The sequence below is a fragment of the Stegostoma tigrinum genome, chromosome 1 (genome assembly GCF_030684315.1).
Source record: "Stegostoma tigrinum isolate sSteTig4 chromosome 1, sSteTig4.hap1, whole genome shotgun sequence".
Taxonomy (NCBI): domain Eukaryota; kingdom Metazoa; phylum Chordata; class Chondrichthyes; order Orectolobiformes; family Stegostomatidae; genus Stegostoma; species Stegostoma tigrinum.
Genome location: NC_081354.1, coordinates 155,138,812 through 155,282,990, shown reverse-complemented (window position 1 = coordinate 155,282,990; position 144,179 = coordinate 155,138,812).

The window sequence follows — 144,179 nt, the reverse complement described above, 5'->3', positions numbered from 1 at the left end:
GTTCTGAGGAAGGTTTACCTGACCTGAAATGTTAACTCTGATTTCTCTTCACGGATGCTGCCAGACCTGCTGAGCTTTTCCAGCAACTTCTGTTTGTGTTTCCAATCAAAATGGTGACCCAGTCCTAATGAAGGTCGATCCCGGAGCAGCTGTTTCAGTGATCACAGAAGCAGTCTTGGACAAAATTTGTCTGGACTCCAATCCTTGCATCTGCGGCTAGAACCTATACTGGGAGGCTTTGTGGTTAAGAGTACAACTTCAGTTTCAGTATCTTATGAGAAGCAGCCGGTTCATAACCACGTAATTAAATATCCTAAAACTTTTCAGAAGGGACTTGGGACTGTTAAAAGGCCCCCTTGTATGTTGACTAGGAAACAATTCCATGATATAGCAAGGCCCACCCGGTGCCATTTGCCTTGTGGGCAAAAGTAGACAGAGAAATCCAAAGGCTGGAAAGAGAAAGAATCATCAAATCAGAGATAATGGGAACTGCAGATGCTGGAGAATCTAGGATAACAAGGTATAGAGCTGGATGAACACAGCAGGCCAAGCAGCATCAGAGGAGCAGGAAAGCTGATGTTTCGGGCCTAGATCCTTCTGACAAAAACCCTGAAATGTCAGCTTTCCTGCTCCTCTGAAACTACTTGGCTTGCTATGTTCACCCCTCTCCATACCTTGTTCTCTCAGAATCATCAAACCAGTCCAGTTTGCAGAATGGGCAGCACTGGTTGTACTGATTGTGAAACCCAACAGATCGGTTTGCCTTTGTTGGGATTTTAAACAAACAGTAAACCGCTTTTCTCAGCTGGATACATACTCTATCCCTTGCATAAAGGTTTTGTACACAAAGCTGACAGGGGTCTGTCATTCACAAAGTTGGACATGACCCATACGTATGTGCAATTGCAGTTAGTTGAGGATTCCCAGAAGTATGTTACCATTCATAAGGTATTTGTACCAATATGTGTGACTTCCATTTGGGGTTCCATCAGCCTGGGCAATTTTTCAGTGGATGGTTAAGAACATTTTACAAAGTCTACCATAGATTGCCATTCATGCAGACGACATGCTAATAACAGGGAAAACCAATACGGCGAACTTAGGGAACTTGAACATAGTCCGTAGACATTTCTCCCAGGCAAGTGAATGCCTTAGAAAAGGGCAAATGTGTTTCCAGGCACCCGAAGTGACCTACTTGGGTGATAGAGTCAACAAGACTGGGTTACATCCTTGGAAGGTAAAGTGAGGGTGATCAAACATGCCCCGTCTCTCACATCTGTCCAGGAGCTTAGGTCTTTCCTTGAGCTGGTGAATTATTACAGAAAGTTCACATGTAACCTAGCCTCCATTCTGACACCTTTGCATCAACTCCTAAAAAAGAGTCAGCATTGGAAATTGTCACTTAGCCAAGCCAAATCTTTAGGGAAGTGAAGAAATATCATTACTTAATGTGTTGGCACGCTATGATTCCAAATGAGATCTGGTATTGACATTCAATGCCTTCCTGTATGGGATCAGAGTAATTATAGTTCGTAGGTAACCCGATGTGGAGGAAAGCCCTATAGCATATGCATCCAGGACTTTGGCTAATGCAGAGCGTTAATACATCCTGATAGAGAAGGAAGGTTTGACAGTCATATTTGGAGGAGGGAAGTTCTACCAGTTTCTTTACGGATGTAAATTTGTAACAATAATGGACCACAAACTGCCACTGGGTCTACTAAAAGACGATGAGGCAGCACTACCCCGAACTTCAGGTAGGATTCAGTGGTGGGCTCTAATACTAAGTGCATATAATTACAAGTTAGAACACTGTCCAGGAGGCCAAGTAGCAAATAAGGATGCATTGAGCTGCCTCCCACTGGCAGATACACCACTGCCACCGGAAGAGTCCATAATGGTATATAACTTTCTGGACATACTTCCAGTCAGAGCTGGCAATATCTGTCTTTGGACAAAGAAAGATCTGGCCCTGGCAAAACTGAGACAGCTGGTGGAAATCAAAGCCTGTCACAACCAGAACTGAATTTTTTTGAACCTGCAGAGGCCAGCTCACAATAGAGAACGGCATATTATTATGGGGAGCAAGAGTGATTGCCCCGAGTAAAAGTCGCCGCCAGATACTGGCTGCAATCCACCAGGGTCATCTTATGGTTTGCAAAATAAAGATGTTGGCAAGAAGTTATATCTGGTGACCAGGATTTGATGCAGACATAGCCATCTTGGTGGGGCAGTGCCCAGAGCACCAACAAGAATAAAAATTACTGCCAGTAGCAGTTGGACACTGATAATAGACCATTGTTTACCAGGAGAGAATTTGAGTACTTCCCAAAGTTCAATGGTATTCAACATATAAGGACAGCTCGAGACCATCCATCATTCAATGGTCTGACAGGAAGAGCAGTCTAAACTTTGAAGGCAGGCTTGAAGAAATCGCCCACAGCTTCACTAGATAGCAAAGTGCCCTGGTCCCCATTTGATGACAGGTCCAACTCTCACCCAACTACAGGGATAACTCCAGCTGAGTTGCCATTGTGGACAATACTCCACAGCAGGTTAAATCCAATCTCCGTGGACCCTGGGGCAGGGGAGGGTGAAACAGCATCAGGAACGTCAGTGCTGGACGCAAAACATCACTGAGTAAAAAAGACAGATTACTTCAAGGGACAAAATTTGGTGCAGGAACTTTGCAAACAGCCATGCATGAGTAAGAGGCATGATCGACATGAGGTCAGGTACTGTGATGTAGAAAGCTCAGGTGGGTGTGATGGTCCTGAGCAAGCACATGAACCATATCAAGGATACAAACTCACAAGTGGCATGTGGGCAAAATGTGCTCGGCTACTTGACAGCCTTCCGGACTTTTCCAGAATCCATGGCTTCTCCCTCTCTATCATACATTGAAAATACTTTGGAATCTGAGATGGAAATGGCACATGTCCCCACCTCAATAATATTGCTTCCTGAAGAGGGGCATGAATTTCTTCTGAGATGCTCTGGGTGTACGGGGCAAGCTGCTGAGTATCTCACACTGCCCATATCAGAGGCAGAGTTTGTGGAACCTGAGCCAGGGCAAAAACATCTCAAGAAAAGCTCCAACAAAAAGAGCCAGCTGATGTCCTTGGACTCAGAGAGAAAGGAACGTAATGATTGTAACAAGATCAACCAGGTGGACCTCATCAAATATGAGTTACCTGATTGGCCTGTTAATCTGGTCCAACCAGGGAGTGCTGGCTGACAGATTTAAACAGGAGTGTCAGAGGTTCTGAGAACCCGCTTTGAGGGAGTTGGATCAGTGTCATGAATACTCTGTGAAGTCATTTCAGTGATCAGACACAGAACTGGAGACAAGCTCAAATTCAAGCAAGCAGCAGCTGAAAGACAAAGTTAGGGGGACAGATAGGAGGTTCTGTGGGGACGAGAGAGACTCACGGTTGGTGTGTTGCCTCTCAGGTGCCAGGGTGCGTGATGTCTCTGATCGTGTTTTTGAGATCCTTAAGGGGGAGGGGGAGCAGCCCCAAGTTGTGGTCCACATTGGCACCAACGACATAGGTAGGAAGAGAGATGGGGATTTAAGGCAGAAATTCAGGGAGCTAGGATGGAAGCTGAGAGCTAGGACGAACAGAGTTGTTGTCTCTGGTTTGTTGCCCGTGCCATGTGCTAGTGAGGCGAGGAATAGGGAGAGAGAGGAGTTGAACACGTGGCTACAGGGATGGTGCAGGAGGGAGTGTTTTGGATTCTTGGATAATTGGGGCTCTTTCTGGGGTAGGTGGGACCTCTACAAGCAAGATGGTCTTCACCTGAACCAGAGGGGTACCGACATCCTGGGGGGGAAAATTGCTAAGGCTGTTTGGGTGAGTTAAAACTAATTCAGCAGGGGGATGGGCACCAAAATTGTAGTTCGACTATAGAAAAGGTTGAGAGTAGGGTGGTCCGAAATAAAGTTTCAGGGAAGCAAGATGGCACCGGCAAGCAAGAAGTTGGATTGAAGTGTGTCTACTTCAATGCCAGGAGCTTCCAGAATAAGGTGGGTGAACTTGCAGCATGGGTTAGTATCTGGGACTTCGATGTTGTGGCCATTTCGGAGGCATGGATAGAGCAGGGACAGGAATGGATGTTGCAGGTTCCCGGATTTAGATGTTTCAGTAAGAACAGAGAAGATGGTAAAAGGGGAGGAGGTGTGGCATTGTTGATCAAGGACAGTATTACAGTTGCAGAAAGGATGTTTGGGGGCTCGTCAACTGAAGTAGTATGGGCTGAGGTTAGAAACAGGAAAGGAGAGGTCACCCTGTTGGGAGTTTTCTATAGGCCTCCAAATAGTTCCAGAGATGTAGAGGAAAGGATAGCAAAAATGATTCTCAATAGGAGTGAGAGAGACAGGGTAGTTGTCATGGGGGACTTCAACTTTCCAAATATTGACTATAGTTCGAGTACTATAGATGGGTCAGTTTTTGTCCATTGTGTACAGGAGGGCTTCCTGACACAGTATGTAGACAGGCCAACAAGGGGCGAAGCCACATTAGATTTGGTACTGGGTAATGAGTCCGGCCAGGTGTTAGATTTGGAAGTAGGTGAGCACTTTGGTGATAGCGATCACAATTCTGTTATGTTTACTTTAGTGATGGAAAGGGATAGGTGTATACCACTGGGCAAGCGTTATAGCTGGGGGAAAGGCAACTACGATGAGATTAGGCAAGATTTAGGGAGCATAGAATGGGGAAGGAAACTGCAGGGGATGGGCACATTAGAAATGTGGAGCTTATTCAAGGAAAAGCTCCTGTGTGCCCTATATAAATATGTACCTGTCAGGCAGGGAGGAAGCTGTAGAGTGCGGGAGCCATGGTTTACGAAGGAGGTAGAATCTCTGGTCAAGAAGAAGAAGAAGGCTTATGTTAGGATGAGATGTGAAGGCTCAGTTAGGGCGCTTGAGGGCTATGAGGTAGCCAGGAAACACCTAAAGAGAGAGCTCAGAAGAGCCAGGAGGAGACATGAGAAGTTGTTGGCGGATAGGATCAGGGTAAACCCTAAGGCTTTCTATAGGTATTTAAGGAATAAAAGAATGATGAAAGTAAGATTAGGCCCAATCAAGGATAGTAGTGGTAAATTGTGTGTGGAGTCAGATAAGAAAGGGAAAGCGCTAAATGAATATTTTTCAACAGTATTCACTCTAGAAAACGGCAATGTTGTCGAGGAGAATACTGAGATACAGGCTACTAGACTAGGTGGGATTGAGGTTCACACGGAAGAGGTATGAGAAATCCTTCAGAAGGTGAAGATAGATAAGTCCCCTGGGCCGGATGGGATTTATCCTCGGATCCTGTGGGAAGCCAGGGAGGAGATTGCCGAGCCTTTGGCATTGATCTTTAACTCGTCATTGTCTACAGGAATAGTGCCAGATGACTGGAGGATAGCAAATGTGGTTCCCCTGTTCAAGAAGGGGAGTAGAGACAACCCTGGTGATTATAGACCAGTGAGCCTTAGCTCAGTTGTTGGTAAAGTGTTGGAAAAGGTTATAAGGAATAGGATTTATAATCATCTAGAAAAGAATAAATTGATTAGGGATAGTCAGCACGGTTTTGTGAAGGGAAGGTCGTGTCTCACAAACATTATTGAGTTCTTTGAGAAGGTGACCAAACAGGTAGATGAGAGTAAACCGGTTGATGTGGTGTATATGGTTCGATAAGGTTCCCCACAGTAGGCTATTGTACAAAATGCGGAGGAATGGAATTGTGGGAGATATAGCAGTTTGGATCGGAAATTGACTTGCTGAAAGAAGACAGAGGGTGGTAGTTGATGGGAAATGTTCATCCTGGAGAGCAGTTACTAGTGGTGTACCGCAAGGGTCGGTGTTGGGTCCACTGCTGTTTGTCATTTTTATAAATGACCTGGATGAGGGTGTAGAAGGATGGGTTAGTAAATTTGCAGACGACACTAAGGTCGGTGGAGTTGTGGATAGTGACGAAGGATGCTGTAGGTTGCAGAGAGACATAGGTAAGCTGCAGAGCTGGGCTGAAAGGTGGCAAATGGAGTTTAATGCAGACAAGTGTGAGGTGATGCACTTTGGTAGGAGTAACCGGAAGGCAAAGTACTGGGCTAATGGTAAGATTCTTAGCAGTGTAGATGAGCAGAGAGTTCTCGGTGTCCATGTAGACAGATCCTTGAAAGTTGCCACCCAGGTTGACAGGGCTGTCAAGAAGGCATACAGTGTTTTAGCTTTTATTAATAGAGGGATCGAGTTCCGGAACCAAGAGGTTATGGTGAAGCTATACAAAACTCTGGTGCGGCCGCACTTGGAGTATTGCGTACAGTTCTGGTCACCACATTATAAGAAGGATGTGGAAGCTTTGGAAAGAGTGCAGAGGAGATTTACTAGGATGTTGCCTGGTATGGAGGGAAGGTCTTACGAGGAAAGGCTGAGGGACTTGAAGCTGTTTTCATTAGAGAGAAGAACGTTGAGAGGTGACTTAATTGAAACATATAAAATAATCAGAGTGTTAGATAGGGTGGATAGGGAGAGCCTTTTTCCTAGGATGGTGACAGCGAGCACGAGGGGGCACAGCTTTAAATTGAGGGGTGAAAGATATAGGACAGATGTCAGAGGTAGTTTCTTTACTCAGAGAGTAGTAAGGGAATGGAACGCTTTGCCTGCAACGGTAGTAGATTTGCCAACTTTAGGTACATTTAAGTCGTCATTGGACAAGCATATAGACGTACATGGAATAGTGTCGGTTAGATGGGCTTCAGACTGGTATGACAGGTCGGCACAACATCGAGGGCCGAAGGGCCTGTACTGTGCTGTAATGTTCTCTGTTCTATGTATGTTCAATCCAGTGATTCCATCAAGAGAGCACCTCAAGAGCAACCCAATGAATACGGAATACAGTGTACAAAGTACTTCAAGGTCAACCCAGACTCAGCCTGCCATCTAATACGTAAATGTTGCCTTAGGTAAGGAATGAGCTCTGCTGAAACCCACCTGAAAACCTTTTGGATAGTGCTGGGCCACAGGTAGGCAGAATGGGAAAGGAATTTCTGTCATGGCTATGGAACCAAAGGCAGCTGCAACTGGGAGAAGTGCATCAGGGATGTCAAGCACCATTTTGAAATCTTCCTCCTATGGTGCAGAGTGGTCTGCAGGAGGTCTACTTACACCATTGTAGAGGAAGAAGTCCCCCTAAAATCCCACTTTCAAAATGTAATGTCACAGAGCAAATCATTCCCCTCTGGGAAGTCATAGGCCAGTATAGCTATATATTGGTGAGTAAACATCACTGTTAATGGCTGCTGCATGCACTTTAATTTGGACACGGGGACTATTCAATCTGCTCAACTGCAAATCTCTGAGGAAACAATACACAGTAAATGTCAACTTCAGGTATCATTCAGATAGAGTCAAGTAAATCTTTAGATCACTAATTTGTCCTTGACCTGTCATTTTCTCTACTGAGCAAGAGATCCTACATAGACCTCAATCCCATCCCCAAGGTAGAAGCAGTTATCAGACAGAGACCCCCAACAAACATGTTTTAACAACAATTCCCAAACCTGCTTTAAGGCCTGAAGAAACTCTATATCACTGCATGCTGCAAGTAGACAAATAATCCAGAATCACCCAAGATGATCCCACAGCCTCTTAAGACCAAGGTACAAGCTGAGATTTAAGCCATGCTTACAGAGGGGTTACTTCAAATGTTGCCTGCTTGGTGCACTACCAAAATGCTACTTCCCAATGCAAATCATTAGAGTTTTCATCAGTTTGCATCAACTTGACTGTTATGAATAAGGCAGTACAATGAGAGATACATCCAAGGTGTATGTATGCATAACAGTCTAGCTAAACTTAGAAACAGTATACTCTGCTTTAAACTGGACACAAACAATAGATTTTGGCAACTTCCCCTACAGGAGGACTCCAAGCTACAGACCAATTTTATAACATCGTCTGAAAATTAATAATTTTAACTGTCTGCACTTTGGCATCTGTTCCACACTTGAGATATTCCAGTGTAAGACAGCCAACATACTGAAAGGGTATGGAAGATGGAATATGCCATAGGAATAATACTCTCCATAAGGAACCTGCTGAAGGATAACATGATGGTGACAGTGCAAGGGGACTAGGGGTGCAGTTTAGAGAAAATTACAAGATTCTGGTTGACACCAATGACAGGTGTGAATCTTTAAAACCAAAGATAACATATTTAAGTGATGTGATTCAATCAACAAGTTCATAAACAACCCACAGAAATTGGAAAGCCAGACTTTTCCACTGTCAAAGAATATTATGGAATGCCAACGGTTTTGGGAATGGTGAAACAAGTGGGAAAGTTATAACTTCACTTTGCCAGATTTAATGAATAATGATAAAAGATCAGGTGTTATTTTGGGCTGAGATTGGGTGTTGTCTTGCCTTGATTAAAGGTTTTTGACAAAATCATAGATGTACTCTTTTCATCTGAGATCCTCACACATTATGATTGTGATCTTCTGGCTAAAAGGGCAACAGATGCATTATCTACAGGTTTAGATGGATCTAATTCCAGATTCAGTGTAATAGCCTCAAACAGCTGATTCACTGTGCTTCTTACTGCCACAGATATAGGCTGCAATTGAGAAAGAAACACTTGCAGTGTCTTAGATGTGTGAAAATTCTCTGGTTATATCTGAGGATCGACCGGTCAAGATTGAAACTGACCATAAGCCATTCATTACTTTGAGCACAAAGAAGCTTTCAAAGTTGCCTCTCGGAATCCAAGGATATGGACCAAGGCAACAGTTGCAGAGCAGTTCCAGAATATTTACAATGAAAACACCAGTCAGACGTTGATGCTACATCAAGGATAACTATTAACAGCCTGGAGAGGCTTGATGAAACATGGCTTCCAGAAGTTGAAGCCTTTGCAAACTTAGCAGATCATTACTGCCAGCTACGGTAAAAAGTTTCAGGGAATTTCATGAGGCTTAATTGAATGTATTCAGATGTTGTACCTCAAACGGACCACAATATGTCCTTAGTAAGCTTCATCCGTGTGGCACTATTGTTAACAATATCAAAAACAAAGATCATGGATGATCTTATCTTGGCCTCGATTCCACTTGCATTCCCACTCTCCATAATCCTTCAACCCTTTACAAATTAAAAATCTGTCTTTTTCCTCGGTACATTTATTCAGTGTCTCTGCATCTACAACATTCTGGGATAGTGAATTCACAGATTCATGACCCTTTGAGAAGTAACTTTGTTTAAAATCTCTGTTTATAATCTACCACCCTTAGCCTAAAATTGTGATGTCTTGTTCTAGGTTGCCCCACAAGGGGAAACATCATTTCTATGCCTACTGTGTTAATTCTCTTTAGCATTTTATATACTTTAATTAAATCTCCACTCATTCTTCTAAAGTTGAGTGAGTATCAGTTCATACTGTTCAATCTCTCCTCATAAAACAAACCATTCATCTCGCATTAATCTGGCAAACCTTCCCTGAATTACCTCCAAAGCTATTACATCCCTCAGCAAGTAAGGAACTCAGAACTATACACAATAGTCTTACCAATGTCTTGTACAATTGCAACAAAAGTTCCCTTTCTTGTATTCCATTCCTTTTACAATAACTGCCAAAATTCAATTTGATCTCTTTAATACAACTGCACTTTCATTTTAGTTACACTAAGCTAATATGCTGGACAAGTTGTTGGAAGGAATTCTGAGGGATAGGATTTACATGTATTTGGAAAGGCAAGGACTGACTAAGAACAGAAACAATGTTACTGGAAAAGCTCAGCAGGTCTGGCAGCATCTGTGAAGGAAAAAACAGTCAACATTTCAGGTCCAGTGACCCTTCCTCAGAACTTGTGGGGAAGGGTCACTGGACCCAAAACATTAGTTGATCTTTTCTCCACAGATGCTGCTTTACCAGCAACTTCTGCTTTTGTTCCTGATTTACAGCATCTGCAGCTCTTTTGGTTTTTATTAAGGACTAATTAGGGACAGTCAACATGGCTTGGTGCATGAAAAAAATCATGTCTCACTGACTTGACTGAGTTTTTTTCTGTAGAAGCAATGGAGAGAATTGAGGGCAAAGTGCTGGTTGTGATCTATGTGAACTTTAGGATGGCATTCAACAAAATGTTCCTCATAGTAGACTGGTTAGCAAAATTCGATCACGTGGAATACTAGCCATTTGGATACAGAACTGGCTCAAAGGTAGAAGACAGAGGGTTGTGGTGGAGGTTTGCTTTATAGATTGGAAGCCTGTGGCCATCGGTGTGCCTCAAGGATTGGTGCTAGGTCCACTGCTTTCTGTTGTGCATATGATTTGGATGTGAACACAGGAGCAATGGTTGGTAAGTTTGCAGATGACACCAAAATTGGAGGTGTGGAGGACAGCAAAGAAGGTACCTCAGTACAAAGTGATCTTGATCAGATGGGCCAATGGGCTGAGGAGTGACAGATGAACTATAATTTAGATAAATGTGAGGTGCTGCATTTTGGAAAGGTAAATCAGGGCAGGATTTATACTCTTAATGGTAAGGTGCTAGGGAGTGTTGCTGAACAGAGACCTTGGAGTGCATGTTCATACTTCCACGAAAGTGGAGTTGCAAATAGATAGGACTGTGAAGAAGGCATTTGGTATGCTTGCCTTTATTAGTCAGTAGATTGAGTGTAGGAGTAAGATTATGTTGCAGCTGTACAGGACATTGGTTAGGCTACTGTTGGAGTACTGCATGCAATTCTAGTCTCTTTGAAAAGGAAAGATGTTGTGAAATTTGAAAGAGTTTAGAAAAGATTTGAGGAAGTTGATGGGATTGAAGGGTTTGAAATATAGGGTGAAGCTGAATAGGCTGGGACTATTTTCCCCAGAACATCGGCTGCGGGGTGACCTTATAGAGGTTTGTAAAATCATGAAGGTCATGGATAGTGTAAATAGGCAAGGTTTTTTCCCTGGAGTGGGGGAGTCTAACACTAGAGGCCATAGTGTTAAGGTGAGAGGGGAAAGATTGATAAGGGACCAAAGAGGCAACTTTCACACAGGGTGGTGCATGTATGGAATGACCTGCCTGACAAAGGGGTAGAGGCTGGTACAATTACAACATTTAAAGTATCTGGATGGTTTTATGAATAGAAAGGATCTAAAGGGATATAGGCCAAATGCTGGCAAAGAGTACTATACTTCCTAGGATATTTGGTCAGCTTTGAGTTGGACTGAAGGGTCTGTTTCCATGCTGTATGCCTCAATGACTCCATGATTCTGTCCATGGACACCCAGATCCCTCTGCACAGAAGCACTTGAGGTTTTCCTTCATTAGGTAATAAATTGCCTTTTAATTCTTCCAACGAAAATGGATTACCTCACACTGATTCCCTACAATGTGGAAACAGGCCCTTCGATCCAACAAGTCCACACTGCCCCTTTGCAGCATCCCACCCAGACCAATCCCTCTGTAGCCCACACACCCCTGAACACTATGGGGCAATTTAGCATGGCCAATCCACCTAGCCTGCACATCTTTGGGCTGTGGGAGGAAACCAGAGCACCCGGAGGAAACCCACACAGACATGGGGAGAATGTGCAAACTCCACACAGTCACCCAAAGCTGGAATCAAACCCGAGTCCCTGGTGCTGTGAGGCTGCAGTGCTAACCCCTGAGACACTGTGCACCAACTCAGCCATATCCATTTGTAAATTTCTTCTTTACAACATGGTTTTCTACATGCTTTAGTGCCACCTGCAAATTTGGCTGTAATACTTTCTATCCCCACATCCAAGTCTTTCATGTAGGCTGTAAGTAGTTGAGGCCCAACGACTGAACACTGTGGCACCCCAGGTTAGCAAACAGAAAAAGACCGATTCATCATTTTTGTCTATGGTAGCACATGCTCTGTCTGGCCATGATTCAGTAAGTCCACCAGGGAAGCCTAGGTATTTCCACGAGTCAGGCCAGGATACAGCAATCAGCATGATGGCCTGGCATCTCAATCAGGATGTGATATCTAATTGTGACACTTCAACCACTAACAAACAAGAGCAGAAGGATTTCTTTTGCCCTTGTCCTTTCCATCTAAGTCATTGGAGAATCTTGGTCTCAATGGAGATCTATTTGAATTTAGTGAATTTTATTTTCATTCTGGTCAACTAATTCCTCATGGATCCTGAAGCTCAATTCAAGCACACTGAAAGTTGTTATAACCTCTTGAAAGTCAGATTTAAGATGCATGGAATCCTGAACATAGAAAATAGGTGCAGGAGTAGGCCATTTGGCCCTTCCAGCCTGAACCCAGTCATCCCTGACCATTATTTACCAATTTTCAATCCTTTGCAACCTCGTGTTAATATTTCACATGACAAGCCCTCTCTCTCAGGCAAATGGTGAAGCCAAGAGATGATTATGTACTGTTTGAAAAAAGCACCTGAGAATGATTGATTTTCATTCCTCCTTGCTTACCCATTGCTCTACATTGCTACAGAGCAGCTTTACTCCTTACCAACCTTTGATAGCCCACTGAATAGTTGTGAATTCAAATTTCCTCCCTCTTCTGTTCACGAAGATTAAGTGCTATGGTGCAGGAACATGAACTAATACAACAAAAAGAACAATATTATAGAGCTGACCAGAGCCACACCTTCAATCAGAGATGCAGGGCACCCAACCTGCACAAATTGGTTAAGACCCCAGGTATGGTTTAGGGTCCAGTAGTGAGAGGATACCATGGCAGCAAGGCTCCTGACATCATAAAGACTGAAGGAACTATGGATGCTGCAAATCAGAAACAAAAATAAAAATTGGTGGAAAAACTCAGCAGGCCTGGTAGCATCTGTGGAGAGAAATCAGAGTTAACACGTTGGGTCAAGTGACCTTCCTCGGGACTTGTTACAATCAAGATGGCAGCAGAGTAGGACTCTCCGACCAGAACTCCCCTGCTCTTTCTGTTTATTTCCCATTTTCTTTGTCCCCATTTTCACCTCCTAAGATAGTGGGCTGGGGGCCTGAGCGGAGTGGGGACGGGGCCCAAGCGGAGTGGGAAGTCAGCAGACTGGAGGCCTGAGCAAAGGGGATGGCCAGTGGATTGGAGGCTCAAGTGGTGCAAGGCTGGCCAGTGGGCTGGAGGCCTGAGTTGAGCAGGGACGGTTGTTGGACTAGAAATTGGAGTGGGTGGTCCGTAGCTCGTGTTCCTGGGCAGCCCACAGGGGAAGCCCCCTCAGCTGATCTTCTGAAAAACTGCAATGCTAATCTTAACTTTATTCTCATTTTTCTAACTTGTGCTATGAACAACTGTAAATGTTTTATTTCCTTTTTCCCTTTATTTCTGTATTTTGTCTGAGGTCGGTACCTAGGTATTTTTGTGCCTAAGATGATGTCAAATGGGGCAACATTGTAAACTTTTCATTGTATTCCTGCAGTTCTGTACTTGAGTGCACATGACAGTAAAGGATATTCTAAAATGCTGCCAGACCTGCTGAGCTTTTCCAGCAAATTCTATTTTTCTCTCGACTTCCAGAGAGGGTGTGCAATGAAAGTTTACCAAACTAATCCCTGTGGTTTGGGGATCCCTCTTATGAGGAGAGATTGAGGTAACTGGACCTGCATTCTCTCAAAATTAAAAGAATGGGAGGTTATCTCATTGAAACACAGTAAAATCTTACATATAATGTGGATGTGGAAAGGATATTTCTAATGGTTGATATGCCTACAATCAAAGGCCATATTCTCTGAATAGGAGGCAGGCCATTTAATCCTGACATGAAAGAAAATGCCTTCAGTCAGAAGGTGATGAATCTTTGAAATTCGAGAGGGTTATTCAAGCTCGATTCTTCTTTAACATGTTAAAGACATAAACCAATAGGTTTCTGGAGACTAATGTCACCAAAGACTATGGGAATAGCAATGTAAAATGCTATTAAGATCAGCCAGATCTAATTGAATGGCAGAATAGGTTCAACTGGCTGAATGCTCTATTCCTATGTTGCTATACTTTTACTCTAAAAATAGTTTGTGTAAAAAGTGATGCCAATGACATGAGATTGTATGATACTGAGAACCTGAGACGAGAGGGTTTCCCCTCTTGCCATTCCATCTATACAGTTACAACTAATAAACTCTGAAAGTATTAGTTAGATTGATATTATTACAAGTTCCTCATGGCTTCAGGCTAAAATTTCAGACATGTATTCTCCCCACCCACCCCAACATGCAGTGTCCAGGCCCATTGGGATATGGACTTACCCTTGCACTCATGAACCAACTTACCAATCTGGTGAGGTAAAAGAAAGGAGGTTTTAAAGAACAAAGAACAAAGAAACCTACAACACAGGAACAGGCCGTTCGGCCCTCCAAGCCTGCGCCGATCCAGCTCCTCTGTCTAACCTGTCATCATCTATTTTCTAATGGTCTTTGTCCATTTGCTCCCTGCCCATCCATGTACCTGTCCAAATATATCTTAAAAGACGCTAACGTGTCTGTGTCTACCACCTCCGCTGGCAACACGTTCCAGGCACCCACCACCCTCTGTGTAAAGAACTTTCCACGCATATCTCCCTTAAACTTTCCTCCTCTCACTTTGAACTCATGACCCCTAGTAATTGAGTCCCCCACTCTGGGGGAAAAAGCTTTTCGCTATCCACCCTGTCTATACCCCTCATGATTTTGTAGACCTCAATTAGGGCCCCCCCTCAAACTCCATCTTTCTAATGAAAATAATCCTAATCTACTCAACCTCTCTTCATAGCTAGCATCCTCCATTCCAGGCAACATCCTGGTTAACCTCCTCTGCACCCTTCAAAGCATCCACATCCTTTTGCTAATGTGGTGACCAGAACTGCACACAGTACTCCAAATGTGGCCGAACCAAAGTCCTATACAACTGCAACATGACCTGCCAACTCTTGTACTCAATACCCCGCCCAATGAAGGAAAGCATGCCATATACCTTTTTGACCACCCTATTGACCTGTGTTGTCACCTTCAGGGAACAATGGACCTGAACACCCAGATCTCTCTGTGCATCAATTTTCCCTAGGACTTTTCCATTTACTGTATAGTTCACCCTTGAGTTTGATCTTCCAAAATGCATCACCTCGCATTTGCCCGGATTGAACTCGATCTGCCATTTATCTGCCCAACTCTCCAGCCTATCTATATTCTGCTGTAATCTCTGACAGCCCCCTTCACTATCAGCTACTCCACCAACCTTAGTGTCATCAGCAAACTTGCTGATCAGACCACCTACACCTTCCTCCAGATCATTTACATATATCACAAACAACTGTGGTCCCAGCCCAGATCCCTGTGGAACACCACTGGTCACAGGTTTCCAATGTGAGAAACTCCCTTCTACTACTACCCTCTGTCTCCTGTTGCCTAGCCAGTTTTTTATCCATCCAGCTAGCATACCCTGGACCCCATGTGACTTCACTTTCTCCATCAGCCTGCCATGGGGAACCTTATCAAACGCCTTACTGAAGCCCATGTATATGACATCTACAGACTTTCCCTCATCAACAACTTTGTCACGTCCTCAAAGAATTCTATTAAGTTGGTAAGACATGACCTTCCCTGCACAAAACCATGTTGCCTATCACTAAGCCCATTTTCTTCCAAATGGGAATAGATCCTATCCCTCAGTATCTTCTCCATTTGCTTCCCCACCACTGACGTCAGGCTCACCGGTCGATAATTACCTGGATTATCCTTGCTGCCCTTCTTAAACAAGGGGACAACATTAGCAAGTCTCCAGTCCTCTGGGACCTCACCCGTGTCTAAGGACGCTGCAAAGATATCAGTTAAGGCCCCGGCTATTTCCTCTCTCTCTTCCCTCAATAACCTAGGATAGATCCCATCCGGACCTAGGGACTTGTCCACCTTAATGTCTTTTAGGATACCCAACACTTCCTCCATCTTTATGTCAACTTGACCTAGAGTAAGCAAACATCTATCCCTAACCTCAAAATCCGTCATGTCCCTCTCCTTGGTGAATACCGATGCATACTCGTTAAGAATGTCACCCATTTTCTCTGAATCAGCGCATATCTTTCCTTCTTTGTCCTTAAGTGGGCCAATCCTTTCTCTAAGACAACAGAATGTGAGGGTGGATGACCTTTATAGTTACCCTCTTGCTCTTTATATATGAATAAAAGGCTTTGGGATTTTCCTTAACCGTGTTTGCCAGCAATATCTCATGTCCTCTCTTAGCCCTCTTAATCCCTCGTTTCAGATTCGCTCTACATTCCCGGTATTCTTGCAAAGCTTCGTCTGTCTTCAGTTGCCTAGACCTCATGTATGCTTCCTTTTTTCTCTTGGCTAGTCTCACAATTTCACGTGTCATCCATGGTTCCCTAATCTTGCCTTTTCTATTCCTCATTTTCACAGGAACATGTCTCTCCTGCACGCTAATCAACCTCTCCTTAAAAGCCTCCCACATATCAAATGTGGATTTACCTTCAAACAGTTTCTCCCAATCTACATTCCTCAGATTCTGCCGAATCTTGGTATAATCAGCCTTCCCCCAGTTTAGTACTCTTCCTTTAGGACCACTCCTATCCTTGTCCATGAGTATTGTAAAACTTACGGAATTGTGGTCACTATTTCCAAAGTAGTCCCCTACTGTAATATCAACCACCTGGCCGGGTTCATTCCCCAGCACCAGGTCCAGAATGGCCCTTTCCCGATTTGGACTACATAAGTACTGCTCTAGAAAACCCTCCTGGACACACCTTACAAATTCTGCTCCGTCTTGACCCCTAAAACTGAGTAAATCCCAGTCAATGTTGGGAAAATTAAAATCTCCCGTCATCACCACACTGTTTCTCCTACAACTTTCCACTATCTGTTTACATATTTGTACCTCTTTCTCACGCTTTCTGTTGGGAGGCCTGTAGTACAGCCCCAGCATTGTTACTGCATCCTTCCTATTTCTGAGTTCTACCCGTATTGCCTCACTGCTTGAGTCCTCCATGGGGCCCTCCTTCAGTGCGGCTGTGATATTGTCTTTGACCAGTATTGCAACTCCTCCACCCCTTTTACCTCCCTCTCTATCCCGCCTGAAGCATCGATATCCTGGGACAACTAGTTGCCAATCATGCCCTTCCCTCAACCAAGTCTCAGTAATAGCAATAACATCATACCTCCAGGTACCGATCCAAGCCCTAAGCTCATCTGCCTTATCTACTACACTTCTCGCATGAAAACAAACGCACTTCAGACCACCTGTCCCTTTGTGTTCATCATCTGCTCCCCGACTACTATTCCTTTTAGTCACACTGACTCCATTATCTAGTTCCCTACAGGCTTTCGTTTCTACCACTTTTATGTCCAATTCTTTTTGACTGAGCATATAGGTTGGGATCACATCCAGCTAACCATTCCTACCTGGTATATTGCTGCTTTGTCAAGGATCGAGGCAGGTTTTATTACAGCAAACTCTCCTGCAACTGGCAAAATATTCACAGCACTCTCACACCCTCTAGTGTGTCATTAAGGAATAATATTAGCAGAACCTTATGAACCCAACTGGATCCTGTCTCTTCAAGAGTGCTTGGTGAAATGCAGCAAAAATGCAACAAAATCATTAATAGAAATTTGAATCATGATCGATTATAACAGAAATTTGTATCCACTCATCCTTTCATTGCTGTAATATTAATTCTTAAATATAATCCTTCTCTATTTGAAGCTCTGTTCAGGTTTATTAGTGCATAAATAAAAAACCGAGAGAACTGCAGATGCTGTAAATCAGGAACAAAAACAGAAGTTGCTGGAAAAGCTCAGCTGGTCAAAGAACAAAAAATTACAGCACAGGAACACACCCTTTGGCCCTCCAAGCCTGCTCTAATCCAGATCCTCTATCTTAACCTGTCGCCTATTTTCCAAGGATCTGTATCTCTCTGCTCCCTGCCCATTCATGTATCTGTCTAGATACATCTTAAATGATGCTATCGTGCCCGCCTCTACCACCTCCGCTGGCAACGCGTTCCGGGCACCCACCACCCTCTGCATAAAGAACTTTCCAAGCATATCTTCCATAAACTCTTCCCCTCTCATCTCGAAATCGTGACCCTAGTAATTGAGCCCCCCACTCTGGGGAGGAGAAAGCTTCTTGCTATCCACCCTGTCTATACCTCTCATGATTTTGTAAACCTCAATCAGGTTCCCCCCCTCAACGTTCATCCTTCTGATGTAAATAATCCTAATCTACTCAAGGTTTCTTCATAGCTAGTACCTTCCATACCAGGCAACATCCTGGTGAACTCACTCTGCACCCTCTCCAAAGCATTCCGTAATGTGGCGAACAAAACTGTACGCAGTATTCCAAATGTGGTCGAACCAAAGTCCTATACAGCTGCAACATGACCTGCCAACTCTTGTACTCCATACCCTGTCTAATGAATGAAAGCGTGCCGTATGCCTCTTGACCACTCTATCGACCTGTGTTGCCACCTTCTGGGTACAATGGACCTGAACACCCAGACCTCTCTGTATCAATTTCCCCAGGGCTTTTCCATTGAGCACATAGTTCGATCTTGAGTTGAATCTTCCAAAATGCATCATCTTGCATTTGCCTGAATTGAACGCCATCAGCATTTCTCCGCCCAACTCTCCAATCTATCTATATTCTGCTGCATTCTCCGACAGTCCCCTTCACTATCTGCTAGGCCTGGCAGCACCTGTGAAGAAAAAAATTAGAGTTAACGTTTCAGGACCAGTGACCCTTCCTCAGAACTTGTCAGATAGTGCCATCTGTCAAATCAGTGAATTTGAGTGTTTCACAATGTTGTGCCGACCATTGATCCTCATGTATGCACCCTCAAATTTCTGTGACCATATGCATGTCCAGCAGTCTCTTAAATGACCCCAATGGCCTTGCTTCCACAACTGCTGCTGGCAACGCATTCCATGCTCTCACAACTCTCTATGTGAAGAACCCGCCTCTGACATCCCCTCTATACTTTCTTCCAACCAGCTTAAAACTATGACCCCTCATTGTAGCCATTTCTGCCCTGGGAAATAGTCTCTGGCTATCAACTCTATCTATGCCTCTCATTATCTTGTATACCTTAATTAGGTCCCCTCTCCTCCTCCTTTTCTCCAATGAAAAGAGGCTGAGCTCAGTCAACCTCTCTTCATAAGATAAGCCCTCCAGTCCAGGCAGCATCCTGGTAAACCTCCTCTGAACCCTCTCCAAAGCATCCACATCTTTCCTATAATAGGGCGACCAGAACTGGACGCAGTATTCCAAGTGCGGTCTAACCAAAGTTTTATAGAGCTGCAACAAGATTTCACGACTCTTAAACTCAATCCCCCTGTTAATGAAAGCCAAAACATCATATGCTTTCTTAACAACCCTGTCCACTTGGGTGGCCATTTTAAGGGATCTATGTATCTGCACACCAAGATCCCTCTGTTCCTCCACACTGCCAAGAATCCTATCCTTAATCCTGTACTCAGCTTTCAAATTCGACCTTCCAAAATGCATCACCTCGCATTTATCCAGGTTGAACTCCATCTGCCACCTCTCAGCCCATCTCTGCATCCTGTCAATATCCCGCTGCAACCTACAACAGCCCTCTATACTGTCAACGACACCTCCGACCTTTGTGTCGTCTGCAAACTTGCTGACCCATCCTTCAATCCCCTCATCAAAGTCATTAATAAAAATTACAAACAGTAGACGCCCAAGGACAGAGCCCTGTGGAACACCACTCACCACTGACTTTCAGGCAGAATATTTTCCTTCTACTACCACTCGCTGTCTTCTGTTGGCCAGCCAATTCTGTATCCAAGCAGCTAAGTTTCCCTGTATCCCATTCCTCCTGACCTTCTGAATGAGCCTACCATGGGGAACCTTATCAAATGCCTTACTGAAGTCCATATACACCACATCCACAGCTCGACCCTCATCAACTTTTCTAGTCACATCCTCAAAGAACTCTAAGGTTTGTGAGGCATGACCTACCCCTCACAAAGCCGTGTTGACTGTATTTGATCAAGCCATGCTCTTCCAGATGGTCATAAATCCTATCCCTCAGAATCCTTTCCAACACCTTGCAGGCGACAGACGTGAGACTTACTGGTCTGTAATTGCCGGGGATTTCCCTATTTCCTTTCTTGAAGAGAGGAATTACATTTGCCTCTCTCCAGTCCTCAGGTACGACTCCAGTGGAGAGCGAGGATGCAAAGATCTTCGCAAGTGGCGAAGCAATTGCATTTCTCGCTTCCCAAAGCAGCCGAGGACAAATCTGGTCCAGGCCTGGCGACTTGTCAATCTTAATGTTTAACAAAATTTTCAGCACATCAGCTTCCTCTATCTCTATCCATTCCAGCATGCACACCTGCTCTTCAAAGGTTTCATTCACTACAAAGTTCATTTCTTTCGTAAAGACAGAAGCAAAAAACTCATTTAGGGCTCCCCCTACCTCCTCAGACTCCACACACAAGTTCCCTATGCTATCCCTGATCGGCCCTACTCTTTCTTTGACCATTCTCTTATTCCTCACATAAGTGTAAAATGCCTTTGTGTTTTCCCTGATTCGTGCTGCCAAGCCTTTCTCGTGCCCCCTCCCGGCTCTCCTCAGACCATTTTTGAGCTCCTTCCTTGCCTGCGTGTAATCGTCTCGAGCTGAACTTGACCCTAGCTTCCTCCACCTTATGTAAGCTACCTTCTTCCTTTTCACAAGAAGCTCCACCGCTCTCGTCATCCAAGGTTCCTTTATCTTACCCCTTCTTGCCTGTCTCAGAGGGACATATTTACTCATCGTTCGCAACAACTGTTCCTTAAACAGTCTCCACATGTCTATAGTTCCCTTACCATGGAACAATTGCTCCCAGTCCATGCTTCCTAACTCATGTCTAATCGCGTCATAGTTCCTCTTCCCCAATTAAATATCCTCCCATTTTGCCTAATCCTCTCCTTCTCCATAGCTATGTAGAATGTGAGCCAGTTATGGTCACTATCACCAAAATGCTCTCCCACCACAAGATCTGATACCTGCCCCGGCTCGTTTCCGAGCACCAAGTCTAGAATGGCCTCTCCCATCGTCGGCCTGTCAACGTACTGCATTAGGAAACCCTCCTGAACACACCTTACAAAAACAGCTCCATTCAAATCTTCTGCTCGAACAGGTTCCAATCAATATTAGGAAAGTTAAAGTCACCCATTACAACAACCCTACTGCGTCCACACTTTTCCAAAATCTGTCGACCTATGCTTTCTCCAATCTCCCTGCTGCTATTGGGGGCCTGTAGTAAACCCGTAACGAGGTGACTGCTCCCTTGCTGTTCCTAATTTCCACCCATACTGACTCAGTAGGCAGATCTTCCTCGACAATGGAAGCTTCTGTAGCTGTGATACCCTCTCTGATTAGTAGTGCTACACCCCCTCCTCTTTTTCCCCCCTCCTTATTTTTTTTAAATGTTCTAAACCCTGGAACATCCAGCAACCATTCCTGCCCCTGAGAAACCCATGTCTCTGTTATGGCCACAACATCATAGCACCAGGTACTGATCCATGCTCTAAGTTCATCACTTTTATTCCTGATACTCCTTGCATTAAAGCAAACACACTTTAACCGATCCCTTGGTTCCTTCCCACTAGCTGGTCTACCTCTTGCTACTGCCTCACCTGCATCAACTCTCACCTCTGGTATACAGCTCAGGTTCCCACCCCCCTGCCATTCTAGTTTAAACCCTCTCGAACTACTCGAGCAAACCTTCCACCCAGGACATTGGTCCCCTTCCAGTTCAGATGCAACCCGTTCTTCTTGTACAGGTCCCACCTTCCCCAGAAGGCATCTCAATTATCTACATATCTGAAGCCCTCCCTCCTACACCAGCTGCGTAGCCACGTGTTCAGCTGCGCCCGCTCCCTGTTCCTCGCCTCGCTATCTCGTGGCACTGGTAGTAAACCAGAGAACACTACTCTGTTCGTCCTGCTCCCCAGCTTCCATCCTAACTCCCTGAAATGACTTTTTATATCCTCAATCCTATTTCTGGCTATATCATTTGTGCCAATATGTAACACGATTTCTGGCTGTTCGCCCTCCCCTTTTAGAACCTTATACACCCGATCGGAGACGTCCCGGACCCTGGCACCAGGGAGGCAACATACCTTCCGGGAATCCCGATCCTGACCACAAAATCTCCAGTCAATTCCCCTAACTATCGAGTCCCCTACCACGAGTACTTTTCTATTCTGCCCCCTTCCCTTCTTTGCCACAGCGTCAGGCTCAGTGCCAGAGAACTGACTACTATGGCTTTCCTCTGGTAGGTCATCCCCCCCAGCAGTATCCAAAACGGTATACTTATTGCTGAGGGGAATGCCCACAGGGGATCTCTGCACTGTCTGTCTGTCCCCTTTCCTCCCCCTAACTGTAACCCATCTATCCTTGTCCTGAGCCTTAGGAGTGACCAACTCTCGGTAACTCCTCTCAATTACCCCCTCTGCCTCCCGAATGATCCGTAGTTCATCCAGCTCCAGCTCCATTTCCCTAACACGGTTTTCAAGGAGCTGTAGCTGGGTGCACTTCCCACAGATGTAGCCAGCGGAGATGTGTGCCAAGTCTCCCAACTGCCACATTCTGCAGGAGGAGCAAGCAACTGCCCTAGCATCCATACCCCACTTATCTGAACACCCACTCAGTACTAAAGTAGGAAGCTTAGTTCAAGTTGCTATAAAATTAATAACAAACTTATATTCAATGTAGAAAGTTTAGAATGAACCTTACCTTATTAACTAGGTTAGAGGAGGAGGGCGGGTGGGAGACACTATAGTTGTAGAGTCTCGGGTTTAGCCGCCTTGCTGATATATATACTCACTGCTTTCCTTCCCAGCTGCCCCTCTGGTCCTTGTCACTTCCTCCGCTGCTCCCGCTCCTGATGAACACTTCAGTAAACTTTTAAAACAAAGTCCAATACATTAAATAAATTAACTTCCTCAATCCTTTAGGCTTTAATTCTCAAAAAATGAGTAATAGAAGCACCTTCATTAGGGTGTGTACCAAAAACACCGAGCTCTACCTCAGCAGCACATTTCTCAAAGACCCTCGCTATCTGTAATCTGTCAGGCTGCTTGTCTGACAGCCAGTGCTCAGTGAGAAGAAAATGGTCAAATAACCATTTATATAAATGGAGGTCTGAAAGACTGATGCCACTGTTGTCTTTTCACTGATTTTAAAAACAAAAAATCTGTTCCCTTGCCACTGGCTTCATCTCACTTGCTGATTCCCTGGCGGTGGGTGAACCAACCTTGATGTCCTATTCAATGTTGAAACAAGCTTCTACCATACGTGCACACAATCAAAACTGAAAGAACTGGAACAAAGCCAGGAACAAAAACAAAGTTGCTGGAGAAGCTCAGCAGGCCTGGCAACATCTGTGAAGGAGAAAACAGTTAACGTTTTGGGTCTGGTGACCCTTCCTCACAACTGATGGTGGCTGGGAAAACATCAGTTTATATGCAGAAAATAGGGACATGGGTGGAGTAGGGAGTAAACAATAGGATAAAGCCCAAAGAGAGAGAAAGACAGTTGGACAGACAAAGGAGTTGCTAACGATCAGGCTGGGAGGGTGAATAGTTGTTAATGGGCCCTGTTCATGACTAACAACAGGGGGTGTGTAAAGGCAAGTTGTGTGGTAACAAGGCCTGGCGTGTGGGGTGGGGGTCTAGGACATGGGGGGGTTTAGGCCCTAAAATTATTGGACTCAATATTGAGTCCGGAGGGCTGTTGGGTCCCCAAGCGCAAAATGAGGTGGTGTTCGTCCAGCTTGCGCTGGGCTTCACTGGAACACTGTAGCAAGCCGGAGACAGGGATGTTGGCCAGGGAGCAGGGTGGTGCATTGAAATGGCAGGCAACAGGTAGTTCAGGGTCTTTTTTGCGAGCACAACGTAGAGGTTCTGCGTAGCGGTCACCAAGTATACGTTTCATTTCCCCAATGTAGAGGAGGCCAATTCAGAAATACTCATGGCCATCTGGAACCTACCTCTCCTCCCCATGCCCTCTGACTCTATCCCCTCGCCCAACCACACCCCCCACCTCCTGTCAGGTATTCACCATCCATCCTAAGCTTCCGCTCTCTAATGCTAAACACTCTGTACTCAGCAAAGGCCTCAGCCTTATTCCTCTGCATCTCCACCTTAACCAGCTTAGGGCACAACGTGACACCAAGCTCTTCTTCCACCATCTTTGCCTCTGTGCTCATCTCTTTAGACAAGAGTCTACTCCCCGTCTCACAGGCCCCTTTGCCCAATTCCAACGCTCTCCATCCAACTGGACCCCTCCCTCTGACCTTTTACCTACACTCGCTCTTTTCATTGAGAACTATCAACATGACATGAGTCGCCTCAATTTCACTGCCCTTCTCGACAAATCGAACCTATCTCACTTTGAACTGACTGCGCCCCGTGCACTCAGATCTAACCCTGACTTTGTCATCAAGCCTGCCGATAAGGGTGGTGCTGTTATTGTCTGGTGTACTGACCGCTACCTTGCAGAGGCTGAGCACCAGCTCTCAGATACCTCCTCTTACCTTCCCCTGGACCGTGACTCCACCATGGCACATCAGGTGATCATCTCCAGTCCGCTTCCAAGCTAATAGTGCCCCATTCCCGCACAGCTTGTTTCTACCTCCCGCCAAAAATCCACAAACAGGACTGTTCAGGCAGACCCATTGTTTTAGCCTGTTCATGCCCCACAGAACTCACCCCTTCCTACCATGAGTCAGTCTTCTCCCCCGGTCTAATCCCTACCCATGTACATCCATGATTCATCTGACGCCTTACGTCGTTCTCAAAATTTCCTGTTTATCAGCTCCAGCCACCTCCTCTTTACCATGAGATAACAAGGCATAGAGCTGGATGAACACAGCAGGCCAAGCAGCATCAGAGGAGCAGGAAGGCTGACGTTTCGGGCCCAGACCCTTCTTAGGAAATGGGGGAGGGGAAGGTGGTTCTGAAATACATAGGGAGAGAGGGGGAGGCGGATAGAAGATGGATAAAGGAGAAGATAGGTGGAGAGGTGACTGACAGGTCAAAGAGGTGGGGATGGAGCCAGTAAAGGTGAGTGTAGGTGGGGAGTTCAGGAAGAGATATGTCAGTCCAGGGAGGACGGACAGGTCAAGGGGGTGGGTCATCCTCCGACACTTCTGCCATCTGCAATCCGACCCCACCACCAAAGACATTTTTCCCTCCCAACCCTTATCTGCTTTCTGGAGAAACCACTCTCTCCAAGACTCCCTTGTCCGCTCCACACACCCCTCCAGCCCCACCACACCCGGCAATTTTCCCTGCAACTGCAGAAAGTGCTACACCTGCCCCTACACCACCCCCTCACCAGCATCCCAGGCCCCAAGAAGGCTTTCCACATCAAGCAGGTGTTCACCTGCACATCTGCCAATGTGGTATACTGCATCCACTGTATGCATTGTGGCCTCCTCTACATTGGGAAACCAAGTGGAGGCTTGGGGACCACTTTGAAGAACACTTACGCTTGGTTTGCACTAAACAACTGCACCTCCCAGTCACGAACCATTTCAACTCCCCCTCCCATTCCTCAGACGACATGTCCATCCTTGATCTCCTGCAGTGCCACAACAACGGCACACAAAGGTTGCAGGAACAGCAACTCATATTCTGCTTGGGAACCCTGCAGCCCAATGGTATCAATGTGGTCTTCACAAGCTTCAAAATCTCCCCACACCCCACTGCATCCCAAAACCAGCCCAGCTCGTCCCTGCCTCCCTAACCTGTCCTTCCTCTCACCTATCACCTCTTCCCATCACAAGCCCCACCCCCATCTCCTACATACTCATGGGATTGTACTCATTAGAGTTTAGAAGGTTGAGGGGAGATCTAATATTAATAATAGAAACTTACAAGATAATGTATGGTTTAGAAGGGGTGGATGCTAGGAAGTTGTTTCCATTAGGTGGGGAGACTAGGACCCGTGGGCACAGCCTTAAAATTAGAGGGGGTAAATTTAAAACTGAAATGAGACGACATTTCTTCAGAGAGTGGTGGGCTTGTGGAGTTCATTGCCGCAGAGTGCATTGGAGGCCGGGACGTTGGATGCCTTCAAGGCAGAGATCGACAAATTCTTGATCTCGGAAGGAATCAAGGACTACGGGGAGAGTGCAGGGAAGTGGAGTTGAAATGCCCATCAGCAATGATTTAAATGGCGGAGTGGACTTGATGGGCCAAAAGGCCTTACTTCCACTTCTATGTCTTATGGTCTTATGATACTAACCTCATCCCACCCCCTTGACCTGTCCGTCCTCCCTGGACTGATCTATCCCCTCCCTACCTCCCCACTTACACTCACATCTATAGGCTCCATCCCTGCCTCTTTGACTTGTCTGTCTCCTCTCCACCTATCTTCTCCTCTATCCATCTTCTATCCATGGCCCACTCTCTCCCTATTTTTTTCAGAACACCCTTCCCCTCCCCCATTTCTGAAGAAGGGTCTAGGCCCGAAACATCAACTTTCCTGCTCCTTTGATGCTGCTTGGCCTGCTGTGTTCATCCAGCTCCACACCTTGTTACCTCAGATTCTCCAGTATCTGCAGTTCCTACTATTTCCTCTTAACCATGGATGTGCAATCCCTTTACACATCTATTCACCACTAGGAGGGTCTTAGGGCTCTCCATGTCTTCCTGGAGCAAAGAACTGGACACAATACTCCAGATGTGGCCAAACCAGGCTTTTGTATAGCTGGAGCATAACTTCACAGCTCTTGAACTCAATCCCTCCATTAATGAAAGTGAACATACCATATGCCTGCTTAACAACTCCATCCACCTGGGTGGCAGCATTTAGGGAACTGTGGACATGAACCCCAAGATTCCTCTGCTCCCCCACACTGCCAGAATCTAACCCTGTATTCTGCTTTCAAGTTTGTCCTTCCAAAATGAATCACCTCACACTGTTCAGGGTTAAACTCCATACTTCTCGGTCCAGCTCTGCATCCTATCAATGTCCCTTTGTAACCTAGAACAGCCCTCTGTGCTATCCACACCTCACCCACTTTCATATCATCCACGAACTTACAAATCCACATTTTCACTCCAACATCCAAATCATTTACAAAAATCACAAATAGAAGAGGACCCAGAACAGATCCTTATGGTACACTGCTCGTAACTGAGCCCCCATGCTGAATATTTTCCATCCACCAACACCCTTTGTCTTCTAAGGATCAGCCAGTTCTGAATCCAATCTTCCACATTTTCCCCATCCCATGCCTCCTTACCTTCTGCATGAGCCGACAACGGGGGAACTCATCAAACGCCTTACTTAAATCCATGTATACCACATCCACTGCTCTACCTTCATCCACGTGTCTGGTCACCTCTTCAAATAATTCAATAAGGTTTGTGAGGCATGATCTTCCTGTCACAAATCTACTCTGACTATCACGAAAAAGACTGTGCCTTTCCAAGTGATCATAAGCCCTATATCTCAGAGCCCTTTCCAATAATTTACTCAACACTGACGTACGACTAGCTGGCCTGTAATTTCTGGGGTTATCCCTATTCCCTTTTTTGAACAAGGGAATGACTTTTGCCTCTTTCCAATTTCAGGCACTGTACCCATGAACAGTGAGGATGAAAAGGTCATTGCCAAAGGACCTGCGATCTTTTCCCTCGCTTCCCACAGAATCCTTGGATAAATCCCATCAGGCCTGGAGGTCTTATCTATCTCCAAGTTCCTCAAAATTCCTAGCACATCTCCCTTACTAACATCCACTTGCTCTAGCCTACCAGCCTGTTTTGTACTCCCCTATAACTAGGTCCCTCTCAGTTTTAAATACCAAAGAAAAGTATTCATTAAGGACCTCTCCTATCACTTTAGGCTCCATGCGCAATTTCCCTTTACAATCCTTGATCAGCCCTCCCTTTTCTTTGGTCATTCTCTTATTCCTCACGTACATGTAAAAAGGCTTGGAGTTTTTATTGATCCTATCTGCAAGGTTTTCTCACGCCCCCTTTTTGCTCTCCTAAACCCTTCCTTCAGCCCCTTCCTGAATAACTTGTGTCCCTCTGGAGCCTTTTCCGTTCCTTGTTTCCTAAACCTTACATAAGTATCTTTCTTCCTCCTAAACAGTCGTTCAACCTCTTGAGAACCAAGGCTCCCTCACTCAACTGTATCTTCCCTGCCTGCTAGGGACAAACATATTGAGCACACACAGTATGCATTCCTTCAACAATCTCCACATTTCTATAGTGCACTTCCCTGACAGCATCTGTTCCCATTTTACGTTACCCATTTCTTGCCTAACAGAATTGTAATTACTCTTCCCTGAATTATAGACCTTTCCCTGCTGTATGTACCTATTCTTTTCCATGACTATTATAAAAGTAACAGAGTTATGATCACCGCCAAAATGCTCTCCTACCAACAGGTCTAACATTTGGTCCAGTTCATTTCCAAGCAGCAAATCCAAAGTGGCCTCTCCTTGTGTTGGCCTATCTACATACTGTGTCAGGAATCCTTCCTGAATACACTGGACAAAATCTGCTCCATCAAAACTATTACAACTAACAAGTTTCCAATCAAGTTTGGAAAGTTGAAATCACCCATGACTACAACCCTGTGACTTCTGCAACTTTCCAGTATCTGCCTCCCAATCCGCTCCTCTACTTCTCTGCAACTATTAGGGGGCCTGTGAAAAAATGACTGCTCTTTTCTTGTTCCAGGCCTCAACCCAAACTGACTCTGTAGACATATTATTCACAAACTGAGATAACAAGGTGTAGAGCTGGATGAACACAGCAGGCCAAGCAGCATCATACGAGCAGGAGAGCTGACGTTTCGGGCCTAGACCCTTCTTCAGAAACTGCTTTTCAGAAGCTGATATACTAGCCCTGACTAGCAATGCCACTCCCCCCCCCCCCTTTTACCACCCTCCCTATTTCTTTTAAAGCAACTAAATCCAGAAGGTTTAAACAATATCATCAATCATCTTTGTCACTTCCTCAAAACTTCAATCAATTTTGTGAGATGTGACCTTCCCCACACAAAGCCACGCTACCTATCTCTAATAATTCCGTATTTTTCTACATGTGAGTAAATCCTATCCCTCAGAATCCTCTTGAATAATTTTGCTACTATTGATATAAGGATCACTCGCCCATAATTTCCTGGATTATCTCTGTTGCCTTTCTTGAACAAAAGAACAACATTGGTTATTCTCCTATCCTCTGGAGCCTCTCCTGTGGCAAAAGAGGATACAAAGGTTTTGTACAATGCTCCAGCAATTTCCTCACCTGCCTTTCTCAGCATTCTGGGATAGATCCAAACAGATTATACAGTCACAGAGACATACAGCACAGAAACCGGCCCTGTTCATTGGAATAGAAACAGTTCAACCAGTCCATGTCAAATATAACCCTAAACTAAACTAGCCCCATCTGCCTGCTTCTGGCCCATATCCCTCCAAACCTTCAACTATTCCTGTATTTATCCAAATGCGTTTTAAATGTTATATTGTGCCAGATCCACCACTTCCTCTGGAACTTCATTCCACATGCCAACCACCCTCTGTTTCAAAGATTTGACCATCATGACTTATTTAAATTTCTCTCCCCTCACCTTAGAAATATGCCCCTAGTCTTCAAATCCACCATCCTAGGGAAAAGACACCTACCAATAATATACCCCTCCTGATTTTATAAACTTCTATAAGGTCACCTGTCAACCTCAAGCGCTCCAGTGGAAAAAGATCCCAGGGAAATCTCTTCTGATCCCGCTCTGGCTTAATAATAACCACCTACAACTGGGGAACCAGAACTGGGCACAGTACTCCAGAAGAGACTTCACCGATGTCCTGTGTAGCCTCAACATAACTCCCCAACTCCTACATTCAAAGGACTGAGTAATGAAGGCAAGCAGGCTAATGCCTTCCTGGGGACTTATCTACGTTAAGGCTTTCCAAAACATCCAACAACTCTGTTTTTTTTATTGGCATCAACCTATCCCTACAAGGCTCACCATCCACCATGTCCTTCTTCTTTGTGAATACCGATGCAATGTTTGGTAAGGACTTCCTTCGGTTCTACGCATAATAAATACCCTTCTATGTCCTTGAGTGTACCTACCGTTTCCCTAGTTACCCTGTTGCTCCTTTTATATGTATAAAATGCCTTAATCCCATTTGTCAAAGAAATTGTATGGTCCCTTTAAGCCCTCCTAACTCCTTGTTTGAGTTCTTTCCTAGTATCTTTGTACCCTCAAGGGCTCTGTCTGTCTTCAGTTTCCTCGATCTTACATTAGTCACCTTTTTCCTTTTATCTAAGCTCTCAATTTCACTTGTCATCCAAAATCCCCAAATCTTGCCATTCGTATCCTTCATTTTCAAAGGAACAAGTATGTACTGAATAAAAACCAAAAGAACTGTGAATGCTGGAAATCAGGAGTGAAAACAAAGTTGCTGGAAATGCTCAGCAGGTCTGGCAGCATCTGTGAAGGAAAACACAGTGTTAACATTTCGGGTCTGGTGACCCTTCCTCAGATCGTGGTGTTGATGTACGTACTGAACTCTAATCAAGTGGCCTTTAAAAGATACCCATATGCCAGGTGTCGATTTACCTTAAAATAGCTGCCCCATACTACATTCCCCAACTCCTTTCTAATATTACACTAGTTAGCTTTCACCCAGTTTAACACTTCCACCCGAAGATTAGTCTAGTCCTTATCCGTAAGCAAGTGAAATCTCTCAGAAATGTGACAGCTATTCCAGAACTTCTCCCCCATTAAAACATTGATTACAGCAGAGAACGAGGTAGGACTGATCAATTAAATTGCATTTATTCCTTGGAGTCATAGACATATACAGAACATGAAACAGAGTCTACAGTCCAACTCATCTATGCTGACCAGATATCCTAAATAAATCCAGTCCCATTTGCCAGCTTTTGGCCCATATTCCTCTAGACACTTCCTATTCATATAACCATCTAGAACTGGAGGCCTCTGATCACTAGTGTGGAGCGGGATTGCTGCTGGGTCCACTACTTTTTGTCATTTGTTTTAACGATTTGGATGTAAATATAGGAGATTTTTTAGTACATTAGTATGATAAGACCAAAGTTGGCAGTGTAATTGACAGTAAAGGTTATTTCAGTGTACACTACATAAATGCTCTTGTGATTTTGGGTGGTGTTGGTATTTTGCACAGCTCTCAATCTTTTTTACCTAGACAGTAACGTTTGTTTAAATCATTGTCGCATTCTTTCAAACAGTTAATAGTAGCTATGTTAGACTGAGGGAGTCTTATTATGAAAGCTATAAAGCCTTGTTTTTGCCCACAATATTCTTGCTGCTGCAGTCTATTTGATGCCAGTGTGTGAGAATAAGTGTTTTGAGAATTATCACTAGCAATAAAAGATTTGAGCATGTTAACTGGTAGAAGTGAGGTGGACGTATGGGATCCAACACTATTTCTGGGTCAGGAACTCTGGCTTCAAGCTCCATTTCAGGACTCGATCACCACAGAATGTACATTCATATTGTGGACTGGTGGACTGATTATCACACTGTAAATCCTTCCAGTACACCTGATGGCAAGTAGTAAGATTGGGAAGACTTTCCTTGTCAGCCATCCTCCTGAAGGTAGTGGCAAACCACTGCAACACCTTCCTGAACCTAATCATAAAATCATTCAATGTGAATCCATGGATGCACTATTAGCTGGCATGACTTTTTTGTGTTCATTAAAAAATAAAACCAAAACAATGCTGGAAATACCCAGCAAGACTGACAATATCTGTCTTATACAGAAGAGTAAATATTTACAATTGCGAATTTCGAAATGTTTTAAATCAGCTCTACATCTTTAATAAAACACTTTACAATATCAATTTTGTTGTTTATTGAAGAAATCTAATTGATGGATCAATTCACTCTTAACGTACTGTTGGTTAAGCTACTAGAATTGAAAGGATTAAGGTTAGTAAGGAGGAGGTGTTGTCAATTCTAGAAGGTGTGAAGGTAGCTAAATCCTTTGGGCCGGATGGCATTTTTCCAAGGATTCTCTGAGAAGCTAGGGAGGAGGTGGTGGAGCCTTTGGCCTTGATTTTTGAGTCCTCATTGTCTTTAGTACCAGAGGACTGGAGAATTGCAAATATTGTGCCCTTGTTCAAGAAGGGCGGTAGGGATAACCTAGGTATTTATAGACCTGTGAGCCTTACGTCCGTTGTAGGAAAAATTTTGGAAAGGATTATAAGAGATAGGACTTATAATCATCTTGCAAACAACAATTATATTGGAGATAGTCAGCATGGATTCATCAAGGGTAGGTCGTGTCTCACAAACCTCATTGAGTTTTTTGAGAAGGTGACCAAACATGTAGATGAGGGTAGGGCAGTTGACGTGGTGTACATGGACTTCAGTAAAGCCTTTAAGGTTCCTAAGGTAGGCTATTGGAGAAAATACGGAGGCACGGGATTGAGGGAGATTTAGTAGTTTGCATTAGAAGCTGGCTTTCAGTAAGAAGGCAATGAGTGGTGTTTGATGGAAAATATTCAGCCTGGCGTCAGGTGTGGTGTGCCTCAAAGATCTGTTTTGAGACCATTGCTGTTTGTCATTGTTATAAATGACATGGACGCAGGCATAGGTGGATGGGTTAGTAAGTTTGCAGATGACACTAAAGTCGGTGGAGTGGTGGACAGTGTGGAAGAATGTTGCAGGTTGCGGGGAGACTTGGATAAACTGCAGAATTGGGCTGAAAGGTGGCACATGGAGTTCAATGAGGATAAATGTGAGGTGATTCACTTTGGGAAGAATAATAGGAAGGCAGAATACTGGGCCAATGGAAAGATTCTTGGTAGTGTAGATGTGCAGAGAGATCTTGGTGTCCATGTGCATAGATCCCTGAAAGTTGCCACCCAAGTTGATAGTGCTGTTAAGAAGGCATACAGTGTGTTAAGTTTTACTGGTAGAGGGATTGAGTTCCGGAGCCGTGATGTCATGCTGCAACTGTACAAAACACTAGTGCGGCCTCATTTGGAATATTGCGTGCAGTTCTGGTCGCCCCATTACAGGAAGGATGTGGAAGCAATGGAAAAGGTGCAGAGGAGATTTACCAGGATGTTGCCTGGTCTGGAGCGCAGGCCCTATGAAGAAAGGCTGAGGGACTTAGGTCTGTTCTTATTGGAGAGAAGGAGGCTAAGAGGGGATTTAATAGAGACATACAAGATGATCAGAGGATTAGATAGGGTGGACAGTGAGAGTCTTTTTTCTGAGGATGATGATTTCAGCTTGTACAAGGGGGCATAGCTACAAATTGAGGGGTGATAGATTTAAGACAGATGTCAGAGGCGGGTTCTTTATTCAGAGAGTGGTAAGGGCGTGGAACGCCCTGCCTGCCAATGTAGTTAACTCAGCCACATTAGGGGTATTTAAACAGTCCTTGGATAAGCATATGGATGATGATGGGATAGTGTCGGGGGAGGGGCTTAGATTAGTTCACACATCGGCGCAACATCGAGGGCCAAAGGGCCTGTTCCGCGCTGTATTGTTCTATGCTCTATTCAGTGGGCCATATTGTGACAAGATAAGAAAGTTAATGTTTGATGTAGATGGCCTTTAAACAGCAGGGTGAACATCAGGTTCACATTATCACAGATGGACTGGTATTAATAAACAAAGAATTAGGGTTGTCTGTTATTTATTTAATATTAAACATCCACAAACAGTAAATAAACTGAAAATAGACAGGAGATTTGTCTGTTTTTGATAGAAAAACACTAGGATCCCACATCAGAAGTGATTACATGGTACATGGGTACCATTTTAAAAAGTTGACCTGTAAAGTACAAATGTGAGTTTTGACTCGTTCATTCCTCCACTAAGTGTCTCGGGCTAGTTGCACTGTAGATCCTTAAGAGACCAGGTGGCAGTTTTCTTTGCAGCTGCCCTCGTTCACATTCAAACCTAATGAACTGACACATCTGATGCATGTAGTTAAACTGGTGTGGTACACTTGAACTGTCCCTCTGTGACTGTAAGTAGACAGGTGGTATCTGTAAAGTAAGCGTTTTCTCATGACGTGTGAATTACCAAAGTGTGTGAGCATTTGGTATGATCAGTGAATATGTCTTCAGGCTGACAGCAGGTTGTAACTGCTGGTGTAGCTGCTCTACTGCAAAGAGATTCTGACAGTTCGAAATGCGTCTTTCTAACTGGTCTAACAAGAGCAAAAGGTCATCAGATGAATGCCACAGGCTGCTATCAACATATGGTCAGTATAAACAAGATTTTGTTTAAATTAGCATTAAACGAAAGGTAAATCACTGGACCTAAGGATTTGTGACTGCCACAGAAAAACAATTGACTGCATTTCATTTATAGTTAAGTCTTTCTATAACATGACCTGACATTTCCCTGAATGTATACAGTCATTTCAAACTTTGAAACGACTACTGCTTTTTATCTGTTTATCAGGACCATACTCTCAAACCAATCAGAAATCCTCTGAAACTCCAGAGAGCATCAACCTGTATAATCATTTATTCTTGATGTGGAGGTGCCGTACTGTCAGAAAGTCAGAAGTCACACAACACCAGGTTACAGTTGTTATATAATTTTTTAAAAAAATTCTTTGTCCTTAATCTCCCTGCCAGAAAATTGTGTGCTCTGTTCCCTCAGTTCACCTGACGAAGGGGCTGCATTCCAAAAGCTTGTGATTTCAAATAGACCTGTTTGACTAGAACCTGGTGTTGTGTGACTTCTGACTACATTTATTCTGGCTTTAAAGTTTGGATTTTGCCAAAAAAAAAGACAATTGACGAGAAATTAGAGATATCCCATGTGAATGCACTCATGATTTCAGAACAAATGAAGCTAATTTATGCAATTAGACTGACCCTACTTTTTGAGCTTTTTGAAAAAATAGGTACCGATTTACAATGAGAATCACAGAATTATACAGCACAAAAAACAGTCAGCCCTGTGAGTTACCACCATTTCCCATTTTCCCTTGCCTTATATGTTTAACTTAATTTTTTGTATAAAGTGATGGGATGTAGGTGTCAAGGGCAGCTAGTATTTGTTGCCCAACCCTAATTATCACTGAACTAAATTGCCACTTCTGATGGCAGCTCGAGTCAGCAACATTGATGTAAATCAGACCAGCTAAAGATAGCAGATTTCATTTCCTAAAGGATTACAGCTTCATGATCACCATTAGGGAGACCAGCTTTTAAGCTCAGATGCCATTCAACTGTATATTAGTTTTACCAGGTGCCTTGGTGAAATTTGAATTCATTTTGCCACACTTGGCCAGGTTTTCCAATTGGTAGTCTTGTAACATTACCCCTATCACTCTTAAAGTATTTTTGCATCCAGTTTCATCAGCTTTTCAAATTATCGTATTGTGTACTTCAAATTGTACTAATTATTTGCATGCTATTCTCAACCTCTTACATGACTCCAAGATGTGAACTGTCTACAACAGACACCTCAAGGTGCTGAAGCAGTACCACCAAAGATACTTGCGCAGAGGGAAGACGCACCCTCACCAACATCCTTGACCAGGCCAACTTCCTCAGCATCGAGGCACTGACTATCCTTAATCTTATAGGATGGGCTTGGCATGTCGTCTGCATGACTGACACAAGACTCCACAAGCAGGTGCCCTACGCTCAGTTCCAAAACAGTAGGTGAGTCCAAGGCGGACAAGCAAAACAGTTCCGGGATACCCTCTCAAGACCTCACTGGCGAAGTGCAACACTCCCACAGAAACCTCTGGGAATCGCTTGCCCAAGACCGTCCGAAGTAGAGGAAGATAATCTGGGAAAAAAATGCAAGCCAGGCAAAACCAGAGAAAGGAGATTGCTGCCACACCAATGCCCCACACACTCCATCCCATGACCACTACCTGGCCCAAGTGTAACGGAACTTGCAGTAGCCATATCAGTCTGTACAGCCACCAAAGGTCTTACCCTGAGAGTGGAAGTGAGTCATTCTTGCCTGCGAGAGACAGCCAGTAGCGATGATTACTTGCATTGAACATTTTCTCCTCAGCTACCTAATTATCTTAACCTGCTTTGGAGCAGTTATTGTACATTGTTTGCATCACATTTAGAACAACATATGTTAATGCCCAACCAGCAGCAAACAAATTGGAATATGTCGCTCGGCCATTTCATACCAGCTCTGATTTTGCTATCCCTCAAGTGGACAATTCAATTCTGTTAGAGTTTTATTGGGTGGGCTGACTTTAAAAATAAAATCCTCATGATCTAATCAAACAATTGCACACTGACAGAATTCAGTTATGCAGTTCATAAAAAATAGAAAAGGGAAAAAAAGCAATTGTTTGGATAAATAATAATGACACAAATGAAGTCCATATTCAAGTGCAACAAAAATCTGGACAATATCGAGGCTTGGGCTGAAAGTGGCAAGTAATGTTTGTACCACATAAATGCCAGACCATGTCCAACTCCGATAAGAGAAAATCTAACCACAGCCCCTTCACATTCAACGATGCTATCATCACTGAATCCCTCACTATCAATATCCTGGGGCTTAACGTTGACAAGTAACTCAACTGGATTAGCCATGTAAATACTGTAGCTATAAGAGCAGTTGAGAAGCTAGGAATCCTGTTGCAAGTAACTCATCTCCTGACTCCCTTAAGCCAATCCATCAACTGCCAGGCACAATGAGGACTCTGATGGAATACTCCTCACTTGCTTGGATGAATGCAGCTGTAACAACACTAAAGAATTTTGTTATCATTCAGGACAAAGCAGCCTTCTTGATTGGCACCACATCCACATACATTGGCTCACGGCAAAAAAAAAACTCCCAGTACACCATCTACAAAATACACTGCAAAAATTTACCAAAATGCCTTAGACCTTCCATATCCATGACCACTGCCATCTGGAAGTGCAAGGGCTTCAGATATATGGCAACAGCACCACCTGCAAGTTCCCCTCCAAGCTACTCCTCATCCTGACTTTTTAAATTCATTTCTGGCATGTGGACATCACTGGCAGGACAGCACTTATTGTTCATCTCCAGGTGCCCTTCAACAGGTGGTGGTGAGCAGCCTTCTTGAACCTCTGGAGTCCATCTGACCCACAATTACATAGGAAATTCCAGGATATTAACCCAATGCCAGTGAAGGGAATGCCAAATGCTTCAGCCTTATCTTTTGCACTAATGCGTTGAGATCTTCCACCATTGAGGAATGGAATATTTGTGGTGCATCTTCCTCCAGTTAGTTGTTTAGTTGTCCGTCACCATTCACGGATGAATATGAGCTTAGATCTGATCCATTGGTTGTGAGATCACTTTATCTCTGTCTATCACTTGCTGCTTATGCTGTTTGGCACAGATGTAATCCCATTAGGTGGTTTCACCAGGTTGACACCTCATCTTCTTCAGGTATGCCTGGTACTGCTCTTGGCATGCCACCCTGCACCGTCCATTGAATTAGGGTCAAACCCTTGGCTTGATGATAATGGTTATGTGGGGGATATGCCGGGCCATGAGGTTACAGATTGTGCTCAAGTACAATCCTACTGCTGTTGCCCACAGCGCCTCATGAATGACCAATCTTGTGTTGCTCAATCTGTCCAATTTCGCAGTTTGACATATACAACTATTCCTTCAGTACTGCTGTGCCAAAATTCTGCAACTGTCTCCTTAATACCATTGTGGTTCTACTCACAACGTATGATCTGCAGTGGTTTAAGAAGGCAGCTCACCAACACCTCCTGATGAGAAACTAGGATAGACAATAAATGTTGGCCCAGCTAATGATACCCATGTCCCATGAGTGAATAAAAATCGATTAAAATAAAAATATTCAGATGCAAATCAGCTAATATTCTAATAAGATCACTGTTCTAAGTGAATTGTAAATGCCACAAGTTGCAGGCCAACTTTCAATCCTCCTGTGGTAAGTTCATAAAAACAAGTAGATTTTCAGACATTGAGCACATAAGGCTTTGGTAAAAGTCAGGTAAATCACTTGCACTTGATTTTACAGAAGCCAGAATATTAAAAGGTAGCCTCCTTCACAGTTGGAATTTTCTGGTTGGTGGAAGGAATTCAGGAGTATCTGGTCCCACCATTGGGTTGGGCAGGAAGAATGCCCAATAGTTTAATCCGTTTAAGCCTCAGGCACACACTGGAATGAAGGGAACACAGAGTGCGGGCAAATGGAATTTGTTAACATCTCACAATGAGTTCTCCTCATGTGATAGGTCAGGTATTTCACTTTAACTCAACTAACACTGCTATTAGCTGTAACTTACGATGGGACAGATATTGGAATTGTAGGCTTGGTCCTCACGGACATGTTACTGGTGGGGGTGATGGTGAGGGTTGGGGTTGTTGGGGACCGTGATACAGAGTAAAATCTAGTTTGTGGTAATGGGACTCAGAATGTACTGATGTATTTTAGCAGAATCTGCACAGGTTTATGAAAGGAAAACTGTGCTTAACAAACCTGTTGGAGTTTTTGAGGACATAACTAGTATGATGGTATTTTTGAGTGACAATCTATAACTAATGAGGTGCCCCAAGTATCACATTTTGAAGTTTATTTATTATAATTAGCTACTTAAAGCATTAATGATTAGGATGAAGACATTGGATATAAAATAACCAAATTTACTGATGACACAAAGTTAGTTTCTTTTAATATTCATTTGTGGGATTACGGCATTGCTGACTAAGCCAGCATTTTTTGGTCATTCGTACTGGCCCAAGAGAAGGTGGTGAACTGCTTTCTTGAACTAGTGCAATTCGTTGAGTGTGGATTAACCTACAGTGCTATTAGGAAGAGAGTTCTAAAATTTTGACCTAGTGATAGTGAAGAACCAGTGTTATATTTCCATGTCAGCATGGTGTGTCTCTTGGAGAGGAGCTTGCAGGTGGTGAGTGATCTCAGATTTGGAAAATGTTGGAGGAGCCTCAGTGAGTTACTGTGATGCATCTTGTAGAACATAAACTATTATGTGCCTCTGGTGGGGAGCATGAATATTGAAAGGTTGATGAGTATCAATCAAGAAGGCAGTTTTGTCCTGGATGCTGTTGAGCTTCTTGAGTGTTGTTGGAGCTGTATCATCCAGGCAGGTCTTGTAGATAGTGGCCAGGTTTTGGAAGTCAGGAAATAAGTTACTCACCATAGAATTCCTAGCCCCTGATCTGTTCTTGGGCCAAACTATTTATTTGGCTAATCCAATTCATTTTCTGGTCAATTGTTCCCTCAAGATGTTGGTAATTATTAATTCAGTGATGGAAATGCCATTGAAATCACAGGACAATTGATAATTTTTCTCTAGTATCTCATGTCACACGCATCAGATCTGTGGTGTGAATGTTGCTTGCCACATGTCAACCCAAGCATGGGTGTTGTCCAGATCTTGCTGCATATGAACACAAGCTGCTTTTAGTATCTGAGAAATCACGAATGGTGCTGAACATTGTGCATTCATCAGCAAGCATTCCCACTTCCAACCTTATGATGGAGGGAAGGTCATTGATGAAGCAGCTGAAGATGGTTAGGCCTAGAACACTACCCTGAGGAATTCCTGCAGAGATGTCCTAGAGTTGAGATGATTGATCTCCCACAACATGTTCCATGATCTTTTGTGTGAGCTATGACTGCAACAAACAGTTTAAAAACATAAGAACATAAGAAACAGGAGCAGCTCACTCTGTCCATCAAGCCTGCCTTACCATTTAATAAGATCATGGCAGATTTGTCTCAGACTTCAATTTCTCTTTTGTGCCAAGTCAGCATAGCTGTCATCTCCCTGTTACTTGAAAAATAATTGATCTACCTCCTCTTTAAATATTTTCAGTGATCTAACTCCCACAACCTTCTGAGATAGAGAATTCCAGACACTCACTACCCTCTGGGAGAAGAATATTGTTTGCATCTCACTTTTAAATGAATGTCCATTTATTCTGTAACTATGTCCTCCAGTTTAAGAGCTCCCCACTAATGGAAATATCTTATTGGTATAGACACATTCAAGAACTCTCAGAATCTTTCATGTTTCAACAAGGTACTCTTCATTCTTAACTTTAATAAAGGAAAGTCAAATCCATTTAGCTGTTCTTGATATGTCAATCTCTTCATCGCAAGAATCATCCCTATTGAATCTTTCTTGAACTGTACCATATCGTAGCATTTCCTTTATGAAATGTCAGTTGACTGGTGATAATGGTAGTGGTAATGCCACTTGACTAGTCATCCAGAACATGGCAAGTGGTAATACCTTGCAGCACAAAATCTGCAAGAGAAAGCTCGCTCAATGTTGAGCGTGTACCATTGTTGTAAAACCCCATCTAACTCACTAATATTGTTTAAGGAAGGACATTTGTTGTCCTTACCTGATCTGATCTATGTGTGACTCCAGACCCCAGCAATGTGGTTGACTTTTAACTGCCCTTTGGGTAGTTAGGGACAGATAATAAATGCTGGTCTAGCCAATGACTCCTACATCCTATGAACAATTTTTTTTAAAAAATGGGGACTAAAACTACACTCAATTGTAACAAGATTTCCCAGTCGTTCAATATATCCATTTCCTCTTGCAGCTTCCTTATGTTTTCATTGGGGCATGCCCTCCCACCTATGTTTGTATAGCAAGTAAATTTGGATACAATACACTCTCTACTTCTCTCTAAGTCATTACATACTTGATAAATAATTGAAGCCCTAGGAGTGATTCTTATGGCATTCCACTATTTACATGTTTCCAATCTAAAAAGTCCCATTCAGGATGAAGGTCACTGGACTCAAGGCATGTTCTCTCCACAGATGTCCCCAAACCTGTTGAGTTTCTCCAAGTTGTGTTTTTGTTCTAGATCTCTAGCATCAACTGTTCTTTGTATTAGTTTAGTGTTTAAAGCACTAACACTCTAGCTATAGTTGATGCTTTTGGCTCTGAGTTGGAATGGCCTGATGAACTTGGTGAAGACATTCATGAATATGAGAACATCCTGTTATTGTTAGGGTCAAGGACTATGAAATCCATTGCCAGGATCTTGAGAGGTCTCTTAGTGACTAGGGAGCCCATTTTGGAGTCACTTCCCTGCCTATGTGTGTCTCCAGACCCCAACAATGTGGTTGACTTTTAATTGCCCTTTGGACAGTTCAGGATGTAAGATATTTAGGCCAAAGTATACATCTCACAACTGAGAGTAGTCATCAAAATCAGCAGCTGAGCCAGTAACACTACTGTCTTTTCAGGCCACCATCTTTTCTGTCAAGCTTGAACATGAACTGCTGCCAACACTTGACAGTTGAGGCTTCACTTTCCTCTTCTTGTCATGATGCAGGTGATAGAGAACATTTCTTCACAGACTCTCTTCCAACATCTTAACAGTTTTTGTTCCTGTTTGGATTCCTTCATCAACAGGTGCTGGGTTCGTAAAAGTTGAGTTTTCCAGTGGTGATATAGTCTGCTGATGCCCACATCAATCGGCTGAAGTTGCCTGAGGCCTTCTTTCAAGAAAGATGGCAAATGTGAAACCACAATTGGCTCGATGTGTCTGGGCCTTGTTTGGATCTCAGTTGTAAGAGCATTGGTGGCTCTCAGCTGAACCTTTGTGTGAAAGTCATAAGGAATCAGGATTCCAATGCTGCCTTTGACCTGTGGCTTAGATATAAACATAGCATTAGTCACAGACCCTCCAGCCAGGCAGAGGATGGCTCTCTCCAGCAATCAGTCTTCAGAATAAAGGGCATCATATTTGTATTACTTTGCCTGACCTGTACTAGACCTGAAAGCAAAAATAAGTGAGTGCAGCTGCATAAGTACTAGCAACTCTTGTCTGCCCTGTCCTACTTTCCACTATAAAAAGGAATTGGAAATTTGGGTAGCCAGGGACGGTAAATGAGACAAGGTTCTGTTTGATGGTGCAAAAAGTGTCTTCACATGCTGCGGGCCACCTCTTTCGTGAAGATCCATGAAGATATAGCTTTAAATTGAGGGGTAATAGATTTAGGGCAGATGTCAGAGTTCGGTTCTTTACTCAGAGAGTAGTAAAGGCATGGAATGCACTGCCTGCAACAGCAGTAGACTCGTCAACTTTAAGGGCATTTAAATGGTCATTGGATAAACATGTGGATGATAATGGAATAGTGTAGGTTAGATGGGCTTCAGATTGGTTTCACACGTCGGCACAACATCAAGGGCCAAAGGGCCTGTACTGTGCTGTAATGTTCTATGTATTGGACCTTGTGCATCTTATACCAACCACTCCTTCTGTATTCTTGGATTTCCTCAGCAAATCAACTGTGCAGAGCCTTGCATAAACCTCCCATAGCAAGCCACTAAACCCTGGGACTTACACAGTTCCCTCCTTCAGCTAGGACAATGCTTTCACTGCTTACTTTTTCTCATCATCAAAATAATGCCTTCCTTGGTAATAAAATGTGCAGGTACCAGACTTCCATTCTGAAATATTGGCCCCTCTCTGGCTTAACTTTTAAGTGCACTTGTGACAAGTAGGCTAAAAGAGTGTCCAGTATTTTAATGTTCTCCTTGGATCTTGAGACAAAAACGAATATGCTGCCCAGATACCCAAGGAAGAATTGGAAATTAAAGTTGCTAAGTTTTATTTATCACTCACATGAAGGCAGTAGAGTATTACACAGTCCAAATGGTACCCTGTGTATTCATAAAGCTCCATCGTGCCTGTTCTGAATGCTGCCTTTTCAGGAATGGATAGATGGTTCAGCCAAATTGAGGCTGAAGAAATACTTGGTACCTTTGAGAACTTGTGATGCTTCCTCAATCCTGGATAGAAAGTAAGCATCCTTTTGACTGAGTGCATTGAGAACTCCCTTATTGACACAGATCCAATTTTCCATCTTTCTCCCTCATGAGATCTATGGGAAAATTGTATGGACTTGACAGCTTCTGGATGACACCTCATTCTGCAGGTAGCCTTGGACATGCTCCCAGTGATGGGATGGGATACAGCAGTAAGGAACCTTTACTGAATGGTTGTCTTTATTCACAATCCTGTGGCATACAAGGTCACAAGACCCAATGTGATCATCACCTAAACTGAAGGTTGCCTTAGGTTAGTGAGATTAAAACAGCTGCCCCCTGTGGCTCTCCTCCACCTTGCTATGCCCATCATTGAAGTGAGGTTAGAGATGTTTCCTCCAGTTGGGCCCCTGCCCATGGTAATAGCTGCTTTAAGAACACGTATAGGTGTTTTTTAGTCGGATGTAAATATCTTTGTCGCAGAAATTAGCAATTTGCATGGGTATTCTTTCATTTTATCCCACAATGATAAGGGGGGCTCCCAAACCTACACAAAGATGGAGTTCTGCTCCATGAGACACTCCAGTAAGGGCTGATGTTGACCAGGTGGAGACAGCTGGCATGAGCCTACAAGAGCAGTGATGGTGCAGACAGGTAGAGGAACTGCTCGATTATCTGCTTCGCAGAGAGTCTTAGGGTCCCATACAGGCTGATATATCGCAATCGCCTAAAGAATGGTCAGATATCTCTGAGCTCCATCTGCTGACCTTGTAATGTATTAATGTATTGCTAACAGTAGTCGCCACCATACATGGTTTCCAAGGGTGCCAGATATATCTTAACAATGTTACAGTCCAACTTTGTGGGTCACCTCAACTTTCTATTTTCCACTGGAGTATTGATCTGGTCACAAGCTACCAGAAACCACTGGCTATGAAAATTGCGATTATGGGCAGATAACAAGTCATGATTAGGGATGTCTGATCTTGTGAAGCAGAGTCCTGGAAAAGGAAAGAGACATCAATCAGTTCAAACTCCTCAGTACGATGCCCATGAAGTAAAGTCAGAGTTGACACCTCTATTCCTGTCTCAACTCGGCATGAAGCTTCTACTCTGGCAAATTTCAAACTAACTGTAGGGCAAGTCCCTATCACTCTACATAAGACCACCATGTGACTTCCAACTACATAAGACTGAACTTCTTCATGGAGGAACTTGACTTCCCTTCCCCACTCACACCCCAAAAACTAGTTCTCAGTGGGAGCTGAACTAGTCAGGTGAAAGGGGAAGGCCATTACGCTGGATGGAGTTTCTGTGCCTAATGGCTGTGGTGATCATAGTTGTTGAGGGCTGCCCTCAAAAGTCACAATTCCCACATTTCTTTAGAGAACCGTTTGGATGGAATGAAGTCTAAAGCTTACTGCGGAGATAGGACAGCAAGAAATGGATCCCTATTTGCTTTACATTAATCTATTCTGCCTGCCTATTCAGCACGAGTCTTACATCCCTGTCTATGCCAATAGTCACCTCCTCAATGATTGCTTCTTTCATCATCTTGGGGAGTCCAATATTCCCCCAGGACATGGATGATGTGATCCTGTGCATGAAAAAAAGATTTTTGATGTTTGTCAATATTAAGCCTTAACTCAATTCCCTCATTGCTTACATTTAGAGCTCCTTCAGCTGCCTGTCCTTTGTCAATCTGAAGGATGGATCCAGGATCAACTCCTCCACTACTTTTTGTCCATCTTGAAAATTGCGATTAACGGCAGATAACAAGTCATGATTAGGGATGTCTGATCTTGTGAAGCAGAGTCCTGGAAAAAGAAAGAGACATCAATCAGTTCAAACTCCTCAGTATGATGCCCATGAAGTGGCACCTCTCTATTTCATCTGTCATGTCTTGATGCGTGTGCTGTTGAATCCTGCTGATGGCAGCAGAAATTTCACATCAGATTTGAACTCATGGATGGTGAAACGATCAAGTGAAATTTTATTGTTTTAATTCCACTGGTATCAGTTCATCACAAACATGAAAGATAACTAAGGTTAAAGAAGGACGCTGCAATGTAAATAGAACTGAACCAATGGTTGAAGAAATTCTCTGCCGGATTCTTCTCTCCATGAGGTCTCTTTCGCTGAAGGCACCTTTTCCTCCATGAGGGTCTATTTGACTTCTCCAGGTGTTAAACGCTGTGCCCTCCCTCACTGTCACCACCTACTGCTGGAGGTTCTTTAATGCTGAAATTTGAGTTGTTAAAAGGCTTGGCTTCTCAATTTTCTATTGTGTTCCTGTGGTATGTTGACTGAAGAATAACAATATTCAAATACCTGCACCAGTTAATTCTCCAAATTTGGCTGGAAGATTGACAAACACGCAACATATGTTGAAAAATCAGGTGAATGCTACTTAGAATTGTACGCACTGTAAGTGCCTGAATTTTCCACATAAGTTATGAGGCCTCAGACTATGCCAAGCCACACAATTATCCCTCATTGCTGTTAAGCAATATGACAAAAAATATCTCATCCAGTGAATGTGTTTTCAAAGTGGTAAATTATCTTAAAGTTGGTCAAGACAATTTTATCTAATTTTACATTGATTTTAAACATGAGTTTATAGATTTAAGTTGTAGGAAACTCTCTTTTTATTGTCAAGTGTGAGACATGTTCTACAGAAACCAAATGAAAAAGCTGCAACATGCTGTTCTGTAGATAGACATAGCATCACATTAGTATATATATAGCCATCTGGTTATAGACACTCTGTCTCCTTTGGATCAATTATAACTATTTGACAAACAGATAAAAAGCAAATTACAGACATGATGGGTATAACTTTGATTTGTAAAGAAGTGTTGAATGAGTGATAGTGAATTGGCAACCATTTTACTGAAGAAGCATCTGGGGGATAATGGGTAAGTGAATTGATGGATGGGCAACAGCCTTTACATGAAGATAATGTGCAAGATAATGAGACCAAAGAAGGAAATAAATGTCTCTGTACAAAATGTTGATGCAGTCACACCTGAGTCCTTTATGTGCAAGTCTACTCACCCTACCACAGCAAGGGTATTCAGGCGCGAGTGCAATACAGACAAGGAAAGGTTAAGTAACCTTCTATATTTATGATGCTAAAGACTAAGGTCAAAGAAATCTTTACTCAAGTATTCTCAATTCTTAAAAAAATAGAAATTTTGAAACCTAATAGTGTATTTGGCATTTTGAATGTGATAATGTAGCCCAGAGACCCAGAATAATGTTCTGGAGACATGGGTTCAGATTCTACCACAGCAACTGATGCAATTCAAATTCAATTTGTAAATCTGGAATGTAAAGCTATTCTCAGAAATGGCAGGCATGAAATTATCAATAATTGTTATAAACATCCATCTGGTCTACTAGTGCATTGTTAGGAAGGAAATCTGCCAATTTTACCTGATCTGGCCTACTTGTAACTCCAGACCCACAATAACATTAGTGACCCTTTACTGCATTCTGAAATGGCCTGGTGTGTCACCCAGTTGAAGAACAATTAAGATGAACAACAAATGCATGGAGCCCACATCCCATGAAAGAATAGGATTGTCACAAAGCTATGAAGCTTAGAAAAGGGAAATGTATGCCTCAGACTTTGTACAGGTGGAGAATGTAGAAAGAACTGCCCAGAGAGGTACTGAAGACAGGTGGCAGAGAAACCATCCAAGTTTTTCAGGGTTTGAGCAATTAGAAGGTAAGTCTGGTCACATGCATTTTGTAAAGTCTATGAATGATATCCAATCCAATAATTTTTATATTCTTGTGTTCTTCCATGTGGACTGAGGAAGGGTAATTTGACACTGTTCAGGCATCAAATCTGGGGCCTTGTGATCTATGTGCTTTGATACTACAAGGAGCAACACATGTGACCAAAAGCATCTTTGAGGAAATAATATTATATGTATTGATGGTCTGTATTTGATGCATTTGGTAAGACTTGATGTCATGTACATCTCATATTCAACTTCATGATACATTCATTACTTAATGATTAGAATGAAATTATTTGCACATTGACCTGTTTATTGTTGTTGCTTAAGATGAAAAAGATGAACACTCACACACTAGCAACTTAGAATCATGTACTCCAGAGACTAAAGAACAGTTTGTTGCTATGGAGACTAAGCCGAAAAAAACTGTATTGTGCATACGTTAATGAGGCCCAAATGTGTTGCTAGGCAATTACAGCTAATGCACTTGTGAAAAAAAACAATGTTCTAGATTATTAGTTTTTTAATTATGATGGTTAATTAGCATTGTTCACATTAATTACTTAAGATTCATATCTACATTATAATTTTTTTAATAAGTCACAGACATTTGCTGTTAAACTTAAAAAAACTTTCAAACACTCTGCAGGCTCTTGTGCTCTATAGTTGCCAAGTTATTGTCATAGAGACGTATGAGATTCATTAGCACGACTCATGCTTAATGATAGTAATATGTCTTATTACCCTTATATCCTAACTGTGCGCTGTACTGTGCAAAACAGAACAGCAATAAAAAAAATGAATATTTAAATAGGTTAAAGGTAACTAAAAGAAAGTACAGTACAAATTAGAAAGCTTCAATGATATGAAACAAGCAACTCAGCAGCCTAGTTTTAAAGACTAGTCTGAGTCCCAGTACTGTATGTGCAATATGTCATAACAAAAACTATGACCAGGGCGTTGTTTTTTCCATTTCTGTACACAGTCCAATTATCAGAGTTTCCTGAAAAGTGAGCCATAACTACCATGGTCAGAAAGCCCAAAGGATCTCCTGGCACCAGGCAATCGATTGGCTGCTGGTGGACCTTCGGCCAGATTTGTGAACCTGTGTTTGCTCATTGAACAATATACTCTGCCCAGATCCCCATTTGAAACGAGGTAGATGGTACATAGGTTGGAGGGCATTCTGGGATTGGCGATGGCCGGGACTGGACACAAGGAGGTTCAGAAATCAGGGCAAGGGAGTGGTTCAGTCCCTTTGTTTTGTATAAATTAATGCACATCAAGGGATCCTTATTCCACGCTCCCTGCCCCCCATGCCCCCCCCCCCCCCGGCCCCCGCAAAATGAGAGTTGCATGAAGTACAAAATAGGTTGATTTCTCATTCTCCCTTGAACAGTAGTAATTGCAGTCAAGTTGGGATAAGACGTTCAGTGGTCATTGGATGACCGCTTGTGAGGCTCAATTGGTGACAGAGCAGGAAAGCAAAATGAGGCCTTTCCTCCTGTTACGATCTCAGTTGATGTTATTGCTGGACAGGTCAGATTTCTGCCTGAAATATGGCTTGATAGATCATGTTTACTTTAGTTTTATCGAGGGGTCGTTCACTGAAACAGAAACTCAATGATGGAGGTCAGGCTTGAGAATAAAACAAAAAAAGTTAACCAAACTATTTCTTCTCTATCATACAGTCAAAATTTCAAAACACTTCATTGAATACAACCGATTAATCCCAACAAGACTTCTGTATAATACTCACACCAAAGAGAATTGCCTTCTGCTTTCCGTCTAAGGGGCTTAACTTAACTATGGTTTCAAGTTCTTATCTTGAGAATCTCATAGCTTTTTCCGGAGCCTTCATATTAAGCTTATACTTTCTCAGCTTCGAATAATCCTTTAGGACCTAGGCCAAACACTTCAGGGCTGGAAACTTTAAACTAACCTCCTTACACTGAAGTAGTTTCTTAACAGTTCTAAACTACCTCCTTTTCTCAAGAGCAACAGTATTTTCAAGCCAATTTAACTAAGACTTCTGAAAACTACCTAATTCAAAGACAAAAGCTTTTCTTTAAGCTGAGGGTGTTTCCCCCAAACAAAAAAATCCAGAATTTTCTGTGTGAAAATGTAATGTATTGCACTTTTTATTTTGTTCAATCATAAACTCTCCAAATTTAGACAAAATCCCATTGCTCCCCAGAAAATTTTTCTCTATACTGTGTTATAAAAGAAATCATCATCGTTACAAAAATACATATATCTTAATTATAAAAATCCTTTAGAAACAGAGAAAACCCACATGCCACTAATTCAAAGTTCAAAAATCCAAAATACATGAGGGTTTAGATTTTTCAGGGTTTCTGTTAGTTTGCTAGTGTGGTCAGCAGTTAAATGAGGTCAGGGTCAAATAAGCAGCTCATGGGGTCTGGTAAACAGAAATTCTTGGAGCAGCTATGCAGGGAGGGAGAAGAGAAGCGAAGGAAAGAAAACCAAAAGAGCTGCAGATGTTGTAAAACAGAAACAAAAGCAGAAATTGCTGGAAAAGCTCAGCAGGTCTGGCAGCATCTGTGAAGAGAAATCAGAGTTAAGGTTTCAGGTTGAGTGACCTTTCTTCAGAACTGATAGTAGCTAAGAAAATGTTGGTTTATATGCAGAAAATAGAGTGGGGGGAGAGGGTAAGAAAGAACCAATAGATGGGGACAGAGCCCAAAGAAAGCAGAGAACAGTTGGGCCAAGGAGTGAAGAATGATTTGGCTAGAAGGGTGAATAGCTATTAATGGAGGCTGTTAGTGACTAACAATAGGTAGTGTGTAATGGCAGACTGTGATAACAAGGTCTGGTGTGTGGGGTAGGGAGGTAGGGTATGGCAGAGTTCAGGCCATGAAATTATTGAACTCGATATTGAGTCCAGAGGGCTGCAGGGTCCCCAAGTGGATAATGAGGTGTGGTACTTCCAGCTTGCTCTGATGTTTGCTGAAACACCGCAGCAAGCCTGGGACAGAGACGTTGACCAGGGAATAGGGTGGTGTCTTAAAGTGGCAGGCAACTGGAAGCTCAGCACTTTTTTTTGCCAGAAGAACATAGATGCTTTGCAAAGCAGTCACCAAGTCTATATTTTGTTTCCCTGAGGTAAAGAAGACCACATTGTGAGCACCAAATGCAGTAGACTAGATTCTGAGAAGTGCAGGTAAACTGCTGCTTCACCTGGAAGGTGTGTTTTAGTCCTTGGATACTGAGGAGGAAGAAGGTAAATGGGCAGGTGTTACACCTTTGGTTGTTGTAGGAGAAGGTACTGTGGGGCTGTGGAGGGGTGCTGGGAGTGAAGGAGGAGCGAACCAGGGTGTCCTGGAGGGAATGGTCCCTGCTAGACAATGCATTAGATCCAGAGCTGGAGCAAAGATCTGCCTCGGTGGCAAGTGGAAGGGAAGGAAGCAGCAATTGCAGCTGAATGATTGATGTAAGGTTTAATGCTAAATAAATCCACTGGCTGTTTGTAGCTCCCTTGGGAGCTGAGTAGGAGGGGGACAAGAGGGATTTGTTTTTGGACACAGCTGGTGGAGAAGAAAAGAAGCCGGGGATATATCTTTGCTCTTGGGAATAGTGGTTGGGTCAATTATAGTTAGTTAGTCCCTAGCTTGACCTAGTGTATCTAAAGACAATTGTAGTGCCCATCAATTTGACAAACCAGGGTCTAACTCTGGGAATTCCAGTACCCCACTGATACAACATTTTCATATATAAATGAGCTGCGTAATGGACTGATAAATAATTGGACAAGAAATGGACAATTCCATCTTTTTCTTTCTTTTCCTTTGGCTTGATTAGTTTTGCAACAAATCCTTCAAAGGCACAGCAAAAACAATCGAGTTTTTTAACAATACTGCTTATTCAAATTCTTATAAGCATAACTAACAGTGATGTCAGTTTGCTTTGGAAATGTTCTTCAAACTCCTTGTGCTGACAAATGTAAATATCTCATCATAAGTACCAGAGGCATCAGGCTTGGCTCAGTGGTAATATTCTCACCTCTGAGTTAAAAGGTCATGGCAGAAAGCCCAAGTAAAGAACTTGAGCGCATAATCTAGGCTGACACATCAGTACAATACCCAGGGAGTGTTGCACTGTTGGAAATATAATCCTTTAAATAAACCATGAAGCTGAAACACAGTCTGCTGTCTCAGGTGATGTAAAAAATCTCATCGCTCTATTTTGAAAAAGACAAGTCTTTGACAGTCTCCTGGCCAACAGTTAACCCTAACCATCCATTACCAACACATTGTCTGACCATGCTTGCCTTGTTATTTGTGAGAATTTGCTGTGCTCAAATTGGCTGCAGCGTTCCAGTACTGGTCATATTTTAGATGATTTAATTTGCTATGAAGCAGTTAATGACATCCAGCAATCAAGAACTAAACTATGCTAATACACATTTTTTGCCAAAGCAGCTCAAGGATAATCGAGAAAATAGCAAACACAGTGATTAGTTGTAAATGTTCCTTGGTTTAAATGGCTTTTTTTTAAATTCTGCTCTTTCATTTTTTTTAATGCAAATCTTAAGTTAATTGATGATTGGCAGTATGCTCTGTTACATTTTCTAATGACCGCTAACAATGCAATATGAGCAGATGTCTATGAGTCAACTACTTACTTCATAGAATCATAGAATCCTTACCATGTGGAAGCAGGCCATTTGGCCTATCAAGTCCACACTGACCCTCCAAAGAGCCTCCTAACCTACCCTATCCCTGTAGCCCAGCATTTCCTATGGCTAATCCACTAAACCAGCACACCCCTGGAAACTATGGGAAATTTGACATGGCCAATCCACGCAGCCTGCACATCTTTGGACTGTGGAAGGAAACAGGAGCACCCGGAGAAAACCCACGCAAACACAGGGAGAATGTGCAAACTCCACAGAGACAGTGCTCGAGGGTGGAATGAAATCGTCATCCGCTAACCACTGATCAACTGCCACCCACACATTTCGTTTTCCATTTACATTCTGTATTTAGGAGTAATTAGGAGATCTAGTAGAATGCTATCATTTTTGATGGGAATTGAATACAAAAGTAGCAAGGCCATACTTCACTTAGAGAGGCCCCAGTGAGAACACATTTGAAGTATTATGAATACTATTGATCATCTTATTTAAGGAAGGATGTAAATGCATTTGAAGTAGTTTAGAGAATGTTTACCAGATTACACACCTAGAATGAGTGGGTTGTCTTCTGAGGAGAGATCGGATAGTCTAAGTTTGTATCCACTGAAGTTTAGAACAGTAAGAGGTGACTCGATTGAAACATCGAGAGCCCTGTAGGTTCTTACCAGGTTTGATTTGCAGGGGATGCGTCCTCTTCAAGGGTCACCAATTTAAAACTGATATGAAGTGAAATATTTTCTCAAAGTGCGACATGTAAATTTGGAATTCTGTTCCTGGAAAGGCATTGGAGGCAGAGTTTTTGTACATATTGAAGCCAGAGGTAGATAGATGCTTATCAGCAAGTGGGTGAAAGGTAGGCAGGTAAGTGGCTTTGAGATGACAATAAGATCAGCCATGATTAAATTGAATAGTGTAGCAAATTCAAGGGGCTGAATGACCCACTCCTGCTTAGGACTATAGAATCCCTATGGTGTGGAAGCAGCCCAGTCAGCCCATTGAGTCCATATTGACCCTCTGAAGCACCTTTCACCTTTTCCCTGCAAGCTACATTTTCCATTGCAAATCCACTGAACCTGCACATCCTTGGACTGTGGGGCAAAACCAGAGCGCTCAGAGGAAACCCACACAGACATGGGAATAATGTGCAAACTCCACACAGGCAATCTCCTGAGGGTAGAATCAAACCCAGATTTCTGGTGCCGTGAGACAGCAGTTTGGAGCCACTTTGCCATCCCTTGAGCACGCTTCATGTGCATGTGTTTATATACATTTTTAGAAAGCAATGAAGAAGGGAAAATCAAATTAATTTTTCACAGAAGCAGAGCATGGCTACCAAGCTCCCATTTCCTTCAGTACTGAGGTGGTTATTGCCTTCATGGTTTTATCACTGGACTGTTAATTCGGAGACCAGATAATGTTCTGAGGATCTGGGTTCTAATCCCATCATACCAAATCGTGGAATTAAGAGTCTAATGATGACCACCTTCACCTGGTCTTGTCCTACTTGTGACTAGCAAACCCGCAGCAACGTGGCTGACTCTTAGCCGCCCTCTGGGCTGTCAGGGACGAGCAATTAATGTTGACCTATTCAGTGGCACCCACATCCTGTAAGTGAATAGAAACAAGTACATGGATTTTGACTTTCATCTGCAATAAGCTGTCAATAAATTTCATTTTAAACCATTTTAATTGCAGCTTAAGTAATGGGTTAAACTAGAAACTACTGTTGGCATAGTAGCCTTGCTCAGTGTGTGTTTTAAAATTTATTTTGCATTTCTTCTTTCATTTTATTAGTTTTCTCCTTCTCATATGTACTGATCACTTGATCTGCCAATAAAGAATGCAGAAAATAATCTACAATTGTGATTCATAAAACTAAGGAGTGCGTAAAGGCAGAAAGGATCTGTTCATGAATTCCACCTGTTCTTTTTCTTTGACAGCTTTGTGGAACTTCAGTGAAATTCCAGCAACCTCTGTTTATATTCCACATTTTGACAACACTTACAAATTTCCTGCTTTTGTGATATACATCACTGCACGCATATTTGCTCAGCTCTCCTCAGTTGCATCCATGAAAGAATTCAGAAACTGCTTGCTGTTAATCATTCATTCAGAAACAAACTGTAAACTCACCATAGGATTAATAGTAACAATAAGAATACTGTGATAAATAAATCAATTACACCACAGAGATAAAGAGCTACAGCTGGCAAAGCCATACTTCTGAATCTATTCCCTTTTGCTCCAAGTTAAACTCAAACTCCAACATAGAATGAAAATTTAGGCAAAGTAAGAATGTGCAGAAGAATAAAGATGGTTTAGATACTACCTCAACATCAATGAAAAACACTAAAAAGAATTATAAATCAAAATAACCTAGAATCTACATATAAAATTCTTAGGTGCCCATGATAGTATTAAATTAATTTTTGCAGTAAGTCCAATTAATTTTTGTAGCTAGAGAATGTAGATTTTGAGTTACTCAGCAATAGAATCTATAAAGCAAACAGGAACAAAACAGAAATTGATGGGAAAATTCAGCAAGCCTGGCAGTATTCTGTGGAGAGAAAGGTCAGCATAGCACCTCAGTGGCTCACGCTGCTGCCTCACAGCACCAGGCAACTGTGTTCAATTCCACCCTTGGTGACTAACTGCATGGAGTTTGGACATTCTCCTTGTGCCTTTGTGGGTTTCCTCCAGGTGCTCTGGTTTCCTCCCAGTCCAAGGATGTGCAGGTTAGGATTGGTTGTGCTAAATTGCCCTGAAGGCAAGGTAGGTCAGCTGTGGGAAATGCAGGGCTACAGTGATGGGGTGGGTCTAGGTGGGCAGCTCTACAGAGGGTTGGTGTAGATTTGGTGGGCTGAACGGCCTGCTTCTAACCTGTAGGGATTCTATAAAAAATAGCATAGTTAACATTTTGCTGTGTACCATCAATTCCCTAGCTCCAATCAGCTCTGATGAAGAGTCACTGGATGCGGAACATTAACTCTGCTTTTTCTCCACAGATGCTGCCAAATCTGCTGAGTTTTCCCAACAATTTTTGCTTGTGTTTGACCAAAAAGGACTAGTCAGCCCATCGATAGTCAGCCAGCCTTGCCATAACCACCCAATCAGTTCATTCAAAGCCAGCTTATCATTTGATCAGTAACCAATCTGTCCACATACTGGACAGATAATCCACAATAGTTGAAACATACAGGCATCTAATAGTATGATTGACATGGACACATAGAAATTATTGGCAGGAGTGAGCCATTTGGCTCTTCCAGTCTGCTCTGCCGCCTCTCCTTTTTACTTTTGCCACAGATAAAAATGAATAATGGTTGTGATTCATGCTTACATTCCTTAAGTATGAGCCATTGTTGACTTAATGCCAACTGTTTTAGTAACGTTTCAAAATTTATCATTGCTGAATGGCACCTCATATCCATGTATCTCCTTTTACTTAAATTCAAGACCCTAGTAATGAAGTCAAGACTTCTTCGCTTTCCATCTTAATGAACAATTCTTTCATTTTATTGTTGCTGTGCTCAAATGGACTACACAATACAAAGACTGTTAATTGATTCTTTCTTGTTGCACAATGGCTAGTCTAGGATAGCTGCTGTCCAGGTGGCTCCTTAATGTATTGGTTTAAAAATATCACGTATGCGTTCCAGAAAATCCTACACTGCAGTATTATTGCTAGTTTGTTGTTTTTCCAATTTACGTGTAGTTTTAAGCCATCCATGATTACAGTTGTACCCTTATTACATGCCTCTTTAATCTCCTGATTAATTCTACCACTTGCTGCTCCATTACTATTTGGAGGCCTATAAACAGACCCCAGCAATATTTTCTGCCCCTGGGTGTTTATTATCTCTATCCATACAGATACTTTTGCCAATCAATATTCTTTCTCACTACCGCATTGATTTCCTCCTTTACTATCAAAGCCCAGTTCCTTTCCCCATTTATCTACCGCTCCTAAATATTGAAAAGTCTGGATTGTCACCATGCAGCCATGTCTCCATAATTGCTACTATATCATATTCATCAATATCTATTTGCACTGCTAATTCATCAATCTTGTAGCAACTTCTCCGTGCACTAAGACACAATGCTTTTAGACTTTTCTTCTTAACCTTGTTAATCATCTTATCTTTATCTTGCACAATGATTCTATTTATATTTTGCCCTCATTTTTTTGCCTTATACTTTTGCTTCTTATTTTTCTGTCTTTCATATCTACCCCTGCTTTTCCCTTCTTTGGCTCCCTGCTTACGTTCCTATCCCACTGTCATTCAAATTTAAACCCTGCCCGACATCACTAACAAACAGCCTGCCTGCCCAGTTTGTACTAGCCCCATCTTCCCCAGACCACTCTCCATTTCCTAGCAATCTGAATCTCTCACCCCTACTATATAATTTATTCAGGAGGACATTTATCTAACATATTTTGTTATTTTTATTCTTGCAAGCACATGACCAGTCATCCTCAGATCACTACCTTTTGAGGTACTATTCTTTTTTTACGTCCTAACTTCCATTGTCAGTTTGTAGGACATCATCTCTTTTTTTAAACCTGTGCTGATATGTACCATGACACACTGGCTGTTCTACATTATCTTTCATTGTGGAACCTGGAGTGACCCTAATGAGGTCAGCCAGGTGGACCTCATGTAATATGAGTTACCTGATTAGAGGTGCTAACCTGGTCCAATCATAATCTCAGATTCATAGAGTGAGATCTGAATGGCTCTGGTGTGGAAACGGACCATTTAGCCCATCAAGCCTTCACCAACCCTCAGAAGAACATCCTACTCAGACCCATCCCCACTTTTTTCCAATGGCTATTCCACCTAGCCTGCACATCCATGAGCACTATGGGAAATTTAGCATGGCCAATCCACCTAACCTGTACATCTTTGGACTGTGGGAGGAAACTGGAGCACCCAGAGGAAACCCACACAGACACGGGAGAAAGTATAAACTCCACACAGACAGTCGCCTGAAGGTGGACGGAGCCCTGGCTGACAAATCAAAAAAACAGTGTAAGAGATTCTGACATTCAGAGTGTTGACTCTAATGGTTCTGTGCCAATGTTAAGGACTATCTACGAGTAAATAAAGAATGCCTTTAAGATAGGACATTGGCCTCTATGGAGTTATTTCAGTGACATTGAGAGTAAAAGACATTCATGAAGAAGCATGTTTGGAACTGCCATCTTTAAATTGAGTAAGTACTTCTTGCATCAGACCATTATTTTGGAAGGTTGACTCATTTCACCGTCCCATGGGATCCAGTATGAGGAAAGAATGCATTTTTTCCAGGCAAATGACATCGGGGCAGATGAAAATCAATGACTAATTCCCTGACAGTCTGAGGACCTGCAGCTTTTCCTGTTATTAGGAGGCTGACCTTTCCTTGAGACACAAGATACTGAAACCTTCCAAGAGTTGACAGATTTAGTGAACAAATATTATGAATACACTATAGATTTTACTCAACCAGAGGATTTTTGACTATGTTAAGACAACTGGCAAAGGCAAGTGACTTTGGTTTAACCCTCAATGCGATGTTAAGAAACCATTTTGTATGTGGGGTTAATGATGTAACCATGCAAAAGCGCCTACTCGTCGAAGCCCAACTGGACAAATATGCACTACAACTGGCTTTATCAGATTTAGGTTTATTGTCATGTATACTCAAATACAGAAGTACAGGAGTACAGTGAAACATTTACAACATTGCCTGACATGATGCCATCTTAGGTATAAAGTACCCATCACTGTCAAGGTAGCACTAGAGAATGTTGCAAGTGGACTGTACGAGTTATAGTGGATTCTGATGGAAGTGGATGGCCTCACCAGTCCATCTCAGCTCAGGAAACACCACATGAGTGCATTCAATTGTATAGGCTCACTCAGGACATATCCTGACTGGAGGGAATCTACAGCTGAACTCCATCAGGGCTATCTAGGGATTTCCAAAATGAAGATTTTAGCAAGAAGCTATGTCTGATGGCCAGGCATGGGTGCAGACGTAGCTGCATTGATGGGGCCATACCCAGAGTGCCCACAAGGACAATAATTACTGCCAGGAGCTCCTTCACATCCATGCAAATAACTGGGTAAACCTTGGTAGGACATTTCATGGGGTCAATATTCTCAGTCATTGTAGACATTCACTCAAAGTGGATGGACATACATAGAGTTCATTCATCAAACACAGGGACGACGACAGAGAAACTATACAAGGACTCCCGGAAGTGTTGGTCATGATTTACCAGCAGGGAATTTGGGTATTTACAAATGTTGAATGCCATATCATCCATCCATACCATCCATCAGCTAATGGTCTGGCAAAAGAGCAGTGCAAGGCAGGCTTGAAGAAACAGCCTTCAAACTCACTAGAATCCAAGCTGTCATGGTTCATATTTGATTGGAGGACCACCCCACAGGCAACTATAGGGATAACGCTGGCAGAGATTATCATGGGTAGAAGTATCCACACAAGGTTAAATCGGATTTTCCTGGACCTGTTGGGGCGTTAGGACGGGTGAAATGGCTTTAGGAACACCAATGCCAGACCCAAGACTCTGCCAAGCAAAACAGACAGTTTACAACAGGGATAGCAAGGTGTGGAGCTGGATGAACACAGGAGGCCAAGTGGCATCATAGGAGCAAGAAAGCTGATGTTTTGGGCCGAGAACCTTGTTCATAAATGGGAGAGGGGAAGAGGGTTCTGAAATAAATAGGGAGAGAGGGGGAGGCGGATCGAAGATGGATAGAGGAGAAGATAGGTGGAGAGGAGACAGACAAGTCGAAAAGCGGGGTTGGAGCCAGTAAAGGTGAGTGAGGGTGGGGAGGTAGGGAGGAGATAGGTCAGTCCAGGGAGGACGGACAGGTCAAAGAGTCGGGATGAGGTTAGTAGGTAGGAAATAGGGGTGCAGCTTGAGGTGGGAGGAGGGGATAGGCGAGACGAAGAACAGGTTAGGGAGGCGGATTCAAGTTGGGCTAGGTCTGGGATGCGGTAGGGGGAGGGGAGATTTTGAAGCTTCTGAAATCCACATTGATACCATTGGGCTGCAGGGTTCCCAAGCGGAATATGAGTTGCTGTTCCTGCAACCTTCGTGTGGCATCGTTGTGACATTGCAGGAGGCCCATGATGGACATGTCGTCTGAGGAATGGGAGGGAGAGTTGAAGTGGTTCACAACTGGGAGGTGCAGTTGTTTATTGTGAACCGAGCATAGGTGTTCTGCAAAACGGTTCCCAAGCCTCTGCTTGGTTTCCCCAACGTACAGGAGGCCACAACAGGTACAGCGGATGTAGTATACCACATTGGCAGATGTGCAGGTGAACATCTGCTTGATGTGGAAAGTCTTCTTGGGGCCTGGAACAGGGGTGAGGGAGGAGGTGTGGGGGCAGGTATAGCACTTCCTGTGGTTGCAGGGAAAAGTGCCGGGTGTGGTGGGGCTGGAGGGGAGTGTGAAGCAGACAAAAGAGTCACGGAGAGAGTGGTCCCTCCGGAAGTCAGACAAGGTTGGGGAGGGAAAAATGTCTTTGGTGGTGGGGCTGGATTACAGATGGCGCAAATGTCGGAGGATAATACATTGGATTTGGGGTGGTGCAGGAGGATGAGGGGGACTTTTTTTTGTTTGTTATTGTGGGGAGGGGGTGGGGAGTTCCTAGGCCAAAGGGGAGAAAATGGAGTCCAGGTAGGTGGAGGTAAGTTCAGTTGGGCAGGAGCAGACCGAGACAATGGGTTGACCAGGGCAGTCGGGTTTATGGATTTTGGGAAGGAGATAGAAATGGGCGACGTGGCATTGGGGAACGATGAGGTTAGAGGCTGTGGGTGGGAGGTTGCCTGAGGTGATAAGGTTGTGAATGGTTTGGGAGATGATGGTATGGTGCTCAAGGGTGAGGTCATGATCCAGGGGGTGGTAGGAGGAGGAGTGGGAGAGTTGGTGCCTGGCCTCAGTGATGTAGAGGTCAGTGCGCGTTACCACAACTGGGCCTCCCTTGACTGCGGGCTTTGTGGTGAGGTTGGGATTGGAGCGGAGGGAGTGGACGGCTGCATGTTCTGCAGGTGAGCGGTTGAAGTGGGTGAGAGGGGTGGAGATATTGGGTGGGGTTGGAGCAGAGGGATCAGCGGGCTGCACATTTGGTGTGGGGGTTGGACCATAAAACCCGCGGACAAGGGAGACGCTGTTGTAGTATGGTGCATTGGACTCCCTTGGTCCAGGAACTCCCCACCTACGTCCATGACACCACTCATGCCCACCACCTCCTCCAGAACTTCCAATTCCCCGATCACCAACTCCTCATTTTTACCATGGACGTCCAGTCCCAGTACACCTGCATTCCCCATGCAGATAGCCTAAAGGCCCTCCACTTCTTCCCGTCCCGCAGACCAGACCATTCCCCCCCACTGACACCCTCATCCGCTTAGCTGAACTCGTCCTCACCCTTAACAACTTCTCTTTCAATTCCTCCTATTTCCTACAGACAAAGTGGGTGGCCATGGGTACCTGCGGCCCAAGCTATGCCTGGCCCTTTGTAGGTTGCGTGGAACAATCCCTCTTCTGTACCTACACCAGCCCTAAACCCCACATCCACCTCCGTTACTTTGATGACTGTATCGGCGCCGCCTCATGCTCCCATGAGGAACTCGAACAGTCCATCCACTTCACCAACACCTTCCACCCCAACCTTAAGTTCACATGGACCATCTCTAATACCTCTCTCACCTTCCTGGACCTCTCTGAGTCCATCACAGGCAACCACCTAGAAACCGATATCCATTTCTAGCCCACCGACTCCCACAGCTACCTAGACTACACCTCCACCCAACCACTTTCTTGTTAAAATGCCATCCCCTATTCCCAATTCCTTCACCTCCGCCTCATTTGCTCCCAGGATGAGGCATTCCACTCCCATACATCTCAGATGTCTTCATTTTTCAAGGACTGCAACAGCCCCTGGCATTTTTCCCTGCAACCGCAGGAATTGCTAGACATGCCCCGACACCTCTTCCCTCACCCCCAAACCAATCCCCATGAAGACTTTCCACATCAAGCAGATGTTCACCTGCACATCTGCAAATGTGGTATCCTGCATCCGCTGTTCCCATTGTGGCCTCCTTTACATTGGGAAAATCAAGCGGAGGCTTGGGGACCACTTTGCAGAACACCTAGGCTCCGTTCACAATAAACAACTTCACCTCCCAGTCGTGAACCATTTCAACTCCCCCTCCCATTCCTCAGACGACATGTCTATCCTGGGCCTCCTGCAGTGCCACAACGATGTTACCCAAATGTTGCAGGAACAGCAACTCACATGCCGCTTGGGAACCCTGCAGCCCAATGGTATCAATGTGGATTTCAGAAGCTTCAAAATCTCCCCTCCCCCTACCCAAAACCAGACCAGCTTGTCCCAGCCTCCCTAACCTGTCCTTCCTCCTACCTATCCTCCCCTCACACCTCAAGCCCCACCACCATCTCCTACCTACTAACCTCATCCCACCCCCTTGACCTGTCCATCCTCCCTGGACTGACCTATCTCCTCCCTACCTCCCCACCTGCACTCACCTTTACTGGCTCCATCCCCGCCTCTTCGACTTGACTGCCTCCTCTCCACCTACCTTCTCCTTTATCCATCTTCTATTTGCCTCCCCCTCTCTCCCTATTTATTTCAGAAACCCCTTGCCCTCCCCCATTTCTGATGAAGAGCCTGGGCCCGGAACATCACCCTTCCTGCTCCTATGATGCTGCTTGGCATGCTGTGTTTATCCAGCCCTACACCTTGTTATCTTGGAGTCTTCAGCATCTGCAGTTCCTACTATCTCAGTTTACTACAGGGGATGAGATTACTTGTAAGAACGATGGAAATCGCCTGCACGGCTAAGAGGCATAATCGACATGGGGTCAGGACAAGTGACATATAAAGTTTGGGTCAATGTGATGATCCTGAACAAACATATGGACCATGTGAAAGCCATAAATCTGCAAATAGTATGGGAGCAATATATGCCCTCCTTCTTGGAATGGTTGGTAAAGCTGCCAGAACATGTGGCTCTACCCTCTCCTTCAAGCTTTGAGGAGACTTCTGATTCTTAGGTGGACATGACAGCTGTGTCGTCACATCAACACCTTTGCCAGTGAAAGAAGAGACTATACTTCTACCAAGGCTTTTCTGATGTCAGAGGTGAGCTCTTATGTGTTGCAGGCTGCCTGTATCAGACGCCAAGCCAAAGGAACCTGATCTAGTGCTAAAACGGCCCAGGAGTCTCTCCAAGAGAAAGGGCTGGCCTATATCCTTGGATTAAGAGGGGAGAGATGTATTGATTGCAACAGGGTCAGCCACCTGGACTTTATAGAGTATGATTTCCTTAATTGAGGCTGTTAATCTGATCCAATCAGGGAGCCCTGGCTAACAGATAAAAAGAGAGTCAAAGATTCTGACTTTCTGGGCACTGACTCTGATGAGGTTGTGCCAGGTCAGGGACTGCCCATGTGTAAATAAAGGGTAACTTGATGGGATATCAGTCCCAGTAAAGTTATTTCAGGATAATAAAATGTGAGGCTGGATGAACACAGCAGGCCAAGCAGCATCTCAGGAGCACAAAAGCTGATGTTTCGGGCCTAGACCCTTCATCAGGCTCTGATGAAGGGTCTAGGCCCGAAACGTCAGCTTTTGTGCTCCTGAGATGCTGCTTGGCCTGCTGTGTTCATCCAGCCTCACATTTTATTATCTTGGAATTCTCCAGCATCTGCAGTTCCCATTATCTCTGAAAGTTATTTCAGAACCAGTTTTCACTAACAGGAGGGAAGTCTGATGTCCATCCAATTTTTTCAAACACGATCATTAGAATAATCATTTGGAGACCTTAGAGAACAGGAGGAGAGCAGGAATGATAATGGCAAAAGGGAAGTGCTGGTGTTTGTTTCGGTTGGACAAAGTGAGGGGAACAGACAGATTTTGCAGCAAATCTCTTGGTTTATATGGAATTTTCAATGAGAGCTTGTGATTCTTTAGAAGAGCAAACTGTATCCCACACATTCCTGTCATTCCAAATCTCATCTGTTGGCAGTTTTTGTTCCTCTACCTGCTTCTAAGTATGCAATGGTGAAGAAATTCAGATGGACACAAAGCCATGGCAATTTCCACAGCTGCAGAATAAGAGTGTTAGAACATAGAACATAGAACATAGAACATAGAACAGTACAGCACAGAACAGGCCCTTCAGCCCACAATGTTGTGCCGACCATTGATCCTCATGTAAGCACCCTCAAATTTCTGTGACCATATACATGTCCAGCAGTCTCTTAAATGACCCCAATGACCTTGCTTCCACAACTGCTGCTGGCAACGCATTCCATGCTCTCACAACTCTCTGCGTAAAGAACCTGCCTCTGACATCCCCTCTATACTTTCCACCAACCAGCTTAAAACTATGACCCCTCGTGCTAGCCATTTCTGCCTTGGGAAATAGTCTCTGGCTATCAACAGTATGTTGTGTAATCAAGTATTTATGGCATACAGTCAGAGCAAAGGATCCAAAATATGCAGCATTAGCACATAATGTATAGGATGCAGAGCCATTCAATAAGTTGTAGAACAAAAATGTTTCAAAAGCAAACTGAATAGAGCTGGATGAATACAGCAGGCCAAGCAGCATCAGAGAAGCAGGAAAGCTGACGTTTAGGGTCTCGACCCAAAACGTCAGCTTTCCTGCTCCTCTGATGCTGCTTGGCCAGTTGTGTTCATCCAGCTCTATACTGTGTTATCTCAGATTCTCCAGCATCAGCAGTTCCTGCTATCTCAAAAGCACACAGTCAGCTAAGAATCCATTGAGTACCCTGGCAGCCAAGAAGGACCAAGGAATGAGAGAGTTCAGATCAAATTTTGGTGTTTTTATTTCATGGCTAGAGTTAAGCCACACCGTTAGACATTGCAGAAGTAGCTCTATGAAGTAAAGACAAAATATCCTGGAAATCACAACAAATCATCAATGAAGAGTCATGTAGACTTGAAACATCCACTTGCTTTCTCTCCATGGATGCTACCTGACCCACTGTGATTTCTGCACTTTTTGTTTTCAGTTCAGATTCTTGTATCTACAATAATTTGCCTCTACTTTCTATGTTACTGGTGCTATGCTTCGTCTGAGAATTCATTCCAGATGCTGAAAGTAGAAATAAGCTGTTTTCCTAGGAATGACATCTTTATTCTTGGTCAACAACAAAACACAAATACAAAACAGATGAAGAAGTTAATTCTATGAGATATTCAATACATCTTTTTCAAATAAAATGCCATTCTGTGACACTTACATATGCAACTGATAAAAAGCAACACACTTGAAATTCCATGACAGCTTTGCAGACCATGAGCAAAATTAATAATTGCCATGCCAATGGTAAGCTTGACTACTCCTCATGACACATCTTTTATTCCAAACCTTGTTACCAAGCAATATATGACCTGTCAGAGGAACCGTTCCCAATATCACTGGAAAGTTGTTGTTGAGTCCTGTCCATTTAGATCCGGTAATTTATTTGACATTCCATTTTTCTGAAACACGAGTTGATGCAAGAGGATTCCACTCCATTGCAAAACATTCAGCATGTAACTTGCGAACAATTCAGGTTACAAATCTGGATCAAACCAGGCCAATGCTCTTACTCCCAAAATATCAAGCAGTCGCTTACCAAAATTACACGTGCTTTGTAAAGGCTGATTTTCTGCAGTAAAGTTGATGAATTTACATGTTTCTTTCACTTCCTTCACCTCCTCCCCTACACCACCCCATTGAGAGAGGGTTAGATGAGGCTTAGATGTAAAGCCCTATTGTAAACTGTCCATTCCCACTCACTTGTTCAGGGTCATGTGAAATGGGGTCGCTAGTTATAAATGAGAAGCATGGCTTCTTTTGCCTCTGGCCTGGAAGCATGAAAGACAATTGTTGTCAGTATGTGCACCACTCCTACAGGATTGATATTGAGACATTCCTGATTTATAATCTACACTAGCATGAACAGTATTTATAAACTTTGTTTTATTCATTCACAGGGTGAGGGTATCGCTAGCCAGGTAGCATTTATTGCCCAGAGGAGTCAATCATATTTGGCTCTGGAATCACATGTAGGCCAGACTGGGTAAGGAGGGCAGATTCCTTCTCTAAAAGACATTAATGAACCAGATGGGTTTTTCCTCTGACAATCTGCAATGGATTCACGGTCATCATTAAATTTTCAATTCCAGATATTTATTGAACTCAACTTCCACCATCTGTCATGGTGGGATTCAAACACGGGTAATACAACAGGCCCCCCTCAGTGGTTGAGAACGCCCTCTACAGTGTCTCCCACATTGCCCGCAACTCATCCCTCACACCACCTCCCAGCAATAAAAACCAAAACAGAATCCCCCTCGTCCTCACATACCAGCCCACCAACCTCCGGATCCAATGCATCATCCTCTGACATTTCCGCCATCTGCAATCCGACCCCACCACCAAAGACATTATTCCCTCCCCACCCTTTTCTGCCTTCCAGAGGGACCACTCGCTTCATGACTCCCTTGTCCACTCCACACACCCCTTCAGCCCCGCCACACCCAGCACTTTTCCCTGCAACTGAAGGAAGTTCTACATGCCTCTACGCCTCCTCCCTCACTCCCATCCCAGGCCCCAAGAAAACTTCCCACATCAAGCAGATGTTCACCTGCACATCTGAAAATATACTGCATCAGCTGTTCCCGTTGTGGCCTCCTCTACATTGGGGAAACCAAGCGGAGGCTAGGAGACCTCTTTGCAGAACACCTATGCTCGGTTCGCTAAATAACTGCACCTCCCAGTCTCGAACCACTTCAACTCCCCCTCCCATTCCGCAGATGACATGTCCACCCTGGGCCTCCTGCAGTGTCACAATGATGCTATCTGAGGGTTGCAGGAACAACAACTCATATTCTGCTTGGGAACCTTGTAGCCCAATGGTATCAATGTGGACTTCACAAGCTTCAAATCCTCCCCTCCTCCTAACACATCCCAAAACCAGCCCAGCTTGTCCCCACCTCCCTAACCTGTCCTTCCTCCTACCTATCCCGTCCTCCCAGCTCAAGCCCCACCACCATCTCCTACCTACTAACCTCATCTAGCCCCCTTGACCTATCCATCCTCCCTGAACTGACCTATCTCCTTCCTACCTCCCCACATACACTCACCGTTACTGGCTCCAACCCTGCCTCTTTGACTTGTCTGCCTCCTCCACACCTATCTTCTCCTCAATCCATCTTCTTTCCGCCTCCCCCCCGCTCCCTATTTATTTTCAGAACACCCTTCCCCTCCCCCATTTCTGAAGTAGGGTCTATGCCCAAAACGTCAGCTTTCCTGCTCCTCTGATGCTGCTTAGCCTGCTGTGTTCATCCAGTCCACCCCTTGTAATCCCCAGAATATTATCTGCGTCTCTGGAGTAATAGTCCAGCTATAATACCACTAGGCCATTGCCTCCCACAGACAGGTAACAACATAAAAACTTCAAAACGACAGCAGCAATCTAATAACAAAGCATTGTATATTCTATCTAAAATGTTATCAACATGTCGGGTCACCATGAAACTCCGGGAGCTCTCATGAAATGATTCTTTGAAAGGGCCTTCAGAACTGATGTACAAGTGGGTAACAGACTTAAATTAGAAATCATGTTCCTGCCTGTCCAGTCTGACATATTACCAACAACTTGCTCTCTTTTATTTTCCCCTTGCTTTGCAAATGCAGAGTAAATTTCTAGCATTAAAATGTCTCTAAACACATTAATCATTGAGAAAAGAATAATGGGATATGTCCAGTTTGCTGAAAGTAAGGATCATGTTTAAGAGTGGAGGACAAACAAAGTTTTAAGAAAATGTGGAACAGCTACATCAAGTAATGATGCCAAGGAATTATTTAGGGAATAAAACTAATTAATTTGTTGTACTTCTTGGAATTTAAAAAGAACAAGCAAAGCATCAGCGACAGACAAACAGAAAACCTGTTTTGAAGCGGGAATTAAGCGGATGAGGACATAGAGCTGGGAGAAACATCCCTGACAGTCTCTCAAATTAAAACATTGCATATGATGGAAATCCGAAATTAATATAAATGAACATATAATTCCAGAAACATTACATTCAGAAAACAGTGTTTGTGGAGAGAGAAAGCGAGCTAATATTTCAGAGCTAAATCCTAAAACTCGAAGTGTCAACTCCCCTAGATGCTCGCAGACTTGTTTCGCATTTCCAATCTTTTCTGTTATCATTACCCTGTGACTTCCATAGCATTGACAGTATCTGATTCAAGTGACATTAACATCCAAACCTCATCTGGTTTCCCCTGATTTGTTTGTTACAAATGCAAAATTCGCAGGATTGTATTGTTTCCAGACTGTTGCTTCAATAAAAGATTACAAGGGATGAAATGAGAAAAAGGTCATGTGAGCTGTCTTTAATCCTGTCTGCCAACATATATGCAAGGCTTGGTTGGTGAAGGTGAAATGAGAGCCCATGTTGCTTCACCATGTTGAAAGTTGGTCATACCTATGAATAATGGCTTGGGCATCTGTGATAACTGTGATGTAGTCTTTAAATCTCTCGGCAAGGTCTTAGAAATGTCAGGTTTTACAGTTGGCTGTATGTTACACAACTGTAGCTATTTAGTATTAATGTAGAAAGAAGTTGGGGATTTGGAAGACAGTTAATCAGTATTTCTACTTGTATGCAAGGCTCATGCTGTTGTGATGGCCTTTTGGAGGGGAACAGGTTATGGAGATCAACGATAGTATAGGCTTACAAGTTCTTCTTAATATATCATTAAACGTCATAATCAGGTCAGTCTGCAGCCACATGAGGTAGACAGCAGAGAGATATAGGTAGCCAGCCACCCATGCAAAACATAGCTAGAAGTTTGGCTTAGATTGAAGATACCACATTCCTGACGACTTTCACTATAACCTGGAGGAGTATCTTCCCTTTATAAGGAATATTTAAAATTTTACCCCCTTGAGTCTCTTCAGGCCTTAATTTCTTTTCTCAGTAGTTTCACCTGCAAGTGAAGATATATCAGCACCACTGCTCTGTCCACTTGTTAAAATCAGAATTGGATTCTGAAGATCCCACTGCACTCTCATCCACTTATTTGAAAGAATGCAGATGTCATGAAAATCTGCTGATGACATAAAGATATATTGGAAAGTGAGTTGTGAAGAGGACATAAGGACATAGATAGATTAACTGAGTGGGCAAATATCTGGCAAATGGACCAGAATGTGGAAAAATGGGAAATTGCCCATTTTGATGGAAAGAATAAAAAACAAGCATACTACCTTACTGGTGAGAGGTTTCAGATCTCTGAGATGCAGAGAGATCTGATTGCGCATGAATCACAGAAGTTTAATATGAAGTTACAGCAAGCAATCAGGAAAGATAATTGAATGCTATGTTAATTCTGAAGTAAATTGAATGAATGCAAGAGCAGGAAGGTGTGCTTCAGTCATAAACGGCATTGTTGAGACTGCATCTGGAGTGCTGAGTACAGGATAAGTCAGCATTTTTATGGAAGGATGTCAATACAATGGGAATAGTTCAGAGAAGGTTTTCCAGCTTGATACCTGGAATGAGCAAGCTGCCTTCTGAGGAAATGCTAGACAGGCTAAGTGTCCTCTGGTGTTTAGATAAATCAGAGGTGACTTAATTGAAACATATAAGATCCTGAAGGGACTTGATTGGTGGATGTTGAAAGCATACTCCTCTTGTGCAAGAACTAGAGGCTGTAGTTTTAAAATGAGGGGAACCAATTTAAGACAGAGATTGGAAATATTGTTTTCTCTCAGGAGATTGTGAATCTTTGGAATTCCCTTCCTTAAAAGACATTAAATGCAGAAACTTTAAACATTTTTGAGGCAGAGATAAATGGATTCTTGTCTGTCCAATGACCCTGATGTACTTGTGGAAGGTATGATTTGTCTGGTTAGCACACAGACAATATTTTTCATTCTATCTCAGTGCATGTGACAATAATAAATCAAACATCAAAATCAAGATTAACAACGGGGTGAAAGGTTATGGGGGATGTGCAGGAATGTGGAGTTGCGGTTAAAATCAGCTGAACCAGATGTAGGGGTCACAATCTATGAATCAGGGGTAAGCCATTCAGGACTGAGGAAGAATTTTTTCACTCAGAGTTGTGAACCTGTAAAATTCTTTCCCACAGGAAGCTGTTGGAGCCAGTTCACTACATGTACTAAAGAGGGAGTTGCACTTGGCCCTTACACTAAAGGGATCAATTGGTAAAGGGAGGAAGTGGGAATGGGATACTGAGATTGCATGATCTGCCATGATCATATTGAATGGTGGTACAGACTCGAAGGGCCAAATGGCCCACTCTTGCACTAATTTTCCATGTTTCAATGAAACATGGCCTTATTTACTGGCAGGACAGGCTTGACAGGCTGAGTTGCCAACTTTTGTTCATTGTTTGTATGTTTGTATGAAAGGTTGTTGTGCTGAAGAGATTTATGGAATTAGCAACTAGCAAAGCTATGGAGAGGTGAGAAAAACATGAGGTGTTTCTTAACCTGGAACCAAGACAAATCAGCGAGCACAAGAGTCATGGGCAAATGGTATTTTGTGTTAGGATCCAGGAAGCAGGATTTAACTGACTTCAGATTTATGAAGCATCTAGCACGTCCAAAGATTTACGAGAAGCAGAGGAGATTGGAGATATATAGTTTGCAATGAGTTTAATGATTGGATATTTGAGAAGCATAACAAAGTCAGCTAGGGCCAAGATGGAAAACTGGGTAGTCAGCAGCATGACTAGAATAAGGTTGAGTGGATAACAGGCATGTCTCAGGGACAACATGAACTCAAAGAAGGCATGAAGGAGTGAAACTAGGGAAAGATACAAGGCGAGGCTGAGGAGATTAAGCGTAGAACTTCACTTTAGTTTTTACTTTCTATTTGTAGCCTGGCAGACAGCCAGATTGACAGGCTGTTTGCTACTTGAGAAAAAATACATGGAAGGACTTAATCACCAGGGATCGGGGATCTGTTTCCCATCAATCTGGAGTTGAAGTGTGGGGGATGCTCATGGAATGCTGAAGGTTAGAACTTGGGCAGGCTAATCATAAAGAAAACCATGGCAGTGGGATAGAAAGACAGAGATTGATGTGGTGGCATGAAGCCTTTGATCCCATACTCAGCATATTCCAACAACTTTTTTAGCCAGGATAGTTAGTCAGCACAGACTGAAGTGTGGTCAATAGGGGTTCATCCACTTCACCAACACCTTCCACCCCAATCTCAAGTTCACCTGGGCCATCTCCAGCACATCCCTCACCTTCCTGTGCCTCTCAGTCTCCATCTCAGGCAACCAGCTTGTAACTGATGTCCATGTCAAGCCCACTGACTCCCACAGCTACTTAGAATACACCTCCTCCCACCCATCCTCCTGCAAAAATTCCATCCCCTATTCCCAATTCCTCCGCATCCCCATCTGCTCCCACGATGAGGCATTCCACTCCCGCACATCCTCAATGTCCAAGTTCTTCAAGGACCACAACTTTCCCCCCGCAGTGGTCGAGAATGTCCTTGACCGCGTCTCCCGCATTTCCCGCAACACATCCCTCACACCCCGCCCCCGCCACAACCGCCCAAAGAGGATCCCCCTCGTTCTCACACACCACCCTACCAACTTCCGGATACAACACATCATCCTCCGACACTTCCGCCATCTACAATCCAACCCACCACCCAAGACATTTTTCTATCCCCACCCTTTTCTGCCTTCCGGAGAGACCACTCTCTCCATGGCTCCCTTGTTCGCTCCACACTCCCCTCCAACCCCGCCACACCCGGCACCTTCCCCTGCAACCACAGGAAGTGCTACACTTGCCTCCACACCTCCTCCCTCACCCCCATCCCAGGCCCCAAGATGACTTTCCATATTAAGCAGATGTTCACCTGCACATCTGCCAATGTGGTATACTGTATCCATTGTACCCAGTGTGGCTTCCTCTACATTGGGGAAACCAAGTGGAGGCTTGGGGATCGCTTTGCAGAACACCTCCGCTCGGTGCGCAATAAACAACTGCACCTCCCAGTCGCGAACCATTTTAACTCCCCCTCCCATCCTTTAGATGACATGTCCATCATGGGCCTCCTGCAGTGCCACAATGATGCCACCCGAAGGTTGCAGGAACAGCAACTCATATTCCGCTTTGGAACCCTGCAGCCCTATGGTATCAATGTGGACTTCACCAGCTTCAAAATCTCCCCTTCCCCCACTGCATCCCAAAACCAGCCCAGCTCATCTCCTCCACCCACTGCATCCCAAAACCAGCCCAGCCTGTCTCTGCCTCCCTAACTTGTTCTTCCTCTCACCCATCCCTTCCTCCCACCTGAAGCTGCACCTCCATTTCCTACCTACTCACCTCATCCCACCTCCTTGACCTGTCTGTCTTCCCTGGACTGACCTATCCCCTCTCTACCTCCCCACCTATACTCTCCTCTCCACCTATCTTCTTTTCTCTCCATCTTCGGTCCACCTCCCCCTCTCTCCCTATTTATTCCAGAACCCTCTCCCCATCCCCCTCTCTGATGAAGGGTCTAGGCCCGAAACGTCAGCTTTTGTACTCCTGAGATGCTGCTTGGCCTGCTGCGTTCATCCAGCTCCACACTTTGTCGTCTTGTATTTTCAGGAAATACTTTTGCTGTAGTAGCTGATGATGACAATTTACCATTCAAAAAGCTCAAGGCTTAGAGAATTCCAAAAATTTTGAGCACAAAAAAATGTCACCCCATTTTTGTATGGCAAAGATCCTCAGACAGACCCTTCCAAACTCGCGGCCACCTCCATCTAGAAGGACAAGGGCAGCAGACATATGGGAACACCACCACCTCCAAGATCCCCTCCAAGCCACTCACTATCCTGACTTGGAAATATATAGCCCTTCCCTTCACTGCTGCAGTGTCAAAATCCTGGAATACTCTTCTAATGACATTGTTGGTCAACCCACAGCAATGGAATGCAGCAGTTTAAGAAGGCAGCTCACCATCACTTTCTCAAGGGCAACTAGGCACAGACAATTAATGCTGGCCAGCCAGTGACATCCACATCCCACAAATAATGAATAAATTTTTCAAGAAGCAGACAAACAAGTTAATATTCTAAGAACTAGATAACAAGATGAGACACATTCTAAAACATCCTCATTCTAAATGATGAGGAAGCCAACCACATCAGTACAAGAAACAGCATTATAGCATTGGTAATCTTCTTCAGCCAGAAGTGCTGAGTGGATTATTCACCTTGAGCCCCTCATGAGGGCTCTTGTATCACAGATACCAGTCTTCAGTCATTTTGATTCATGTTATCAATTTTTAATTGTTCCATTACGCTAAAGTTAATCCAAAATGTGGTTCAAGTGCCAGTATTTTTGTGATGGAAATTGTGCCTATTAATGGTATGGAATTTATAATTAGGCAACTTAATTGGAGATCAATTGCACACCATCTCCAGTGATAAGCCAAACAAAGCTATCGAATTGAAATCATAAAAGGGAAATCAAGCAATGTGCACAAGTCAACAACTATCTGTATTCTGGTTCTAAAACTTACTGTTTCAACTAAACATATGTGTCTGAAAACTTAAAAGTGCATACCACTGATCTTAAGGGAAGTGCTTGGAGTGACAACAAAGTGGTAAAGGCAAATGGAGATCAATTATGTATTAAACATGCAAAAAGAAAATTCTGCTTTAAAACCAAATGGCTCCACTATCACCAAAACTGGTACCACAGCGCTACAAGGAAGGGGGTGCGTCCTTCAACATAAATTAAGCTATCAAAATGAAGTGATCACTCTCAGAAGAAACAAATTAGAAAAAAAGTTTGTGCTGAATGAGAAAATAAAAAATGGAAAGATTTTAAAGAATTCGGTGACTGACTGTAAAAGTATTCTTAGGATTTGTTTTAATCTGATTATTCAGTAACCTTGGTAAAGTTCTTAAAGCAGTAAATGAAGATTGTAACTGACAAAAGAACAATCTGCTTGCACAGAAGAAGATAGCACTTAGTCTACACCTCCTAATGAAGAAGAACTTCATTTTAAATCATGGGGAAATAATTAATCATATTAAATATATTAAATATTTTTGAATTTAACCAGGAGGAGGACAATTCAGCTGTATGACTAGGTGAGTCATTCTTTACAGACTTGGACATCAAAGCACCTACAGCCATGATAATGAATAGAATTTAGGAGATAAAATTGGAACAGCGTAATTCAATTCCAAGCAGAGCATAATGTGTATGTGGAATCTGGATGTAAGTTTGCTTGCTGAGCTGGAAGGTTAGTTTTCAGAAGTTTCGTCACCATTCTAGGTAACATCATCAGTGAGCCTCCGACAAAGTGCTGGTGTTATGTCCCGCTTTCTATTTATCTGTTTAGGTTTCCTTGGGTTGGTGATGTCATTTCCTGCATTGGTGATGTCATTTCCTGTTCTTTTTCTCAGGGGATGGTAGATTGGCTCCAAATCAATGTGTTTGTTGATGGAGTTCTGGTTGGAACCCCATTCTTCTAGGAATTCTCGTGCGTGTCTCTGTTTGGCTTATGCTAGGTCTGTTTGCATTAGAACATTATTCCAATGAGCCACCACACACTGCAGCACATGGATCTACGAAGAGCAGAAGAAAATCACCTACACAGCGTATTCAAAAAGAATGGGTACCCTATGAACACAGTCCACCGACTCCTCAGCAACAAACCCAAACAAACAGACAAAACGGGCCCAGAAACCATAACCACTCTCCCCTACATCAAAGACATTTCCGAAATGACTGCCAGACAATTCGGACCTCTTGGCATCAGGGTAGCCCACAAACCCACCAACATACAAAAACAGCAGTTAATGAACTTAAAAGACCCTATACAGACAACAAGCAAAACGAACGTCATCTACAAAATACCTTGCAAGAACTGTGACAAACACTACATTGGACAAACAGGCAGAAAGCTAGCCACCAGGATACATGAACATCAACTAGCCACAAAACGACATGACCCACTATCACTCGTATCCTTACATACAGATGAGGAAGGACACCACTTTGATTGGGACAACACATCCATCCAAGGACAAGCCAAACAGAGACACGCACGAGAATTCCTAGAAGCATGGCATTCCAACCAGGACTCCATCAACAAACACATTGATTTGGAGCCAATCTACCATCCTCTGAGAAAAAGAACAGGAAATGACATCAACACAGGAAATGACATCACCAACCCAAGGAAACCTAAACAGATAAATAGAAAGCGGGACGTAACACCAGCGCTTTATCAGAGGCTCACTGATGATGTTACCTAGAATGGTGACGAAACGTCTGAAAACTAACCTTCCAGCTCAGTGAGCAAACTCACATCCAGAACCTCAACCTGAGCTACAAATCTTCTCAAAACTCGTGTGTATATGGAATGAATGGCCCGGGAAAGTAGTGGAGCCCGTTACAATTAAAATATTCCAAAGTCAAATTGGTGCATGAATAGTAAGAGTTTATAGGGGTATGGGATGAAATACTGGCAAATGGGACTGGATTTATTTCATATATTTGCTTGGCATGGACAAATTTGAATGAAGGGCCTGTTTCCATGCTGTACAACTCTATGACTCCATAAGCACTGAGTGTTGTTAGAGCTGCACCAATCCAGGCAAGTAGGGAGTATTCCATCACACTACTCACTTGTGCTTTGTAAGTGGTAGACAGGGTTTGAGAAGTCAAGCAGTGAGTTACTCACTGCAGGATTCCTGGCCTATGACCTGTTTTTATCCTGTATTTACACGGTTCGGCGAGTTCGGTTTCTGGCCAATGGCAACACCCAGGAAATTGGTGTTGAGGGATTTGGTCTCGGTAACACCAATGAATGTCAATGAAAGTTGATTATCTACTGTCTTGCAGGAGAAGTCTATTGCCTGGCACCCATGTGGTATGAATGTAACTTTCCACTTTTCAATCCAAGCCTGAATGTTGTCCAGATCTTGCAACATTTGACCATGGACTACCTCAATATCTGAGGAGTTGCAAATGTTTCTTAACCTTTTGAAATAATCATCAAAAATTCCCTCTTCTAACTTCATGATGGAGGGAATGTCATCGATGAAGCAGTTGAAACTAGTTTAGCCTAGATCTCTACTTTGATGAACTCCTGCAGATGTGTCCCAGACCTGAGATGACTGACTCTTACAACCATGACCATCTTCCAATGTGCCAGGTATGACTCCAAACAACGGACAGTCTGTCCCTTGATTCCCAGTGATTTCAGTTTTGCTAGGGCTTCTTGATGCCACACCTCGTCAAGTATGGCCATGATGTCAAGGGCTGTCACTCTCACCTCACCTCTGAAATTCAGCTCTTTTGTCCATGTTTGAACCAAGGCTGTAATGAGGTCAGGAGCTGATTGGTCCTGGTGGAACTCAAGCTGGACGTCACTGAGCAGGTGCTGCTTGATAGCGCTGTTGATGACATTTTCCATCACTTTACCGATGATCAGGAGTAAAGCAATTAGAACATAATTGGCTAGGTTGGATTTGTCCTGCTTTTTTTGTACGGGCAATTTTGGACAATTTTCCACATTGTCAGGTAGACATCAGTGTTGTAGCTGTACTGGAACTGTTTGGCTAGGGCTGCCAAATGTTATGGAGCCAAAGGCTTTGTTATTGTTTCTGGAATGTTGTCAGGGCCCACAGTCCTGTGCTTTCAGCAATTTCCTGAAATCACACGGAGTCAATCAAATTAGTCGAGTGTGGTGTTAAAGGAGAGCAAGTGAGTTGCTGAATCCAAAGGGAATATTCAATCTTAGTGATACTGCTCTTGACAATGTTAAAAAAATCCAGCCAAGTATATAATTTCCAAACCGGAGCCATGGAAAAGCTGTAAAACCTGCTCAGATAGAGAGAAAATTTGCTGCAATGACTGTTGGAAAGTGAAGCAGCCATTAGTAAAATGACTCTCGTTTAGAAGAGAGTGGAAATTCCAAAAACTCATATGAACTAAACTTAGAGTTTAACTTAAAGTCACATGGAATCAGGTGTGATGGGATAAGCCTTGAAATGCTGCCAAGACACACTGTTCAACATTGAAATATTAGTAGGCGGAATATCACTTATACTGTATGTAGTAATTTATTTGTCAAAGTACTTCTAATGTTATATTTGGATAACTTTGTCATTTTTAGTGAGACATATTCTGAATGCAAGTTCTTCCAAGATGGTTATGTTTTAAAGGTCTCTAATGTAGGGTAAAAGAGAGAAATGAAGAGAATCTTGTGATCTAATATGAGTTCATTTGGACAACAATCCTGTGTAGTTTGGTCACCATGGAAATGAGGCTGGGGAATGGATAGGTGGTGATGTCAGATTGCACACTGAGTGCTGTTGAAAAGTAATGGTTTTCCACCTGAAGAGAAAGGCCAAAGTAGATGTTGTTGTTGCAGACTTTCTGTCTCTGTGACTTTGAACAGGAACAGAGAAGAAGGGAGAGTCCAGGAGAGAGACATAGAGAGCAATATATAATGAAGTGCAGGAAAACTGATAAAACCCTTGCATCTCCTCAATCTGTTTCCTTGTGACAAGGCCTGGTCCTTGATGAGTAGCATAGTGCCCCTGGATGAGGGGGCCCTCCTGAAATCCAACAAGCCAGCCTGCATATGTTTGCTTGTTGTATTCCTCGTGCAATGAGCCAACTCTATTGAATGTTAACTCAGTGGCAACAAAATGAGACATTTAATCAATTATTTATTTTTCACTTCAGGGTCTAAGTTAGCCATGGAGTGGGAAGTGTATGCAGCATTTTGCCTGTGACAGACTTATTTTGGATAATAGCTAATAAAAGTATTCGGGCTCTCTAACCTTCCCCTTTATATACTCTCACACTCCCATCTATTTTCCATGGATCTCCATACCTTCCGTGACAATCTATGCTTCTCTACCCACCCTCAGAGCCCTTTATATCCCTATGTCAACATATTACCAACTCATGCCAACTCGTGGCCTGCCACATACCACCCTTTGCTTTTACACCCTTTATGTTGACTCACACTGCATCTGAGATGGGCAGACCTCAGCTGAGATGAACTAAAATTTAAAAATCTCATTGATAAAAGCCCATTTGATACATTTATATTTTTCATACAGTTTAGCCATATAAAAACAATTTGTATTCATAGCCCTAAATCTGATGACAGGTAATTCTCTCAGACCAGTCAAATATAATATGAACTGGAGCAATCTCTGTTGTGATAATTACAGGTTGTGTAAACAGTCAAGCAATAATAATGCTAACGATAACCTTCAGGCTTATGTCAACAAAACTATTGAAATTACAAGCAACATTTTTATTTCAAATAAGGTGACAGTGCAAGCTACTATTTAAGGGGCAAGGTATTTAAACAACCTGACATCTTGGCAGGTTACAAACTTTATTCACGTTTTATGCACATTCAGGTTACTCTTGAAAATAGAAGATCAGACGCTACAACTAACACACATCATCCCAGCAAACCTAATGACCTCCACATTGCAGTCAAATAGAGCTGCTATTTCTCCCTGTATGAATCACATACTACTTAGTTTCTCTCACTCCAGTAATGTGTCAGAAATGCCCCCAGGATTTCTGGATTTGGGTTCCTAGTGCCATTTTGTCTAAAAGAGAAAATCTTCATGATTTCACAAAAATCTGGACATAGGATTATGTTGACTAGGGAAAAGGACACGAGCAAGTACAGACAAAGATCAATTAACAGTAGTGGGTTAATAATAGATAAATTAGAATCAAATATTTGATGAGCAAGATGATGGAAACGCAAGCTTCTTTTAAAGAGGACATAGATTAGGTATAATCAAAATATGTTCCCATGAAGGGAAAGCCAGGATAAAACAAAATCAGTGTATCATGGGTGACAGGACAGATTAAAATGAAGAAATAAAAATGTGGTTATGACATTTGTCAGATGGATAATGTACTGTGATCCATGCTGCATATAGAATATTCAGAGGAGATGTTTCATAAAAACAAAATTAAGAAATACAAAGAGAGGGTATGAATAGAGGTTGGCAGCTAACGTTAAAAGGAATCAAAGCATCTTCCACAGCCAAATAAATAGTGAAAGGATGATAGAAGGATGAGTAGAACTGATCAAAATCCAAAAAGTCTTTTGCATGAAGGCAGGGGCACAGCTGAATTAGTAAACACTCAATGTGTTATGAATACTTTGGATCAAATGGCCTCCTTCTATGCTGTAATCATTCAGTGATTCTGTGAGTTCATCTAAACCAGTAATAATTTGAAGAAACTTTAATGAATCACAACTTTGGATTCTTTGCTTCAATGAAAATTGCCCTAAGATCTTGAATCCCTTCTCAAAGCTCTAGTTTCCCATTTCTGTCATTATGTCAGTGAGTCTATGCTGCACCTTCACATTATTTCGTATAAAATGGACAGGCCAAAATTCATCACAGTTGTGTAACTTAAGTCATTGAAGGTTGTGCATAAATTCTTTATTATGACCATGCTTTAGTTCTCCCTATGTATAATATCTAAGACACTGTTATCATATATTTTGTTGCCATCTACTTTCATGCAGACTTTCAAGGATTTCTTCATTTCAACCTCTAGAGAGCTCTGTGCATCCACACTCTTTAAACATCTTTCCTACAAATGTATACTTCCATTCTTCCTTTTTATCTCTGAATGTACAAGATGATAGTTAAAGCTGGTTTAATGCCTTAGTGTCTAAACTGCAATTTGATAGTTAAACAATCAGAAAATAAGCAAATCTTTATTTTCATAACCTTATCACAGTGTGTCATGTATCACTGTTCAACCAAATTAAATGAAGAGCCCACTCTTATGCAAACTCATTTCTTCTCACTATACTCTGCCATTCATGTCAGGCTCTGTGGTCATACAAAGTGTTCTAAATGTCAACACAACAGCATGGATCATTAAAAAGAGACTAAGCTGCATCCTGGGGAGGCTTTGGATTTAACAAGTCACAGCAGGTTTGGGGCATTGCATTGCTAGTACTGTAATTAACTTCAGGAACTCTCACAACTAAATCCATCAACCGGTAATAACAATTTGGCCCATATGAAGTGCAAATGCAAGATTTAATTAGCATGTTGAACGGTTGTCTGTGAGCCCAATTCCCAACCTTTAACCTTTCTCTGTCAAAGGCAAGCCACATTGTCTTAGTTTCAAACATTATACTTCATTCCATTGCTGTATGTCATTAATTTGCATTGTACATTAAGGAATTGCATACAATTTTAACAACAGGTCCGCAGAAATTCTTTAAACTATCCTTGATTATTTATCCTGGATTAAATATAAAGTGCAGTTATGGTTTGCAATTATTTTCTATTCAGTTTTGAAAACATTTGACGCCTGGAAATGACAATGCACAGCCCCATGCAGAAAACTTCCAAAGTATTCTTTTATTTTTTCTTTTACTAGCTACTTTAATAAATGCTTTCGTAAAGATAGTGGATAATTCCAACTTTGAACTTCACTCTGAAACTGATTCTGGATTCTGGTATATTAGGCAAGAGGTGTTTCCATTCTCTCCACCTGATGATAATGGTGGAACACTATATCTGCTTTGTTATGCAGGATGAATTGTTAGAACTGAACCAGCAATAGCAGGCAGCTAAAATGTTAATTCAAGTAGGCAATAAATCTGAAAGTCCTTCTACCCACTCAAACTGGAAGGATACATTTTAAAAAATGAAGACAACTCAGGGAAATACAAAGGATTTGTTAACGTGTGGAAATTTCTTGTAGGTACAGGAAGTTTCCAACAGCAAAAGTGTTGACCATTTTATGCTTTAACCTCAAATTCAATCTGTAATTCCAGTACAAAACGAAAGGAGTGCTGCACTGTCAGTATGTTATGAAACGCTAAAAGTAAAATGTTCTATCTTACTTCAAAGGAGAGAAAGGGAGCTTTCCCCAGTGTTCAGGCCAATATTGTTGTGATTTATCAATAGACAGATTGTCTAGTTATTATCTCATTGCTTACAATAGCAAAGAACTGCAGGTGATAGAAATCCGAAACAAAAACAGAAATTTCTGAAACAACTCTGCAAGTCTGGCAGCATCTGTGGAGAAAGAAACAGACTTGACATTTCAGGTCTAGAGATCCTTCTTCAGTTTCACGTATGCTGCCAGACCTGTTGAATTATCATGTTGCTTTTTGTGAGATTTTGCTGAACGCAAATTAACTGCCAAGTGAAATAACCCCACTGAGGCTGGTAGCCCATCACCAAGCCACCCTTTATTTACACATGGAAAGTCTTTGACACTGACCCAGCTTCCTCAGAGCCAACTCTCAGAGAGAACAGAACCTTTGACACTTCTATGTATATCAGTCAGCCCCATATTGGACCAGATTAATAACCCCAATCAGGGAACTCATATTCTATGAGGTCTACCAAGATGACCTCGTTAGAATCACTACATTGTGTTTTCCACATTTCAACAGTGACTCCATTCCAAACAAAAATGCTTCCTCAGCTGTTACAAACTTTGCGGCCTCTGGTGGTCATAAATTCTATCAACATCCTGATCATAACTCATGTGCACATATAAGCATTTGATAAAGTCCACATAAGAGATTATTGTGCAAGATTGAAGCACATGGGATCGGGATTAGTGTTTTGAGCTGGATAGAAAACTGGTTGGCAGAGAGGAAACGAAGAGGAGAATTAATGGATCCTTTTCAAATTGGCAGGCAGTAACTAGTGGGTGCCACAGGGACCCCAGCTATTCACAATATATATTAATGATTTAGACGAGGAAACAAAGTGTAGCATCTCAATGTTTGTAGTTAATATCAAGTTGGGTGGGAAGGTGACCACTGACAACGATGCAGAGATCCTTCAGCATGATGCGGACAGATTGGGTGAGTGGGCAAATCAATGGCAGATGTTAATTTGGATAAATGTGAGGTTATTTACTTTAGAAACCAAAACAAGAAGGCAGATTACTACCTGAATGGTTGTAAATTGGGAGAGGGGAGTGTGCAGTGGGACCTGGGTGTCCTTGTGCACCTGTTGATGAAGGTAAGCATGCAGGTGCAGCAGGAGGTAAAGAAGGCAAATGGTAGATTGGCCTTCATTGCGAGAGGTTTCGAGTACAGGAGCAGGTTGTACAGGGCCTTGGTGAGGCCACATCTTGAATATTGTGTGCAGTTTAGGTCTCCTTTTCTGAGGCCAATTCTGAGGACGGCAGGGCTGAATTATGAGGAGAGATTGACTCAGTAAGGTTTGATTTTGCTAGAGGTCAGACCAAAGAGTGGGGTATGTCATACACACTCATAAAATTCTAACAGGACTATGCAGGGTAAATACAGGGAGGATGTTCCCAATGGTGGGTGTGTCCAGAACGAGGGGTCACAGCCTGAGTATTCTGAACAGAGATGAGGAGTCACTTCTTCACTCAAACAGTGGCAAGCCTGTGAAATTCATTCCCACAGGAAGTAGTCAATGCCAAAACACTGAATGTATTCAAGAGGCAACTAGATATAACACTTGGGGCAAATGGGATCAAAGGTTATGAGGAGAAGGCAGGATTAGGCTATTGAGTTGGACGATCAGCCATGATAGTAATGAATAGTGGGGCAGACTTGAAGGGCAGAATGGCCACCTCCTGCTCCTATCTTCTATGTTTCTATGTAATCTTTTTAATGAGATTGCTGTTTGCCTTGACAAAAGTGTGGGTGGCCTGTTTCAAGGTCCGCTCAGAAATATGTCATGTAAAGTTTAGGATTTATCCTCATCCCCACCTTTATCGGTTTGTGCCAAAAGATGGTGCTGTAAATAGACAAAACATTCCCCCATTGTCAGACAACCAAATAATCCATTTTCTGGCTTTCGTTAATCTCGCTTTGGATATGTTCCTTTTATTTCTGCGACAAAGTACCACACTTCAGTTCAGCCTGTTCTTCAAGAGAAGACTAATGGAACACAGCAATTGAAACACGTCTTTATATTTCACTGCAACACAGCACAGAATGCACTGCCAAAGTTGTAACGCTCTTTCTCCAGTTTTTCTTCCCTTTCAACCTCAAGGCCCCTGTAATGTATTGGCACCAGCCACCCTTTGGCGTTCTTCAAAAATATTATGAAGCCAAATGCAATGAGTGCTGGAAAACTGCATTAAGAACAATGAATGTTGGAAAAACTCAGCAAGTCTGTCAGCAACCATGGAAAGGGAAACAGTTGATGTTTCAGGTCTGTGATCTTCCATCAAAACTGAACAAAGTCAAAATGCACAAGGCTTCATGCAGGTGAAATAGGGGAGGTAGGAAGAACTAAAGGGGGATGGGCTTTGTAAGGGTGGAAGGCATGACAGGTTAGATTGCCATGAGCTTCATGGCACAAAGGTAAATGGAGTGGTAATATGAATACAAGAACTAGGAGCAGGAGTAGGCAGTTCAATTCCTCAAGCTTGCTCCTCCATTCAAAACATTCAGGGCTGATCTCATCTCAGCCTCAAGCCAATTTTCCTGCCTAGCCCCACTCCATAGCTCTTCAACCCATTGCTAATTAAAATTCTATCTATTTCTTCTGAGTTTTGCTACCTTTTCTGCTTCTGTTTCTATTTATCTTATCATGTGCTGTTTTCAGAACAACTCGCCACTGATTGGATATTGGCTAAAAGACCAGCAGCCTTTCACCCATGCTATGTGTGAAAGGCTGCTTGGACAATGGTGGCATTCCAAAACTGCTCTGCTCTATAATGGGCAATCATTCTGAAGTTGTCAGAGAAGCGGAAATTGGTGCCATGATTCTCTAGCAGGGACCTGACTGGTGAGTTGTCCCATGAATGGTGCATGGTAAGATGTGGCTAGAATCAAATAATGGAGACGTATGGGCGGCGTTGGAAGTTAATGAGGCAAGTTGCAAAAGAAACAGTGAGAAATTTCACCATGCCTTGCAGCAAAAACCCTCCAAATAACTTGATACAACTCAGACTTAGCAAAGACTCATATTTCTGTATTTTTACAGTGAATATTCCACTTCAAGATTGGTATACAAAAGATGACATGATAATTGGAATAATAACACACACTCATTCTACATTCACTCTCTTCATCCTAACCCAGCTTCAAAACCTGCTTCGGGAATGGAATCTGGTCTAGTTTGCTGGGCTGTACCACCTTTCAGAATTTTAACCCTTCACTGCCCACTTCCCTAATACATGAGCCAGCGATCAGTAGTTATCGGCTGTCTGGACTTGTATCCTAGAACTCAGTCACATGAGATTTACATCAACCCAACTGGTCTGACTGAGGTTTGAAATGTGTTTTTGCTTCTTTCACATTTCATCAGGTAACTCCATTCTTACCTCACTGGTATGCTCGATGGTTTCCAACCGTGTTCTCTGTAGTGGGTTTGTCTCTTTCCTTTCCCCTCATTTTGGGAATGCGTCTTCCCTAACCTCTTCAAGTTTTCCTGGAATTTTACAGGCCATTAGTTGGATGTTCAGTTTCTGCTATACTCCCCTGAAATTCTTACACTCTCTTTATTAAGGAACGGTATCAAGGGGTATGTGCGTAAGGCAGGTATATGGAATTATGTCACAGATCGAGAATGATCTCATTGAATGGCGGAGCAGGCTCGAAGGACTGAATGACCTAATCCTGTTCCTATGTTCACCTTTACCTGCTTCTGTCGTGTCTGCGAGCTCTTCTAGTCCCCCTGTAAATTTGCCATTACCAGATTTTTTGCACTTTCTTTGGCCATTTCGCTTATGTCCTGACTTCAGCACTTTTAACTCCTTTCTGGCCTTGCTGGCTTGACCTCTGCCTGTTTATATCAAGTGACCTTTCCTGAGCAGCCCAAAACATTATGAGTTCACCTGCCCCAGTGGTCAACATTACTTTTAGACACAAACTCCTGACAGCTATTCCAGTCACAAGATATGCTTGATGCCTTTCAATGCTCCATACATTGGTCTTGCAGCCTGAATTTCTGCAGGACACCAGAATCAACAACTTTCCTGGTTTATACTTTATTTTCCCACAGTGGAAATCACCTTTGTTCATTTTCCCTTGTGATTGAGAGCAGCTCTATTTTCTCTATGTGGCTTCCCTTCTCTCTCCAGCTTTTGTGTTTACGTTGTACTTATTTTGTCGTGGCCTGTGAAAGTCTCCAGACCTCAGTCTAGCTAAATTTATGGGGCTGTGTGTTACCTCATAGTTGTCAGCCAGAATGGTTCCCTGTCTGAGCCCTGCTACATTTGATCCTTTACATGTAAGTGGGTTTGAAAGAGTATTGACTTTTTGAATTCCATGAGCAGAATTACCTCATGAAGGATTTCATAGGTGGCCTCAATTTGAAGTCCACTTACCTGATTGTCAAAAGGCCAGCTGCTTAGACATTCAAATTTCAGGAATGTCTGGTCGGGCTTTTTCCTAAGGGTAATGCTCTGGCACTAACTGGTATACACTGAAAACAATCCTTTTGTTGCCTCTGCACTGTGCTCAGTCGAGAGGGAATAAACCTTAAGACCATCCCCTGTCAGCCTATTTTGCAACAGCAGTGTCACTTGTGTTGTTGTGCCAACCACTCAAGAAACTCTACCTTGGAGATTAAAATGGTGAACTTGAATACTTCAGCCCTTAAGTCTGAGCTAGCTGTAGTTCCCTCGCCATCGCAGTCTTCATTAGTATATTCCCTTCTCAGCCTGAGTTCTTGCAGTTTACACTCCCATTCCTTTCCCCTTGCCTGGAATCTTGTCTCTGCTTTATTTTCCCTGCCTGCCCTTATCTCTCTTATGTCTAGAATTCTCTAATCTTTCTACTCTCATCAAATTCCAGTTCTAGTATCAGCAGTTTCAATTTTAATTCCATCTCTGGATGTATTGCCACAAATTTTGAAAGCTCTGTTTCTCCAGCTTATGGGTGGAATCCACATTTAAGTGTTGAGCTGAGCCTTCCGAGGACAATGCATTCTGTTTGTTGTAAGCCACTTTGCCCTGTCCTCTTAAAGCATCGACATCAAGCGTCTTATCAGTTTAATAGTACAGACTCCAGAAAACACTTTTGCAGCTTCATTTTCTTTACAAAGCAGCTTTTGAAGGGACAATGGGACAGATTTTCCACTGGCCAGACAGTCTTTATATGGGTATAGATCAGCTCTGCAGAATCTCCTTTGTAGCATTCGACAAAGGAATTACCCAAGAACTTAAATTTCCAGTGGGATATTTCTCTACATCTAGAGCCCTAGGGAATTCTCCACAAAATAGATTTTGGGAGGTTCTGCTGAAGCTATATAAAATATTCATGAAAAGTTAGACTATTAAATACATAGCCTAACTCCTGAGTTACTACTGAACTGACCTCACAGTTAACTCTCTCACAACTTCCAGACCATTTACACCCCAGAATCTTGAAATCTCCTGAAACACCAAATAACCTACCTCACCCCGCCCCCGTTTCAGAGACCCAGCACCCCTGGGACCCATCACCTTGCCCCAAGTTTGACACTTTCTCCTCTCCTGGGAGACAACACTTACTGCTCAGACCCCAGGACCTGACACCACCCCTTGGGACACAACACCTCCCATCTCAGAATTCAATTGACCCCCAGCCTGGGAGCCAGACCTGACCCACTCTTCACCTCAATCCCTGCTGCTGGACCTGACCACCCGTTCTCCTCTGTCTGCCAGATTGGTCACAATCATCTCTGCATCTTTGGGAGAGGTGATGGCTTAGTAGCATTATCATTGGACTATTAATCTGGGGACCTGGGTTCAAATCCCTCCACAGCAGATGGTGGTATTTGAATTCAATATATGTCTGGAATTAAGAATCTAATGATGACCATTGTTGATTGTCAGGAAAAACCATCTAGTTCATTAACATCCTTCAGGGAAGGAAACTACCTTCCTCACCTGGTCTGGTCTACATGTGACATTAGATCCACAGCAATGTGGGTGACTCTGAACTGCCCCTGGGCAATTAGGGATGGACAATAAATGCTGCCTGGTCAGCATCCTGTGAATGAATACAGAGAAGAAAACCCAATTTTACCAGCCCAGCTTAACCTACCCTAAACATTTGCCTGGACCCTTTCCATATTGCACCCTAGTACCTAACCCTTGACACAGCTGGCACCGCACCCAGTTGGCACACTTCTCCCTTCCTAGTTGGAACTCTGCCTAGTGTGCACCCTATTCAAGTTGCACCCTGGCGGCACATTCACGTGGGTCCCTACTCTATCACTCACCTGCCATTCTACCACCTTGCACCCTACCCCCCTCCAGCTGGCACCCTACTTACCTGTCATCCTACGCCATTACCAATACACCCATACCTCCCAGCACCCTACAAATACTGCAGCTGACTGCTGTAGAAAGGGCATGTGATTTAATTTCCTCTGATAGTTCTGCTTTATGAAAGAACTGTCAGGGAGGAGGAACAGTTCTGCATTTCTGAGGAAGCTTTGAGTAGAATCTCCTCTCAAAAATGAGGAGCTCCTTCCTTTCATTAAGAAGAAGGACCTGCTTGCGATTGCCGCTCGGTGGCAAATCTGGCCCAATTTGCTTCATCCAATACTATTCTTTCTCTGATCTTCTTAAATTAACCTGTCGAGCCCTAATTGTGTTACAACTAGATGAGGAGATGTGAATTGGCTCCCCTCCTTTTACATGTTTCAGTTGGTAACAACAAAGATTTGAAATTCTTTATAGCACACATTTAAACGGCATTTCAATTAAAAACCAGCCAAAATTTAGGTGCCGTTCATAAGGTCTTCTCTAATGGAAGAAAGAAAAATTCTATTACTTACTAAATCTGAGAAAACAAATAAAATGACATAAAAAATAACATACTGAAGCTTACAAAAGGAGAGGGTGCCTAATACCAAAAAAAGATCATTTAAAAACATTCCTGAGAGTCCCAGAGATGTTAGCTTTTAATCTGAGATCACACTTGTTTAAACGATAGTTTGAGTCCTCAGCAGTTGCAACATTTATAAATATCCTTGAGTTTTTGGTGAATTAATGTTTCTTCACTTTGCTTAGAGAGCGAGAGCAAGACAGAGAGAGAGAGAGAGAAAGTGGAAACTTTCCTCTTCTGTTGGTATGAACTAATTCTTACCTCTCAATGCTCTGCCCCAAAATCTGTTACCTGAGTTACAGGCCCTTTGTGTAATTCCATGTCTAGCTTCACTGCTTTTTCTGCAAACTAGATAGTCTGCAGGGAACTTTCATAACAACATGTGAAACTTCTTAAAATGTGTAAACCCATTAGACCATGAGACATGGAAGCAGAAGTTGGCCTTTTAGCCCATTGGGTCTACTTCTTCATTCAATGAGATCATGGCTGATTTGATGATCCCCAGCTCCACTTTTCTGTCTTTCTCCCCATAACCCTTGATTCCCTGACTGATTAAATATCTGTCTATCTCGGCCTTGAATATACTTAATGCTCCAGCCTCAACAGCCCTCCATGGTAAAGAACTCCTCAAAATCATAACCTCATGAGAGAAGAAATTTCTCTTAATCTCTGTCTTAAAAGTGCAACCCCTAAACTGAGATCATGCTCTCTGGTTTTTGACTCTCCCACAAAGATAAGACACCTTTCTGCATCTAATCTATCAAGTCCCACAAATCTTGTACGTTTCAATAAGGTTGCCTCTCACTGTCCTATATTCCAATGAGTACAAATCAAGCAGCAGATATAGATCTTAATGACATATTTCAATCATTTTTGTCACGTTATTCAGACAAAGTTCTGTTTATTTAGGTTTCGTGATCTTGGCTCAACCTGGTCAGATGAACACTGTAGTCTGCTAAGACAGTATTTTTGTTGTTTTTAAAACCACGTTGAATACGGAAGGTCCCAGCAATTAAAAATCAGTTGATGAATTCAAAAATTGATAGTTTTTAAAATCAGTATCATAACTAGAAAATAAAACTGTACAAAATACTCAACATGATCCCAACACAATTGCAGCAAAAAACCTCTTCCAGATTTTGAAATTTATATATATTATAGTCTATATTCTACTCTCTTTTCTATTCTGCAGCTGAGCACCTTTGCAAAATTAAAGGGTTTTGTTTCCAAATACATACTATCTTTAACTTCCATTGTAGCCACAGATGGGTGCATCTCTCCCTTAGAATCTTCCTTTCAAACTGAAATGCATGTTTTACTAATATTTAGAAAGATCTCCTTAAAGGTCTGCTACTAAATCTCTACTGATTATTCCAAATACTAACCCAAGCTCTATGTTCATCTGCTTTACCTGTTACACTACTTGCATTGAAGCAGATGCACTGCAGTCCACCTGACCTGCTTTGATCAGCAACCACACCCTACCTGCTCTTCCTCTGAGTCTTACTGGCCCTATTGTCTAAGATAACAAAGTGTGGAGCTAGATGAACACAGCAGGCCAAGCAGCATCTTAGGGGCACAAAGGCTGACGTTTCGGGCCTAGGCCCTTTATCAGAGAGCTCTCTGATGAAGGGTCTAGGCCAGAAACGTCAGCTTTTGTGCTCCTAAGATGCTGCTTGGCCTGCTGTGTTCATCCAGCTCCACACTTTGTTATCTCCGATTCTCCAGCATCTGCAGTTCCCATCACATCTGGCCCTATTGTCTAGTTCCCTTTCAGTCCATTCACCTTTGTTTTGGTTCCCAAGCCCCTGCTGAGCTGGTTTAAATCCTCCAGAGTGACACCAGCAAACCTCTCAGCCAAAACATTTGTGCCCCTCCAGTTTAGATGCAACGCATCTTTCTTGTACAGGTCCCACCTGTCCCGGAAGAGATCCCAATGGTCCAGATATCTGAAACCCTCAGTCCTACACCATCTGTTTAGCCATGTGTTGAGTTGTACTATCCTTCTCTTTCTAGCCTCACTGGCACATTCTGAGATTACAACCTTGGAGATCTTGCTCTATAACTTTCTACCTAACTCCCCAAACTGCTGCTGCAGGACCTCATCACTCATCCTACCTGATTTACCCCATAACCAAACCATCCAGAGCACTTATCTAGATATGTCCTAAATCCCTCACAATTACCCATATTTAAGTTAGAAATATGGGTCTTAGATTGATTCTTCTTTCCCTCAAACTCAATGTGATACTTTAACATATTATGATCTCTGCTACCGAGGGGCAATGTGGCTGTGGGATCATTCATGAATCTTTTATCAATGCACAATACCAGATTCACTGTTGCCTAGTCTCTGGTTGGCTGTAAAAGCTGTTACTCCGAGAATCTGCCCTAAAAATACTGTGCAAATTTATCGTTCAGGCTACCTTTGTCAAAACAATTCAACCAATTTGTATGCAGATTAAAATCTCCCATGATTATCATGGTGCCTTTCTTACAAGCTCCATTACATTTTCCTGTCTAGCCCATTGTGCAGTGTGGTTACTGTTAGGAAGCCTATATACCACTCCCACAATAAATTTTTTACCTACTATTTGTCATTACTACCAATCTGACCCAACAAGTTGATCTCCAGAATTAACATTATCCCTTTCTAGTGTACCAATGTCATGCTTAAGTGACATGGCCAATCTTCCACCTTCTCCTAGCTTACTAGCCTTCTTTAGTTAATACCTAGAGGAGTATAAGGGCAGTAGAGATACACTTAAGAGGGAAATCAGGAGGGCAAAAGGGGACATGAGACAGCTTTGGCAAATTAAGGAGAATCCAGAAAAATTCTATAAGTACATTAAAGGCAAAAGAGTACCCAGGGAGAGAAGAAAGTCCCTTAAAGATCAATGTGGCTGTCTATGTCTGAAACTACAAAAGATATTTGAGATACTAGTCAAATATTTTGCATCAGGATTTACTGAGGAGGAGACCATGGAAACTGGGGAACTTGGGAAAATAAATAATGATATCTTAAAAAGTGTTCATATTGCAGAATAGGAGGTGCTACAGGTCTTAAAATGCATAAAAGTAGATAAATCCCCAGGACCTGAGCAGATGTTTGTGGAAAGCTAGGGAAGAGATTGCTGGGTCCCTGTGGAGATATTTGTTTCAATGACAGCTCTGGGTAAACTGCCAGAAGACTGAATGTTGGCTAATGCGGTGCCATTGTTTAAGAAAGGCGGCAAGGAAAAGTCAGGAAACTATAGAGCAGTGAGCCTTATGTCAGTGGTGCATAGTTGTTGGATGGGATTCTGAGAGATAGGATTTACATGCATTAGAAAAGGCAAGGCTCAATTAGGGATAGTAAACATGGCTTTGTGTGTGGGAAATTGTGTCTCACCAATGCGATTGAATATTTGAAGATTTGCCAAAAATGATTAATGAAGGCAGAGTGGTAGTTGTCTGTATGGACTTCAGTGAAACATTCGACAAGATTCCACATGGTTAACTGGTTAGTAAGTTTAGATCACGTGGGATCTGGGGAGTTAGCCAGCTGGATAAAAAATTGGCTTGAAGGTAGGAAACTGTGGTTGGTAGTAGAGGGTTGACCTTCAGACTGGAGTTCTGTCACCAGTGATGTGCCACAAGTTTGATACTGGGTCTATTGCTGTTTGTAATTTAAATAAATGATTTGGATGTGAATTCAGGAGGTATTGTTAGTAAGTTTGCTGATGGCACCAAAATAAATGGAATGGTGGACAATGAAGAAGATTATCTCAGAGTACCGTGCGACATTATGTAGATGGGCCAATGGACTGATAAGTGGCAGATGGAGTTTAATTTAGATAAATGTCAGGTGTTGCATTTTGATAAGGCAAATCAGGGCAGGAACTATGCAGTTAAGACCATAAGACATAGGAGTGGAAGTAAGGCCATTCGGCCCATCAAGCCCACTCTGCCATTTAAATCCTGGCTGATGAGCATTTCAACTCCACTTCCATGTACGCTCCCCGTAGCCCTTGGTTCCTTGTGAGATCAAGAATTTGTCAATCCCTCCCTTGAAGGCATCTAACGTCCCGGCCTCCACTGCACTCTGTGGCAATGAATTCCACAAACCCACCACTCTCTGGCTGAAGAAATGTTGTCTCATTTCAGTTTTAAATTTACCTCCTCTAATTTTAAGGCTGTGCCCACGGGTCCTAGTCTCCCTGCCTAACGGAAACAACTTCCTAGCGTCCACCCCTTCTAAACCATACATTATCTTGTAAGTTTCTATTAGATCTCCCCTCAACCTTCTAAACTGTAATGAGTACAATCCCAGGATCCTTAGCCGTTCATCATACGTTAAACCTACCATTCCGGGGATCATCCATGTGAATCTCCGCTGGACATGCTCCAGGGCTAGTATGTCCTTTCTGAGGTGTGGGGCCCAAAATTGGACACAGTATTCTAAATGGGGCCTAACTAGAGCCTTATAAAGCCTCAGAAGCACATTGCTGCTTTTATATTCCATTTATATTAATAGTGGTGTCCTGGGGAGTGTTGACAAACAAAGAGACCTGGGGTGCAAGTGTATATTTCCTTGGAAGTGAAGTCAGAGGTAGACAGGACGGTGAAGCAACATTTGGCACACTTGCCTTTATTGGTCAGAATTTTGAGTATTGGAGTTAGTGCATCACGTTGTGGCTGTACCGGTCATTGGTGAGAGTACACTTTTAGAGTAACGAGTACAACTCTTGTCATCAATTTATAGGAAGGATGTTGTTAAGCTTGAGAGGGTGCAGAAAAGATTTACAAGGATGTTCCCGGGGCTGGGTAGCTTGAGTTATAGGGAGAGGCAGAAGAGACAATGTTTTTTCCCTGGGGCTCCGGAGGCTAAAGGGTGACCTTACAGATGTTTATAAAATCATGAGGGACATGAGTGGGGGAAAATAGAAAAGGTCTTTTTGATTGGATTGGATTTTGATTTTATTGTCAAGTATACCAAATGACAGTGAATATCTTTGTTTGTGAGTGGTACAGGCTGATCACAGCAAGCAAAGGATGTACAAATCAATAAGACTTAGAGGCATACAGGTAACATTTCAGGTTACATTATTTGAGGCTAGAGCCCATTTAACACTCTGATAACAGCCGGAAGGAACCTGTTCCTGAACCTGCTGGTGCGTGCGCTCAGGCTTCTGTATCTTCTGTCTAACAGCAAAGGTTGCAGGAGATCATTACTGGGGTGTGATGGGTCTTTGATGATGTTGGTCACATTTCCACAGCAGCGAGTCGTGTAAATAGAGACTATGGATGGAAAGTTGGCTTCCATGATGGTCTGGGCTGTGCACACCACCTTCTATAGTTTCTTACAGCCCTGGGCAGAGCAGTTGCTGTTATGAACCCAGACAGTTTGCTTTCACTGGTGCACCTTAGGAGTTGGTGAAGGACCTGAAGGACATGCCAAATTTCCCAAACTGCCTGAGGAAGAAGAGGCATTGTTGCACCTTCTTGACTGTGGCATTTATGTGGGAACAGATCTTCAGTTATCATCACTCAAAGGAGCTTGATGCTGTTCACCCCCTTAACCTTAGTTCTGTTGATGTAGATGGTGGTGGTGGGGGTGTGCGTGTTCTCTTTTCTTTCTGAAGTTGATGATCAATTCTTTTGTTTTGATGACATTGACAGGCAGATTGTTTTCATTGCGCCATGTCACCAGGCTCTCTGCCTCCCTTCTATATTTTGACTTATCATTGTTAGATATCTGTTCCATTGCCGTGGTGTCATCGGTGAACTTGTAAACGGCATTCGTTCAGAATTTGTAACACAGTCATAAATATACAGGGAGCACAGTAGGGGGCCTAAGGTGGTGATTCAAAACTACAGGGTTTAAGGTGAGAGGAGAGATATTAGAAAAGGACCTGAAGGTAACTTTTTCACGCAGAGGGTAGCACATGTATGAAATAAGCTGCCAGAGGAAGTGGTGGAGGCTTGTGGAATTGCAACATTTAAAAGACATCTGGATGGGTATATGAAGCAGAAGAGTTTGGAGGTATATGGATGGACCAAATGCTGGCAACTGGGACTAGGTCAGATTGGGATATCTAGTTAGTATGGGCTTGTTTTACTGAAGGGTCTGTTTCCTTGCTGTATGACTCTCTAACTCTATGACTCCAAGCGTTAAGTACCTTTGAATTTTCAAGCCTCAATTCTTGAGCTATATCTCAGTAATGGCTATTATATCTAACATTTCTAGTTGTACTGTCAATTCACACATTTTGTTATAAATGATATGTGCATTCAGATACAGAGCCTTTACTTTTGACCTTTTACTAACTTCATAACCTTTAACCCTAATGGGCTAAATAAAAACAAAAAGAATTACGAATGCTGTAAATCAGGAACAACAACAAAGTTGCTGGAAAAGCTCAGCAGGTCTGGCAGCATCTGTGAAGGAGAAAATCAAGTTAACATTTCGGGTCCGGTGATCCTTCCTCAGAACTGAGTTCTGAGTTCCTCAGTTCTGCAGAAGGGTCACCGGACGCGAAACGTTAGCTCTGTTTTCTCCTTCACAGAAGCTGCCAGACTTGCTGAGCTTTTCCAGCAACTTTGTTTTTGTTCTTGCTTTAACTCCTAATGGGCTGGTAGTTTAGTGCATTCTGTTGTTTCTTATCAGTCCCTGGTCATCATTTTAAGACCATAAGACCATAAGACATAAGAGTGGAAGTAAGGCCATTCGGCCTATTGAGCCCACTCCGCCATTTAATCATGGCTGATGGGCATTTCAACTCCACTTACCCACACTCTCCCCATAGCCCTTAATTCCTTGCCAGATCAAGAAATTATCAATCTCTGCCTTGAAGACATTTAACATCCTGGCCTCCACTGCACTCAGTGGCAATGAATTCCACAAGTCCACCACTCTCTGGCTGAAGAAATGGCTCCTCATTTCTGTTTTAAATTGTCCCCTACTAATTGTAAGGCTGTGCCCACGGGTCCTAGACTCCCCGCCTAACGGAAACACTTTCCCAGCGTCCACCCTTTCTAAGCCATACATTATCTTGTAAGTTTCTATTAGATCTCCCCTCAACCTTCTAAACTCTAATGAATACAATCCCAGGATCCTCAGCTGTTCATCATATGTTAGGCCTACGATTCCAGGGATCATCCGTGCGAATCTTCACTGGACACGCTCCAGTGCCAGTATGTCCTTCCTGAGGTGAGGGGCCCAAAATTGGACACAGTATTCTAAATGGAGCCTAACTAGAGCATTATGAAGTTTCAAAAGCACATCGCTGCTTTTGTATTCCAACCCTCTTGATATAAGTGACAACATTACATTCGCTTTCTTAATCATGGACTCAACCTGCAAGTTAACCTTTAGAGAATTCTGGCACTCCCAGATCCCTTTGTACTTCGGCTTTATGAATTTTCTCACAGTTTAGAAAATAGTCCATGCCTGTATTCTTTTTTCCAAAGTGCAAGGCCTTAAGACCATAAGGCATAAGACATAGGAGTGGAAGTAAGGCCATTCGGCCCATCAAGTCCACTCCACCTTTTAAATCATAGCTGATGGGCATTTCAACACCACTTCCCTGCACTCTCCCCGTAGCCCTTGATTCCTTTTGAGATCAAGAATTTGTCGATCTCTGCCTTGAAGGCATCCAATGTCCCGGCCTCCAGTGCACTCTGCGGCAATGAATTCCACAAGCCCATCACTCTCTGGCTGAAGAAGTGTCGTCTCATTTCAGTTTTAAATTTACCCCCTCTAATTTTAAGGCTGTGCCCACAGGTCCTAGTCTCCCCACCTAACGGAAACGACTTCCTAGCGTCCACCCTTTCTAAACCATACATTATCTTGTAAGTTTCTATTAGATCTCCCCTCAGCCTTCTAAACTCTAATGAGTACAATCCCAGGATCCTTGGCTGTTCATCATACAATAAACCTACCATTCCATACCTTGCATTTGCTAACGTTGAATTTCATCAGCCATTTCCTGGATCACTCTCCAAAACTGTCTAAATCTTTCTGCAGCCTCCCCACCTCCTCAGTACTACCTGTCTGTCCACCTAACTTCACCAGAATTTTCCTTATTACAACCTTACAATCTTGGTGTAATCTCTGTTCAATTTCCAACATTTTCTCAAATTTCAGTCTTACGTCTGTGGTCAGCAAGGTTTTGGAAAGAATTCTGAGGGATAGGATTTATGACTATTTGGAAAAGCATAGCGTGATTAAAGGGAGTCAGAATGGCTTTGTGAGGGGCAGGTCATTCCTCACAAATCTTATTGAGTTCTTTGAGGTGGTCACGAGACAGGTTCACGAGGGCCAAGCAGTGGATGTGGTGTACATGGACTTCAGCAAGGCATTTGATAAGGTTCCCCACGGCAGGCTCATTCATAAAGTCAGGAGGTATGGGATACAGGGTGATTTGGCTGTCTGGATTCAGAATTGGTTGGCTGACAGGAGGCAGAGAGTGGTTGTAGATGGTAAGTATTCTGCCTGGAGGTCAGTGCTGAGTGGTGTCCCGTAGGACTCTGTTCTTGGGCCTCTGCTCTTTGTAATTTTTATAAATGACTTGGATGAGGGGGTTGAGGGGTGGGTTAGTATGTTTGCTGATGGCACAAAGGTTGGAGGTGCCATTGATCGTATCGCAGGCTTCAGCGAAACATTGACAGAATGCAGAACTGGGCTGAGAAATGGCAGATGGAGTTCAACCTGGATAAATGCGAAGTGATGCATTTTGGTTGAACTTAAATGCTGAATATGGGATTAAAGGCTGAATTCTCGGCAGTGTGGAGGAACAGCGGGATCTTGGTGTTCAAGGGCATAGGTCCCTCAAAGTTGCCACTCAAGTGGATGAGGTTGTTAAGAAAGCTTATGGTGTTTTGGCTTTCATTAACAGGGGGATCAAGTTTAAGAGCCGCGAGGTTATGCTGCAGCTCTACAAAACCCTGGTGAGACCACACTTGGAATATTGTGTCCAGTTCTGGTCGCCCTATTATAGGAAAGATGTGGAGGCTTTGGAGAGGGTGCAAAGGAGGTTTACCAGGATGCTCTGCCCGGACTGGAGGGCTTGTCTTATGAGGAGAGGTTGACTGAGCTCGGACTTTTTTCTCTGGAGAGAAGGAGGAAGAGAGGTGACCTGATCGAGGTTTACAAGGTAATGAGAGGCATGGATAGAGTCGATAGCCAGAGACTTTTCCCCAGGGCAGGATTGACTGCCACGAGGGGTCATAGTTTTAAGGTGTTAGGAGGAAGGTATAAAGGAGACGTCAGGGAGAGGTTCTTCACCCAGAGAGCTGTGAGCACATGGAATACTTTGCCAGTGGTAGTCGTGGAAGCAGAGTCATTACTGACGTGTAAGCAACTGCTGGACATGCACATGGACAGCAGTGAATTGAGGGGAATGTAGGTTCGGTTATTTTATTTTTGGATTAGGATTATTCCACGGCACAACATCGTTCTATGTTCTATGTAATTTCCCACCCCCAGGATTTAGTTTCAAACCTCAGTGTTACCCTAGTTAAATGACTAACCAGAACAGTAGTCCTGGCATAACTCAGATGTAAAAAGTGACAATAGTACAGCACCTCAGTTTCCCTAGTATTGATGTCAGTCCCTCATGAATTGAATTTGAATTCTCACACACCAACTTTTGAGCCATACATTTAACTCCCTAATCTTATTTACCCTACTCCAACTAGCATGTAGCTCAGCATAACAAAGTGTGAAGCTGGATGAACACAGCAGGCCAAGCAACATCTCAGGAGCACAAAAGCTGACGCTTCGGGGCTAGACCCTATGGATTCTCCAACATCTGCAGTTCCCATTATCACATGTAGCTCAGCATGCTATTTCAAGATCTGAGGCTTTGCATTTTAATTTAACAACTGGCTGTTCATGCTCCCTAAACAGTCTGTCTTACCTAGTTCTACCGATGTCATTGGTACCGACATGGGACATGACCACTGGATCCTTCAGCACTTTCCAACATAGAGCAATGTTCGGAAGCCCCATACCTGGCAGGCAATGCAGACTTCTCACTCTTGGCTATAGAGTTTGATTTACCATCCTGCAGATATCATGTTCATCCATTTAATCGGTAGGAGCCTCAAATCTGTTGGACATTTGTAAGGGCTGAGGCTCTTCACTTCTTTGCTATGAAATCTGATACCTGCTTCAAACAAAAACATAACTTCCTGGGCCTGATTACTGACCAAACCAGAAGATCCTATACTAGAATGTGTCTCATCAAAGGAAGTTGTCCACAGTGGGCCAATAATCTCCGTGTCCCTGTTTCCCCCTTTCCCAATGTCAGTTTCAATCCAGCAGCAAGTCAAATAGATGTTTCAGTGAACAGTAATAGTGATGTGAACAAGCAAATAATTAAGTAATGGGACAGAGGCTGGGGGGTGAACTTTACAGAAGTTTATAAAATCATGAGGGATATTGATTGAGTGAATAGTAAAGGTCTTTTCCCTACAATAGGGAAGTCCAAAACTCGAAGGCCTAGGTTTAAGGTGAGAGGGGAAATATTTAAAAGGAATTTAATGGTCATGCATATAGATGGTGCATGTGCGGAATGAACTGCCAGAAGAAATAGTGGAGGCTGGTACAATTACAACAGTTAACAGGCATCTGGATGGGTATATGAATAGGAAGGGTTTGGAGGGATTTGTTACAAATGCTGGAAAATGGGACTAAATTAATTTAAATATCTGGTCGGCGTGGACGAGTTGGGTCGAAGGATGTGTTTCCGAAATGTACATCGCTATGACGCTATCACACTCAATTTTTCTCACGTAGCAAACTCGGAAACTAGCACCTGGAAACAGCAGAAAATGGTCAGTTGAATGTAGAGGTGGAAGGTGAGGACTATGACAACCTGGGAGGGAGGGGAAATGTAAGAGCAAGATTATGAAAATGGGTCAGACAGCGTTGAATGTCCTGTCAATCGGGGTGTTAACGGGGAGGGTCATTGGTTGAAAAGAATGGAAAAACTGTTGTAGTGAAAGGTTATATCATCAGAACAGATTATATGGAGTCAGACAACCTACAAGAGGAGAATGAAGCCCTACCGTTTGATGGAACATAATTCATTACATTTCTACTCTCTTTCAGTTCTGCAGAACAGTGTCAGAAATCTCATAACACCAGGTTATAGTCCAACAGGTTAGAACCCAAGATCCCGATTGAGGCCATCCGCCTGGGTATCAGACTTCGCTATCAGCCTCTGCTTGGTGACTCTGCGTTGTTGTGTACCCCGGAGTCTATCTTCGGGGATGTTTACCCGAAGATCTGAGGCCAAATGTCCTTGGCCGCTTAAGAGTTCCCTGAATGGGAGGGATCACCTGGGCTCTTGGGTTCTTGTTGCACTTCAGGTGATACACCACACTATACCGTCTCACGCACTGACTCACACAAACACACACACACTTACACAGATCCTCTCTCATACACACACTGCCTCTCTTTCTTTCTCACTCTCTCCCTCCCCCTCTCTCTCTCACACACACACACACACATGCGCGCGCACACACACACACACACACACACACACACACACACATCCTCATCAATGGTGTGACCCTTTGATCTTTTACTTACAAATTCTATATCTGTTACTACCTCTCTCACTAATACCTGATGAAGGACCGAGGCTCCAAGAATTTGTGTTTTTGAATAAACCTGTTGGACTATAACCTGGTGTTGTGTCATTTCTGACCATGTCCACCCCAGTCTAACACTGGCACATCCATATCACTACAGAACAGTATGTTGATTCAGAACATTAGCTCTTGTTTCTTTCTCCACAGATGATGCCAGACCTACAATTTCTAGTGCTTTTTGTTTCTCGATTCCTTAAGGATCTTATTAAGGGCTTTGGCAGGAGGCCAGTTGGAGTTATCTTGTCGGTCCTCTTCCAATGGGGTTGGGGGATGAGTGGAAGGGGGAGCAGGCTAAGGAAATTTGGTTTGTCCATAAAGACTTGACAATTTTTACAGATGCACCATAGAAAGCATTCCACGGCTTGTTATGGCAACTGTTCTGCCCAGGACCACAAGAAATTACAGGAAGTTGTGAAGACCACCCAATCCATCACACAAGCTAACCTTCAAACAACTGATTCCATCTTTACTTCCTCCTGCTTTGGAAAGGCAGCCAACATAATCAAAGATCCCTCTGACCTTGACTATAATCTCTTCCAACCTCTTTTATTGGGTAGAGGATACAAAAGCTTAAACGTACATGCCAATGAATACAAAAAGCGCTCTTTCTCCACTGTCATTAGACTTCTGAATGCACCTCTCAAATTTCAAATTTAATGTTGACCTCACTCTTTGTGCACTTTCTCTACAGCCGTAACATTGTATTCCTCACTCTGTTCTATTACCCTTATGCAATTAGTTTGATAAAATCTGCCGACATTGCACACAAGACAAAACTTTTCACTGTACATAGGTATGTACAATAATAATAAATCAAACCAAATCAAATAATCTCAGTGACATTCCATGTGCTGTACTGAAAGAGTGTTGTCCTCTTAGAGGTGCAAGTTTTTGGATGAGAGAATAAATCAAGGTACTTATCAAAGGTTATGGATATTCAGTTTTGAAGAAAAGCCAGGGAGTTGTCTCCATGTCCCGGCAATTTATTTTTCATCAAAATCACTAAAAAGTACATGATCATGTCATGGTTTTTTTGCTGAGGCCTTGCAATTTGCACATTGACAGCGACCAACCTTGTCTATACTTCATTTGCTGTAAAGTGCTTTAAGCTTTGTACAAGGCTCTTCATAAATGAAATTCTTTCTTTCTTTACAAAACTTTTCTTGAGGCTCCATCTTTAGCGTGGAGCTGCTGTAGCACAATACAAGATTCAGATGAAAAGTTGGGTCCCTGCTCTCATATATTCAATTGATGCGGCGCTTGACCTTGTGACAGTTTTCTGATGCCAAAAGAATGAACTCATGCTCCCAGCATGTGGGGCCCTTTTCAGGTATCTAAAATATGTATCACACTGAAGTTTCCCTCTTCCAGCAAGGCTTGTAGCATGCAATAGGTTATGTAGATCACAGGGCTGGCCTGATTACATGGGCTTCTTACAGGGGCTTGCGTATCAGACGCAGATTAATGGTGAAGAACAGAAAGGACTTGATGCTAGATTTCAGAAGCAAAAACAGAAATTGCTGGAGAAGCTCAGCAGATCTCAGAAGGGTCTCATGACGCTTCCTCAGGAGTTCTGAGGAAAGGCCACTGGACCCAAAACTTTAGCTCTGATTTCTCTACACAGATGCTGCCAGACCTGCTGGGTTTTTCCAGCAATTTCTGTATTTGAAATTAAGAGGTATGTTTGGAAGCCCCAAGGTGCTTTTAATATTTTGACTCAAAAGCCATCATCAACTAAGAATAATTTGGTATATGAATTCAGTGCACATTGTGGCTATGTTTGTAGATTGCATGTCCCAATAACTGGTGGAGCCGATCAAAATGCATACCCCTTCCGATATTTGAAAAAAGGCATGTGTTGGCTACTTAATAAGTTCATGGCTTTGCAATTCGGAAGGTAGTATCAAATATTAGATGTGATTCTATGTTTCAACAGTACTTACTGAATTATTCCATGTGTGTTAAGAATTACTCTAACAAACGAGTTAAAGTCAATGTCAGTGTAGCAATATAGCTCACTGACACTTGCAAGAAGCTACATTTCTTCAGACACACTGCCAAGTCTTCTGCGGGCAAAAGCTACTTATCCAAGCATAGAGATAGTAAGAACTGCTGGTGCTAGAGTCTGAGATAACACAGCGTCGAGTTGGAGGAACACAGCAAGCCAGGCAGAATCAGAGGAGCAGGAAAGCTGACATTTTGGGTCAGGGCCCTTCTGCAGAAATCTGATGCTGCCTGGTCTGCTGTGTTCCTCCCGCTCCATGCTGTGTTATCCAGGCATTGTATCTGTTCAATTAAACAATAACTTTGGGATGCTAGTGCATTTCCCACGGCACATCTCAAACAGAGTTGACTTGTCACTTTTGAATTTAAAAAACAACTTTGTGGTTACTGTTCCTTGGTCAATTATCCATGCCAATGTCTTAACCAATCAGTTTTCAGTGGTTAATCTATCAGCACCTTGGTTTTCATGTGATATGATTGTCTTCCCTTAAAAATGTAAAAGTCTTAGGCCTGTCCTGATGAGTAAAAGGTAAAATTCTTTGACAACTTGTCTCCTTTTTGCCATAGATTTTAAATTCTAAGTTCTCAATTGACCAAGAAAAATGATGGTAAGCATTATAAGGTGGACAAATGATATGTACTGTTAAATTATCTAGAAAAAAAACTAACACCTCGAGAACTACCTAATTTTAAAAGAATTCTAAAATTACTTCTCCAGGAACAAGAAATGCTGTAGGAACTCAATATTCCTTTGTTGTATTTGTCGATAAATATCCTAAGCAATTCAGACCCAGAAAGGATTTAAGATAATAAAATGTGAGGCTGGATGAACACAGCAGGCCAAGCAGCATCTCAGGAGCACAAAAGCTGACGTTTCGGGCCTAGACCCTTATCCCAGAAAGGATTTAGTTCAGCTTCTGATTCCACTTGAGTTGACAGGTCACCCTTGGAGGTATGACAACTTCATCCTTGTGACTGGTGGTTGTGTACACTCTATGTGCATGTGTACCTCAGACATGTGTATATGTACACAATCTATGTTTCTGTGTGTAATTTGCCTGTTTGTGTTTGTGTGTCAATGAACTATGTGTGGATGTATGTGTGTATATGCATAGGAAGTGCGTGTGAATTTGAAGGCCAGCTGCATACAGCATCTTCCTCATCTGTAATGTTGTCTTTGCTCTTGTGCTTGGATTATGTACTAGTACCTTTAAAACCATGCTCCACCATGAGTTAATGGTTTCAGAAGAGAGGGAATGTGGAGGGAAAGAGAAAGGGAAACAAAATTGCTTAAAAGTTACAAAACATTTTTATTTCCGCTCAAGGGGTTGAGTGATGAAAACTCACTTGTGACTCAATAATGAAACAATGTTTTCTTTCATCAGAGGTGAGGTTTATTTATACTAACTCTTTGTCTACCCCCATGCACTAAACCATGTCAAAAGTGAACACACTTAATTGGCTTGTACTGTTTTAACATTAATTTTCATTAGGGACTTGGTAGTCCTGCATCCAATCATAATGCCTTTCCCTTCCAGGAAATAGGCTTTGAATCTGGGCCAGACAGATGGCTTTTTGATGACTTTCAGGGGCTGAGGCAAAATGAATACCCTTTGTTTAACATCGTAGTGCCTCAGATTTGGCACATACTGGCATTGATTTGGCACTGTCATTCTGAGAGGCCTCAACAGGCTTTCAAAACTGAATGACTGTGAGTGGGGGGGCAGTGCGTTAACAGATTCAGATGCACTCAGGTCATTTGAGAGGCACAATTACAGTGCTGTATGTAGAAGAAGTTACCACCAATATGATAATATTCTTCTCAAAACTCTCTAAATACTTTGTGTTTGTGCGCCACTTCTCTATCCTCCAGTTACTTAGATCTTTTCCAATGTGAAACCTGGGTATTTTTTCAGCAGTTTGACTTACTTAGGTACAAATACATTAACATAGAACATAGAACAATACAGCGCAGAACAGGCCCGTCAGCCCTCGATGTTGCGCTGACCTGTGAACTAATCTAAGCCCTTCCCCCACACTATCCCATTATCATCCATATGCTTATCCAAGGATTGTTTAAATGCCCCGAATGTGGCTGAGTTAACTACATTGGCAGGCAGGGCGTTCCACACCCTTACCACTCTCTGAGTAAAGATCCTGCCTCTGACATCTGTCTTAAATCTATCACCCCTCAATTTGTAGCTACACCCCTTTGTACAAGCTGAAGTCATTATCCTCGGAAAAAGACTCTCACTGTCCACCCTATCTAATCCTCTGATCATCTTGTATGTCTTTATTAAATCCCGTCTTAACCTCCTTCTCTCCAATGAGAACAGACCCAAGTCCCTCAGCCTATAGCAGAATTAACAGAATAGTCTAATTTAACAGGTCGGATTGATCAAGAGAAAACATCTCAAGCTTCCCCATGGCTTGTGTAACAAGTACATATCTCACATATCACTGAGCTAAACAGGCAACAAGGATCTCAGATTTGAATCTTACTCCAATTGAGTGAACTGGCATCAGTGGAGTGATGTTAGAAGACACATAATAGTTCTCACTCTGGGCACATGGTGAGGAAAAGTTAGCTAGGTTGAAGCTCCTGAGCTGAAATGCCGCAAAACACCAATGTAGACATTGGGACAGATTAAGATCAAATATCAAATATTGGGCAGCATAATGGCTCAGTGGTTAGCACTGCTGCCTCACAGCGCCAGGAACCTAGGTTTGATTCCACCCTCGGGTGACTGTCTGTGCGGAGTTTGCACATTCTCCCTGTGTCTGTGTGGGTTTCCTCTGGGTGCTCTGGTTTGCTCCCACAGTCCAAAGATGTGCAGATTCGGTGGTTTAGCCATGCTAAGTTGCCTATAGTGTTCAGCAATATGTGGTTTAGTTGGTTCATAGGGGGAATGGGTCTAGGTGGGATACTCTGAGGGCCAGTGTGGACTTGTTGGGCCAAAGGGCCTATTTCCGCACTGTAAGGATTCTATAATTCTATCTCACCGGTACTCGTTGTTGTAGGAACAGCAAAATCAGCAAGGTACATATGAAATGTATGGAGATGTTTCACATAAGTGTTGATGCCTTCATGTAAGCTGGGGGAAAGATGCTGGAAGAAGGAAATAATAAGCCATAAAAATAAAGCTCATTTATTTCCATTATCACCTAATCCAAGGTCAAATTGCTTTAATTCTTTCTCAAACAGTTTATATTTGTGTGTATTATTCCTAATGATAAATAAACTGACTTGTATTGCCAGTGTCTGTGATGTTTTTATGTGGAGATGAAACTGATGGTATATTGTATGTGGGTTGAAAGCTAACTAAAAAGCAGTGGGTTGGTTGAGTTTGCTATGACCAGATCCTGGGCCAGCATCTTCAGTTTGTGCTGGTCCCAGGTGGGGTACACCAAACTGTTAAGCTCCAGGGTAAAGAGAAATGAACGTGCTCCCCTTATTTATTCACCCAATACCTTGTTTGGTTGCAATCAAGTTTAAAAAGGGTCCTTCCTCCTGTGCTTACTTTTCTCTCAGACAAAATGAACTCTGTCCCTGAAGTTTCTTTTTAGATATTACATTGCTTTGGTCTCAAACATAACTCTTCCAGCCAGCCACTGAACTTATGCAGATTCATAGAGATGTACAGCACAGACACAAATCCTTCAGTCCAACTTGTCAATGTCAACTGGTTATCCTCAACTGATCTAGTCCCAGTTGCCAGCATTTGGCCCATATCTCTCTCAACACTTCCTATTCATGTACCCATCTAAACACCTTTTAAATTAAATTGTACCAGCATCCACCATCTCCTCTGACACTTCTTTTGTTTCTGTAGTCAACCTGTATTAAAAACACCAACAGTATTTTGGAGTTCCAAGCCATTATTAATTTTGGAACCAACACTGCTTTCCTTTATTTTCCTTATTTTTGGTTTGGAACAATAAACTGAAGCTAAGAGTTGACCTTTGGATTTTGAGCAGCTACTTGTTTGTTTCAAAAAAAAGGGAAAGAAAAAAAGCTGACATTTGTGCATGAGAATTGGCCTGGAAGGTTTACTGCAGGTTGGTTATTGTTCTAAGAGCACTGCAGACATTTCAGCACCTTAGATGCATTATACTCAAGGACTAGCATATGCTTGAATGTTACGAGGAGTAACCACAGGGATGCCAGTGCATACAAGTCAAACAAAGAAAAGGTTGACAAAGGGTAACTATATGTTGAACTAGTATTTGTTCGGCAATCGGCAATGTGGCTGCGAAAGCTGCTGGATGAAGCTTTGGTTGGTATTTAGTTACTCCTCAGAATTAGTGAAAGCTCTGAGAAAAGAATACCAGTTTATAATGAATAAGCGAATGTTCCCCAGAGACTGCTGAAAGGTACCTGCATGAATCAGAGACTTCAGAATTCAAGGAGAACATACAGTTTACTTTCCTGTGAGTAATCCTACTAATCTAGGATTTCAAAAGGCCTGGTATCCATCATGAAATTGATTAACTGGTAAATTACAATTCTTTATTTTAATTTACCCCTTTACTCTATCTGTTTGCCTGTCTATGTGTGTGAGTTGGCGTTATGATGAAAGAAGGTTGGGTTCAAGTTGTAAATTTTAATTAGATTATCTTTGCTCTCCTAAAGTTATAGTGTTAATAATAAATTGTTAATTTTTGTTTATGCTGTAAACTTGGTGTCTGATATCTGACTTTGCAAAGTCTGGTTAGGAACAATTGGGCAACTCTGAAGGTCATTGAATGCTTCAATTTTACTGTGTTGCAAATCCAGAGATAGAGAGGTTGATTCCATTAAGCTTGATGTTCCCACGTCGTAACACCACAGCAAGCTCCCTTCACAAAATAATTATGCAATTAATTTCAAATAGATTACTAGAAAATAACATTGAGTTATATGTATTTCATCAGTGAGTGCAAGCTAATGATTAAAAAATGATCAGAGAACAACACCCAAGAATGAGTTATTGCTGGGTAATTTGTTTGCAGGATTAGAGTACATCATTATGGTTGATCTGCGATGAAGACATTCAGAAAGAGCTAAACAGATTGGAATTTCTTTAGTTGAAACAAATTAGAGATCAGATTTGCTTATTTACATTAACTGTCCTCTTATCATTCACTGCTTTTACCAATTTTTGTAGCATGTTAAATCATACTGTGCTGTAAGAATAAATTCATAAAATTATGATTAAAGCCTTTATCCATACCCTGCAAAAATAAAGAGTTTTGGAATAATACTAGCTATTTCTTGAGATGGATCTCAACAAGAGCTGTGACTATTATTATTAATTGTTTTAACTTTAGTTGTAAGTTGATACTTTCAGGCTTTCTTCTCCTGAGTAAATTAGAGGCCCTGTACCAGCAAGTACTAATCAGGGGATTCACTGGGAGAACTTCCATCCAGTCAATACATGGGGTGATTTATTGAACCCCGAACTGTGCAGACAGAGGCCATTTGGCTCATTGATCTACACTGACACAGCAAAGAGAATCCCATCCAGTCACAGGCTCCTACTGAGCCATGTAACTCCACATTTACTATAGCTAAGCCACCTAGCCTGCACATCCCTGGGCAATACTGACAATTTGGCATGACCAATTCACCTAACCTGCACATATTTGGACCGTGGGAGGAAAACGGAGCACCCGGAAGAAATCCACGCAGACATGAAGAGAACACACAAACTACAAGGCCAGAATTCAACCCAGATCCCCAGCACAATGAGGCAGTAGTGTTAACCACTGTCTGAAATCATGTCTGAAATCACTAGTAGTAAAAAGGAATGACAACACCCTGTCACTATTTGGATTCAATAGCATGTTAAAGGAAAGAACATCTTTACACTGGCTGTGGAACAAACTCACAACAGAACTCCCATGCCTTGCTGGGGGTAAAGAATTCAGACTTTCCTTGGGAACTTATATTCATTAAACATGATGTGGCTAGGTAGAGTGTAATAAAGTTGTCCTCAACACAGTTTGGAAACTAAAGTGTAGAGTTTAACTCTCAGTCAGTCAATGCGGCGTTTTATAAATTCCTACTTTAGAAATGTAACCAATCTGACTCCAAACCAAAACATAAACTGATTCCAAACAAGGTCTCACACCTAACATGCATTGTCTGACCTAAAATATCACCTCTTCTTTATACTGAAAAAACCTTTAATTCTCTCAGGACAGTGACTTGAAAGATATTCAGGAATTTACATATACATATTAATCAAGTAAAACCTTCTCAATGAATAAAGATTTAACATCATCTTTGTTTTGTTTCATACATCCTCATCAATGATGTGACCATTTGATCTTTTACCTATAAATTCTGTGTCTGATTCTGTGTCTCTCACTAACACCTGAAGGAGGACCAAGGCTACAAAAGCTTGTGTTTACAAATAAACCCATTGAAAAATAACCTGGCATTGGGTGATTTCTGACTTTGTCCACCCTAGTCCAACACCGCCACAACTTACTATCTACAAAATGCGCTGCAGAAATTCACCAAGACTCCTTGGATAATACCTTCTAAGCCCACACCCACTTTGACCTAGAAGGTCTAGGGCAGCAGATACATGAGAACACCCACCACCTTCATAATCCCCTATGCGCCACTCGCCATCCGGACTTAGAAATACATTGTTGTTCCTTCAGTGTCACTGGGTCAGAATCCTGAAACTGCCCACAATCTGTGAATGAAAAACCAGTTGTAACATGAGACTTGAACACACTAAAGCCCAAAGATCATGAAGCAGGGATTCTTCATTGCACTGGCATTAGGTCATGATGAAAAAGAAGGAAAATTAATGATGGTGGCTGAGAGGAGGCCTGATAGATGTCAACAAAATTATGAGAGGTATAGATAGGGTGGATAGTCAGAGGCTTTTCCCAGAGCTAAAGGTTCAATGTCAGAGGGTATAAGTTTAAGGGGAGACGTGCAAGGGACGTCGTTTGTTCAGATAGTGATAGCAGCTTGGAATGCGCTACCAGAAGAGATGGTGGAAGCAGGCACATTGAAAACATTTAAGAGGCACCTAGATGGGTACATGAATAGGGAGGGTTAAGAGGGATACTGATCAAAAAATAGCTGATTTGTTTTTAGATTACTTCGGGTATGATGGTCAGCACAGGCTTGGAGGACAATACTTTTTCATTTGTCTATTTGATAAACAAGCAACTATTCATAGCACATACATGAAACAAAACCTGTGCGAAACATTTAGTGTGGAATCTTCTATCTATCTGCTCTCACATCCCATCAACCATCCTTCCACCAAAGGCCCATTTCTGGTGGAGGCCTGGGCTCCAGTCATGGTGGAACAGGCTGTAAGGTACCTGACTGAGATGGAACTACTCAGCTCTCTTGCTCAATACCTTCCAATGCCATTGCCAAATGTTGCAAGAGGTCACATTACTTACGGATCAGAGAAAAATGCATTAAGTAAGATTTTATAATGACGTTAGAAAATTAAGAGTAAAATGAATGAATGATTGACTCTTCTAAAATGGATTTTACAGGACTGAATTAAGTATCTGAATGTAAATATGGCTCATCATGTTTTCACATAATTTGAGTTTGTTTTGAATTGTTGTTGTTGAGTAACAGAAGATGAGAACAGAACCTCATGTCAAAAGGAGTGAAGATGAGAACTTATACAGCACCCTCTGGGACCTCAGGGTGCCTTTACAACAAATCAACAATTTCTCAGGTGTAATCCAGTCAGAAAAACTACAGCCATTTTTAAATGAAGAAAAATCTCACAAGCAGCAATGAAATATGTGACAAGATAATCTGTTTGGGTGGTGTTGAATGCAAGTTTGCAGATCAATGCCCCTGTATTTCTTTGAATAATGACAGGAAATCTGAACGTCAATCTAAGAAGGCATATGAGGACTCAGCTCTCTATCACATCCAAAATTTGGCATTTCCAACATTGAAACACTTACTCTGGACTACATTAAAATATCAAGTAGATTATGTGCCACAATTCCCTCAAGTAGGACTTGAATACACAACCTCACTGATTCAGAAGGAAGAAGGTTACCACTGAGCAAAAGCTGATGCGTAGATAAATCAGATTCTTAGTCATAAATAACCTTTAATTACTCTTGCTGCTGAAGTAATAGTATGAAAGTATTTCCATGGTTATACTGTATTCTATATTATGTTGAATAATTTATTGCTCATGACCTGGGCTGGTGAAGTCATATCTGAGATGAATTTCAATTGGTTTCACAACATTTGTTTCTCTCCTGAAAGCAGTTAATCATGCTTCATTACAGTTATATGGACTCTAGCCATCATCTGGAATCTAATTTATGATCAGATGTGAACTTTAACAGTAAATGACAGCAAGCTATTTGATTATACACTGCAAAACCCAGAATGTTTCTGCTGCCATATAACTAACTTGTCTGTAAGCAAACTTTAATATTCACTTGGCTTGAATACCATGGTTTAACAATGTGGTGTGCTTTTGCCTTTAACAGGCAACAGGTATCTGACTTGGAGTGTCTGAAAGTGTGGTGAGATTGGACTTACAGCAAACTCTCAAAAGGGAATTGAGCACAGGCACCTCATGGACTGAAGTTGTTCAAGAAGGCAGCTGACCACATGTTTCTCGTGGGCAACTTGTAAAAAGGGCAACAAATGCTGGTCCTGCCTGCACTCAAATCCCATGAATTTTTTTTAGTCTATTTCAACAAAAAAACATTACAGGGCAGTAGGGAATTAGGGGCTTGGCTACCTCTTCCAATGAACTCCAGCAGGTTTGTTCAACTCAGTGGCTATACTGTAAGTTTCTATGACTCCATTCAGCAATGAAATCCAAATTAATGACACTGACACCAAGCTCTTCCCTTTCCACACCGACTGGTATGAATTTTCCAGCATTAGGACTCTAAATAGGAACAAGAGACCTGGCTGACTTTTAGTATATTTTTCCCCCTCCTCAGCTCAGGGTTGCTGGGGCCACTAATAGCTAACTGAGATGAAATCAGGCAAACTCTTCTGAACTTAATAGTTGGAATGGTCCAGCGGTACTTTGGCAGCAGACTTACTGACTGACCACCAAGCTTGCCCTCTGAAAGATTTGAAGCTGACAGTGATTTCATTGTAGGCAAATAAGCTGTTAACAGCATAAACAGCTTGATCACTTCTGTTTTATTTTTTGATTTCTTTTGGGTACTCAGTGGAAATGAGCCAAAGCAGAGCGTGAAAAGCTCCTCTTGGAACCGGCTCTGTGACAGAATCTGACAATTTATCATCTGTGCTGTGACAGTACCCCGTAAATTTAATCCTAATTCACCATCTGTGCATTTATATGCAGTGGGTATGTCACTATGGTTCTCACATCAACTTATCTTTTCTGTGACTTTTTAAATATATGTACATGCACACATATAAAAGTAGCACAATGACATCCTATCTATACTCTCTACTACATTTAAGTGAGAGTCAACATTTTGCAGTGACATCCGCAGAACGTGTAAACACTTGAGCACATCAGTTCGATACTGTTGAAAGTCCCACTCCTGTCAGCTGACTGCATCAGTATTTATCACTTAATAAGCTGTCCTGCAATTTAGTGCATAAGAAAAGAAACATACACAGATATATGACTTCTGTGACTCAATGGATAATGGTACTGCATCTGGAAAGGCATGTTTGGTGCAATAATTGGCTTCAGCACTCTGAGACTGTAAATGTGATAATTCCACACGTAATGGCTATCAAGTGACTCCTTTCAGAATGTGTGCACATATTTATGGCCTTAAAATGAAGGCAAAATCAGTTTAGCTACAATGTTTTTTTAAAAGTAAATTAAGCTGCAGGCAGCATCTCACGTCAATAATAGGGGTGAGAAACTGGAGAGACATTGCATTTCCAGGTTAATACAAGGGCCATGAAAGAAAGCTTTTAAGAATTTTCACTCTGGCAGTTTCCCCTTCCATTCGTTGTTTTCCTGAAACTTGTAGAACATCCAGCACCTGAAAAACTCACAGCACAGTGCCAAAATTAGATGTAATTCCATGTTTGGACAACATTTGCTTAATAATCCAGAGTGTGTGAAAAATTACACAGATAGCCAATCTGGAATTGTATGGAGCACTTGTGTGGGAGTGGGACTTTCAACAGGATTGAACTGATGTGCTCAAGTGTTTACACATTCTGCGGATGTCACTGCAAAATGTTGACTCTCACTTAAATGTAGTAGAGAGTACAGAGAGGATGTCATTGCGCAACTTGTGATATTAATTCACAGAGCCCAGTCTTTTGCAGACAGAATGAACGTGAACACACACCACACTTGTTTCAACCAATCAAACTGGGTGACTGCCACTCTCTGGTTCATTTCTATGGCCAGTGCTTTGACTGATCAGAGTCTCCCTGCCTGGTTTAAAATTCAAACAAGTCAGTGTTTGCTGACAATGAGAATGTGGGCCAACTATGCATTCTCACTTGAAAACGTGGGTGCACACAATTCCAGACCTGTATGCCATTGTGCCATGCATAGAATCTGCTCTGCTCATGTGCACAGAATAGGTATAGCATTGAAGAGGGAATTGGACCAGGGTTTCAGACTGCTCATGCTTAACCAACCCATGATTGCAAGCCTCAGAGAAGTATATCCATCTTTCAATGTGATTCTGCAGTTGCAAATAATTTATTAATTAATTCGGTCTGGGCTAACAGTTACACCTGAATCCACTTTAAGATCAGCAAGTAATGATGCATTTATGCATTTAAAAGGCCACATATGTAAGTACTCAGGATTCTGGTATAATTAGACAAATGGAATTTGTAGCTAGAGACAGTTCTGAAAAGTGTCCCTGGATCCAAACAATTAACACTGCTTGCTGAGTTTTTCCATCATTTTCTGATTTTGTTTCTGACTTCAGCATCCACAGTTCTTTTCTTTTCAAAATGGAATTTATACATACATTACACCTTTTTTTTTTCAAAAACAGCGGTCATGGAGACAGCCAAACTCTGCTGCATCCCTATGGCAACTCACTGTCTGAATGCCTGGTCTGAAAAATAATCTTGACTATGAACTGTTCTTGAAGTATCTCCCTGCCAATTATGGCTCAAACAATCAGCACCCTTTTCTCATTTTGTATAAAACAGTGTCTCTATTCTCTAGACTTGCATACTAGTTCTGATGAATACAAGATGGAAGCTTCAACTTTTAGTTTCCTTTTAGTAACGTTTAAGGTCACAAAAATTAAAGACTTTGAGAAAGTTGTTCAGAAACCAATAAAAGATCGTAAGAATTTCTCTAAATATTTGAAGAAGAGTTAATAAATTGAGTTTTTAGTATGAACAATGGAAAATAAAGAAATCACAGATGAACTGAACAGAAATTTTGTACCAGTATTCATTATCAAGGTTACAAGTAACATCTTCAATGCAGCAATACATCAGGAAATGAAAGGAAAGGAGATACTCTGGAAAATTATAATCCCCAGATTTGGGGAACTGAGTAAATTATTGGAGTTGAGAGCTGACAAGTGCTTTGTCCTGATAGATTTCATCCCAGGGACTTAAAAGTGGCTAGTGAGATAATTGATGTATTTGTTTTAATTTGCCAAAACTCCGATGGTTCAGGGACAACCTCATTAAATTAGAAGATTGTCAAAGTCATTCAACTACTCAAAACAAGAGAGAGACAGAAGGGAAACTACAATTAGTTTAATATATTTCATAAGGAAATTATTAGAAACTATTGTGAGGAAAGTTACATCACAGGATAAGTTCAAGGTGATCAGGCAAAGTTAACATGGTTTTGTGAAAGGTAAAGCATGTTTGACCAATCCATTGGAGTACTTTGAGGAGGTAATATGTGCTATGGATAAAGGGGAACCAGTGAATATCTTTTACTTAGATTTCCTTTTGACAAGGTGCCACAGGAAATTTTATTGGAGAATATAAAATCTCATTATGTAGGGGATAGCATAATGACAAGGAAAGAAGATTGGTGGGATAACAGGAAGCAATGAAGGACGGCCTTAAAGGAACAGGATACAATGCTCAACTCATTGATCACCAGTTCTGATGTGCCACAGTGAAAAATAGTAATGACCTCCTCGGAAAACAAACATGGGACATGTCCAATAGGGTGCCCTTTGTTGTCCAGTACTTCCCAGGAACGGAGAAACTACACCATGTTCTTTGCAACCTTCAAGACGTTATCGATGACAATGAGCACCTCACCAAGATCTTCCCCACACCTCCACTTCTCGCCTTCGAACAACCGCCAAACCTTAAACAGACTTTTGTTCACAGCAAACTACCCAGCCTTTAGGACAACATCAATGACAACATCATACAACTGTGCTATGGCAACCTCTGCATGACATGTCAGATCATTGACACAGACACTATCGTCACACATGGAAACACCACCCATCTTGTGCACAGCAGATACTCATGTGACTCGGCCAGCATTGCATATCTCATATGCTGCAGGCAAGTATGCCCGAGGCATGGCACATTGGCCAAACCATGCAGATGTTATGACAGCGAATGAATGGACACTGTGCAACAATCACCAGACAGGGATGTTCCCTCCCAGTGTGGGAATACTTCAGTTTGGATCTTCAGGTAAACACACTTCAAGGTGGATTTTGGGATACGTGACAATGCAGAATCTCCGAGCAGAGGCTGATAGCTAGGTTCGGTACCCATGAGGACGGCCTCAACTGGGATCTTGGGTTCATGTTGCACTACAGGTGACCCCCCCCCACATGCACAGTCTTTCTCCCCAACCTCACTCACACGCACTCTCACACAAACCCTCTCTGATACACACACTGTCTCTGTCTCTCTCTCTCTCACACAGACACACACACACACACACACATTCTCACATAGAAACAAACATATACATTCTCATTCTGACATACATACATTCCCTCTTACCCCCCCCTCTCTCAGACACATGTGCACACACACACACACACACACACACACACACACACACACACACACGCGCGTGCACACACACACTTCCTCTCTCTCACACACACACATACACTCATTCTCACGTAGAAACAAACATACACACTCTCATTCTCACATACATACATATTCTCTCTCTCTCTCTCTCTCACACACACGCACACACCAACACACACACGTGTGAATCTATGGAGGGAATTTGTATTTGGAGATACATTCTATTTTGTTCAAAAACACATGATTTATCGACAGTCAGTCAATATGGCATTTTATAAATTTCTACTTTAGAAATAAAACCAGTCTGACTACAAACCAAAACACAAACAGCTTCTAAACAAGGCCTCACACCTAACATGCATTGTCTGGCTTAAAATGTCACCTCTTCTTTGCACTGATAAAACCTTTAGCTCTCTCAGGATAGTTACTTCAAAGGGGTTCGGGGATTTACATATACATATTAATCAATTAAATCCTTCTAACTGATTAAGGATTTAACAGCAGCTTAGATTTGTTTAGTCCATCCTCATCAGTGATGTGATCCTTTGATGCTTTAATTATAACATCTGTGTCTGATACTGTCTCTCTTACTTACACCTGGAGAAGGGTTGAGGTTCCAAAAACTTGTGTTTTCAAATAGACCTCACTGCGAAGCCTCTTCCAGGGATGCCTAACCTGAAGAAGTTACCCTCCTCCCTCCGGACTATAACCTGGTGTCGTGTGATTTCTGACCCTGTCCACCCCAGTCCAACACCAGCACCTCCACGTCATAGATGAAGCATAAATGGGTGCTTCTCAAGTTAGAAAGATGAACGAGTAGTGTGCTACAGGGATTGTTGTTGGGACATCAATACTTATAGTTTAATATATCACTTTTGTAAAGAAATGGAAGGAATTTGCTGATTACACAAGGACATAAAGGAGACTAAGTTGTGAAGAGGGCAAAAAGAGGCTGCAAATCGGTATTGCTAGGTTAAGTGAGTTAGCAAAGATGTAGTAAATGGAGTATAATTTGGAAAATGTGAAAATGTCCATTTTAGTAGGAAGATTAAAAAATAAGAATCTTACCTAAATAGTGAGAGGTTGCAGAATCAACACGGTGTGGAACTGGAGGAACACGGCAGGTCAGGCAACATCAGAGGAGCAGGAGAGTCAACGTTTTGGATCAGGACTCCTCATCAGGACTGGGGAGGGGGAAGGCAGCTGGGAAATAAACAGATGGAGGAGAGGTAGGGCTGGGGGTGGTTAGTTGAGATGGCAATAGGTGGGTGCAGGTGGGATGTAGTGAGGATTGGTCAGTGGGGAGGGTGGGACGGATAGGTCTGGAAAAAGATGGATCGGTTGTGTCATGTCAAAAAGGGGGAATGAAAGGGAGGGTTGGACATGCATGAGGCCAGGGGTGGGGATATTTTAAAACTGGTGAATTCTATGTTTAGGCCATTGGGCAGTGGGCTCCCGAGTCAGCATATGAGGTGTTGTTCCTCCAGTTTGCATGTGGCATCCTTGTGGCACTGGAGGAGGACCAGGATGGACATGTCACCCAGGGAGTGGGAGGGGGAGTTAAAATAGTTGGCAACTAGAATGTGTTGTTGATTATAGTGTACAGAGTGAAGATGTTCCATGAATTGGCCATTGAGTCTGCGTTTGGTCTCATCAATATAGAGGAGGCCACATTGGGAGTGATAAATACAGTAGACCTAGTTGGAGGATGTACAGGTGAACCCCTGTCAGATATAGAAATTTTGTCTTGGGCCTCAGATGGAGGTGAGGGGTGAGGTATGGGAGCAGGTGTAGCACCTCCTGCGGTTGCAGGGAAAGGTGCCGGTGCTGGTGGGGATAGTGGGGAGTGTGGAGTGGACGAGGGAGTCACGAAGTGAGCGGTCCCTACAAAGGGCAGACACAGGTGGGGAGGGAAATATCTCCTTGGTAGTAGAGTCAGCATCAGCTTAGCCTGGATTTCTCCATCTCCATCTCCAGTAACTGTCACAGCACCAGCATTTCCCATGCTTTTTCCTCCACTACATTGCTGACTGTGTTAGCGCTGCCTCGTACTCCAATGCGTTGTTTGAACAGTTCATCATCTTTACCAATACCTTTCACCCCAACTGCAGGTTTACCTGGACCATCTCTGATACCTTCCCCTCCTTTCCTGGACCTCTCCGCCTCCATCTCCGATAACCGCCTCAACAACGACACCTATTTCAAGCCCACCAACCCCTCGGACTACATCTCCTCTCACCCACCTTCCTGCAAGAATTCGATCCCTTACTTTCAATTTCTCCACCACTGCCACATCTACTCCCAAGAGGGGACATTCTACTCTCGGACATCCCAGATGTCCTCCTACTTCAAAGACTACAATTTCCCCCCCTTAATTGATCCAAAATGCCCTCAACTGGATCTCTTGCATTTCCTGCTCTTCTGCCCTCAAATACCTTCCCAACTAAAATGAGTACCGAATCCCCCTTGCCCTCACATAGCACCCCACCAACCTTCGCATCCAGCGCATCATTTTCCGCCACTTCCGCCACCTACAATCCGCCCCCACCACCAAACAGATATTTCCCTCCCCACCCCATATGCCCTTTGCAGGGACTACTCACTCTCTCGTCCAGTCTACACTAACCCCACCACACCCAGCACCTTTCCCTGCAACCACAGGAGGTGCTACATCTGCCCCTACACCTCCCCTCTCATTTCCATCCAAAGCCCAAGGCAAACTTTCCAAATCCAACAGGGGTTCACCTGAACACCGTGCAACTTGGTCTACTGTCTCTGTTGTGCTGGATGTGGCCTCTCCTACATGGTGAGACCAAGCGCAGACTCAGTGACCAATGAGCTCTGTACCCTATAATCAACAACACTTTCTGGTTGCCAACCATTTTAGCTCCCCTCCCACTCCCTGGGTGACATGTCCATCCTGGGCCTCCTCCAGTGCCACAACGAAATCACCCACAAACTGGCGGAACAGCATCTCATATTCCAACTCGGGAGCCAACAGCTTGATGGACTGAACATAGAACTCACCAGTTTTAAAATAGCCCCATCCCTGACCTCATCCTTTGTCCAACCCTCCCTCTCATCCCCACCTCCTTGACCTGACACAAAATGTCCATCTTCTTTCTCACCTATCCATCCCAGCCGTCCCACTGGCCAATTCCCAATACCCCCTACCTGCATCCACATATCACCTCCCCAGTCCTGTTGAAGGGCCTCAACATGAAATGTCAACTTTCCTCTTCCTCTGTTGCTGCCTGACCTGCTGTGCTCCTCCAGCTCCACACTGTGTTGACTCTGACTCCAGCATCTGCCATTCCTGCTACTTCCGAGAGGTTGCAGCACTCAGATAAATGTAGAGATCTAGGTGTTTTCATTTATGAATTACAACAGGCACAGCATATAATTAGGAAAGCTAACAGAATGTCATCATTTACCGTGAGTGACATTGAATATAAAACTAGGGAGATTATATTTCACTTATACAGGCATGGATGGAGAATTGGCTAACAGGTGGGAAGTTGCCAGTGGGGATTAAGAGTTCTTTATCAAGTTGGCAACCTGTAACCAGTGAGGTTCCACAGGGATCAATCCGAGAACATAATTGTTTACAATATATATTTATGGCTCGGAGGAAGAAAGCAACCGTACCAAAGCCAAATTTGCAGATGGCACAAAAATAGGTGGAAGGGCAAATTGTGAGAGGAATACAAACAGTTCACAGAGAGATATTAATTGGCTAAGTAAGTAGGCAAAAAAGTTGGCCTAGTATAATGCAGGAAAATGTGGTGTTGTTCATTTTGGAAGGGAGCCCAAAAGAACAGAATATTATTTAAATGGAGAAATACCTCAGACAGGTCTTAGGGGTATTTGTGCATGAAACACAGAAAGCTAGCACACAAGTACAGCAGTTAAGTAGGAAGGCTAATGGGATGTCGGTCTTTATTTCAAAGGAATTGGAGTATAAGAGTAGGGAAGTCTTGCTGCAAATTGTTGGAGAAGTCACATTTGGAATTCGGTGAGAAGTATTCATCTCCTTATTTAAAGAAGTATATTTTTTCACTGGTGGGCAATTCAGAGACGGGTCAGCAGGAGGATTCCTGGTATGGAGGGATTGTCTTAGGAGTAAACACTAAAGTTGGGAATCTCCTCTCTAGAGTTTAAAAGAATTTGAGGTGATGTCATTGAAACATATTGGATTCTTAAGAAACATGACCAGATGTTTCCTCTCATGGGAGAACTTAGGACTAGAGGGTCTCAGAACAAAGGGACTCCAGTTAAAGATTGAAATGCAAGGAATTTCTTCTGTCAGAGGCTTGAGAGTCTTTGGAACTCCTTGCAACAGAGTCCTTGCGTATATTTAAGGTGGAGATAGATAGATTTTTGATCAGTAAGGGAATCAATAGTTACAGGGAAAAGGCAGGGAAGTGGACAAGAGGAATGTAGGATCAGCCGTAATCCTATTGAATGGTGAAACAGTCTTGAGGGGCCAATTGACATACCCCTGCTCCGACTTCTGATGGCTATAGGTATACAGCAATTGTGAGTTCTATGTTTGGAATATTACGTACACTATTGGTCACTTTATTTACTGAGGGATATAAGTGTATTGGAGACAGTTCAGAGAAGGTTTACTGGACTGATATTGAAATGGGCAGTTTAGATTATGAAGAGAGTTTGGACAAGTGGAGTTTTATTCTGTAGAGTTTAGAAGAGTAAACAGTGACTTGATTGAAGCATATCAAATCCTGGAAGATCTTGACAGGGTAGATATGGAGAAAATATTTTCTCTTATGGAAGAATCTAAAACTAGGGGTCATTTTTAAAACTCGGGGTCGTGTATTTAAAGTTGAGAAAATGTAGTGAAAGCAGCATTCTTGAATATTTTAAAGAAAGATATATATTATTCTGTTAGACAACTGGTGTATGGTTATCAGGGATAGGCAGCAATTTGGGTTTGAGGTTCCAATCAGATCAGCTTTGATCTTACTGAATAGCGGAGCAAACCTGAGGGATTGTCAGCTTATTCTTCCTCTTGATTCATAAGTTTGTACATTTGAAATCAGGATTGATCTCCCAGTTTGATGGTCATGGTAGAGTCAGGAATGTGGTAAGCCGTGAGGCCACAGATTGAGGTTGAGTATGATCCTGCTACTGTTTATGACTCACAGTGCCTCATGGATGCCCAGCCCAGAGCTGCCACACCTGTTCGAAGTCTGTCCCATTTAGCAGGTTGATAGTGCCACACAACACAATGGAGGTTAATCTCAATGCGAAGAACAGACTTTGTGCAATGACTGTGCAGTGGCTAGACCAATCACTACTATTATTCATGGACATATCCGCAGCAGGTAGAATAGTGACGAAAGGTCTAGTACATTTTTCTGTGACTACCTGCCACAGAGACAGCCTAGCAGTTCTTTACGAACTGATCTGTTTGGCTTGTATTGGTGTCACCATCCACTTTTGGTGGTAGAGGTTGCAGTTCCCCACCTTGAGTACGTGTGATGTTGTCACCCTCAGTGCTTCTTGCAAGTGGTGCTGTGCCTGGAATCGCACCGATTCTTCAACCAAGGTTCGAAGGGTGGTTTGTGATTTTATCGCTTATATTTGATCTGTGCCATGAGATTTCATAGAATCAATGTTGACGATTCCCAGTCCTTCCTGAAGGCATACCACTGTGCCAATACCTCTGAAAAGAATAGCAAATTTTCTTCCAGCAATGACATGGTCACCATCGTGTTAATATTTTAAAGTCCCGATATTTTCTATTGAATGCAATTTTCACAATCAGTCATGATGGGATTCAAACTAATGCCCCCAGTACATTTGGCTGGAATTCTGGGTTAGTCGTCTCGTGACATTACCTCTAACCATCATCTCAACCTTCAGTGTAAACATTGTTCTCCCACTACATTGCTGTTTCTCCTAAATTATCCTGATGAGTACAGGACAAAAAGTTTCAACAAAATACATCTTTTTCCAGCAATACTCAAATTCTGTACTACCAGACCACTAACATAGAAACATTTCAATTCCAAGGATTACATCAAGTCAGAACCAACAGATTTTACCTTGTAACCCAACAATACACTTCCTCACCCAATGTGCTGCCACTTTCCATAAGCCACTACCTTTACACAACATTGACATCTATTCGTAGAGACATAATGGTCAATTTATTTTGCCTTGCACAAACAGATCATTAAGAACCTCAATGTAGAATCAGCAGTCTTCAATCCCAGCAGTCCTGATGACGTAGCCAATAACACTCTTTGGGGGCATGCTGCTGGGCATCCAAAGTGCCTTCAAAGTGTTTCAGGCCTTTTCTCATTTGTTCTTTTGGAACATTTTGGACAACGTTCTGTGTAGATCCTGATACATCCAAAGAGGGCCAACAAAGGCAAGCTTGATAAAGTTTTATGCAGCACAGATAATAAACATTTTGTGGTTCTCTGCCTGGGTCACCTCCTTCCAACCTGCCTTGGCATGGCCCTTGATGCCTGTAGCTTGTCAGCTTGATAAAGAAGGTCAAGAACTGAGAATCTTGATTAACTCCACCACAGTATCGGCTGGCCTAAATCGGTTAGTATTACAAAATTAGATCTGTAATGTACTGCAACATAATTCAGTACAAGTGCTGACCATCTTGGCACATGTCTTTCTTTGCCTCTCGATGTATGTGGGAGATGGAATCAAAGTACAAAAATGCAGACAACAAATAGCACTGGAACTGAAATGCCAAATGCACTGTTTGCCTAAAGGTTGACTATTTTACAACTTCTTGTTGAATGAAAGCCAAAACAGAGCAGTCACTCTGGTATTAATGGAAAACAATGACACAGAGCAGAATTCACTGTCTGAATCCAGAATGCTTGAGATGTGGAGGAGCTCTAACGCTGCCGAATGTATGCCATTAACAATCACTCAAAGGAAAGACTTTTGTGCAAAGTTTTTGGAAATCAGGAGTATGTCAACATTCACACTGATGCACCTGCAGTTTTCCCCACAATGAATGGAGATGCATTCAAGAGCAAATCCAATGACATCAACTTTGTGTTCCTGTTGGAGTGGCAGGTGCCTGACTGTCTTTCAAATGATCCCTCAACAGCCAGTGTTCATTCTAACAAGAAGCTTTTATTTGTGGCCTTTAATTACACAATTAAAGTTCGACACAGGATTTGCTTCACGAGATCGCTTTCTATACTTACGTCTTCAGTTAAATGACCTTATATCATCATTACAGTGCTTTAACTGAATTAACAGGAGCGCGCTGGCTCCTTTGTAGTCTCATGCCTCCACTGGTCAGAACATGTTTTACATTTAACTGGGAACTAATGTAGGTCAGCATCCACGGGACTGTTGGATAATAATTCGGGCCATTACAGCAAAGGTTTGGATGTTGCAAAGCATACAGAGTGCAGAATGTGAGAGACGAGTCTGAAGAGTGTAGAATAATCAAGTTTGAAGATAACAAAAGCATGATTTAGGGATGAAAGGGAATGAGGAAATTAATATAAGCAGTTAAAAAGTATTGGAGAAATTAAACTAAAGAAAATCTGACAAATCCCTAAGACCCAGTTATTGTTACAGAGATAATGGATATGCTCACTATAATTTTCCAAATTTACCTTGAAACGGGAATGGACCCATCAGATTAAAGGATGGAAAATATTACACTGCTTTTCAAGAAAGGACGGAGAGATAAATAGGATCCAAAGAACATTCAGCCTGAGATAACACGGTGCAGAGCTGGATGAACACTGCAGGCCAAACAGCATCAGAGGAGCAGGAAAGCTAACGTTTTAGGTCGAGATCCTCCTTCAGAAATGGAGGAGGGGAAGGGGATTCTGAAGTAAATAGGGAGAGAGGGGGAGGCAGACAAAAGATGGATAGAGGAGAAGATAGGTGGAGAGGAGATAGACAGGTCAAAGAGACGGGGTGGCCTCCAACCCCACCTGTTTGGCCTGCCTATCTCCTCTTACCCTATCTTCTCCTTTATCCATCTTCTATCCACCTCCCCATCTCTCCCTATTTATTTCAGAATCCCCTTCCCCTCCCCCATTTCTGAAGAAAGGCCTCGACCTGAAACAGCAGCTTTCCTGTTCCTCTGATGCTGCTGGCCTGCTGTGTTCATCCAGCTCTACATGGTGTTATCTCTGATTCTCCAGCATTGACAGTTCCTACTATCTCTGCAACGATTCAGCTGGGCAGCAGTTGTTGGAAAAATTTTGGAATCTATTGCTGAGGAAGTCTAAACAATGAACTTAAGAAAAACATAGTTTGATTAGCATGAAGCCAGCATGGTTTTAGTAAGGGAGAGTCTGGTTTGACAATTTTGTGAGAGTTTTAGAGGCCATAACTAGCAAGGTAGATTGAGGGGAACCAGTAAATGCAGCATATTTGCAGCTCCAAAAGACACATGGAAAGATACTACTCAAAAAGTTTGTGGAAAGTACAAGTTCCAGGAGTTAAGACTAATGAACAGGGAGTAGTGAAGACAGAGAGAGAAGGTATGCAAAAGTATGTAGATAGGTTAAGTGAGTGAGTAGCAAGCTGGCAGATGGAGTATAATGCACAGAAGTGTTAAGTTATTCCCTTTGGTCATAAGATGAGAACAGCAAAATATTTGGAGCAGGTAAGAAACTTCTATTTGTTAATATTTGAAGAGATGTGGGTGTTTCTCATTTGTTTATGGAATGTGGACCCTGCTGGTTTGGCCAGCATTTATTGCCCAGCCCTAATTGCCTGTGCTCATTCAAGGAATGCAAAAACGTTTTCAGATAGTTGCGGAAAACAATTAAGAACTCCGTTACATTGACGACTGCACTGGCACCGCCTCGTGCTCCCACGAGGAGCTCTAATAGTTCATCCACTTTATCAACACCTTCCACCCCAACCTCAAGTTCACCAGGGCCATTTCTAATACTCTCTCTCCTTTCTGGACCTCTCTGTCTCCATCTCCAGCAACCAACTAGAAACCAATATACATTTCAAGCCCACCAACTCCCACAACTATCTAGAATACACCTCCTCCCACTCACCTTCCAGCAAAAATGTCATCCCCTATTCCCAATTCCTTCGCCTCCACCACATCTGCTCCCAGGATGAGGCATTCCACTCCCGTACATCCCAGATGCCCTTGTTTTTCAAGGACTGCAACTTCCCCCACTCAATAGTCGAGAACACCCTCCACCGTGTCTCCTGCATTTCCCACAACTCATCGCTCATACCTCCTCCCCGCAATACATAAAAATAAAACAGAAACCCCCTCATCCTCACATACCACCCCACCAACCTCCGGATCCAATGCATCATCCTCCGACATTTCCACCATCTGCAACCCAACCCCACCACCAAAGGCATTTTTACCTCCCCACCCTTATCTGCTTCTCAGAGGAACTACTGTCTCCGTGACTCTCTTGTCCGCTCCACATTCCCTTCCAGCCCCACCATGCCCAGCACTTCTCCCTGCAACTGCAGGAAGTGCTATTCCTGCCACCACACCTCCTCCCTCACCCCCATCCCAGGCCCCAAGAAGACTTTCCACATCAAGCAGATGTTCACCTGCTCATCTGCTAACGTGGTAGATTGCATCCGCTGTACCCTTTGTGGCTTCCTCTACATCGGGGAAACCAAACAGATGCTTGGGGACCGCTTTGCAGAACACCTATGCTCGGTTGGCACTAAACAACTGCACCTCCCAGATGGCATGTCCATCCTGGGCTTCCTGCAGTGCCCAAATGATGCTACCCGAAGGTTCCAGGAACAGCAACTCATATTCCACTTGGGAACCCTGCAGCCTAATGGCATCAATGTGGACTTCACAAGCTTCAAAATCTTCCCACCCCCCACCGCATCCCAAAACCAGCCCAGCTCATCCCTGCCACACTCACCTGTCCTCCCAACTATCCTCTCCTCCCATCTGAAGCCCCATTCCCATCTCCTACCTACTAACCTCATCCCACCCCCTTGACCTGACCATCCTCCCTGGACTGACTTATCTCCTCCCTACCACCCCACCTACACTCACCTTTACTGGCTCCATCCCCACCTCTTTGACCTGTCTGCCTCGTCTCCACCTATCTTGTCCTCTATCCATCTTCTATCCTCTTCCCCCCTCTCCCTATTTATTTCAGAACCTCCTTCCCCTCCCCTATTTCTGAAGAAGGGCCTAGGCCCGAAATGTCAGCTTTCCTGCTCCTATGATGTTGCTTGGCCTGCTGTGTTCATCCAGCTCTACACCTTGTTATCCCTGATAAAATAATGATCTTTCTTGCAAGATGGTTGGAGGTCAGGAATAAAAAAGTGCTGGTACAATTGTATAGGCTTTTGCTGAGACCACATCTGAAAAATTATGCACAGTTTGGTCTCCATATTTAAGAAAGGACATGCTTGGATTGGTGGTGTTACAAAGTGCCTCTAAAATTTTCCCTATAATCAGGGATTCTCCTATGATGAAAGGCTGAGTAAGTTGGATTCTCTGGAATTGAGAAGAACGACAGGTGACCTCATTGGGCATACAAGATTCAGAGAGAATTTGAAGCAGCGAAAACTGAAAGATTTTTTTCTGCCGATTAGGAGGTCTAAAATACAGAGGCACAGTCCCAGAATAATGGGCTGAACATTAAGGGCTGAAATAAGGTCAAATTAATTCACTCAAAGAATTTTTGGAGTTCTCTAACTCAGAAGGCTATAGCTGTTCCATTGTTTGAGACCTAACTGAACAGATTTTTGGTCTTTCAAGAAATAAAGGACGTGGGGACCCGGTGGGAAAGAGGAGCTGAAGTCTAAGCTGAGCTGTGATCAGATAGAATAGCAAAACGGACTCCTGCTCCTATTTCTTGTGGCTTTTGTTTCAGCAACAGATGAACTGAGGCAGGGTGTGGGAGAATTTCAGAGGTGGAAATAGACATCGATATGTAGTTGAAGATCATCTCAGGATCAAAGCTGTTACTAAACTTGAAAATAGGTTGACCTAAGGCAATTGAAATCTGAAGGAATAAGTTAGTCATGTCTGAACAGAATTTATAGAGGGGATTGAAACAATGACTTCAGTCTTCTGAACATTTAATTACAGCATAAAAGAGACCTCTTGCTCATTTGCATGTTACAATTCCTGAGCGAATTTGGACAGTTCCATGTGAACATGAGTTTACAAAGCAGCAAGTTTATTCAATCTCAACCAGGGCAGCTAATATAAAAAAAAATTGCTGTGCAATAGAAAGTTATTTTCTAAAGATTGTTGCTGAGGTTATTGTAATAGAACAAAATGATCTTTTCTTTGCATTTAGTTTCACTGTAGAACAGTACAATGCCTTAACACCAGCATCCCACTTCATAAAGAGTTTGACAAGAGGAATGTAATGGCCATTGTTTGTATGGATTTTAAGACTACCTTTGATAAAATGCCACATAACACAATATATCATCATTTAAATAACACTCTCTCTTTCTGATTTTCATAATAAAGTGTACAATATTACATTTAGCCATGTTGTACTGTTTCTGCCATATGTGTACCCGCTCATTCATCTTATCTAAACCACCATAAAGCCTCCTTGCATCTATCTGCCAACTCACTATCTTGCCCAGTTTTGTGTTTTCAGCAAACTTGAAAATATTACATTTGTTTTCCTCATCAGGGTCATTAACATATATTGTGAGTGACTGGGGCCCAAGTACTGATTCTTGCAGTACCCGTTTAGTTATTGCCTGTTTCCTGTCTGTCAACCAATACTTGATCCATGTCAATATATTAACCCTATCCCATGCATTTTAACTTTACCTACCAACCTCTTATGAAGTTGGGGACAGAGTGGAACCTTTGAAAGTGGCAGAACTCACAGAAAAAGTAATTGCAAAATATAAAGGAACTTGGGTTTCAAAAGAGGAATTGAATACAAAAGCAGAGAATTTATTGTGAACCTTTTATTTTATTCTTCATTCATGGCTCGTGAATATATCAAGTTTTGGTTAGGCCACAAGTAGGGCATTGTATCTAGTTTCGGTCACCCCACTTTGCAAAGAGTTGAGGATTTTTGAAAGGGTACAGAGGAGATTTACTCGAATGGTTCCAGGAATGAAACATATTATCAATTAGGTTGGATTTGAGAATCTGGATTTGTTTTCCTTTTTGGAGTAAAGGAAGCTCAGGAATGATTTGAAAGCAATGCATAAGGTAATAATTGGATTAGATGGGGTAGAAAAGAGAAAGCTGCTCTAACTGACTGATGATAGAAGAACTAAGAAACACTGATTTTTTTAAAATGGGTTAAAAGTTGCAAGGCACAATGTGAGAAAAAAAATGTTGTTTGTAGAGCGAGAGGTAGTGGAGACGATGGATGATTTCAAAAGTAAATTAGACGGGAACTTGAGGGAAGTGAATTTTGCAAGGTTACAGTTTAGATCTGGGGTATTGGACTTAACAGGTCGCTGTGCGCTGAGTGAGCATAGATTTACCAGGCTGAATAGCCTCCTTATTATTAGAGTCATATCTCTAAGACCCCATTAATAAAATAACAATTGAACAAATGCACATCACTCTAGCACAGTATAGTCTTATTTCTGGGGTGGGTTGGAGTAGTATGACGGTTGCCATGGCGACAAGCCAAATGGTCATCTATACCCTCAGCTTGTGTGACGTTGATCACTACTTTGTTGTCAGCTGCATAATGCATTCCTGCTTTGTTGGCAATAATCATGACTAGAAAGCTCAGTAGCAGTAATTAGACATGAGTTGCTATAGTTGCAGGTTTTATCATTTCCCGTTAACCACTCTCTAGACTCAAAGTGCAATTCCCAGGTTTGTGTTAACGAATGCTGACAGAAGTGTTATACTATCGGCCCATTTCCACTGGGGACTGAATTAAGACTGCCCAATCCGCATATCAAGCAAGCTTTACAGCCAACAAAGAGAGGATACTTTCGACATCATGTTCAGAGCTCAATTTGAACCTTAGGCCTCAGTGCAAAGGAATGAAAGCAACTAAATACACAGCAAGTCTGGCAGCACTTGTCAAGGGACAAATGGGATTAACATTGTAGGTCTTTTGTTAGTATATTAGTATTATTTTATTAATATTCTTTAATTCAGTAAACCTTCAAAATCTACAGCCTCTATCACCTAGAAAGGCACCGCACTAAGACCACCACTTGCGATTCCCCCTCCAAACTATATAATATCCTGACTTGAAAATGTAACATCACTTTGGGACAAAATCCTACCTGGCCTAGCCATTGTTGTCCATATCCCTGAATGAATAAAAACTGTCTGACCTCCAAGTTATAAAAAAGAATTTAGATGCGAGGGAGAAAATAAAAGAATGATTTAAAGCACGATGTGAAGGGTGCAGCTCTTAGAAACGAATGGATGGGCTATTTTCTCCAGAAAAGACTGAGACCTAGTCTGACAGAGGTTCTTAAAGTTATGGAAGTGACCTTCAGGGTAAGTGCAGTGAAGGTGATTCCATTTCTTTTAAGAAATCAAAACTATAGGGATTACAAATACATGAAAGCCATTAATAATCCAACAGGGAAAATTCTGTACTGAAAGGAGGCTGAGAATATACTAGCATAAGGATGTAAACAAGACTGGTAGGTGATGGGGAATCCAGTCGTCATGATCTGTGTTGGTATGAACAACATAGTCGGGCAAAGCATGTCAGTATGAAAAGCTAGGCATCAAGTTATCTCCTCTTGGGTAGTGGGGCGGCAGTGAGGGGGGGTGGTGACAGGAAAGGGGTTGGGGAGGGTGGTAGTGGGGTGTGCAGAGTGGAGATTCACCAGGATGTCATCTGGGATAAAGCTGTATATCTATGAAGTGAGGCTGGATAAGCTCAGGTTGTTTGTTTTAGTGCAGAGAAGGCCGAGTGGGGACCTGACTGGAGTGTATAAGATTATGAGTGGCATGGACAAGGTGGATAGAGATCTATTCCCCTGAGTTGAAAGGGCAATGCCAAGGACATAATTTTAAGGTGAATGGCAGGAGGTTTCGAGGGGATTTGAGAAAAACATTTTTCACCCAGAGGGTGTTGGGAAACTGGAATGCACTACGTGGGAGGGTAATTGAGGCAAGAAACCGCACAACCTCTATGAAGTACTTGGGTGAGCACTTGAAAACTAAGCTATGAGTCAAGTGTTTGAAAGTGGAAGCTTAGTCAAGTGTTTGAAAGTTTGAAAGCATAGTTTTCGAGTAGTTTTTCATCAGTGCAGACTCAATGGACCAAAAGGCCTCTTTGATACTGTACAATTCTATGATTCTAGGTTTAAGAAGAACCTCAAAGATTGTAATCTCAGGATTATGCCAATATAATTTGGCATAACGTAAATTAGATTAGAGAAATGTGATTGATTGATTGATTTTACTGATACACAGTGAAGAGTTGTTTTGTGGATTATACAGGCAGATCGTACCAGACAAAACACATCAGAGTAGCAGAACAAAGTGCAAAATACAGTGTTACAGCCATAGAGACAGAAATCAGAATTAACATCTGAGAGGTCCTTCAAAAGTCTGATAGCAGAGGGGAGAAGCTGTTCTTGAATCTGTTTATACATGTTTTCAAACTTTTATATTTTCTGCCTGACCGAAGAGATTGGAAGAGAGTACACAGGGGTGGGAGGGATCATTGATTTTTCCGGTTGCATTCCCGAAGCAGCAGTAAGTAGGGATGTAGTCAACAGCTTGGAAGGCTGGCTTGTGAGGAACTGGGCTGTGTTCACAATTCTTATAAATACTTGACTCAAAGATTGCTGTAAAAGAAGTGGGTTCCAATCATGAGGCACCGGCACCTGTATTGGGAAAAGGGGGAGCTGTATTGATGGGACAAAAACAAAGTTGCTGGAAAAGCTCAGCAGGTCTGGCAGCATCTGTCAAGGAGAAAACAAGGTTAACATTTCGGGTCCAGTGACCCTTCGTCAGAACCAATGGTGGCTGGGAAAAACATCAGTTTATATGCAGAAAATAGGGAGGGGGGAGTGGGGTAGGGAGTAAACGATAGGATAGAGCCCAAAGAGAGAGAAAGACAGTCGGACAGACAAAGGAGTTGCTACCGATCAGGCTGGGAGGGTGAATAGTTGTTAATGGGGACTGTTAGTGACTAACAACAGGGGGTGTGTAATGGTAGGCTATGTGGTAACAAGGGTGTGTGGGGTGGGGGGCTGGGACATTAGTCAGTTTAGGTCCTAAAATTATTAAATTCAATATTGAATCCAAAGGGCTGTGGGGTCCCCAAGCGGAAAATGAGGTGTTCCTCCAGCTTGCGCTGGGCTTCACTGGAACACTGTAGCAAGCCGGAGGCAGAGATGTTGGCCAGGGAGCAGGGTAGTGCATGGAAGCGGCAGGCAACAGGTAGTTCAGGGTCTTTTTTGCGAGCACAACGTAGATGTTCTGCGAAGCGGTCACCGATACCATTTCCGCCACCTCCAGACACATATTCACCTCCCCTCCCTTGTCCGCCTTCTGCAGGGGCCATTCCCTCTGGGTCACCATGATCCACACTTCCTTCACCCCCAACACCTCCCCACAGCCCGATGGCACCTTCCCTTGTAAACAGCGAAGATGCAACACCTGCCCATTTACCTCCTCCTTCCCCAGAATCCAAGGGCCCTAACATACCTTCCAGGTGAAGAAACAGTTCACCTGCACTTCCGAGAATCTAGTCTACTGCATTTGCTGCTCACAATGTGATCTCCTCTGCACTGGGGAAACGAAGCGTAGACTTGGTGACCACTTCGAAGAACATTTACATTCCAATATATGTGATATACGGAGTTAGATCACAATCAGCCATCATCTCATTGAATGGTAGAATGAGCTCAAGGGGCTGAAAAGCCTGTTCCTATGTTCCTGCCTTTTCAGTGTGTGTTGGTTTTGACTTCTGAAAATTTTAGTTGCCCAACCCTTAGGTAGTGCCATTTAAGAGCACAATTAATGCCACTTGAAAGTAACGAGCTACCATTGGTAGTCAGTCAATTACAGATAATGGGGCTTCACCATATGGGAGCATGACAAGCAAATCCATAAAATTCATTGTTTTAGACTTTCTCTAATTTTGTTCTCTTAATCTCTTAATCATGAAGTGAATGGCAAACCCAGTCCTTCAACACAGAAAGGAAATTTCGGACCAGGATCTGGGCATTTCTGTCATCACTGAATGCTGAAACCTGTGGTGCACAAATTGGCAGCCTCAGTTCCTATATTACAACAATGGAAATACTTCCAAATGACTTAATTAGCTGTAAAATGCTTTGGGACATACTGAGGTCATAAAAAGGAACTGTAGAAATTCAAGTCTGCCTTTCTTCTTCCACTTTTATTTTCTACAGTAAAAGGTAAATTGTGTAATTTAGCTTTTCCCCAAAGCGCAGTAAAAAATCCCAAAATGTCATATACTATGAACAGAAATTGACTTAAGACAATCAGTAGATTATTGGTCTGAATAATATATTTTCTGTTAGTTGGGACAACACACTTATTGTTCTGAAGCAATATATAGACTACTGAGAGAACAATGTTAGAAAAGATCCATCAGCACATTTAATAAATTAGAATGCACTCCATAAATGCTACCTCAGCAATAGAAGGCTCAGTTTGATGTTTTCAGTACTGTACAAATCATAGAATTATTTCAGCAAAAGGAAACATTGCTCTTGTAATCATATTCTCACAGTTCCAAACTGACTTTAGCAGCACTACATTGTATATTGATGGAATAAATACATCTGTGGAATTTACGTCTTCTTTAAGTTGCTGTATGATCATGAATTGCGAAAATGGAATATTTAATCAGAACTGAGATTTGTCCACACGCTCTCCCTACACAAGCTAATCATTTGTACAAATTTACTTCAACTAATTAAATGCTCTTTCTAATAAAGCATGCTCTTAATTACTTACCATCTAACAAAACATGTGCCTCAATTTACAGACTGGACGGCAAAGATATTTACTGAATTATGCCAAAATATCCAAGAGTGGAGCCAACATGCATCATGAGTTGTGCTGAAATAATAGGTGTTTAATGACTCCCCAGAACTGCACATAAAGACACTTAACAAGACAGGTTGTCATCACATAAAAATAGCAAACCGGCCAGTCCACTACATTTCCTTGCAGTTCTCCTAACATCCCCCTTTTTTATAAAACAAGCTTTGAGTTCTGCAAGTTACCCAATATGCATTACCATAAAGAAAATTATCATTCATTAACAAAAGAGCGTGTAATCTCCAGTCAGTTTCTGTACATCAGTTGCATGCATAGTTCTTAAATTGTGCATGTGCCCTAATTTTTTTTTCTTTATTCATTCACAGTGATGAGGGTGTTGCTGGCTAGGCAGCATTTATTGCCCAGAAGCAGTAAAGAGTCAACCACATTTCAGTGGGTCTGGAGTCACATGTAGGCCAGACCAAGTAAGGATGGCAGTTTCCTTCCCTAATGGACATGAGTGAACCAGATGGGGTTTTCCTGACAATGAGCAAGTACAGTGGTATTCATTAGACTCTTAATTCCAGATATTTATTGAATTCAAATTCCACAATCTGCCATGGCGGGATTCGAACAGGGTCTCCAGATTAATAGTCTAGTGCTAATATCGCTTGGCCATTGCCTTCCCTAATGGTTCACATGAATGATGTTCATAGGTCATAGAATCCCCACAGTGTGGAAACAGGCCCTTCAGCCCAACAAGTCCACACCCACCCTCACAGCATCCCACCCAGACCCATCTCACATAACTGATGTCATCTACACATCTCTGAACATGATGGGCAATTTAGCATGGCCAATCCACCTAGCCTGCACATCTTTGGATTATGGGAGGAAACCAGAACACCCAGAGGAAACGCGCGCAGGCACGGGGAGAATGTGAAAACTCCACACAGGCAATCACCCGAGGGTGGAATTGAACCCAGGTCTCTGGCGCTGTGAGGGAGCAGTGCTAACTACTAAGCCACCATGCTGTCCTATTCTTACTGGCTGTTCCTCTGGAATTTATATATTCTGAGGATAATGTTCCTTCTCCATTGTGTGTCACTCTATGGTGAAAGCTGTTACCATGGTAACTATAGTTGATGGTCCATTTCCATTGGAACAGTGGGACTGATGGTCACTCTGTGCTCTGTACAGGTGTTGAGATCACTTCTTCCTGATCTGCCTTCAACTGAAGGTGAAGCTTTTCTAGCTGTACTTAGATGTCGCTGCGTACAAGTCAGGTGATAACTGCTTTACACAGGCTCTAACTCGCCACGCATGCTGAGGTTTATTCACAGCATAGACCATTTGCACTCTGACTGTGCTCTAACGCTCAGGTCTGATAAAACTGCCAAGTTATTGTCAAAATGAAATGTGGGTTTCACAACTCTTAGATTTTGTTAATTGCACACACCTTTACCTCTGGTCTCTGTATTTTATTTCCTATTTGTTGAGTAATCTGGACACAGTATGACATTTATCTTTAGATTGGATTACTTACACTGCCTTTATTTGATGTATAATACCTTCTCAAGGATTGCCTTGGATGAGTCTGTGCTAGATTTCCTTGATTTCGTTATGATGTCTTTTTCAATTTCCATCATTACCTCAAACTTTCCATTTGACTGGGGATAGTTTGTAAGTGGCATATCATTTTGAATTTGCCAATCCTTTATGTAGCAGCTGAATTCCTCACTCATGAATTCAGGGTCATTATTACATATCACAATGTCTGCAAATGACATATTGACTAAAGTATGTTTCTGGCATTTTATAACCTCACTAGTAGTTGTTGATGTCAGCTGGCCTAACTCCCAGTAGTCAGGATAGTCACTGACAGTGAAAAGATAGCAAGGTGTAGAGCTGGATGAACACAGCAGACCAAGCAGCATCAGAGGAGCAGGAAAGCTGACGTTTCAGACCTAGACCCTTCTTCAGCACCTGCAGTTCCTACTATCAGTGAAAAGATGATATGTTCCTGTGAGAGTGAAGATGCCTACAAGTTTTGCCCGCTGTCTGCCTGGAACAGCACAAGTTATGAATGGCTGTTCAGCTTGGGATTCATTACATGCACTGCCCTGACTGGTGTGGTCTTTAATATTGTTGTTCATGTTTCACTAGTAGCACACTCCCCTTGCCTTCCTCACACGAGACTCAATTCCCTAATGGATGTACTTCAGCGTCTCTTATCTCATCTCCTCATGGATAATAACTTTATTTCCTTTGCAGATGACACTTTGGGCTTTCATGTCATCCCTGAGTGCTTAATACTTTCTTACAAAAACAGATGTGTTCATGATGCTTTCAGGCCATCCTCTCATCTGTACTTCCCACACAACTTGGAGGGTATATCTTGTTGCATCATTTACTTGATTTTAGGAAGACTCTTCTAGAGCCTGCAGAGCTATTTCTCCTCAATGAATCTGGAAGGTTTCACACTTGGTCTTAGCATCCTCAACTTTTTTTCAAGGCTGAACTGCTCTTGACAGCATGGGCAATTATTTTCCTTGCTTTGTATGCCATATCCAAAGGACATTTTTGCAAACAAAGCCCTAACTTTGCAGACTCTTTAGAACAGACATTGGCTGTGACTGGCTTTGTGTATAGGAAACGGTGTCTCACTAACCTAACTGAGTTTTTTGAAGAAGAAACAAAGAGGTCTGATGAAGGCAGAGCGGTGGACATGATCTATATGGACTTCAGTAAGGCGTTTGACAAGGTACCGCATGGTGGACTGGTTATCAAGGTTAGATCACGTGGAATACAGGGAGAACTATCCTTTGGATACAGACAAGCTCGCAGGTAGGAGACAGAAGGTGGCAGTAGAGGGCTATTTTTCAGATAGACCAGCAGTGTGTCACAAGGGTCAGTGTTGGTCCACTGCTTTTCATCATCTATATAAATTATTTAGATGTGAACATAGGAGGTATGGTTGGTAAGTTTGAAGATGACATCAAAATTGGTGGGGTAGTGGACAGCGAAAAAAGTTACCTCAGAATGCAACAGGACTTTGATCAATGGGCCAAGGAGTGGCAGATGGATTTTAATTTAGATAAATATCAAGTGCTGCATTTTGGAAAGGCAACTCAGAGCACGACTTATAGACATAATGGTAAGGTCCTGGGGAGTGTTGCTGGACAAAGAGACCTTGGAGTGCAGGTTCATAGCTCCTTGAAAGTAGAGCTGCAGGTAGATAGGACAGTGAAGCAGGCATTTGGTATGCTTGTCTTTATTGGTCAGTGCATTGAGTATCTGGTTTGGGGGGTCATGTTGAGGCTGTACAGGATATTGGTTTGGCCACTTTTGGAATGCTACATTCAGTTCTGGTCTCCCTGCTATTGGAACGATGTTGTGAAACTTGAAAGGGTTCCGAAAAGATTTATAAGGTTGTTGCCAGGGTTGCAGGGCTTAAGCTATCCGGAGGGGCTGAATAAGCAAGGGGTATTTTCCCTGGAGTGTCGGAGGCTGAAGGGTGACCTGATAGAAGTTTATAAAATCATGCGGAGCATTGATGGGGTAAGTAGCCAAGGTCCTTTCCCCAGGGTAACAGAGTCCAAAACTAGAAGGTGTAGGTTTAAGGTGAGAAGGGAAAGATTTTAAAAGGGACTTAAAGGGTATGTTTTTCATGCAGAGGTGGTGTGTGTATGAAACGAGCTGCCAAAGGAATTGGAGGCTGGTACAATTACAATATTTAAAAGGCATCTGGATGAGTATATGAATTGGAAAGGTTTAGAGGGATATGGGCCAAATGCTAGCAAATGGGACTGCATTTATTTAAGATATCTAGTTGGCATGGACTAGTTGGACCAAAGAGACAGTTCTCACACTTTACAGCCCTATCACTCTGTGACCCCATGACTTGTGATTGGACTCCATTGTCATTTTGTCTCTTCCAAAAAGGTGTTCATTAAAATGCTCACAAGCAAAGAAAATAGTCTGGTATGCATTCTGTATCGGAGCACGGTATCATTTAGTTTGTGTTAATCCCCTGGATGCAAATGCAACTGGTGATCTTTGCTTCGAAAGGACAGCTTAAAGTCCAGTCTTACTGGCAACACACTGCCAGGTGACCATTTCATTGATGTCATGGTACCTCAGCACGGGTGTCCTCTTTATTATTTATTTAATTGAAGTGAACGTTGCTTTCCACTCTGTGCCTCAACACCACTGCACCACTTTGGCAGTGAGCTTACCAACAGCCGTACACTTGGTTGACAAAATGGGCAAGAACTCTGCTAAATAGTTCACAAGTCTAGGAAATCATTGCACCAACTCTGTTGGCTGTTGCATCTTTGGTATAGCTTTCATCATTTTAGGAACTGGGTGAAGTACTTTTGTTGTCAATAAATGGCCTTTGGAGTTGACATCAGGTGTCTTCAATTGCATCATTTTTGTATTCAGCTTCAGGTTCATCTTACGAGCTTTGTCAAGCAGTCACATTAGATTCTGATCACGATCTGTCATAGCTTCTTGCGTTGTGTGTCCACTTCCATAGATTCGCAGACCATCAACAATAGCTTTCATTTTGGGAATATCACTAATGCACATTGTCTGCATTCAACTCTTCTGGATCAATTGAGATGTCAAAAGACATGTGCAAACATCTAAAGCTCCTGAAAGATATCCAGAGCATAATGAGAAAAATTGTTGCTTTCACTTTGCAGTAACAATTGATAATAGTGAAGATTAATAGTCTGTGGTAAAATGTTTTCAGTGGTTGGTGTAGGGTAGCAAGATCTCTTTGAAGCCTTATTAACACCCTTTGCATCCATGCATGCTCTCAGTTTCCCAGCTCTTTTCACTGTTTCAACAAGGTGTAGAACTGGATGAACACAGCAGGCCAAGCAGCATCAGAGGAGCGGGAACGTTAATGTTTCAGGCATAGACCCTTCCTCAGAAGGGTTTAGGTCCAAAATGTCAGCTTTCCTGCTCCTCTGATGCTGCTTGACCTGCTGTGTTCATCCAGCTCTATACCTTGTTATCTCAGATTCTCCAGCATATGCAGTTCCTACTATCTCTTTTCACTGTTAATCCTGTCTGAATGAGTTGTCATTTTCTTTATTGCTCTCTTCTTTTCCAGATTTTGTCTTTCAGATTCTACTTGAGGTGGGCTTGAGAGTACTTCATAATGCTATTCACCAAGAAGATATCTAAGACCTTTGAAAACATCAGTGTAACCTTCCAACATCTGTTCCACATTCAATGGCTTCTTGGCCTGTTAAATGCTGTAAATCATGCTTGGTCCATTCAGGGTGACTAGCTCCAAGCTTCAGAACTGTTTCAGCTGAGGCTTTACTCGATGTCTACTATCTGGCCCTGGCACAGTAAATCAAGATCAATATCTCATTCGAGTCCAAGGCAATGTCATGGTCAGAGGCTTGTTCCAGTGTTCTTGATCAGGGGTTTATGCCTCTACACCTGGTGGGGGGGGGGGGGGGGGGGCTGTTGGTGGTGGTCATAGTTGGTCTATAGTTGTTCTCCTAGCTCCATGCCAGCTGATCTGGGGATAGAGCTAATGAGGTCAGGAAAATGTACAGGCCTCGGTGTGGGATCTGGAACTTCTTATCCTTAGCTGTCTGGTTAAGTCACTCGAGGGAATGGGCCACATTCAGTCCATTAGGTCCATCCATATCAACTAAAGGAAAAAGGGTGTGAGGAGAGGAGGAAGAAGCCAGTGCTGTCCAAAGGGGATTCGACAAGTTATTCGTCCTGATTGGGGACTGCAGGCTGAGGAAGGAGATGACAATTGTGAAGGAGGAGATGCCAAATATCCTCAAAGTGGGGAATATGGTAAAGCACAGATGGGAAAACAGTAATGGTCATGTCCCTTGCCAAGGGCTGGGAAAGGTGGGCAAGTGCAGATTCATGTAGATGGGTGGGGGCCTGCAGAGTTGCAAAGCTGTTGGGATTTACAGGAAGAGCTGCCACGAAGGAGATTGGGATATCTGTGGCCTTACTGATCTGTAGAGGCAGAGGCTGGCCTAAGAGCAGTCTGTCATATTCCATGGAAATTGAAAGTGTGCAATAAGGAACTCTCTGAGTGGATGCAGCAAATGTCCCAATCCGTGATGGAAGAGGTAGCAGGATCCATCAATACAAGGACTTTTAAAGGGAAACAGCATTACACACAGGCACATGTACTGCACAGTGCACAGACCTGCAGAGTCCCTAATCTCTGGCCATCCTAGAGCATTGCCTCTCTGCCACAGACATCACCGACCCTCTTATTCACAGCAACACATTTAAAAACTGAGGCCAGGGAAGGAATAGGGATATTGCAGGATGAGAGGCACTGATGTCAGCAGGGCCATCTGCCCTGAATACACTTTGTTGATCTTGGTTACAGATGCTACAGATCTATCCTGAATAGAAATTAAGTTATGCTTCATTTTGCAACAGTTGCATTTGAAGCAACATAAAGAGACAAATAACCAGATACAAGGCCAAAACAGTGTAACGGCAGAGGTATTTTTAAAAAAATGAGAGAATGTATAAATATTAATAGGACAGCATCTGTGGACAAACAGAAATCAGGCAGTTAACGTTCCTGGTCTAATACCCTGCACTGAGAGAGTCCTCGCACAGGCCTGAATATTGACTGACTAACTTCTATTTTTCCCCAGTTAAATACTTCCATCTTTTCCTTCCTGATTTGATTGTTATATCTCTCCAACGTGTTTGTAAATATTAATATATTTCTACCAATGCTATATTCATTACTTTAATGTGAGAAGATTCCTTGAGTCTGATGTTGACTCGCAACTGAAAATCTAAAGCACCAGATTTTCTCACTGTTAAGAGGTAAACGGTCTTAGACCAAAAGCGACAACTGTTTGATTTCTGTTTTTCCACAGATGCTGCCTGCCCTATTAATATTTATACATTCTCTCACTTCTTTTTCTTTCTTTCCTCACCTTTTCCTATTTTTTTTTGTCGATTGTATTCACAGCCCTCTTGGGTACTGTTTTCTTTATGTGCGACCAGAGAGTGAAAGTAAGTGAACCACATGGAAGCAGGACTATACCAACATTATAGTTTTAATGCAGGGCTTTCACCAGTGCTGTATGTCTTAACATTTTAACACAAGGTTTCCACTTTTCATGCAAGTGCTAGCATAATCCTAACTCCCTGCTATTCTCTTGTTTTCTTCTACTCTCAAGAAAAGTATGTTGCAAAGCCTGAATTTGATTTAATTTTGTACCATATTCAAACATGATCTCTTACCTGCAAAGAAAATCATTGCATAGAACAAGCGCCAGGGCAGCCTACAGACGTAATTTTGTTTAAGACAGCTCACAGGAATTGGAATAAAATTCAGTGTCAGACCATAACAGATAAGGTTGGGGGTGTGGGTTGCGGTGACAGTCTAGTGGTATTTTTACTGGACTGTTAATCTAGAGACCCAGATGATGTTCTGGGGTCTCATGTTTGAATCCCACCATGGGAGATGGTGAAATTTGAATCCAGTAAAAATCTGGAAATAATATTCTAATGATAACCGTTGCCAATTGCCTCATCCCACGAATGCTTTAGAAACAAAGATACCCATAGTATCTTCCTCCCAAACCATTCAACTGCGAACCAGAATTTCCGTACACTCTTTCAAAACAAAGGTCAGCAGCATACCTTGACATGTTGGGTAAGCAGAGGATAATTCCAAATTTAGAAAGCTGACCGCCCTTGACATCATGCCTACAGTTGACTGAGTGTAGCATCCAGGAGCCCTAGCAAAATGGGAACTGGTGAAATGCTCTGCTGGTTGGAATCACTTCTGGCTCAGGGGAAGATGATTATTGGTGGTCAGTCATCTCAATGCCAGGCCATTTCTGCAACAGTTCCTCATGGTAGTGTCCCAGGCACAACCATCTATAACTGCTTCAATGGTCTCTGCATTATAAGTATTGAGGTGGGAATGTTTGTTGATGATTGTACAATATTCAGCACCACTCATGACTCCTCAGATATTGGAGCAGTCCATGTCCAAATGCAACAAGATCTCAATGACATTCAAGCTTTGGCTAATGAGTGACAAGTAACATTTATGTCATACTAATTTCAGGCAATTCCCATCTCCAGCAAGAGAGAATCTACTCATTGTTCCCTGACATTTAATGGCATTCTCATCACAGAACTCCCCACCAGCCTGGGGGTTTCCATTGACCAAAAGCTGAATTGGAGTATCCATTTAAATACAATGGCTGCAAGAGCATGTTATAGGATAGGAATCCTGCACAGATGAACTCCCCTTGTGATTCACCAAAACCTGTCTACTGTAGAATACTCGCCACTTATCTGAATGGTGCAACTCCAACAATATTCAAGAAGCCATCCAGGACAAAGTAGCTCGCTTGATTCACTCCCTCCCCACTGATACTCAGTAGCAGCAGTATCTACTATCCACAAGATGCACTGCAAAATTCACCTAGGCTGTTTAATTAGAATCATCCAAGCCCACAACTATTTTCATCTTAAGCACAATGAAAACAGATGCATGAAACACCACAATCTACAAGTTCCTCTCCAAGCTGCTTACCACCCTAACGTGAAAATATGTCAGCACTACTTCAATGTTGCAGGGTCAAAATCCCAGAGTTCCTGCATGAATGGCATTGTGGGTCTACTTACAGCACAAAGACTGAAGGAATTCAAGGCAGCACCACATCATCATCAACTTCTCCGCACAACTGAGGATACAATAGATGCTGGCCCAGCAGCAATGCCCATGTTCCAGGAATGATTTTAAAAAAGTCTCACCCACAATAACAGTAAAACCCTCAATTCAGAAGACTATTCATAAATTCCCACCCATTGTATTAATACCAAAGGCAACCCAATGATACTTTAAAATATGACATATGTCCATGGGTGGAACTGAATGTAATTAAGTAAATAGTTTGGATTAAATCAGAATGAAAGATTTTGATTCCAAGACAAATTGAATGCTATTTGTATTGACCTCGAGCATCTTTTACAAACCAGCCTAAACTCACGATTGTCAAAATTCTACATTTGATTGTCGCGTGCTAGCCATCCTCATCAATCCTTGAAGCTAATGACATAATCAATTACACCACCTTATTTAAAGCCTCTTCACCATTATCAAAACACACAGAACTGAACTTACTTGGTGCTACTCTTATCTAGTCAGTTATAGCCAGAGCATAAGACTACAAGATGTAGGAGCACCAGTAGGCCATTCAGCCAACCATGACTGTTCCATCTGCTTCAACGAGATTATGGTTGGTCTAATAATCCGCAATTCCACTTTCTTCCCCTTTCCCCATGATTCTGTTAATGCTTATAAATCTGCCTATCTCAGTCTTGAATGTACTTAATGATCTAGCCTCAACAGCCTTCTGCAGTAACAAGTTTGCCAGACAGATAGAAAAAAAATTCATTTGTGTTTTAAATGAGTGACACCTTACTCTGATATATGATATAATCAGAAGTGTTATGGTGCAGGAGGCTGCCATTTGGCCCATTATACCTGCACTAGCTCTTTAACTGAGCATTGTTACCTTGTGCCAATCTCTTGTTCCCTTTCCACATATTGTTGCATATTATTTTTTATCCAAATAATCATCCCATGTTCTTGAAAATCCCACAGCTTATCTACTCATTAAGAAATGTTACTCTTCACTTCACCCTTGCTTCTTTAGTAAATCTTTTAAAATCTATTCCCTCTTGTTCAAGTTCCTTTTATGAGTGAACAAAGAACAAAGAAAATTACAGTACAGGAACAGGACCTTCAGCTCTCCAAGCCTGTGCCAATCCAGATCCGCTATCTAAACCTATTGCCTATTTTCCAAGGAACTGTATCCCTCTGCTTCCTGCCCATTCATGTATCTATCTAGATACATTTTCAATGACGCTATCGTGCCCACCTCTACCACATCCACTGGCAACATGTTCCAGGCACCCACTATCCTCTGCATAAAGAACTTTCCACACATATCTCCCTTAAACTTTTCCCCTCTCACCCTGAAATCATGACCCCTAGTAATTGAGTCCCCACTCTGGGAAAAAGCTTCTTGTTATCCACCCTGTCAATACCTCTCATGATTTTGTATGCCTCAATCAGGCTCCCTTTCAACCTTCATCTTCTGAATGTAAATAATCCTAATGTACTCAACTTATCTTCATAGCTAGCGTCCTTCATACCAGGCAACATCCTGGTGAACCTCCTCTGCACCCTCTCCAAAGCATCCACATCCTTTTGGCGAAGTGGCGACCAGAACTGTATGCAGTATTCCAAATGTGGTTGCACCAAAGTCCTATACAACTGTAACATGACCTGCCAACTCTTGTACTCAATACATTGTCCGTTGAATGAAAGCATGCTGTATGGCTTCTTGAACACTGTATCGACCTGCATTGCCACCTTCAGGGTATAAAGGACCTGAGCACCCAGATCTCTCTGTGCACCAATTTTCCCCAGAGCTTTTCCATTTATTGTATAGTTCGCTCTTGAATTGGATCACCTCGCATTTGCTTGGATTGAACTCCATCTGCCATTTCTCCGCCCAACTCTCCAATCTATCTATATTCTGCTGCATTCTCTGACAGTCCTCTTCACTATCTACTATTCCACTAATCTTAGTGTCATCTGCAAACTTGCTAATCAGACCTTCGATACCTTCCTCCAAATCATTTATGTATATCACAAACAACAGTGGTCCCAACATGGATCCCTGTGGAACACCACTGGTCACAGTTCTTCATTTTGAGAAACTCCCTTCCACTTCAACTCTCTGTCTCCTGTTGCCCAGTCAGTTCTCTATCCATCTAGCTTGCACACCCTGGACCCCAAGCAACTTCACTTTCTCCATCAGCCTACCATGGGGAACCTTATCAAATGCCTACTGAAGTCCACGTATATGACATCTATAGCCCTTCCCTCATCTATCAACTTTATCACTTCATCAAAGAATTCTAGCAAGTTGGTAAGACATGACCTTCTCTGCACAAAAACCATACTGCCTATCGCTAATAAGCCCATTTTCTTCCAAATGTAAATACATCCTATCCCTCAGTATCTTCTCCGGCAGCTTCCCCATCATTGACATCAGGCTCACTGATCTATAATTTCCTGAGTTATCCTTGATACCCTTCTTAAACAAAGGGACATTAGCAATTCTCCAGTCCTCTGGGACTTCACCCCTGCTGAAGGATGCTGCAAAGATATCTGTTAAGGCCCCAGCTGTTCCCTCCCTCCTTCCCCTCACTAACCTATGATGGATTCCATCTGGACCTGGGGACTTGTCCACCCTAATGCCTTTTAGAATACCCAACACTTCCCCACTTCTTATACTGACTTGACCTAGAGTAATCAAACATCTATCCCTAACCTCAACATCCATCATGTCCCTCTCCTCAGTGAATACCGACACAAAGCACTCATTAAGAATCTCACTCATTTTCTCTGACTCCTTGCGTAACTGCCCTCTTTTGTCCTTGAGTGGGCCAACTCTTTCTCTAGTTATCCTCTTCTCCTTCTGTACAAATAAAAGGCTTTGGGATTTTCCTTAGCTCTGTTTGCTAAAGATATTGCATAACCCCCTCTAGCCCTCTTAATTCCTCATTTCGGATTGGTCCTACTTGCCCGCTATTCTTCCAAAACTTCATCTGTTTTCAGTTTCTAGACCTTATGCTCGCTTCCTTTTTCCTCTTTGCTAGTCTCACAATTTCACCTGTAAGCCATGGTTCCCTATTCTTGTCCCTTCTGTCCCTCATTTTCACAGGGACATGTCTGTTCTGTACTCTAAACAGCCTCAAGTGGGAACAGTTTTGCCCCTATCTACTCTATTCAGCCCACTCATTTTTTTTAAGCCTCTGGTTCTAGACTTCCACAAGGGAAACAATCCCTGTGCATCTACCTTGTCATGTCCCTGATATTCAATAAGGTCTCCTTCTCATTCTGCTAAACTCTAAGAGTGCAAGCTCAACCAACTCAACCTCTTCTCATATGAAAATTCCTGGGATCAATCTAGTGAACCTTCTCTGGACTGCCTCCAATGCCAATATATCTTTCCTTAGATCAGAGGCCCAAAACTGCTCATAGTGTTCCATCTGTCATCTGACCAGAACCTTGTATACTTTTAGTATGTCTTCACTTTTTATATTCGAATTTCTTTGAAATAAAGGCCAATGTTCTATTTGTCACGAAACTTTATTGCTAGCTTTTGGTAATTCATATAGTAGGATGTCCAAATCCTTCTGTCCTGTAGCTTATTCGATTTGAATAATATCCAAATCTCTTATTCTTCCTGCCAAAGCTAATAACCTCACATTTCCCCACATCATCTTCCAACTCACCCAATTTTGCTCATTCACTTAACTGTCTGTATTTTACTGCAAACTCTTTATGTCATCCAAGTATTTCATATATATTTCATTTTGTTGTGACCAGAATATTGATCCCTCTGATACTCCACTAGTTACAGGATCCCATCCTGAAAATGCTACCATTATCCCAGCTCCCTGCCTTCTGTTAGCTAGCTAATCTTATATTCAATCAATCGCTGTACTATCTGAACATCCTTGGCTCTTGTAAAGCAGCTTAATGTGTATTACTTTATTGAATGCCATTCGGAAATCCAAAATATGTTATATTGCCTGGTTCCCCACTTTATTTATCTTGCTATCTCCTCAAAAATACTAGCATTGTTCCATTATCTCTGTATCTACTTTGTTTAAAATCCTGCGATGCAACTGATCAAGTGCAAGGTCTTTAGCCCCCGCATACATTTTCTCTAGTGAGCTATTCTGGTTATTACGGTCTTGTGTTACCCATTTCAGCCTGTAAAAGGACAGATCAGGGTACTTTCTAGATGGTATGAAGTTAAATACAGAAGGGCTCAGATGCATAGATCTTTAACATGCCACAAACAGATACAGAAAATATTCAGGAAATCTAATGGAATGCTGGCCTTTATCTGCAGGACTAGAATTCAAGGTTGCAGACATTGTGCTGCAGTTACACAAAATCCTGATTAGACCCCTCATGGATTATTGTGTGCAGATCTGGGCCACATTTTCAGTAGAATATATTGGCTTTAATTTTACAGGAATAATACTGGACTTTAGGTGTGACGAAGACAGTTTATGCTAATCAGCCCATTTACTCTAGAAGGTTAAGAGATGGTCTGATTGAAGTCTTCAAGACATTAACAGGAAAAAACACGATATATCAAGGTAAACTATTTCCACTTGTTGGGGATTCTACAACTGGATGACATAGTTTGAGAATTAGGGCCAGATCATTCAAGAGAGATGTTAAGAAGCACTTCTACACACGAAGGGTGGTAACATTCAGAACTCCCTTCCACAAATGACAGTGGATGCTGGATCAGTTGTAATTTAAATCAGAGATAAAAATTATTAGGCAATGGTATTAAGGGATATAGCTCCAAAGTTGAGAGAGTTTGGACACAAATCAGTCATTATCTCACAATGTTAGAACAGGGTTGAGGTGGTGAATGGCCAACTCCTGTTTGTATGTACTTAGAAGCTGGTGAAAATCCTCCCCACCCACACCCCATCATAAGAATTAAGATCACAATAAAACAAAAGCCTTGATTAGGCTTTGAATGCCTCAATTTTGACAGCATGCCACTTCCTTTATTCTCCAGTTAACTAACATTAAGCTTTTGTTCTGAAGTGCACTGAACTTATTTGCAGGATATAGAATATTGGAGAGGGAAAGAAAACAGGCTGATGTTTATAACAAGTGTGAAGCTGGATGAACACAGCAGGCCAAGCAGCATCTCAGAAGCACAAAAGCTGATGTTTTGGGCCTGGACCCTTCATCAGGCTGACGTTGATGTTGTCCTTTTAAGAGATAGTTCTGGATTTTTCTTTGGCATGACATCAGCATTATACGAACAAAGACAGAAGTTGTTAAAAAAGCTCAGCAGAACTGACAGTAACTGTGAAGAAAAATCAAGAGTTAGCATAACTGAGTTTTGTTCACAGATGCTGCCAGACCTGCTGAGCTTTTCCAGCAATTTCTGCTTTTGTTCCCGATTTGCAGCATCTGTAGTTCTTTCAGTTTTTAATCAGAATTATAGGGGTTTGGTGCTTTTATGATGCAGTATCAAACTTGACAAGAGACAATTGCAACTCTTGCGTCGAGTGAGGAAATTCAGTTTTCTTTAAGAATTTGAGGTGAGCATGGACCACCTATGGAAAAGCAACACCTAAGAGTTGAATCCATTAGTTCTGTTGCTTCGAGCATGTGCTGATTTGTCCCACTGCTCATGGAATGCCGAGTGTTACTTGGTATGAGCTGTGAATTCTTCACATATTTCAGAGCAAAGTTTTGCTTCAACAGGAGGCAGTAGAGATGTGTATTTATATATTATGTATCACACCATTGCCAAAGTTTTTATCATAAAATTGGGAAACCAGTGGTGCAGCACACCGAAAACACATTGAAATGACCACACATTAGATAACCATTAACGTGGTCTAGCAATGCATTTGTTTGAGAGGAGAGGGTATTTTTTCTGTATTCCTGAATTACAGAAGCAATAACA